This window comes from Oryctolagus cuniculus, chromosome 1 (assembly GCF_964237555.1).
Source record: "Oryctolagus cuniculus chromosome 1, mOryCun1.1, whole genome shotgun sequence".
Taxonomy (NCBI): domain Eukaryota; kingdom Metazoa; phylum Chordata; class Mammalia; order Lagomorpha; family Leporidae; genus Oryctolagus; species Oryctolagus cuniculus.
The window spans coordinates 143400536-143544714 of NC_091432.1; the positions used below are offsets into that span (position 1 = coordinate 143400536).

At 47.7% G+C, this 144179-nt stretch overlaps 1 long non-coding RNA gene across 1 annotated transcript; it reads left to right on the forward strand.

Moving 5' to 3' along the window:
* The first annotated feature begins 6450 nt into the window (after positions 1-6450).
* Positions 6451-115654, forward strand: LOC127482824 (uncharacterized). The gene is made up of 4 exons (XR_007908665.2): positions 6451-7400; positions 16813-16948; positions 18936-19114; positions 115386-115654. It is a non-coding gene; the product is annotated as an uncharacterized lncRNA (long non-coding RNA).
* The last annotated feature ends 28525 nt before the right edge of the window (positions 115655-144179 follow it).

The following is a 144179-nucleotide window of genomic DNA, read 5'->3' on the forward strand; positions in this document are numbered from 1 at the left end:
TGATGTGGGTTGCCTTGTCTTCTGGTCTCCAGTAAGTTGGCTAACTCTCAGACTTCCAGGTTCCACCAGGGCTCTCTCTGAGGTCCTGCTGGCTCCTGCCTGCCAGCCAGCTTCAGAACCGATGCTGTGTACCTTGAGTTTCAGTTCTAATTCTTCACTTCAAGCTCTGTTTGGACCATCTCCTCACAGTGCTGCCCAATCAATAAACCACAGGGGCTTCCTGTAGCAATCGTTTTCCTGTGAATAATGCTGTAGTTGGATCGACTCAGTCACGTGGTTCTTCTGTCCCTGTGTTGGCAGTGGAGTCTGCAACCATTCGTGACGTCTTTGATGTCTGAGTTCCCAGAAAAGAACATTCTAGAAGGTGGTAGAAATGCCAAGTTAAAGCCTAAGTTGGAAATTCGTTCTGGTGTATTTTAGCAGTGAAAGCAAGGCCCAGATTGGATTCCAAGGACGGGAAGTAGACTGACTTACCCTGGGGAGGGCACTTTTCTCTTAACACAGGATCTCTGAAATTTGTTGAAATTTCTCTGCCTGATCATATTTGGATAACAGACCATCCACGGTGGTTAGGGGCTTCCCTAAAATAGAAGAGTTTTTCTTTACTCATTTAAAAAAGTATGGACCTGTTAAAAAATGCAGGCTAGCATGCTCTAGGAATTCAGGGGCAGTGTTTGGTGTGTGAGCTGGGACACCAGGAGGAATGCCCATGTTGAAGTGCCGGGGTTTGGGTCCTGGCTCCGTTCCCTATTCCAGCTTCCTGCTGATGCACACCCTGGGAGGCAGCCGTGATGGCTTAAGTAGCTGGGTCCCTGCCACTCCCATGGGAGACCTGGATTGAGTTCCCAGCTCCAAGCTTTGACACGGCCCCAGCCCTGGCTGTTGATGAGTGCACCAGTGGAAAGAAGCGCTCTGTATGTCTCTCCCTCTCTGTTTCTCCAATAAAATAAATCAAAAAATAACTTAAAAACATTCAGACAGCTCAGAATGACATCTGATTTCACAAACTCTTTCCTCACTCCGTATCTGCTTTAAACTCAGCATCGTCCGCCTCGAGCCATCGCCATCAGCAGTTTCTGGCGTCAGAGCTCCGGACAGTTGCCACTGGAGACGAAACAGTGTATTCGTTCCTCTGTGTTATGACTGGTGCATTTCAACAGCACGAGCTTTTATGGCGTCCTCATTTGCAAGCAGTTGTTTCACGTTTTGGTAAGCCCCAGAAACACGGGGAGAGTGTCTTAAATCACCAACTACTGGACAAGGCCCCCACACTTTTTGGGCTCTGAGTTTGTTAGTGAGATCTTAGGTCTCGCTCATGCTTTTGTTGGGAGTGTATATATACATATATTACTTATACTACTTCCTTTTCTCTGCTATCATTTATCATTTTTTTCTTAATTATAAATATTTTAACTTTGGAGTTTATCTTCGTGTCATGTGAAAATATACTTATTGTTTATTTCTTGACTGGTAATCTTTAGGCGGTTTCCAGACAGCCGTAGCCATAAAAGAGGAAGAAATATGCAAATTATTTTTGCATTGCAGTCTCATTACTGTTATAATCTTTTTGGAAAATTGCATTTTAAACCACTTTGATGGTATTAGAGAGAATATAATTTATTTTTGCTTTCTGATTTCGCATCCAGTCATTTTGTTAATCCTTTATCTTGTTCAAAAATTTTCTCATGTATTTGAAAGGCAGAGCTACAGAGAGCGAGAGGGAGAGACAGAGAGACCTTCCATCCTCATCTGCTGGTTCACTCTCCAAATGGCCACTAATAGCTGCGGCTGGACCAGGCTGAAGCCAGGAACCAAGAATCTCACCAGGGTCTCCCACAGGGGTAGCAGGGACCCCAGCACGTGGGCCATCTTCCACTGCTTTCCCAGGAGCATTAACAGGGAGCTGGATCAGAAACGGAGCAGCTGGGACTTGAACCAGAGCACCCATGGTATTCCAACCTTGCAGGTGGTGGCCTAACCTACCGTGTCACAACACTGGTCCTAATTCTTTAGTAGTTAGACCTCTTTATTTGTCTTTAAGATTTCACAGGTTGATACTTGCAACTCCAGTTCATGCATTTTTATTATTATATGAGAATACTTCAAAAAATTCATGGAAAATGGAATTATAAGATGTTTTTTGGTGCAAAATTTTTGAAATCCGTGGGTAGCTTTTCATAATATGTGTTTTCCAGTAACTTTATGAAAGGCCCTTGCATAACATTTCATTTGCTGATTATATCACAGCCCTCCACTGAAGAGCATTTAGCTTGTTTAGGCGTCTCCTCCTCCTCCTCCTCTTCCCTCTGTTCGTTGCTGTTACATAATGCTGCAAGCATACATTCTAGGCCATGTCTTCCTGCGGACATGGTGTGAGTATTTTCTTTTGCAAGGTATGTCAGGGAGTGGGACCGCTGGGTCGCAGTACTCAAATGCCTCTTGTACATCATCCATTCTTGGCCTGACCTGCTCTCCCAGTTATTGGAGAGGCAGCCAGCTCTTGTCCAAACTCCCAGTGCCTTTCCCCACCTTGCGTCTGTGTTGCTTGCCTCTTGCCTTGGTCCAGGATGAGGGATGGGACACCTCGGGCCAGGCTGAGTGTCCATGCAGGCACCACCATGAAGGGTGGGGAATTCATGCTCCAAGGGGCAAGCACTTGAACTCTGGGACTTAAATCCACGGACGAATCCACCCTCTGTGCAGCCTGTGCCCTGCAGTGTAGCCTCTGTGGCTTCTTGAAGGTAAAATCTCATCAGACACAGCAGCGAGTAGCACCCTGGCCCTTGTTCAGCCCTTGCTTTCCTGGTTTCGAAGAACCCATCGTCTCTCAGGGGACATCGCCTGGGTCTGGAGGGACTTGTGCTGCCCTGGTGAAGCGGCTCTGATTGTCTCTAAGTGAGGCGGAGGAGAGCTGAGTCGGGAAACCACTGTGCAAGGGAATTTACAGCCAAGGTGGACGCAAGTTTAGTTTTCGGCCCTGGGCCAGGTTGGCGCTAGTGGAGATCCCAGCTTAGAGATGGGCTTGGAGCAAGGAAACCAATCAGAGGTTTAGTTGCATATTTGGAGTCAGCAGGCTGATGTGTACAGTTATGCAACTGTCCCCATAATCAAGTCCTAAACATTCTACGGCTGCAGGATACCCAGAAACCCTCTCCTCCACCCGCTGCGTCTGGTCAGCACTGCCCTGGTCTGCCTCCCTGGAGTTTTGCTGTCTGGGGGCTGTCCCATGAAAGGAACCCTCCAGGATGGAGTCTGTTGAGTGACCTCCTCTTGTTCGCACAATGCACATGAGATTTGCTACTCTCTGTTGTGGGCTGTAGCAGTGTGTTTCTGTTTGTCACGGGGAAGCATCCTGGCGTATGATTGTGGACCGCTTTGTTGATCTCTGGATCAGTCACAGGCGTTGCATGGTTGCCAGCTTTTGGTGGTGATGAGTAAAGTGCTTATAGATCCTTGCCTGTAGGAATCTGTGCCGATCTAGGTTTTTATCATCTTGGGTAACTCTCTAGGGGCGAGGTCACCATGTCTTATGCTAACTGATTATTTCACTTTATAAGAAACATCCAAACTGCTTTCCCTGTACGCTGTGCCATTTTGCATTTCCTACATTTTTCATGTAGGATTTTTCCAGTTGCTCTACAAGCCTTTTCGGCACTTGCTATAGTTTGCTTTCAAAAACCTTTGTAGGCCATTCTGATAGATGTGTACAGGTTGTGGTATGCATTTCCCTAATGACTAAGGAGGTTCAGCATGTTTTCAGACTTATTTAACTTATTTACTAACTGTATCTATTACTTTGGGGGTTCTTTCTTGTCTTTCTTATTCATTAATCATATGCTTATTCATGAATATAGTTAATTGCAATGTTATAAATGGATGTTCACCCACCTAATATTTCACATTAAAAATTTTCTTTTTCTTTAAAGATTTATTTATTAATTTGAAAGCCAGAGTTACGCAGAGAGAGGAGAGGCAGAGAGAGAGAAAGAGAGAGGTCTTCCATCCGATGGTTCACTCCCCAAATGGCCGCAACAGCAGGAGTTGCCCCGATCCAAAGCCAGGAGCCAGGAGCTTCTTCCAGGTGTCCCACGCGTGTGCAGGGGCCCAAGGACTTGGGCCATCTTCCACTGCTTTCCCAGGCCATAGCAGAGAGCTGGATTGGAAGTGGAGCAGCCGGGTCTCGAACCGGCACCCATATGGGATGCTGGCGCTTCAGGCCAGGGCGTTAACCCACTGCGCCACAGCGCCGGCCCTAAAAAAATCTAATCATCATGGAAAAGGCAGAGGAGTGTAGTAATGAAAGCCAGGAGGAGGGCTCCAGTGGGGGCGCAGGACCTGGTGTGCGCCTGGGCAGGTCACTTGGAAACTCTGTGACTTTCGTCATTTGTAAACTGAAGATTCTAAGAGCATCTTCTGTAAAGAGTTACTGTGAAGACGACAGGAGCCGATTCGTATGGTGTGCTCAGATGTTCCTGTCACCCAGCGCATGCCCTGCAGGTGCTAGCTGTCATCATGATCTTCATCATCACCGTCATTGTCATTGTCATCTCCCGGCCCATGACGGAATTCCATCCAAGGATACGCTGACTGTTGTACCTTCTACGATACACACATCACTCATATATGCTCAGAAGAGGCACTCCTTTTAATGTAGTTCTAGAACTGTCAGGGCCTATAGTCTGATCCATAAATACGACAAAGGAAGAGAAGATTTGACAGGTGTACATGGCTCACGTGACAAGCAACCGGAAGACCCTGAGAGTACATCATGAATGGGTCAGCTCTTGAGTTTGCAGACCCGTGGAGGTGGAGAAATATAGCAGTCGGTTCTTTCATGGCCAGTCTACATTCTCTAAAGACTGACTCATAGGCCCGTCCTATCAGAACCTGGATAATTCTTAAGGGACCTTGGAATTAGACAAATGTGTGAACCATTTCACTCCTCACAAACACGTTGGATGACTGCACCTCATTTAAGACAGTGGAAATATTTCTTTGACTTTTGTTGGGTACAACTCAGTATTGATTTTCTTTTCTGATAGGACATTTTGTCTTTGTCATACTGTAATGGGGCTGGAGTTGACAGAACGAATCTTTGGGATAATAAATTTATGTACAAGTGATTAAGCTGAATGCAGTGAAGTCACTATTGCAGATCAATGAACACACCAAGCAGAACACCTAAAACATGAGGACATGCAATTCTCCATCAGTCCACTGAGGGGAGCCATTTCCACAGCAAAGATACGGCAAAGGCAACGCGGAGCCCTTGTTCAGAACTCAACACCAACTCCACTGTGTGGAGATAAATTACTTTGGGAAAAGGATCTTCAGAATCCTGAAAACACCAGTCTTAGAATAGCGAACATAAGCACGTTTAAAAAGTCAGTACAATTAGCTGTACTGATTTAAAACAATCTGTTGTATTTAGGTGAGAAGGTAAAGACACTTTTTTTTTTTTCTCTCTTTGTGCCCCCTTCAGAAATATCTAACACCAAATGAAGATTAGTTGTGGGTTACAGTGCAGTAGAAGTGTTCGGTGAGGGCTTGCTGTGTGCTAAGTGTGTTGTAGGCATTCATGTATTTAATCCTATATCCTATGATGTTGGGGATAGATCTCATCATCCCCATTTCACAGATGGGAATGGAGGCACAGAGAGGCTGATCATCAGTCAAGGTCACATCGCTAGTAACAAGCACGCAGTCTGGTCTAGAGCAGCCAGCCTTCCGCTTCACGGTGCTGTCTTGTGATCGTGGAGCCCACAACCTTAGCTGAAGGGATGGCTGAGTGAAGGAAGTGAGACAGCAGACTCAGGTAGTTAGGCAATGGATGCAGCCATCTAGAATCACATATTTTCACTTGAGCCTTCGAAGGGAAAGTCAGCAGAAAAATTGGCCCTCCGAACAATTGTGGGAACATAGCACACGCGCCAAAGGAAAACAGATGGGTGTGGGTGTTTGGAGCTACATTTAAGAGACTGCATGGGCCACCCATATCCTCTATGAGAGTGTTTGAGTTTGAGCGCTGGCTCTACTTCCAACTCACGCTCCCTGCTAAAACACACCTCGAAAGGCAGCAGGGGATGGCTCAAGGACTTGGCTCCCTGCCATTCATGTGGGAGACCCGGGTTGAGTTCTGAGCTCTTAGCTGTTTGTGGGCATTTGGGAAATGATCCATGAAGTGGAAATTCTCTCTCTCTCTCTCTGCCTTTCAAATAAAATGAAAATAAATAGGCAAATAAGAAACTAGTTGAAGATGAACTTGTTTGGAACATACTTTCACGTTGGAATCTATGTCAAAAGTTCTTAGGGCTGACGATGGAGACAGCAGAAGGTTTTGGCCACGGCGGGAGGGTGGGGGTGGGGAGTGGTTACGGGGATTAGAAGAGCAACTTCAGTGAAAAACTTTCCATTTGGGCTCCAGGAGACCTGTGTTATGGTTTCTCTCCCCATATTTTAGGAATATTTCAAAACTTGCCTCATCTTCCTGGACTGTCTCTATAAGTGTCTTTTTCCCCTCCTCTCATTTTTTTCAAACATTCTGTCTTTGCCGTATTTGCCTGGTTTCGATGACATGCAAACCTCAATTCGCCTGGTGATAAAAAAAAAAAGTTCTCATGAACACAACTAAAAATTCGAACATCTCAGGCAACTTTCCCCTCCCTGACGTGGTTTTGGCCACGTTATATTCAACACGCAAAATACCAAGGATGCGAAAAAGTGAAGCGAATCATTTATCATCTGAAAAAGAGGGGGAAAAATTCTCTTCTTCGAGACTCTTCTGTTATGAGAAAGTTCTAACACAGACGCTCAGAGAGAAGCCTGGAGACGCTCGCGAGCCCTGCTGTTTCAGACGATTTTCTTGGCTAAAAAAAGAAGATCATTTAGACAAGCTAAGTTATGGAGACGCTTGGCTTTGCCAAGGGAAGTGAGAGAACCCTGTTTCATTACGCCCATGAGTCATCTCTTTTCCTTGGTTCTGTGAAAAGATTGTTATGAAACTCATCAAATATGACTTAGGAATAAAACCCGTGTCTGTGATTCATTACAAAACAGAAATTAATTAACTCACATCCTTAAATACGATACTAGCTTTGTGGTGCTGGGGGGGCGGGTTAGTGCTTAGCTTAGCTGTTTTGATGCTCAAGGAGCGCTCTCTCTGTCTCTTTTTGTCTCTTTGCCTCTCGAATAAATAAATAATGACTTAAGAAGAAGTCTATCGTTTAGAAAAATAATTTGCCTGTTTTCCCAGAAGCTTTTCTGGACACGTTCAGTGCAGAGTGAGAAAGTCGGTCAGTCTCTGAGCTGGTGCTCAGCCATCAGGGGTCAAGCAATGCTCGGAACGCGACCCGGCCTGAATCCCAGCTGGATTTGACTTCCTGGAGGGCTGGAGTAGCCAGGTAGGGGGAGAGGCCCAGAGCCCAGGGGAGCTGGGAGTGCGGGGCTGGAGCTCGGTCAGGTCCCGCAGGAAAGCAGGCGTCAGCAGCAACAGAGCCAAGATTCGTAACTGGAGAAGCACGTTTGCCAGTAACTTCCCGAGGCGCTGGGGTCCGGGAGGGGGGCGAGGAGCCGCTCGGAGCAGGGGCCGTGCAGCCACAAGCACAGACCAGGCCACTGCCTGGAGGCTGTGCACTGGTCACGTGTTTCAAGGCGAGGTCGGGCTGGTCGGGGGCCGGGTTGGCTGGGAACCACGAAGGCAAGAAGCAAAAAATCAAAGACCATATGTGTGTTAAATAAAAAAGATCTGATTATTGTTAAGGAGAGCGAGAGAGCGAGAGAGCGAGAGAGCAAGAGAGCGAGAGAGAGAGAGGACGTCTGCTCGGTATGTGGCTTTTTAAGAAACAGTCCAGCCGAGCCACTCTCTGAATTTTCAGAACTCCCATTCTACAGGCGAGAAGGAAGGGGCTGGGCAGAGCCGTGGTTTGCCTTCTCACCAAGAATCCTCTCAACCCTGCTGCTCTTCTCTTCATCTCCCCACCTCCCCTCCTACCCCTACCGCTCTGCTGTGGGGTGGCAGTGACTCAGAGCCAGGGTAGCCCAAAGCCCAGGACTGGTGGGCTGCTGGGAGGAGGAGGGGTTAGCAGAGCCCGTGGATGAGGGTAGGAGGTAGGGACGATGCTCCTTCCATGCTGTTACACACCTTGGGTGGATGAGAGCTTTTTTTTTTTTTTTTTTTTTTTTTTTTTTTTTTTTTTAACAGGCAGAGTGGACAGTGAGAGAGAAAGGTCTTCCTTTATTGTTGGTTCACCCTCCAATGGCCGCCGCGGCCGGTGCGCTGATCCGAAGCCAGGAGCCAGGTTCTTCCTTCTGGTCTCTCATGGGGTGCAGGGCCCAAGCACTTGGGCCATCCTCCACTGCACTCCCTGGCCACAGCAGAGAGCTGGCCTAGAAGAGGGGCAACCGGGACAGAATCCGGCGCCCCGACTGGGACTAGAACCCAGTGTGCCGGTGCCGAAAGGCGGAGGATTAGCCTAGTGAGCTGCGGCAACAGCAGCAGGAAAATGGAATTTTAAAATACAGGACAGAACCTGGTGCCCCGACTGGGACTAGAACCCGGTGTGCCGGCGCCGCAAGGCGGAGGATTAGCCTAGTGAGCCGCAGCACCAGCCTGGATGAGAGCTTTGACAGGTTTCTGTGGGCAAGCCTGAGAATCTACCATATAATTTTTCTAAACCTATTCGTTTACTTGAGAGGCAGAGCAAGCGTGAGAATGAGAGTGAGAGAGTGCCCGCCAACGGCAGGCAGAAGCCGGGAGCTTAGGATTCCAAGCTTGGTTTCCCAAGTGGGTTCACAGGGACCCAGCATCGCCTGTGGCTTCCAGGGGGGCACATTAGCAGGAAGCTGGATAAGAAGTGGAGGCGAGGCTGGAAGCCAGTCACTCCGGTATGAAATGTGGAGGTCCCAAGCAGTGACTTAACTAATGCACCACAACACCTGCCTACTGTTACCTATGTGTTATACTTAGAGACTAACCATGTGTTTAAATACGTCATGTATAATTCATACTTGGTCATATGTCATATATGTAGATCAATGTGCGTATGCATCATATACTATATCTCTCTATATAACTTTTTGGTAGACATTACAGCAAAATGTTCCCTTTGGGGGCACCTGGTACCTGGATGTATTGGGGCAGCTTCATTCGGATCCACTTGATTTTTTTTCCCCTAGGAGAAATGATCCCAGCATTTTTGCATCTTGATGCCCCATCCATTGAGATAACATTCCTGTGCTCTCCCCACAACGGTGAGAACTGTGAGACAGTGCAGTTGCTAATCAGCTAGATTTCACCATCCTGCCATGCATCAATATTCAGAACACCATGTTGTACATGATACACTCATATGTTATCTGTCAAATTAAGAAACAATTAAATATTCAAAAAATGTGAACTGGAGCTTCCTTTTCCAAGACAAATGAGGAATATGAATATCTTCTTTTTTTCTTAAAGATTTATTTATTTATTTGAAAGTCAGAGTTACACAGAGAGAGTAGGAGAAGCAGAGATAGAGAGATAGAGAGACAGACAGACAGAGACAGAGACAGAAAACAGAGAGGGAGATCTTCCATCCACTGGTTCACTCCTCCCCAGATGGTTGCAATGGCTGGTGCTGTGCTGATCCGGAGCCAGGAGCCAGGAGCTTCTTGCAGGTCTCCCACGTGGGTGCAGGGGCCCAAGGACTTGGGCCATCTTCCACTGCCTTCCCGGGCCACAGCAGAGAGCTGGATTGGAAGTGGAGCAGCCACTAGAACTGGCGCCCATATGGGACGCAGGCACTGCAGGCAGTGGCTTTATCTGCTACACCATAGCGCTGGCCCCTTGGATATCTTGGGAGTGACACAAACTGAGACTGCCTGCTCCTCACACTGGGAGCTTGAGGAAGATGCCAGCCATGTATAATAGGAGACCACAACGTACACAGCCAGCACAGTGAACACTTGCTGTGATTTGCCCTCAGTACTTATGTTCCTTTTTTTTTTTTTTTTTTTTTTTTTTTTGACAGGCAGAATGGACAGTGAGAAAGAGACAGAGAGAAAGGTCTTCCTTTTCCTTTTTGCCGTTGGTTCACCCTCCAATGGCCGCCGCGGCCGGCGCACAGCACTGATCTGGTGGCAGGAGCCAGGTGCTTCTCCTGGTCTCCCATGAGGGTGCAGGGCCCAAGGATTTGGGCCATCCTCCACTGCACTCCCGGGCCATAGCAGAGAGCTGGCCTGGAAGAGGGGCAACTGGGACAGAATCCGGCGCCCCGACCGGGACTAGAACCCGGTATGCCGGCGCCGCAGGCGGAGGATTAGCCTTTTGAGCCGCAGCGCCCGCCTGTTCCTTTTTAAAAATAAATTATTTATTTACTTATTTGAAAGGCACAGTGATAGAGAGATAGGGCGCACACGTGTGCATGAGCGAGATATCACTCTTCCATCCATTGTTCCCTCCCTAAATGACAGCAACAGCTAGGCTGGGCCAGGCTGAAGCCAGGAGCCAGGAACTCCATCTGGGTCTCACCTGTAGGGAGCAGGGGCCATGTTCCACTGCCTTCCCAGGTGCATTAGCAGGGAGCTGGGTTGGAAGCCGAGCAGCTGGGACTCAAACCAGCTCTCCAACATGGGATGCTGGTATCACAAGCGGTGGCCTAACCTGCCGTGCCGTAGTGCCAGCCCTACTTTCTGTTCGTTTACTGGTTCCATCTCTGTACCAGCCCCCTAAGGGTGGTTACCACCTGTATTACAGATGAGGATGCTGAGACACCTGGCAAGTGCAGGCTGGCTCTGGGGCCAATCGTCTTAAAACCCCCAGTAGCCTGGGTCTCGAAATGGAAACACAATTCATTTTTTCCTCTTTGTTTTGGCACAAGAAGCAGGAAATGCAATGACTCCCCTAGCCCAGATCTTCTGGAAATTTTCGATATTTACTATTTACATGCAAGGAGAGGAAAAACCAGTTTGGCTTTGGGGGAGGCTGCTGATCTAATGGGCCTCCAAGTCTGGTGTGAAAGAGGGAGGTGAAAATGCCTTTGGAAGAAGGAAGGGTTCTAGAATGAAATAAAGCCATAGGTTGATGGGAGATGAAGGAAGAGAGTTACGAGTGGGTCTAGGAGCCTGGGGCTGAACCAAGAGAAGTTTCCTGGGAAGGAGAGGTTCCCTTCCCAGATTCTCATCTAGGGAAGACGTGGCCGATTGTGTGAACTCAGCAACAGACCAACAAGAGGGATGGAGGAGGCGGGCATTTTCATGACTCAACGACCCACACCTCTTTGTATTTACGCACTTGCACATCTCCTCCTCCTGAATGGGACCCGGGCCTGCGAGTTGCTTTAATTCACAGAATTCTGCAGAGGTGGCACCGAGCCTGCTGTGGACTTTAGCCTTAAGAAGGTTTGGTCACTTCTGATTGTGTGTTCTTGGAAGCCTTGAGCTGCCGTGGGTGCCCTACTGGGAGGACCACATGGACAGGCTGAAGCCCCGAGAGTAAAGGGAGGAGGCCAAAGCCAACACTGAGAAATCGGGCTAGGGGACCTGTGGTCTCCAACTTCAGCTGTTCAAGGCGGTCTGGTTGAGACTGGATGGAGGAGGGGCAAAGCCATTGTGAACATTCTAACCTTTACAGGCCTCACGCAGGAAAGAGACAAGCCCTCCCCTGGTGCACTGTCTGAATTTCTTGAGCTCAGATTCATGAAGAGTGGTGAAATGGCTGTTGGCACAGACCAGCCAGCTTTGTAGCAATTGATGATGAAAACAGGCTGCCTTCTTTACATGGCTGGGAGCTGCCGAGACACGGGGGCTTCACCTGCTACAGGTCCATTTCTCTAACACTTGACACCATTGCCACTGACAGCTCCTGGTGAGCACCTTCTGTCATCCGCATCCCACACTTCAGCTGTCAGTCACCCAGCTTTTGTGATGTTGTCGATTTTGTGTGAATTCCTTTTGGGCACTCCACATGGACAATCCTGCCGGGTTCTTCTTGGGACACTCATAAACCAAAGGAAAGGGGAACGGAGACCTGGATGGCCAGCGGAATGGGGTATTGGTTAACCGCATGTGTTAACTTGGCTGGGCCATGGTGCTCAGATACTTGGTCAATAGGATTCTAGATGTTTCTGTGAAGGTGTGCTTTTTCTGTGTGTGTGTGTGTGTGTGTGTTTGGATGAACTTAACATTTAAATTAGTGGACTCAGGGCATGGCAGATTCTTCTCCAACTGATTGGTGGTCCCATCTAATCAGTTGAAGATCTTAACAACAGGGCAAAGACGGACCCCTCTCCCCAGCATCAAACAAGATAGGATTTTCCCAGTAGAATGTTCTAGGGCTCAAACTTCAACCCTTCTTTTGAGTCTCCAGCCTAGTGGCTTCCTCCATCAGATTTTGGACGTTGCAAGCCTCTACAATAATATGAGCTAATTCCTTTCTTTCTTTGCACATACACGCACATGTGCCCACACAGTATGTGCACATGCACACATGTATGTCTTCTGTCAGTTGTTTCTCTGGGGAACCCTGCTTAATGCAGACGGTACAGCTCTTTGCGTACGTTCTTTGTGTTGCCGAAAAGCGAGCACCAGACTCTCTGAGCTGGGTTGGTGGTGAATGACTCTCTGTTACATGTATTACCAGAATTATTGGGCTGGAATTTTGGAGCTCTCTGGCTCTGTCCCTCTGTGACTTTGGGAAAACCAGTCAGCGTCCCTGGGCCTCAGTTTCATTATGGTGCTAGCTCTCAGCATGCCTGTAATTTAAATATGGTTATTAGGATAAAAAAAAACCACAATGGTCCCATTGTTCCGGCAATAATGAGTGCTTAATCATGGTCCAGGTGGGGACCATATAATACGCTTTTTTATTTTTAATAAAGAGCTTAAAAAGCAGGCATGTTTGCTCTTCTTACTTTCTGCTGTTTCCGTCGCAAGAGCTAAATAGAGGTGGATTCTTGGAGGCTACCATACTTAATCAATTATCGGAGGACATTAACTGGCACACCTGTTCACGTTTGCCTTTTTATTACTCGGCCCTAGAGCCAGTAAAATTACAGTTTGCCCAACTCACTTTCATAACGTACTGATTGCTTTTAATAAGACATTTTTCTCCTAAGTGGATAGGGAGAGCGGTCACCTGGGTGTTGGGGCCTAGGACTTATGGAATCACACAGGTTCTCTTTTGCTTAGGAGGCCTGGTCGCTTACACGGGGCTGCTCTGTACACCCGGGACCCGTTTGCTGTCTGGTTTCAACGTGTTCGCCACAGCATGGCTGGGCCTGTGTGAATGCAGTGACCTCCTAGCCACTGGCCATGTCGAGGAAGAATCTGGTGCTTCAGGGCTCACGCAGACCAGAACGTTGAGTGCTCACGGGAGAGGGATGGCATTTACGATGGCGGAGCTCCCAGCCAGGGCCTGGAACCCAGTTGTTCTCCCCAGGGAGGTGATCCAGAGCTTGTAGTTGATACTTGAGAAATGTTTTTCCTCCTGGGAGACACAGAGCCAGTCTCTGCTCAGACACTGGCGGGGGACGGGGTGCTGCTGCACCACGTGGTGTTCTGGGGACCACAGAGATTTAAGACTACAAGGATGTGGGCTGGTGCGGTGGCTCACTTGGCTAATCCTCCGCCTGCAGTGCCGGCACCCCGGGTTCTAGTCCTGGTTGCTCCTCTTCCAGTCCAGCTCTCTGCTGTGGCCGGGGAGGGCGGTGGAGGATGGCCCAAGTGCTTGGGCCCCTGCACCCGCATGGGAGACCAGGAGGAGGCACCTGGCTCCTGGCTTCAGATCAGTGCAGCACCGGCTGTGGTGGCCATTAGGGGGTGAACCAACGGAAGGAAGACCTTTCTCTCTCTCTCACTAACTCTGCCTGTAAAAAAAAAAAAAAGACTACAAGAATGTGACCTTAGGGATCGTGGGTAATAACTTTCAAATGTACCAACACCCCCAGGGAGGAGTCTCTGGGAACTAATGGTGTCTTTCCACTCCTTCCTTTTTAGATTTAGTTTTAGAAAGATGAATGAAATTAAATGAATGCATCGGAGAGGCAGAGAGACAGACACACGGAGAGGAAAGGGCTCTCGGTCCCTGGTTCACTTTCCCAAATGCTCGACAAAGCTTGGGAGGATCCAAGCCAGGACCCTGGAACACAGTCCTCATGGGAGTCAGGGGCTCAATCACTCGAACCATCCCTGCTGCCTTAGCAGGGAGCTGGAGTCAGGAGCCAGGCACGGATCTTGTGGGAGGTGGGCATGCTACCGGGTGCCTTCATGCCCACGCCAATGTCTTCCTCTTACACAGAGGAAGGTGAGGGCCAGAACAGTAAGGGCTTTCCCCTTGAACACTCGGTGAGGGAGAAGGGCAGCCTGGGAGGGACTTCCTCCAGGGGCTTCTGCCCAAGGTCATCCCCCACACCGCCACTCTGCCTCTCCCCATGCCTTGCAACAGTGAGGCATCTTGGTTTGTCTTTCCCGCTGCAAGGCGTGGTGGCTTGCTGCTCAGAGAGCGCCCTGGACGAAGCTTTTGCTGTCACCCTTACTTCTTCTTGCAAAGGGTTGGGCGGAGGGACAAGGCCCCAGCCAGCGAGCTTGCTGCTCCAGTTGCTGGCCCCAGCTCCTTTACCTTGCAGCTTTGTGGTGTGGGGAAGTTGGCTCCTCATCTGGAAGCCGGTGATACTCACGCCTGGGATACTCACGTCGTATTACCTTCCCACGGCTGCTGCGACAAGCGATCAGAGACGCGGTGGCTTCGAACGACAGAAACATAACATCTCACAGTTCCGGAGGGCAGCTGTCCATCACTAGGGCAACGAGGTGTCTGCAGGGTCACATTCCTTCCCGACCTTATCTGTAGTGGACTCTCTGGAAGCTTCCGGAAGCTTCTGGAAGCCGCTGGCCTTCCTGGGCTTGGGGCTGCCTCCCTCCCCACTCTGCCTCCAGATCACAGCGTCTTCTCTTCGCTCTGTGTGTCTGGGATCCACCCCGGCTCCCTTTTATAAGGACACTTGTAAAGCCTCTGGGGCCTACATGATAAATCCAGAATAATCTCCCCCATCAAGATCCTTAACTTAGTCACATTTGCAAAGTTTGCCACAGGATAAGCAATTCAAAAATTTTGAAATCCATGCATAGATTTTTTTCATGATATGCATTTTCTATGGACTTTTTGAAGACTTCTACTATATAGAATTTTGAACAATTTTGAACCAAAACAAACTTACTTTGTAATCTTATTTTCCACATGCTTGTACAAATGTATTTGTTTGAAAGGGGTGTGTATGTGTGTGTGAATGTGTATGACAGAGAGAGAGAGAGAGAGAGAGAGAGAGATGTCATCCATTGCTTTGCTCCCCAAATACTGGCAACAACCAGTACTGGGCCAGGCTGAAGAGAGGCCTGGGACCCGGAGCTCAGTGCAGGTCTCCCTTGTGCATGGCAGGGGCCCAAGCCCTTGGGCTTTATCCTCTGTGCCTTCCAGGGTATACCGTGGCAGGAAGCTAGAAGTGGAAGTGGAGCTGGGGCTGGAACCTAGACACTCAGCTGCAGAATATAAGGATTCCAAACGCTGTCTTAACCATAGTGCCAAATGCTCTCCCCACCAAGAACTTCTTCGAAGTATCCTCCCAAGTACCCTAACCTGAGGTTAGGACCTGGTTGGTTTGGAGGATGTTATTCAGCCAATCAAATGACTCGGCCACAGGCATTCACTGTGACGCTTATGGGCCATGATGCACCAGAAGTTCTATATGCAATAATGCTCTCCTTATGGCAAGGTGCTAGCAAACACATTTAGGTGTTTTTGTTTGTAACAGCGATAATATCTATCTCAATAGAAGACTGTACATTAAAATATATAGCAGAGAAATACCTTAACAAGAGTAAAACTAGCTGCAATTTTATTTATGTAAAGTAAATCAAAGACACTCATTCTTTCTCCAAGATTGAGCATCTACTGTATACCAGGATTATTTTAAGCTCTAATAGTAAATAAAGCAGATACAGATTTCTGGACTCATGGCAAGTATATTCCCACAATGGGACAGAGAATGCACAATAAATATAATAATAGTATTAATAATAATAAACTTATAGATTCAAGGTAGGTGGTTGGAGACAGCAGGCAGGAGGCCTCTCTGATTGGAGATAATCAGAGCTTGGGGCAGTAACACACAGGTCCTGCAGGTGTCTGGAGGAGTGGCCCCGGGTGACTGTGGCTGGGCGGGGCTTGGGGGACCCTGGGCTAAAGTCTTAATGGAAAGGAGACAGTCAAGGCTCAAGTAAAAATCTTTTTGCCACACAGTCCCATTGTTTGCTTGCTTCAGGGACTGGGAACTCACAACCCTGGAGGCGAGGCGTTGGGGGTGCTCAGGCACAGGACCAAGGCTGGTGGGAAGGGAGGTGCCTGGAGGACCCCCTGCAGGGTGGCCCCCCCACAGAGCTCCAGCTGTCAGTGTTCTACAGGATAGGACCCCAGCGTGGTGGTGTCTGCCGGCTTTGTAAAGGAGAAGCAGAAAATCCAGTATTCTCACATGGATTTTCCTAGTTTTAAGATGCTGGCGGTGGATGATTTGTTGATTAAACGTGTGGGCCAACTTCAGTGTGCACATGAGTCAGGTTCCCTTCCCACTCCCACTTATGAACTGGGGGTCCCACACTTCAGGGGTCTGCCCTGCTGCTGTGGTTCAGAGGTGTCCCCCAATATTCCTATGTTGGAATGTGGTCCCCAGTGCAGCCGGGATGGGAGATGGGGGGTCACTGGGAGGTGACTGGGTGAGCCATGGATGTGCCCATGGCTGGATTTTGCATGGATTACTATGCTCTAGAGGGAGTTCTTTGTTACAGAAGTCAGCTCCCCTGGCACACCGGCCCTGCCTCACGTGGAATGCCCTCACCCACCCCTTACACTGCGGCGTGAGAAATCTTCAGATGCAGAGCAGGTGTCGGCTCCACGCTCTTGGACTTCCCAGCTCCCACAATGGTAAGAAATAAACTTCTTTTCCCAATAAACTACTTGCTCTCAGGAAAATGGGCTCAGGCACTGGCCAATGGCGGGCCAGCGTTTCGCTCAGGGTCAGCGTGCAGAGGACAGAGGGGAGGCGACTGATGATCCTAGGGGTGACACGGGGCTCACTCTGCAGCGTGGGTCCGTGCTGCCCCCGCCCCAGGCCCCCTGGGACGTCAGGCCCTGCCGGCCCCCTTCCCCCACCCAAATCCTTTTGCTCTGGGCCCAGCACTCAGTCCACCGCGATGGACAGGTCTCACCGTCCTGTGAGCCTGACTTTATCTCACGGCGTGCTGTGAGAGGAACATTCTGGAGGCCCGACAGAGCAAACCTGCATGCAGCGTGGCGTACACTGGAGAGTGCGCCGTCAATATTCGCTGAGCTTGTGGTTGCCAGGAGCTGTGTTGCTATTATTGGCAGTGTTAGTGGTTAAGCCCACTGACCAGCGGTCACCTTTCTGGGTGCTGTCTTAGGTTAGAGGACAGCTGTCCAGGGGAGTGGCCCTGGCCCCTCAGAGGTACTTCCTGACCCAAACTTCAAGGAGTTAACTTGTTTCGATGCTGAAGCTCGTTCTGGCTGATACAACTCTCTATAGGCAACACATGTGTGTGCTCCTGTTAGGCTGTTCCGAGCTGCAAATCACTCCGTGGGGAAGAAGGAGCTGATGCTTTGGAGGGAGACTGGGGGTTCTGTCTGGCCCTCTTGCCGAAAGAACTCCAAGTCTCCTTCCATGTTTGCAAGGCGGAGGAACAGCTTTTTTCGATTGAAATTGGGTTTTCCAGTGGGTGCATGTAACGAGGCAAGCAGGAGGCCGGAGTAGCACCAGCAGCTTGTCCTGGGACTCACGGGGGAAGTGCTGCGCTCTCCCAGGTGGTGGTGCTCAGGCTGGGCCCTGGGGGGGTGGGGGTGGGAAGGGGACTGTTGGGGAGGGGCTGGCTGATGTTTCCAGGGGCAGGTCCAATAGGGAGGAGCAGAGGCTTTGAATGACGTGAGGGAAGGCGGGAGGTCGGGGCAGCTGAGTGTCTGAGATGGAGGCCGAGTGTCAGGTGCAGCGCGGGAAGGCGAGGCCTCTCCAACAGAAACAAGCAAGGTTTCCAGGGGGCAAAGCGGCCAGGGTTATTGAAGGAGAGGCGGCAAGCCCGGACAGCTGAGAGCAAGACTGAAGGTGGGCAGGGCTGGAGAGGGGCCATGGTTGGGGGGCAGGCGTGGATGGTGGAGAGTAGCAGAGCATGATGGGAGCTGCTGAGTTAGGAGTAAGTAAGATTGGCATGACAATAGCATTTTTTTAATATTTAAAATTTTAAAATCATTTAGCATTTTTTTAATATTTAAAATTTTAAAATCATTTTTCTGAAAGTCATATCTCTATCCCTATCTATCAGCTATCTATCAGCTATCTATCTATCTATCTATCTATCTAATCTATCGAGGGAGCTTGCGCCTACTGGTTCTCTCCTGCAAGAGAAAACAGCTGAGGCTGGGCTGGAGCCAAAGCCGGGAGCTGAGAACTCCATCCGGGTTACCCATGTAGAGGGCAGGGGTCTGATGACTCAAGTCATGTCTGCTGTCTCCCTGGGTCTGCATTGGCAGGAAGCTGGAGTCGGGAGTTAGAGTTGGAAATTGAACCCAGGCTCTCCAGTGTGGATGTTGGCAATCTTTATCACTAGGCTAAATGCCTATGTGTTATTTTTTAGTAGTTTTCTTATTTTTTTGGTAAAGTTTTATTGGCCAGGAAGAGTCACAGAAGGAGAAGATGGAGGAGACAGAGAGAGACACACACACACACAGAAAGAGAGAGAGGGAAAGGGAGAGGGAGAGATCTTCTATCCTCTGGCTTACTCCCCAAATGACTACAACGACTGGGTCTGGGCCAGCCGAGGCCAGGAGCCTGGAGCTCCATCTGGGTCCCCCTCATAGGCTGCAGGGGCCCAAGCAATTGAGCCATCTTTCTCTGCTTTCCCAGGTGCATTAGCAGGGAGCTGGCTTGGAAGTGGAGCAGTCAGGACTTGAACCCAGCACTCTACTATGGGACGGCAGCGTAGCAAGTGGCAGCTTCGCCCACTGCGTCACAACACTGGCCCCTATATGAAGTGAATTTGCACGGTGCTCAGCTCTCGAAGACTGATATCAGCATATTTTCAGGTATCTCAATGTTGCCTTGCAGCACTGACATTCTGGAGTGTGAGCAGGCTGTCGCCAGTGACTTCCACTCCTAGGGGCTCGAGGAGGAAGACAGCAGAGAAGTAAGTCTGTAGGCAGAGCCTGGCCGGGGGAAGCGTGTGCCCGTGAGACACTGCTCCTAGCAGCAAACGTTACCTCCTTGAGCCTGAGGGATGCACCTGCCCGCACGGAGAGAGGTGAACCGGCCGATAGCTCAGCAATTCTTCGGGCCCGGTGATTTTGCTTTATAGAAAGGCAGATCAGCCCTCCTCTCCCAGAGTCAGAGCGAGCGCTGAGACCTGCAGGAAACTTCCACCATCAGCCCTGGACGGCCAACTGCACAGACACCGCCCTGGCTGCTCCCTTTCAGTTTATGTTCCTGTAACACTTTGTCAAATGCAAGGGAAAAGGGGGCTTGGGGACCAGGGGTGAGCGGAGGCTCTCGGGGGAGGGGGGTGCCTGGTGCTGCCCTTTCAGTTCAGGTTCACGGTTATTGGCAAATGCCCTGTCCACTCTGGACTACTGGTAATGAAGGAACCACAGGCCCTGTTTACCCCACTGGGCAGAATTCCAGATCACTGGCTAACCTCGACCAGACCAGGATGTACGGGAAAAACAGTGTCTCAGTAGCTGGGTCGGTTTCGAGGTTTGGAGGCAAAGTTGTCCGTGTTGTGGATGTTGTCCTTAGGAAAATTCCGGAATCTTCAGGATGACTTGCGATGTGGTTGGTTTTGCTCGGTCTCTGTCCTTTCTTCCCCAGCACCTTCCTAATTCTGTTGGTAGAAAAAAAAGGGAGCATTATGTTTATTTTTGTTTTTCCTCTTTCACTTGTCTTAAATGCACTCCAGGAAGCAAACTGGGGAAATGACAATTAATTGGCTTGTTTTATCAATGTAGAGGCTTAAAGTGTTGGGAGAGATAATTCAACCTGTGCCGTTGATCTCTGTATCAAGAAGAGTTGGCAGGGCCAGTGCTTTGGCATAGTTGGCTAAGCCTCCGCCTGTGGTGCATCTCATATGGGCACCAGTTCGAGTCCTGGCTGCTCCGCTTCTGATCCAGCTCTCTGCCATGACCTGGGAAAGCAGTGGAAGATGACCCAAGTCCTTGGGTGCCTGCACCCACGTGGGAGACCTGGAAGAAGCTCCTGGCTCCTGGTTTCAGATCAGTGCAGCCCTGGCCATTGGCCATTTGGAGGAGTGATCCAGCGAATAGAAGACCTTTCTCTCTGTCTCTCCCTCTCTCTGTCTGTAACTCTACCTCTCAAATAAATAAATAAAATCTTAAAAAAAAAGAACAGTTGGCAACCTAGGTAAACAAGCCATTGATCATGTCCCCCCACAGTCACGGACGGGCCTTCTAAAACAGTCTTGAGTCCTGCCTAATTGAGTAATGAAGATAACAGGGCTGATATTTTAGTTTGACACCCTTGCAGCTAGATCAAACAAACATTTATTTATTTATTTTTAAAGGTTTATTTTCATTTAGTTGAAAGAGCAACAGATGTGGCCGTGACAGAGAGAGAAAGCGAGTTTCCATCTATTGGTTTATTCCCCAAATGGCTACAATAATCAGGGCTAGGCCAGACCTAAGCCAGGAGCCCGGAACTCCATCCAGGTCTCCCACATGAATGTCGGGAGCCCAAGCACTTGGGCCATCTTCCACTGCCTTCCCAGGCACGTAAGCAGGGAGTTGGATTGGAAGTGGAGCAGCCGGGACTTGAACAAGCACTCAGATATGGGATGCTGGTGTCACAAGCTGTGACTTACCCCCACTGTGCCATCATGTTGACCCCAAAACATTTTAAAAGAGAGAGTAAATTTCTTAAATAAAGAAGTACTGCTAAAGTATAAGACTTGCCCTTTAAAATGATGATAATAGCTTGGTTAAAGGGAATGTAAAGGGTTTGATGAGTCTTGGGGGCAGGGGAGGTTGGGGAGAACTGGGCCAGGTGCTCTAGTCTTGCTGTTTCATCCTGCTAGCCTACTTGGTGTTCAGTTGTGTTCAACTTGAAGACACAGGGACAAATCTCAAATGGATCCCTCTAACTCCTGGGTTGTTCTTCAATGGTTCTGTGATGCGTTCATTGCCTCCCAAACAGTCTGTGCTGTATAGACATTTGCCTTGGGGCAGAACGGAGTGGACTGTGTTTCTGTGCAGGCATAGGTTGTCTAGAATTGAGGCGGAGAGAATTTGCAGACTGAGGATCGACAAAGGGTGTTCGTATGGGCTTTAATTTTCTTCACTTGATTTTTTTCTTCTCTACCCCAGAGGAGGAGCTGGAGCCATTTTTTGTTTGGCCCCATACTTAGGATTATTTCACAAGAGAAGTGTCTCTTTTCTTAAAGCATTGCATGGAGAAGCCCACATTTAGAGTAAGTGAAAAGTTAAGTAGTAAATGGATCCAGACTTGGAGGAGGGCAGGATGTTTGGCTTCCCAGTTTCTCTTATGTTAGTCCCCATTGGCAGGGGAAATTGCGATTCTGAAGGCGTCTAGAATATTTTAGGGAAAACACAGCCTTATGCCATTTTTTTTATTTGTTGTTGTTATTGAAAACTATTTTGAGGCCTGGCAACACCCCAAACATGTTTGCTGTTTTGGGTTTAGTTTTTGCTGAGTACTTTGTCTACTAACTTGAAAATGTAGGCGGACACCAGGAGACGCTTAATTTGCACAATATGTTTCTGATTATTTGTACATAACTCAGCGAAATGGTGTTTGGTAAGAATTATTTGTTTTTTTTTTTTTTTCATCTCTCTTTAATTTTCATGGAACCTCATGAATTTTTCTCCCATTTCCTTTCTTGGGCTTGCATTTAATGAATGTCCTGTTCATGGCCAATAAAATATTTGCATTCTGCGAGAGTCTAATGGTGCAGGAACATTGATATTCCCACAGAGGGACTCTGTGAATGTCCCCCGAGGAATGCCGGGGTTGTTTGCATGGAAGCTGGAGTTGGCCTTGGAAATCGTCTATGAATCCTCATAGCTCTTGACTTGCCTTTTTCTTGGTAGTTCTTAGTGATAACAGAGTCTCGTTGGCATTGTGACTAAGGGGAAGATCCAAGAACAAGGGCAGACAACAACCTTCCTGTTCTGATCAGCCCCAGCCCCCTTCACAATCACAGAACCTCCATCCGGACTTTTCAAAAGAGTAGATCCAAAACAACAAGCAGAAAGAACCTGAAATCGGTGTCAGGGGCTAAGAACGTAACAGGCGTATTTATTTACGAGCTGTCGGCTCTGAGGCAGCATTGAAGAAGTCTCCCGGGCTGCTGAGTTTTTTTCCCCCTCCCTCATCCTTCCAAATGTCTTCTTTTATCTGTCTCCCTCCACTCTGCCTTCCTAAGGGATCTTGCTCAGTTCCTCCAGGGAGAGCTCGGGGCCCCCAGACTGCCAGGCGGGAGTGGGGTCCGCAGCAGGAGCCCGTGGCGGGGACAGATGGTTGCCGAGGACTTGCAGCTGGGCTGGGCTGGGCTGGGCCAGGTTCCCTGCGGTGGGGCCCGGCTGACCGCCACCCTCTGCAAACGGCAGGATTCTGGGGCTCACATCAGCCGTCCACAGCATCCTCTCCGTAGATGGAGGGTTCAGGTGGGAACTGAGGGCGGGGGCGGGGCAAGAAAACAGATCAGATAGCAAAACGTGGGGACACGGCCTTGGTCCTTGACTTAAAAGGGTCCAAACCTTACTATGAAAGACAGGCTGAATGCATTTCCTCTGGGTGATGGCCACACACACAGGCTGAAATCTTGAATCCTGGTGGATTGGACTTAACACACACTTTCCAGCCTTCGTTTGTGATATGGGTTTGCCTGGGTTCAAACCGTATTTTCTTCAGCCCTCAACAATGCACATTGCTTCAGCTACATAAAATTAAGAACTTGTTTGCCTTCTGGCTTCACCAGCTGGGGTGGGTTGGAAGGGAGGGGCGGAAGAAACGGGAGGAACGCACTTATGGACAACCCGATTCGAGAATGGAATCAGATTCGCTAAAAACACCAGCTTTATTTCGTGTGTTTCACAGACGGTGAGCTTTCTCAGTATTTACACAAAGTTGGGCAACTGTCTCTGCTCTCAAATCCCAGGGCATCTCATCACGCCAGAAGACACCCAGTCCTCTTCAGCATCAGCCTCCACCCTCTTCTCCCCCAGACCTGTCAATCTCTGGTCTATTTTTGTCTCTACGGATTTGTCTATTATACCCAGTTCATGTAAATAGAATCATAGAATATGTGGCCTTTAGTGTCTGGATTTTCCCCTTACCATGGTTTCCAAGGTTCATCTATGTTGAAGCATAGATGAAAAAAAAAATCAGCATTTTATTATGTTTTTATTGTCAAGCCATATTCCCTTACACTGATGTACCCTCTATTATTTATTTATCAGTCAATAGACAGGCAAAATGAATGATATTACTCTGAATGTTTGTGTGTAAGCTATTTCTTTTTAAATATTTATTTTATTTATTTGAAAGGCAGAGTTACAGAGAGAGGTAGAGACAGAGACAGAGACAGAGAGAGAGAGAGAGAGAGAGAGAGAGAAAAGAGAGGTCTTCCATCACTGGTTCACTCCCCAAATGGCCACACTGGCTGGAGCTGAGAAGGAGAGGCAGAAAGACAAGAGACATCTGTTGGTTCATTCCCCATTTCACCACAATGACCAGAGCTGGGCCAGGCCAAAGCTGGAAGCCAGGAGCTTCTTCCGGGTCTTCCATATGGGTGACAGGAGTCCAGGGACACGGGCCATATTCCACTGCTTTCCTAGGTGCATTAGCAGGGAGCTGGATTGGAAGTGGAGCAGCCAGGACTTGAACTGTGGCCCACATGGGATGCTAGTGCCGCACGCAGAAGCTTAACCCACTGTGCTGCAGTATTGGCCATACATGCCTATTCTTGTGCCAGTTCTAGGCTGTTTTTTTTTTTTTTTTTTTTTTTTTTGACAGGCAGAGTGGACAGTGAGAGAGAGAGACGTCTTCCTTTGCCGTTGGTTCACCCTCCAACGGCCGCCGCGGCCGGCGCACTGATCTGATGGCAGGAGCCAGGTACTTATCCTGGTCTCCCATGGGGTGCAGGGCCCAAGCACTTGGGCCATCCTCCATTGTACTCCCTGGCCACAGCAGAGAGCTGGCCTGGAAGAGGGGCAACCGGGACAGAATCCAGCGTCTAGGCTGTTTTTTATTATAACTGCCCTATAATGTGTCTTGAAATCTGGTATTGTGATGCCTCTGGCTTTGTTTTTATTGTTTAAGATTGCTCTAGCTATTGAGGGTCTCTTTGTTTCCATATTAATTTTAGGGTCCTTTTTTCTGTATTTGAAAAGAATGTCATTGATATTTTGATTAGAATCACGTAGAATCTGCTTTGAGTAGTACGGATATTTGGATGATTTTAATTATTCCAGTTCACCAACACATATGCTTTTCCCTTTCTTTTTCTATCTTCTTCTCTTTCTTTCCTTAATGTCTTACAACTTTCATTATAGAGATCGTCTATATTCTTGGTTAAATTTACCCCAAGGATGGGGGCTGGGACTGTGGTGTAGAGTGTAAAGCCACTGCCTGCAGTGCCGGCATCCCACAGGGGGATCAGTTCGAGTCCCGGCTGCTCCACTTCCAATCCAGCTCTCTGCTATGGCCTGGAAAAACAGCAGAAGATGGCCCAAGTCCCTGCACCCGCGTGGGACACCCGGAAGAAGCTCCTGGCTCCTGGGCTTCGGATTGGCCCAGCTCCTGACATTGCAGCCTTCTGGGGAGTGAACCAGTGGATGGAAGATCTCTCTCTTTCTCTCTCTCTCTCTCTCTCTCTCTCTCTCTCTCTCTCTCTGCCTCTCCTTTTCTCTCTGTGTAACTCTGACTTTCAAATAAAGAAATGAATCTTAAAAGAAAATTTACCCCAAGGTATTCAATTTTTTATAGCTATGGTGAATGGTACTGATCTTACAAGTTCTTTCTCAGCCATGACATTGCTTGTGTATACAAATGCTGTTGATTTTTATATGTTGATTTTAGGATATTCCAAACTTCCGTAAGAATGAGAAGAAATAAGATGACACAGATCATAACAGCAAGGAGCATTCTTGACACCGAAGCATGGGGTGGATTCTAAATGTACAGAATAGGGTGCAGGGCAGAGTATTCCAAAGTCCACCTCCGTTCACAAGGAGAGTGCCTTAAGTCCGTGGCTTCCAGCGTGTGATCTGAGGTCTTTGAGGTCAAAGTTACCATACTAAGCCGTTGTTGGCTTTTTCTACTTATGTGCTGCTGGAACATACGTGGTAGTTTTACAGTGGCTGAATGACAGGGGATACGTCAGCGTCATTGAGGTGGGGTTCCTGGCTTTGGCCTTGTCCATCCCTGGCTATTGCTGGCATTTGGAGAGTGAACCAGTGGATAGATCTCTCTCTCTGTTGCTATGCTTTTCAAGGAAATAAGACATCTTTAAAAATATCGAGGGGCGCTGGCGTTATGGTGCAGTAGGTTAAGTTGCCACTTGCATTGCCTGCATCCAATATGAGCACTGGTTTGAGTCCTGGCTGCTCCACTTCCAATCCAGCACCCTGCTAATGTGCCCGAGAAAGCATCAGAAGATGGCCCAAGTGCTTGGGCTCCTACTCTCACACGGGAGACCCAGGTGAAGTTCTAGGCCTCTGGCTTCAGTCTGGCCCAGCCATTTGGGGAGTGAACCAGTGGATGGAAGTTCTCTCTCTGTCTCTGTCTCTTCCTCTCTCTCTCTCTCTCTGTAACTTTGCCTTTCAAATCAATCTTTAAAAAAAAAATCAATAGACAGAATCCTTATGAGTCAGTTTTTGGGATTCTCAAGGCTTCTGAGACCAAAAAGTTTGAGAAAGGCTTTGACAGACAAACCCTTGGGTAGCAACAAGGACAGTGTGTTTCGTGAGTGGTGTTTGTGACACTGCTGTACACCGTGCCAGGTCCTGTCCTTGCAGGCTCTCCCGGGAGCCTGGTGGGGAATAGTGCTCCATCTCACCGTGGTGTAAGAGTCGTATCCTGTCAAGGTGACAAGGCTGAGAGGCCCCCGATAGTCCACTCAGGGCTGGGATGGGAGCCCACCACACCTCGTTTCCTGGGCTGTGTCATAGGATTCTGCAGCCCTGGAGCCCAAACTGGTGTGAACCTTCACAGCGAGCCCCCCTCGTGTCCGTGTCCGAAGTGCAGAGAATGTGAGGACTGCAGCGAAACACACTTTTAGAAGCCAAGTTTGGATTACGAACCTCTCACCGGCTGATTGAAACCAAAGCCGAGGCCCAGAGGGAGAGTGCACGATATTCCCAGAGATCTTGCCCCCACACTCCTGGCTTGTTCATGGAAGGGGCTGTGGGCTGCCCTCTGTCTTTCACCCTGTTAGATTTATGACTGCAGTGGAGGGAACTGGCCGGCACGTGGCTGGGCTGCATTAATCACCCCCTCCAGAGTGAGAGGCGCGGAGGGTGAGTCGGCCGGGGGCCGCTCGGGTTAGCGCAGGGCTGCGCCTGCGACCCAGGCTCCTTTCCACTTGGAAGAAACAAAAGAGGGTGAGGCAGAGCCAAATGGGGTGGAGGCGGAGGGCGGACAGAGTCACTGTTTCAAAGAAAGAAAACCAATCCCAGAGTTCCTATAATATGAAAATTCCTGATCTAGACTTGTAGAATATTGCACACATCTGAAATCCACCTAAGGTGTCTTCCCCAGTTAAATCGCCTTTCTTCTGTTACCATTTGTCAAGTGTGCAGCACAGGAGACTCCTGGTTGGACTTGACCCCTGCCAGCAAGCCAGAGCATCTTCCATCTGCCCCCCACCCCAGTTTCCCGATGCAGAAACTAAAAGCGAAGACTCTGAGTGAGACCCCACAGCTGCTCCCTCCCATGGATGTCCTGCTGTTTTCCTTTCTCTAGGTGTTCTAGATCTCTCGATTTTAAGGACTTGCAGAAGGGGGCGAGAGGAGGAGGAACATAAGCTAATATGGATAACTTTGTTTCAGTAGAAGTCAAGATATTGTGAAGGCACAACCACTGGTTGATGGCAGCCTGTCACACAAAAGAAGAAAGGCAGAGTTATAGAGAGTAGAGGTAGAGAGAGAGAGAGAGAGAGAGGGAGAGAGATGGCTCTAGCTGCTGGAGCTGTGCCTATTGGAATCCAGGAGCTTCTTCCAGGTGCAGGTGCAGGGGCCCAAGGACTTGGGCCATCTTCTAGTGCTTTCCCAGACCGTAGCAGAGAGCTGGACAGGAAGTGGAACAGCTGGGACTCGAACTGGCATCCCTATGGGATGCTGGCTCTGCAGGCTGCGGCTTTACCCATTACGTCACAGCGCCGGAACTCTTCTTCCAATATTTCTGCTCTGCAGATGTTTGCATCTGTGGATGTGGCACTCGCAGACACGGAGGGCCGGCTGCATTTCTAATTCAAGGAGAAGGAGGAGCATGCTCCTCTGTGGTCTCTACTTTGAGGGCTAAGCTGAGCCTCGCTCTGTGGCCATTTGAACAAAAAGTGTGAATTTTAATGTTGCAAGTGGACTGAACCATGAGAACCTCGTGAAACTGTGCCCACCAGGGCAGCATTCACATTGCCAGTGTTTGTCATGGTCACCCAGTGGAACCACTTAGAACTTGGGTAGCTTTCTATTTCTATTTTGTTGTTGTTTTTTAAAAGACTTACTTACTTTATGTATTTGAAAGGCAGACTGATGGGAGAGACATCTTCCATGGACTGGTTCACTCCCCAAATGGCTACAATGGCTTGGAATGGACCAGGTTGGGTCTCCCAGGTGGATGGCAGGGGCCCAAGTACTTGGACCATCTTCACCTACCTTCCCAGGCACATTAGCAGGGAGTTAGATTGGAAGTGGAGAGCTGGATTGGAAACGGAGCAGCTGGGACTTGAACCTGCACTCCGATAGGGGACGCTGGCATTGCAAGCACTAGCCTAACCTGCTGCTTCTGCGTTTGGTTTTCACAAACCTACACCTTTCATGTCCAAACCTACTCTGTGATCTCATCGGGCAGCCTGCAAGGTGGGTGCTGCTTTTTCTCTTGCCCCGAAGCCCAGGGAGGTGAGGGGTCTGCCCCAGGTCACACGGCTGGAAGGTGGCACAACAGGAGAGTAGGAGAGTCTGACTTCAAAGCCGGTTATAGCAGGGCAAGTGTCCTTTTTCTGAAATGCTTGGGATTGGGATGTACTTCAGACTTCTGAGTTTTTTGGATTTGGGGATATTTGCATAGTTTTTTTTTTTTTTAAATCAGTTAAGCATCCCTAAGTGGACAGAGCATCTGAAATGTGAACATTTTTTGAGTGGCATGTCGGTCCTGGAAAAGTTGCAGAGTGTGGAGCGCTTGGGACTTCAGGTCTGCGGGTTAGGAAAGCCCAGCCTGTTCAGTGGTTCACAGCCTCTCTTCAGACTCTGGGAAATCGACTATGAAGCTACACCTGGAATCTGCAGCTCATCCCAAACTCAGCGGCGCTGGATGTTTTCCTGCTGTTTTGGAGCCTGTCTGCGCCCAGGCAGAGTGCGCCAGCCTCGCCTCTGCTATGTGACGGATTGCAATGCTTTGTGAAGAATGTCTCGCCTTGCATCCCTGCGTGCAGGCTCACCCGACCCAAGCACAGCTCCGGGACAGGAGGGCTGGGGCAACCGCCTTGCAGTCCCTGGTCCAGCCCTCCCGGAAGCCAGCTGGGAGCTGGCTAATCTTCCCTTCTTGCAGCTTAAAAAAGGGCCCATTGGATTTGGGGCCTGCCTTTCTGAACCAGGAACCACAGAGGCACTTTGGAAAAGTCCTCTGCCTCTTGGGAGTGCCTTGGTCCACCGCGGTCCGACTGAAAGTCAGCCTGGGCAATGCTGGCCATCTCCGACTTCTCGGAAATGAGCTTTGCTGCATTCCAGGCCTTGGCTGTCCAAACGCCTGGAGTTTTAACAACTTCTGTGTATCCATGAAGCAATCTGATCGACATGCAGTTTTATAAGGCAAGGACCAAAAGACGGATCAGGTTTGCAGTGCCAAAATTCCATTAGGCCTGCAATAACAGATGCAGGCAATCTATTTAGCAGATCTATTTGGAGGTGAAACCAAGTGAAATAATAAGACCTTTTAAATTTAATGCTTATTCCAGGGACTGAGCGTGCGAGAGGGAAATTGCCTGACTGTGATGGGGGAATATGTCTGCTCTGCTTTTCTTTAGAGGCCTGATGCTTTTCTCCTCTCCCTGGGGGCGATGGTGCACTTTTTGCTATTATTTCACGCTGGCTCCTAGGGGAAACAGAGATGGGGCCCCGGCAGGTTCTTTTTCTGGACTGACTTCTGTTTGGTTCTGTGACCCCAAGCCTTCAAGGGGTGAAAGAAGCCCCTCAGTCAGCCCTCACTAGTTGGTCATGGGGCTCAGCCTTGTCAAGCACGTTTGGTTTGTGCTGGGTGTGCTATTAGCACTCACAGGAGTTGGCTAGAGAATCGGACTGAGGGAATGAGCTGAATATACAGATCTATCAACTTCCTTTTTTTAATTTTTTAATTTTTGACAGTCAGAGTGGACAGCGAGAGAGAGAGACAGAGAGAAAGGTCTTCCTTTGCCGTTGGTTCACCCTCCAATGGCTGCAGCCGGTGCACCACGCTGATCCAATGGCAGGAGCCAGGTGCTTCTCCTGGTCTCCCATGGGGTGCAGGGCCCAAGCCCTTGGGCCATCCTCCACTGCACTCCCTGGCCACAGCAGAGAGCTGGCCTGGAAGAGGGGCAACCGGGACAGAATCCGGCGCCCTGACCGGGACTAGAACCCGGTGTGCCGGCGCCACAGGTGAAGGATTAGCCTAGTGAGCCGCGGCGTCGGCCGATCTATCAACTTGCTAGTCCTTGAGCTGACAGGTTGCTACAAAGACTCAACATCAGTGGTACAGGGAAAGACCCTAGCGGGGAGTGGGGGTCCAGGTGGGTGGCGACTGAGCTGGCGGGGAAGATGCTGGTTGAGATGCTTGGGTTCCACATTGGAGTGCCGAGTTCAAGTGCTGCTCGGCTTCTGAGTCCACTTTCCTGCCACTGTGCACCCTGAGAGGCAGCAGCGATGGCTCAAGTAGTTGGGTCTCTACCACCCACGCAGGAGACCTGGATGGAGTTCCTGGTTCCTAGCATTGGCCTGACCCAGTCCTGGCTACTGAGGGCACTGGGGGAGTGAACCAACAGACGGAAGATCTTTCTCTCTTTGCCTGTCTGCCTGTCTCTCTAGTAAAACCAACAAACATGTTCTTTCCAAAAGGAAACCGAGGCCAACAATATGCATTGCTGCTAAAAATAATGCTTAAGAAAACATGTTGGGCCGGCGCCGTGGCTCAACAGGCTAATCCTCCACCTTGCGGCGCCGGCACACCAGGTTCTAGTCCCGGTCAGGGCGCCGGATTCTGTCCCGGTTGCCCCTCTTCCAGGCCAGCTCTCTGCTGTGGCCCGGGAGTGCAGTGGAGGATGGCCCAAGTGCTTGGGCCCTGCACCCCATGGGAGACCAGGAGAAGCACCTGGATCCTGCCATCGGATCAGCGCGGTGCGCCGGCAGCAGCGCACCAGCCGTGGTGGCCATTGGAGGGTGAACCAACGGCAAAGGAAGACCTTTCTCTCTGTCTCTCTCTCTCGCTGTCCACTCTGCCTGTCAAAAAAAAGTAAGAAAACATGTTGGGTGAGAGTGATTGGTGTCATGATGTATCTTTATGTTTCCAAACATCACAGGCTTGACATATGCAGACAGTCAAAACATTAAGAGAAACCCATAAATTCAGGATAACAGTGGCAAACATTAGCAAGGCAGATACCAGAATGACCGGAACTTAGGAAGTATCCTAAGGCACTTCTCATGCATATTTAATTTGCCCTTGTTTTAGAGCCTGCAGCCATTTCTAACATGTGCTATGCAACATGTCAGTTGTGGAAATGGCTGACAAAAGCCCCGTCTACTATGGGAGGACAGTGCCTGGTAACAGCTTGCCGACTGCTTTTCTTACACCAAGCTTAAGTCTTGCAATCTAAGGGTCAAGGAATAAAAATCTGCTCCAGTAATTTAATAGGATTCTGCATCCCACGTTGTTCCAGCTGCTGCTCATGTTGGAGACAAAAGCCTTTAAGAGTCATTCAATTCCCATTTCGCTGGCTGTAAGTTAATACGCAGACCGACTTGGCTTTGCCCCTCCATGCGCATGCACAATAGTTTGAATGTTCTGAGGCTCCCTGGGCTTTGATTGCCATTCCATCTCAGAAATCTCATTTCCTCCTCTCCCGGCATGATTTTGGACCTTAAAAAAATATGCATCTTCTGTCTTTTTCTCAGAGCCTTCGTTTACAGGCGGGTCTATTTTAGATGTTTTCTACAATGCTTTCAATGTGATTTATTTCCTGTTTTCATAAGCTTTATATAACTTAAGAGAAATGGGATCCAAGACATATCTGGGTTAGAGGTTAATTTTTTTAACTGTAATATGGAATATACTGACCTATGAGTGCACGCTGGGGATGGCTGTTTGCAGAGATGTTTTAGAGAGCAGTGACTGTGAGTGATTTTCTGCCTTTTGGTGACTTGAGGAGGCGGCTGGAGGCAGAGGCAGACATTAGCATACATGCACTCCTTGCCCTCTCACTTCCAAGGCAAAAGGGACAAAACAGCCATGTTCTTCTTCCACTAGCCCCATCGCCTTATTTTTCATGCCAATGGTATTATATTCAGTAAAATACATACATCTTATGTGTTCACTACAGTGAATTGTAGCAGTCTTTACCCAGACTAAAACATAAAACAATTCTGTTATCCTGGGACGTTAACTCCCAGTCTTCCCATCAATTGATACCCCACAACGTGCAACTTCAGATAATCATGGAACTGCTTTTGAGTCTATAGACTAGTTTTCCAAGTTCAAGAACTTAACATAAATGCAATCATACATATGTGTTCCTTAGTTTATGCTTTATTTCATTCAACTTTTTTTTTTTTTTTGAGATTCAGATGTTTTGTTAGGCAGGCCAATATTTTGTTGACTTTTTATTTTTCAATGTTATTATGCTGTATAGACAGACCACACTTTGCTTATCCACTTCCCTGTTGATGGATACCTGAGCTGTTTCCAATTTTTACTTATTATGAATAAAGCTGCTGTTACCAAACAGCTGTTTTCATGAACATACACAATTATCCTTTGATATCCATGGGTGATGGGTTCCAGGACCCCCATGGGTACCAAAATCCACAGATGTTCAAGTCCCTTACATAAAATGGCATAATATTTGCATACAAGTTGTATAAGTGTACAGAGTACTTAAATCATCTCTAGATTACTTCTAATGCCCACTGCAATGGAAATACTATGGAGAGAGTCATAATACTGTATTCATATCATTCAGGAGTTAGTGATGAGACGCAAAGCCTGCACACACTCAGTACAGACACAGCCATCGCAGGTCCAAACACCTGATTTGTGGCCGATGGTTTGGTAAATCCTCAGGTGCCAAACTTGCAAATATTAACACACATTCACTTCTCTTGGTTTGTCTGAAAATGTTATTGTTGTGCTCGCTTCGGCAGCACATATGCTAAAATGGCAAATGTTATTGTCAGGCTAGGTGGTAGGTGAACATTGACATTCACCAGGGTTTTCTTTTCAAAGTGATTGGAGTCTTATTTATTTTTATTTTATTTATTTAAAATATTTATTCGAGAGAGAAAGGGGTGGAGGGAGAGAGTTTTCATCTGTTGGTTTCCTCCCTAATGTCAACAACAGGTGGTGTTGGGTCAGGAGCCAGGAACCCAGTCCAGATCTCCCAGATGGGTAGCAGAGACCCAAATACGTGTGTCAATACCTGCTGTCTCCCAGGGTCTGCTTTAGCAGGGAGCTGAGCTGGGACTGGAGTATGGGCACAGTGTCTTAACAGCTGCCAACAAACACCTGCCCCAGTTTTAACAATGTAAACACTCACCAGTGACACATGAGAGTTCCAGTTGCTCCATCTCCTTGCCAACACTTGGCAGAGGCAGTTTTGATTTTTAGCTATTTTGGTAAGCATGTAGCACCATCTCATCATGGTTTATTTGCACTTCCCTGAGGACTAATGCCCTTGAACACTTTTTCATATGCCAATTGGCCATTTCAATCTCTTCTTTTGTGATGTGTCTATCCATACCTATAACCAATATTTTATTGGGTTATTTGTGTTTTTAAGTGTAAATGATTAAAATGCTATTATCAGGAGCTAGCTAGATGCCTGGGTTCCACAGCTTTCAAATTTCATCTTACTTAATCAATACAGCCAGCTGTGGAGGTCGATGCATTATTTCCATTTTACAGAATAGGAAACCGAGCTTCTCCTGTTGAAATTGAAAATCCCCTTCCAAGCTGAAGCTTTCTGACTTGAAACCCAGGGCCATTTGCATTCATTTTCTCCAGTTTTTATTTGAAGAAACAGTGGAGAGAAGGAAATTGCAGGAGAAAATTCACAATCCTTTTAAATTGGCCCGGGACCTTTTAAAAAGTTATTTTTAAATTCGAACTTTCAATTTTTAAATAGTTAAAGATTTATAGAAAAGTTGTTACGAGAGTAAGGACAGTGCTCATAGACCAGCTGGTCCTGTTTGTGGCTGTATCTATTTATGGAGATATAATTCACCTGCTATATAATTTCTCCAGTTATGGCTTTTCCACTCACTGTCTCTGAGGCCTTGGGCAAGTCCCATGCCTTCTCTGTACCTCATTCTTTCATCCGTGGACTATAGCAATAGTGCCTTCCTGTACTGGGCACAGAGTACGTACTCCATGTTTGTCTGTAGCTGATGTAGCCTGAAATTGAAGAGTTGTCCACTATGGCAACTCGTTCTACCTTCCTATCCTATTAAGTCACTCACTGAAAGTCCATCATTAGGAATATTTCTCAGATAGCAAGAACTCCCATCATGCACTGTCTTTTTCAGTAGGATGTCTTAGATTGGCCACTCACCCAACACTAAGAATTCAGAAGCCCACTGTCTTTAAGGGAGTACCCCTGCCTGTATTACCAGCATGGTGTTAGTTATTGCCATACAACCTTTCCTAAGCTTATATATCTTGGCTTGAGGACTTAGGGACTAAGTCACGCACATCCCCGAACACGTGTCCACCTGCTCATAGCCGATTCTTCAAGTCTCGTTTTTATTTCATTGTCTTTGCTCCATTAGCTCCCAGTGCATAGACAGCTCCATGGACATCAGAGACACAGAGCTCAGGGCATCCTCGGGCATTCTGTGATTTATAAAATCTGCTTGGTCCTGAAGATCGAAACTGCTCCCCATCTGGGGTAGATAAATCCCGATATGTAGAATTTATGAGGCGGGTTATCTGGAATTATGTGTTGGGTGTTGGCTTTGGCACATAATAAATATAAATGATCCTCACAGGACAGAGATTAACATCCAGGGGCAAAAGCAACAGGCATCTGTGGAATTTAGATGGGAAGATGCCCTTTTTCTCCGGGAGGGGAGAGATTCTAGTCTGCAGGAGGCAGGGCTGGAATTCTTCTCAAAGCCCCCACTCAGCTCCACCCCAGCAGGGAGCAGGAGTGATTTATCTGCTCCGGGAGTCAGAAAGAGCCCTGTGGAAATTCCATTTACTCCTCGGGATCTTCTCACGGGCAGATGTCTCTGCCCACAGACGGGTGCATTTGCTGGGGGCTCTGCTGTTAGCTGGCGGCACAGTGGTGCACAGGGACCCATGGATAAGTCTGTCCACTTTCCAGTGGGAGGTGATGGGAGGCCAACTGAAGCTGACCATTGGAGGCATGCCTGGTGAAACTGCTTTGATGAGCAAGAAAGCTCACATTTTCTTCTTTTTTTTAAAAAAGATTTATTTTATTTATTTCAAAGACAGAAGTACAGAGAGGTAAAGACACAGAGAGAGGTCTTCCAGCTGTTGGTTCACTCCCCAGATGGCCACAACGGCAGAGCTGCACCGATCCGAAGCCAGGAGCCAGGAGCTTCTTCCGGGTTTCACATGTGGGTGCAGGGGCCCAAGGGCTTGGACCATCTTCTACTGCTTTCCCAGGCCAAAGCAGAGAGCTGGACAGGAAGAGGAGCAGCCGGGACTAGAACTGGTACCCATATGGGATGCTGGCGCTTCAGGTCAGGGCATTAACCCGCTGAGCCACAGCACCGGCCCCAGCATTTTCCTCTTCATCTATATGACCCTGTGTCTGACTACTGGTTTTGAACTTGGGCACTGTGTGTGTGTGTGTGTGTGTGTGTGTGTTTAGGATAGGGGAGTAGCTGAACAATAGAAATAGGTATTTTTAAAAATCTTTTTAAAGACTTATTTATTTATTGGAAGTTACACAGAGAGAGAAGATGCAGGGAGAGTCTTCCATCTGATGGTTCACTCCCCAAGTGGCCACAATGGTCGAGCTGCGCCGATCTGAAACCAAGAGCCAGGAGCTTCTTCCGGGTAGGTTCAGGGGCCCAAGGACTTGGGCCATCTTCCACTGCTTTCCCAGGCCATAGCAGAGAGCTGGATCAGAAGTGGAGCAGCCGGGACTAGAACCTGTTTCCATATGGGATGCCAGCACGTCAGGCCAGGGCGTTAACCCACTGCACCACGGTGCTGGCCCCTGGAATTAGGTCTTGATCGCTGGGACTCCACAGGTGCACAGCTGATTGCTGCAGGTGATCATGCTGTACCTATAACCACTGCCGTGTGCCAGACTGTGTGGGAGGCTGCACGCTGGGGTCTTCTCAAGTAGACTGAAATCCTCAAGGAAAGGATAAACCGGCAGGAGAGTTAACAATCAGCCGACGAAGGCACGAGAGTATGGGTGATGTGCTGCGGGAAAGCCTTCAAGTTTACCAGTTGTTCCGAGATAGGCACTGCTGTGCTGTAGACTAAATATTCCTGATGATCAAGAGTGACTCTGCAGCCTTCGAAAATACTGGTGTAGGAGTGTGTGTAGGTATTTGTGTGTGTAGGTATTTGTGTGTGTAGGTATTTGTGTGTGTGTGTAGGTGTGTGTGTAGGTATTTGTGTGTGTAGGTGTGTGTGTGTAGGTATTTGTGTGTATGTGTAGGTGTGTGTAGGTATTTGTGTGTGTAGGTGTGTGTGTAGGTATTTGTGTGTGTAGGTGTATGTGTGTAGGTGTGTGTAGGTATTTGTGTGTGTAGGTGTGTGTGTAGCTATTTGTGTGTGTGTCTGTGTAGGTATTTGTGTGTAGATTGTGTGTGTAGGTGTGTGTAGGTATTTGTATGTGTGTCTGTGTGTGTAGGTATGTGTGTGTGTGTAGGTATGTGTGTGTATTTGTGTGTAGGTATAGGTGTGTGTGTAGGTGTGTGTGTAGGTGTGTGTGTGTTTTTGTGTGTGTAGGGGTGTGTGTAGGTATTTGTGTGTGTCTGTGTGTGTGTAGGGGTGTGTGTGTGTGTAGGGGTGTGTGTGTGTGTGTGGTGTAGGTGTGTGTGTGTGTGTGTAGGTGTGTGTGTGTGTGTGTGTGTAGGTGTGTGTGTGTGTGTGTGGGTATGTTAGTGTGTGTGTGTGTACACAGGAGACAAAAAGCATTATCAGGATACCTCACTCTATGTGGCTTTGCTTTCCAGAAGCTATTTCCAATCCCTTTCACCCTTTTCTCTTCTCACTGTGACTGTGTCTACATGGCATATGAGAAATGCTGGCTAGCCAGATGCACAAAGAAAATCCAAGGATTTCATATTGATGCATCATGTACACAAATAAGGTTCTGTATTGAAAACAAATTTCATAGCACAGTAAGGTCCAGGAAGTGTTAACAGAACAACAGAAGAGTTACATGAAGGGCTGATGTGTGGCAGAGTCGTAAGACACCACCTGGAGGAGCCGGTGCTGTGGTGCAGTGGGTTTATGCCCTGGCCTGCAGTGCTGGCATCCCATATGGGCACCAGTTCGAGTCCTGGCTGCTCCACTTCCCGAATCCAGCTCTCTGCTGTGGCCTGGGAAACAGCAGAAGATGACCCAAGTCCTTGGGCCCCTGTACCTGCATGGGAGACACAGAAGAAGCTCCTGGCTCCTGGCTTTGGATCAGCGCAGCTCCGGCCATTGTGGCCAATTGGGGAGTGAAGCAGCGGATGGAAGACCTCTACCCCTCTCTCTTTGTAACTCTGACTTTCAAATAAATTAAAAAAATAAAAAAAGGAGACCACCTGGAACACTCCCAGCCCATAACAGAGTGGCTGGGTTCACGTCCCACTCCACTCCACTCCTAGCTCCCTGCTATAGACCCTTGCAAGCAGCAAGTGGTGGCTCAAGTAGTTGGGGCCCTGCTACCCATGTAGGAGAGCTGAAATGAATTCTTGCTCCTAGCCTTGGCCCAGTATTTGCTGTGGGCATTTGGGGAGGGAACTGGTGAATGGGAGATCTCTGTCCGAGTGTCTCTTTCTCAAATATATAAAATAAATAAGTACAATTTAAAGGTAAGAGTTGACATAATCTTTATTTTTGGCTCCGTGCGCCTCATTCTGTGGTTTCTCTGTATACTTCTCCACCTTTTCCTGCTCCGGAATGCATCATTTTTTAAAAGAATAGGTCCGTCAACACATCTCACGACATTCTTGTGAATCAAAAAGAAAAGGAACACAGCCTAGAATAAAGCCAGTATTATGAGTGGACATGGTTGTGAACAGTGGGCACGGGGCTGTGTGGGAGGGACAGTGAAATGCTTGCTTTTCAGATGGAGGGCACCCTTTGCTTGGCCAAGTGTGGAGTGGTTTCATGGATGTGTCCCAACACTCCCTGTTGGAATTAACAAGGATTCTCCAAGAGTTCACTGCTCATCCCACAGGCCATAATATGCTGCAAAGAATCACACTTCAGCAACCTGCAGCTAGCGTTGTTGCAGTACCTCCCTGAAACAGGAGGAGGCGCACCTGCCCTCTGGCCAGTGCTGGAAGTGATCCTGCCGCCAGACCGGAAGGGAGCCTTCTGACGAAAATGGCGCTTGGTGTCAGGCTGTGTCTGCTCACCGGCCTGCGTTTGCTTTCTGTCCAGTCCCTCATTACCTCTTTATCCTGCTCCTTGTGTGTGACCTTGAGTATCTTCAAGACTAATGCCTATGTGGAGAGGCCGGGATTCTTGTCAATCACATAGAGGCTCAGTTCTCTCAGACCTTCTTACCTGGTGGACAGAAATTCCTAGCGGCTTCCTTAAGATGGGGCCTGGAGGAGGCAAAGAGGAAATCTTTGATTTTTCTGGGTGTGGGAGTGTCTTCCTCTAGTTAGAGTGCCTTTCTTTTAGATCCAAAGATCCATTTACAGGTAAATACAGAATGAAATCTGAAACCTCAGGCATCAATGATTCAGGGACTGGCAGCCAAGACTGCCAACGCATGAACAATGGTTCATGCATGTGCTGGGTAGAATCATCTTTTTTCTTTACCTAGACTTGTTTAAAAGGAATGGATCGCTTTTCTCCATTGTACCATTGGCCTGCACCCTAGCCTGGATAAACCTTAAGCTTCTAAGTATTATCCAGTGTTTGAAGCCAAGGGCTATGATATAACTTTGTTATATACGACAGAAGCAAGGATTCTGTTTTCTGCTCATCATGCAATGTGTTATGGAATCTAAAAGACACTAAATAATACTTATGCATCTGTGTCAGCTAGGTAGTTGCTTATCATTTTTTTTTTTTTGACAGACAGAGTGGACAGTGAGAGAGAGAGACGGAGAGAAAGGTCTTCCTTTTTTCCATTGGTTCACCCCCCCAATGGCCACTGCAGCCAGCGTGCTGTGGCCAGTGCATGCCGATCCAAGGCCAGGAGCCAGGTGCTTCTCCTGGTCTCCTATGTGGGTGCAGGGCCCAAGGACTTGGGCCATCCTCCACTGCACTCTCGGGCCACAGCGGAGAGCTGGACTGGAAGAGGAGCAACTGGGACAGAATCCAACACCCCGACCGGGACTAGAACCTGGTGTGCCGGCGCCTCAGGTGGATGATTAGCCTACTGAGCCGCGGCGCCGGCCTGTTGTTTGTATTTTGCTTGCTTTTTCTTTTGTTATTTTAAATGTTCAGGCATCCTAAATATATCCAACATATCCTCTGTAAAATCTGTCCTTGCCTTTATGACTTTTTTTTTTTGACAGGCAGAGTTAGACAGTGAGGGAGAGAGACACAGAGAAAGGTCTTCTGTCCGCTGGTTCACTCCCCAGATGGCCGCTACGGCTGGTGTGTTGCACTGATCCGAAGCCAGGAGCCAGGTGCTTCCTCCAGGTTTCCCATGTGGGTGCAGGGTCCAAGCACTTGGGCCATCCTCCACTGCCTTCCCGGGCCACAGCAGAGAGCTGGCCTGGACGAGGAGCAACTGGGACAGGACCGGCGCCCCAACCAGGACTAGAACCCGGAGTACTGGCGCCGAAGGCGGAGGATTAGCCTAGTGAGTCACAGCGCCAGCCTGCTTATCATTTTTAAAATTAAAACTAGTGGTCACATTTTGTTGGGTTGCCAGTGTGCTTCCCTCGTGTGTCTGCATTTCCTGGCTCCTCTGTGGGCAGCGGTGGTCATGCGATATAGTTACAGCCAAGAAGATGGTCACGGAAGTAGCGCCATGGGGCTCCTGGGAAAGGAATTTTACAGGGTGATTTTCCTCTTGGCTCTTCTATCTTCCTATTGCTTGCCCATGGCTCACCTATCTTTCTGTTGTTTGGAATTTAATGGCCATTGTAATTGTTGGTGTTCTAGCAGCCATCTTGGCACCATGAAAACGTGAAAGTTGGAACAATTATGCACCAAGGATGGAAGGAGCTACATCCTGATGACTCACAGAAATTACACGCTGGACATTAATGTCTCATCTCTACTTTTTTTTCCCCCCAAGGCGTTGCTATTTGTATTTTCTGTTAACACTGCAACAAAACTGAATCCTTCACTGACAAAATACTCAGTTTCCAGATTGCTTTTCTTAGAGGCAAAACAGAAAAATTCAATGTCCACCATGTGAATTTTCTTTATTTTGCACAGAGGATGAGGTTTGTCCTGTATTGCTGTAAATCCTGTGTAGCATCAGGAGACTAAGCTTACACAAAGTAGCATCATTGCAAACTTAATTGAGTCCCAGAAAAAGTTCCTTTGCTTTGGCTTGCTTTTCCTTATATACAAGTGATCACTGATGTTAAAGTTTGCTGGTGGGGGTGTGTACTTTAACGCAGAGAGTCATTCTGGTAGGTTCAGACTTGAATGTAATTCTACATCCATGATTCCATGTTCCTTAGCTTCAGTTCTCTGATCCACAAAATGAGGAAGGTCTTGGGTTATAAAGGAAAGAACTACAAAATAGCATTGCAGGGGCCCAGAGAAGAAACCAATACTATATATGATTTCTGTGCCTTTGTGTCTTGTTTCTCAATTCTTTCATCCAACAGATGCTTACTGAGTGCCTATAGGGGTGCTCCAAAAAGTTGCCAGAAAGTGAAATGAAAAGAATATGTTTATTTTGGTGCAGAAATATGAAATTCCTGCATTGGAGCTGTCTTCAAAAAGTTCATGAAAAAATGCATGTTTTGAAACAACCATGCATGGATTGGCCATGGTAGGGTTGGCCTTTGGTTCTTCGACTCTGAATTATGGCTTCTGGGTAGAGTGTCAGAAGACAAATGCTTGACCATAGTTCATTGGCACTGAAGAGGAAGACGTGGGTTTCAAAGCTTCATCACAAGGTTTTGGTGAAGAAATCAAATTGAAATAGTAGTGGCAGGGTGAGGTTTGGTGGGTTCCATCCAAAACCAAATGTAAGTGTTGAGGTGGGTCTGGCTGACACAGTTAGGGTTAGCAAGCTACAGCCAACCTCCAAATTCCATCTGGAAAAAGTTGTGCTTCTCTAGGAAACAGAATGGGCTTGGTATGCAGAGGCCCCAAAACTGGAATGAAATGGGGGGCTCATTTCCCAATGCCTCTGCTTCCCACCACCGGCTCCATATGTCATACAGATGTTACATTCAACGGTTGTTTGCAATGGGAATTCACATATTTTACCCAAGCCAGACCCTGAGCCTGTTAGGTACATCTTTTCTCAGTTACTTCTCAATGAACTTGGCCAACCATATGGGCCCTCCAATGGGCAGAAAATCTGGAATTTTTTAGTTTATATTATTTGTGCCTCCACAGATGAAACAATTATTTGGAAGGAAGGCTTTGGGTAGAGAGAAGTGGAAAAGTCCAGAGTCTTTTCATCATATTATTCGTTCTTTCTGTAGTCATCATGACCTCAGGTTTGTTGCTGTTGTAAAGAGTGATAGTGGTTTTACTGGTCAGCTTTCCCTCACTGTAACGAAATGCCCGAGGTAGCCTGGCTTTAGAAAGGAAACGGGTTTACTTGGGCTTAAGGTTCTGGAGGTTCACAGTCCAAGGTCAGGTGGCTCCGTTGGTGTGGTGATGGTGTTCATGCTGGCAGAGTCCAGGCTGGTACAGGGCATCCCAGGGAAGGAGACAGGAAGTATGTGTGTCTCTATGTGGTCTCCTATGGAGCCATCAGGATTTCACTATAGGGGCTGTATCCCAGGGATCCAACCCAATCCAACTACTTCCCGAAGGCTGCAAGTGTCATAATTGGATCAAGCTCCCACCCTCTGAGTACCATTACTATGAGACTTTGGGAACTGTCAAACTTGGGCCTTTGGGATACACTCAAACTCTCAACTAATATCCAACTAATATCCAAGTCACAGTGGTGACAGTGGCTAATATTTTCTCAACATTTAAAAAGGTACTTGAGAGGCAGAGACACAAGGAGAGAGGGGGGGAGGGAAAGAGAGATGAGAGTGAGTACTCTCATCTCTCAGCTGAAGCTGGGCTGGGACCAGAGCCAAGGGGGCAGGAATGAAATTTAGGTTTCCCACGTGGATGACAGGGATGCAATTACTTGAACCATCACCTGCTGCCTCTGGGTGTGCATTAGTAGGGAAGTGAGTTCAGGAGTTGGAGCCAGGAACTGAACCCAGGCTCTCTGGTGTGCAAGGTGAGCATGCTGGTCGCATCTGTCTCTGCACTGCTTCTCTCTGTTTTCAGTTTGGTTTCCTCTTCCTGCTCCCAGTCCATCTCAGTTGTACAAGATTCATGGGCGTTTTCTTCCAGTGGGACCCAACGCTGTGGCTCATCTTGAGCTATCATTGTTCTCCTATTTTGGACAGCATCACTCTTGAGGTCCTGGGTCTGCCCAGCCCGGATCAGCTCTGGCATTCTGGCCCTTCCATCGTCTACTCAGGTGTCACCTTCTCTGTACGCAGCAGTTTCCAGACTGACTCTTGGTGGCACAAGTCCTCCTCCCTCTGTTTCCTGGTCAGTATGGAGATGATGTCCTCAGGGGTGTGGACCCTTGACGTTTGGGATGCCATCCCTCCTCGGCTGAAGACCATTCTTCCTGTCTCTCAATCGGGACTGCATGTCTTTGGAAATGCTTTGAGGAGTTGGACAAGCACTTCCTCCCATGAGCGTCCGTAATATAGAAGACAGCTTGGCTCCCAGCCCTGGAACCGTATTTTGTGGAATTCGCATTTCAAAGACAGAACCAAGAGCGGTTCCTCCACCAGTTCCTGGGAACTTGTTGCTTCCTTCCAGCCCCTAAATGGAAACCAGACACAGCCTGAAATTTCATGCCCCCCCCCCCCACCTGCCCTCCCCTCTTTCCTTTTCCTCTTGAACTTCATTATTTTCTCCAAATTAAAACGTTCTGGGTGGAACGAGTGAGTCTAAGGAGATGGAGCAGCAGGGAGCTCCGGTCGTGGAGAGGGATTAGGTCTTGGGCGGCGGGGGTAGGGGAGGAGCCTGATCCGATGCATTAAGCTAGGGGATCATGGCTTTGCAGCTGAGGTGCCTGGCTTTGGAAGGAAGGGTGCCCTCGCTTACCCACAACAGTGGCATTGCCAGTGAATGTCTCAGAATATCTTAGAGACCTTGAGGAGGTTTTTGGCTTCATCAGCTACTGGCAGTTGGTGCGTTCATTTGTTCCTTCTGCAAATACTGAAGGCAGGATAACTGTGCATCGGCACTGTGCTAGGTGCGGAGAGCTCTGGGGCTGAAAAAAGGCAGACTGGCTCGGGCTTGCTCAGCTGCTCTTGGGGTGATTCTATGGAGCACATGTTTGCAGGGGGAAGTGGATGTCACCAGCACCCGGGGGCGGGGGTGTTGGGTGTGCATCAGGGAAGGGTTTCTTCCGATGAGGGGACTCATGAGCCAAGGCAAGAAAGGGTAAAACGAGAGCTCACTGGGCAGCGGCTGGGAGAGGGATTGGGCACTGCTGCCAGTGGATCGTGTTCCTGTTCCTGTTAGAGGGCACGCTGTGTGCAGAGTCCCCATGGAAAGGCAGGCACGGCGCCTGGGAGGACGTGAACTTGGCCACAGCGCCTGGGCTTCTCAGTGTGGGAAGGAGAGGGAGCAACAGGGACCCAAGAGGTGGCTGAGCCCAGTGGTGAGAGAGCTTTTAGTGTGGACAGTCGTGACAGTCACGGGGGACGTGTGCACTGGGAGACGTCGTGTTCTGGAAAGATCCCACACGTTTCAGTGCAACCAGAAAGCCAACCAAGAGCCTTTGACAGACGGCAGAGAGGTGCTGCCTGCTCCAGTGCTGCTGAGTTTCCAGGGAAGGCCTCCTGGAGGAGGTGACTTTTTCCTTCTTAGAAGCAGTGTTCACTCCCCGCCCCTGCCATGCTCTCTAATTTAAATAATTTATTTGAGGGAGGGAGGGAGAGACAGAGAGAGGTATCACATTCCCTGGCTCACTCCTCAAATCCTCAAATGTCTACAATAGCTAGGTCTGGGCCAGACTGGAGCCAGAAGTGGGAACTCAATTCAGGCCTCCCACATGGGTGTCAGGGACCCAATTATTCGGGCCATCCCTGCTGCCTCTGCAGGTGTCCATTAGCAGGAAACTGGAGTCCGAAGCAGAGCTAGGGATGGGACCCAGGCACTCGGATGTAGAATGCAGACATCTTAAGGGCTAAACACCTACTCCTCCCCCTGATTTGAATCTTGCTCACAAGAGAGCCGGTCAGCTTATTAATTCCCTGTGCAAAGTCCTCAGACATGTGGACCATGTACATGGAGAATTTATCCACTCCCCCGCCCCCCACTGCTGCCTCGGCCCCAGTTGCTCTAGGTCTGTGCAGGCAGAGTGTTTGAACTTGGAGGAGCTGTAAGATCTGCTGATGCGACTCCCTCATTTAATAGGCAACAGAGCAGAGAGTGTGAGCAGTCAGGCTGTCCAAGCATCCAGGGGCCCAAACGTCCCAGCGTTTGGCTCATCAGGTGAGGACGAGGGCACAGCTGTGCTGAGACCATGGGACGCCGTCGTGGAAGACTCCAAATATCTGCAGAAAAGATTAATGGCCGTTTCCCCCTCCTGGCTTCTCTTACTGCAAAAAAAAAAAAAAAAAAAAAAAAAAAAAAAATCTTGGATAGCAACCAATTTAATTTAGACTCCAGAAGTATCACTCCCCACCCCCGCCCCCAGCTCCTATTAATGATATTTTTAAACTACCTCGAAGCTCTGAGCCATGTTTCAGACCATGGAGTTGCATTAAAGACCTTCTGCTGTCTACAGATGTGCACGGAGCGCTAGGGTCAAGAGGGAAAAAAAAAGACACGAATTGTCTCTTTGCCCTTGGGTTCCTTAAGGTTTTAAATTAAATTCAGCATTTCTTAGTTAAGATTTACAAAAGCAAATATATATGTATTTCTGTTTTTTGGCCTTGTTGTCTAAAGTTTAATCTAGAACACAGTTTTCGTGGCTGAGTTAGGAATCCCTTTGGAAGCCAAACTGAAACAACACTTCCTGAGCTGGATGTAATTAAATTTCTGTTGTATTAGATCTCTTAGGGGATTCTTCCATTCTCTCCTATTTTTGGAGATCTTGTTCTGGGACAAAAATTCCTGTGTATTAGAAGCCATCAAGTCCAGGCCACAAGGAACTGAAGAAAGAATAAGGTGGTAATTTGGATTCCCGGTGGAAAATAGTTGTATTGATGAATTTCATACACAGCCTTTTGCTAAAGAAGCCATCTTTTCTCTCTTGAACGAGAAAGGCATTTCAGGATCTGTGTTTCCAGATGCAGAAATTGAAGCCCCAGGCCCTGCAACATTAAACAACATGCCCGAATCCCAACAGATAAGCTGACACTGTTGCAACTGCTGGGTGGCTTAGAAGGCATTTGGGGTGACATTTCAGCTCAGAGGACAAGGGGGCACTCCCCGGGAGGCAGGTTCATAGGAGCCTACAGCTGAGCTTGGAAATTCTTGTTTGAGTATCTCCATGGGGTGTTTGTTTCTTCACATTTGCTCTGAAGAATTGAGAGAGACTGGGAGATGCCACATCCCCTGGGTCAGTTGAGGAAAGACAATGTCATCTTTTCCCCCAGAAATGTCCTAGAAGTTCAAGTGCTGAGATGTGTGGCTTCACACTGTGACTGCAGGAAGCTGAGTTGTTAAAGATCAGATCCAGGTAACCAAGTTTGTGAGTGTCCTGTGGCTGCTATGACATCAGGAATGGCCTAAGACGACAGAAATGGATTCTCTCATGGACCAGACCGGAAGTCCAAAATCAGTTTCTCTGTACTGAACTCAAAGTGTTGGGCAGAACCTTGGTCCCTTCAAGACTCCGGATCCCTCCTTGCCCCTTTGAGCTTCTGGTGGCCGCCAGCAGTTGTTGGCTTGTGGCCACATCATTCTGCATTCTCCTTTTCTGTGTCAAATTTCCCTTTGTAAGGGCCCCTGTGGTCGCACTGAGAGGCTACCATGGTACTCCAGGTGGATCTCTGTATATAGAATCTTTACCTTAATGGCATCTAAAACATTTTTTAAGGTGACATTTACAGGTTCCAGGAATTAGGAACAGATACCTCTGGGGGGCATTACTGGACCTACCACTTACCAAACCTGGTCTGGAAAAACAGAAAGATGCAGGGAGGAAGCTTAAGCCGCAGAAGCTCCAGTGTGGCCACAGAGGCATGGTTCCCACTGCACTTGTTGATGAGAAAGGCAAGCTGCCCTGTTGGCAAACCTCGCCTGGATTTCACATCCTGCAGGTTAGATAGAAGTAGTTGGAGAGGAATGTGCTGCCCAGGCGTGCGAAGTGAGTTCTCGTTCAAACAGACCTCGTGGATGATTGGGTGGTGGAAAAAAAATTCTCCCAGTGTGTGGAAAGCAAGATGCCCTTCAGAAAGTGTTTAACGTGGCCACTGGGGACAGCAGAACATATTGCTCTGAGTGTCTTGGTGAGTCCACTCCGGGGAGACTGCTTGTGGAGGACGCTCAGTGGAGTCGAAGCATTGGCAGTGGTAACCCAATGTTGGGGAAGGGAAGGGTCTTCCTTCCTGGCCTTGTTTGTGTATCAAGAAGGGAGGTGCTGAAGACGCCTCATTGGTGGCCATGATCCACTCCAGACTTCAGATTCAAGATTGGGCTTGGGGAGGAGCATCAGCCAAAGGTGATCTTGTCCCGTAGACTGCGGGGGGGGGGGGGGGAGGCAGCAGGGATGCTCCCAGGGGACCGGCCTCGTGCTTCCTCATGCCTCAAAGGTAGTGCTCAAATGCTTTATTAAGGTTATGCCAATGCAGGTGCCAGCATTCCTGAGCTTCCCAATGGTTGCTTTTAGTGTAGTAACAGGGTCACCTGTTTTCTCTCTGTGTCCTGTGACATCCTGAAGACCCAGAGGACTCAGTTTTGTTCTTCTTGTCTCCTCTTCCTCCCGTAGCCATCACAAATAATTCCTACTATCAAGTAAGTGCCAGAAGTAGTGTTCAGGGAAAACTTTGGACCGAGCCCTCATTACCCAGCACAGCTCCCACAGTCGTTGATTCTAGAATCGGGGTGTTCACACGTAGGCTGATCATCTATTTAGGAATAATGATATTCACGATGAATGGGTGGACTGGAAGCTGTGTAAATGGCCTCTTCCAGTACTCCCGTCTTAGTCCCTTTTCCATTGCTTACAGCCAAATATCTGAGACTGGGTATTTTATCAAGAAAATAAATTTGTTTAATGTTTTAATAGTAGGCATATAGGGTTACATTTATCTCTTACCATTTTGGAGGCTGGAAAGCCCAAGAGCATAGTTCTAACATCTGAGGAGGGTTTTCCTGCTCCATGACAATGACAGAGGATGTCACATGGCAAGACAGAGCAAGTGTCCCTGCCTCATGGCTTCACCCACTCATCATTGTCTCCCAGCGACTCCACCTCCAAATTCCATTGCATGTGCACTGGGGGGTTCCGTCTCCGATGGGTGAACTTTGTGGGGGGGGGGGACACACATTTGCATCATAGCAAATCATAGCATGGCCACATCAGTGACTTAGTGCTTCCTGTGTCCCATGGCTCACCAAAACCTGTGGTCTCCTGACTCCTTCCTGTTATGTGAGAAACAATGACTTGGTATTCCTGGTTGGAGAGCTGTGCAGGAAAGCCTGTCTTACTAAACTGAGCAGATTCACATGTAAAGACATGGCTTGCCCTTTGCCAACGGCAACTCCATCCAGGACAGCTACCTTCCAGGCCACAAAACTTGGCAAAACCAAGCAGTCACGTGGCACCTGTTTTTTTAATATATAAATGTTTTTTTTTTTTTTTAATTTTGCTCCTTCAAAGCCCAGTTCCCCCAGATAACCAAAGAATTAAAGCATGCTATATAGGACATGGTTGCCAACTATCATCATATCTCCATGAGATGAGGTGGTCGCTGAGTTAGTAGCAAGTCCAGAGCAATGTTGACTGTATTTGTCTCACAGTCAGCCACTAGCGGCAAATTCCTTGGCACCTTCCAAATATTTTCCATTTTTCCAGACCCAGCTCAGACCCTACCTTGAGTGTGAAGCCATTCCTTCAACTCCTTGCCCTAAAGAGACCTTCAACTCTCTGCATGACTCTTGCTCATGGGGACAGAGATCCTGCACCCGCTCCTCCATCATCTACTGAAACTCCCTACCTGCCAAGCCCCAAAGCACTGGCAGATGGTGCCTACTGCTGGGATTTCCACGAGCACTGTCGGGGGCACGCCTTCCCGTGGGAGAAGTGCTGGTGCATTTGGAGGAGTCCATATCGGAGAGGAAAAGTATATTCAATCTTACTATCTTTTTCACAAAATAAACTGCAAGAGTGAGAAGCCCTTCAAGTCCCCTGGTTGGTGAGGAATCAGGGATACAGAGAAAATAGAATAGGAAGATGCCGTAGGAGCAAATGTCCCATCTTAGACCTACGGTTCAAGAAGAGTTAGAAATAGCAGCTCCTTTTGTTATCCAAGCACCAACCTGGTTAAACAGCCCTGGGGAAGCACTCATCTGATGGGGCCTCCAAAGGACAGCCTGAGGTTGTCTTTGCTCTCGGGGTGCAGTGTCAGAGAGGAGACTTTGGGTTAGTAGAATGGCCACCCAGGAACCTGAATCCACGTTTTGGTTACATTTTTCATGAAACGTTCAAGTGCTGGGCTGTTTGCTACTTCCCAACACATTTTCTCCCATCATCTGAAGAGGATCCAGAATTAAGAAGCCTTGACAAGAAGCCAATATGGTTCTTGTAACCAAAACGCTTCTCCATCTTTACGAAGAGGGGTGCTGCGTATTTGCAGTGAAGACGAGGCAGGTTCAGGGAAGCTTAAACCATCTACCAACTGCCCTGGAAACCTACAAATCAACAACCCTAGAAATCTACTCTTTGGTAACAGGTTCTTAACTGTACTTTGTTTTTATGCCTTTTATACTGCACAAGGGAGACCAGTTGGTTCTGATTGGATCTGCCTTTCTTCTGCAGGGGGGAGGGAGGTACCAGCCAGGGCAGAGCCTGATAAGCCTTTGGCGCTTGCCTTCACTTGAATCCTGGGATTGTTCCTATCCCTGTCATTCGGAGCACTTGGCTTTGTCCGGGCGGGAGGAAGGTGGGCCAAGTCACTTAGCTCTGTCCATTGACGTGGGTAACACTGTGTTGTAACACGAGTCACAGTTAGTTCTTAGTTTTATTTTATTTTTTCAACTCATGTGTGAGAAGTGACAGTTTAAATAACCAAAACAACATAGATGTTTTCTGCAAGTTGGTGAAATGCCTAGTGTGTGTGCATTTGTCTCTTGCTAAGATCTCAGTCTGGATTTTGACCCATGAATTCCCTCTCTCCCCCTGCTGAGCTCATAAGCAAAGAAACAAGGTGACATCTTATCCCCAGCAGCTGTCCGGAAACCGCCATGGCCCGTGAGAGTCCCTGACGGACGAGAGTTGTCTGGTCATGTGTCTTGCTGGTATGCTCAAAAAACCCTGTACTTTTTTTTGTTTCAATTAGTTTTATTGATGTTTCAGGCCGGGGCCTGCATTTTTTTGTGGTAAGCTCACCCCTCCGTATTTCCCTGGAGGCTTACTAACCTTGGCCACGTTCATATTTTATGAGAGTCGAGCTGTGCAAGTGTGATGCTGCCATTTGTTTTTCCTTGCATAGGAATATTTGCTTTACCTCTTCAACAATCCTGGGGTGCAACCCCTTGAAACCTGCTCTGCCAATGGCGAAAAGTGAACATCGCTGACAGTAGACGGATTCGGTATCTGCAAACAGCAGAGATGAGCGTTTTGTTCGAATCAATGTATCTGTCAAGTGGTCTTCCTCCCATCCACATGGCCCCCAGACCTTGACGGTGAATGGCTTCCAGGAAAGCCAGGGCTCGCTGACCTCATTCTGAGTTAAACATTACTTGTGTTAAAGCCGATGGCCACCTCTGCATATATTTCTCAGATACTGCATCTGCGTTTCTTCCTTCATTTCTCCTCTGGAGCTCTGCACACAGGCTCTCGCTTTCTGGGGTCTGCCTCCGAACACAGGAAGCATGGGCAACTATTCGAGGAAAAAACTCTTGAAACACTTCTCTCTTGCTTGCTCTCTGCTTGTGTGGTATATGAGCATGTATGGTGGGGTTCAAGGTGACAGACGGAAAAGCTGCCCCAAGGGAACCATCACTGTATTCCTGGCCTTGATGGGACACACACTACGAGTCCCAGTCTCTGGACCACTGCTGTCTTTGCCACACCTTGTGGGATTCTCGGAGTTGAGTTTTAGCAGTCCCCAGAAGGTGGCTTAACAGTTCCAACTTGTTAAGTGTGTCTTCTCCCTCCTGCAGGCTGAGGACCTTTGGCTAAGAAAATGGTGACAGCTGGGTTAAGCATCAAGGCTGCTGTGAGAATGGCAATTGTGTTATGAGGTGGGGCAGGGGTGGAGGGGGCGGGGCCAACAGGCAGTCACAGAAGCCCTCCTGGGAACACACTCACAGCTAAGCCTCAGCCCCAGGGAGCAGGGTAGCACCAGGGAGGGGAAAGGGGGTCGTGAGAAGGACCCAGCCCACTTCATCATGTGGTTTACCCTTGTGTTGTCATAGTTTATGAAAACACAGACCTGAAACAATGTAAGTGATCTTGTCTCTGGTGTAACAGTTACTCTAGGGGTGCTTGGAGCAGGGATGAACATGCTGATTGGCATGGCCACATCCCATATCAGAGGTCCTGGGTTCGAGTCCCAGTTCTGCTCCCAGTGCTGGCTTCCAGCTAAGCAGATCCTGGGAGGCAGCAGGGACGGTTCAAGCACTTGGGTCCCTGGCACACCCACACAGCAGACCTGGATGCAACTCCTGGCTCCTGCCTTTGGCTCCAGCTGGGGGTTGTGGCAGGCACCCAGCTGTTGGAGGAGGGGAGGTGACTAGAAGCCTAAACAGGCAGGGCTGGCTCCCTCCACGTGGCTACCGGGGACATGGCTGCAGCCACAGTCACCACGCCCAGGCAGGGATGGAGGAGCCCAAGAACGTTCAGCCTGGGACTCAGGACACCTGAGCTCTGACTTCCGGTGTGACCTGGTGCCCTCTCTGAAACGCTGGGGAATGTGGCCAAGGGCCCGAGGCTGCTGGCAGCTTGGACACCCAGAATTCTCTGATCAGAAGTCTGGGAGCGGGAGCGTTCAGTGTGCTGGCTGACTCTGCCTTTGGAAGCTGTGTTTTCTGACCCCCCCCCCCCCCCCCCGCTCTCCTCGCCCAGCGCGAGCTCTGGTGTAAGGGTGGGCTTTTCCACTGCCCGGGGGTCTTAGGTTCCCGCCACAGAAAGTGCCTTGGGTGTGCTATTTGAGTTGGAGCTAACCGTGAGCCAAAGCTTTGTCTCAGAGTTTACAAACATACAATTAAGGCTCTTACAGTTATCTAAATCCACTTTCTTGCCTTATAATTTTATGGTTAGAAGCATTACGGTTGTTTTTAGATTTTCGTTATAACTGCAGTAGCCACAGACGGAACCAAATAGTGCTGGTTTATTTGTGTAGCAAATTACGCCTCTCAGCACACTTCACTGTGTAATTTGCATTGGGTGTGCATTTTTGCAGAACAAGTCGGCGCTGCTGTGAGGGGCTTCTTTCCCTTGGCGTCTGTCTTCTTCCCCAAGCAGCCCCGGAGAAGGGAAATTGGGAAATAAATGCACAGGAGAGGGCCCTCTTGATGTGCACACAACACACACGGCTACGGACAGCAATTGAGACTTGAAGTCAGATTACGTCATTGATTTTTTTTTTTAACGTATAAATTCTTACATTTTATTCTCTTTAAGAAATATTTATTTATACACTCGAGAGGCAGAGTTACAGACAGAGGGAGAGAGAGAAACGTGGAGAGAGAGAGAGAGACAGTGAGAGAGAGAGAGAGAGGGAGAGAGAAAGTCTTCCATTCGCTGGTTCATTCTCCAAATGGCAGAAGTGGTCAGAACTGAGCTGATCAGGAGCCAGGAGCCTCCTCCAGGTCTCTCACATGGGTGCAGGGGCCCAAGGACTTGGGCCATCTTCTACTGCTTTCCCAGGCCACAGCAGAGAGCTGGATGGGAAGTGGAGCAGCCGGTGCTAGAGTTGGTGCCCATGTGGGATGCTGGCGCCACAGGTGGAGGCTTTACCCAGTTTGCCCCCGTGCCAGCCCTTCTTTTAAAGATTAGTGTCCCAGCTTTCACAGATCCTTAGTAGAAGGGAGTAATTTGAAGTATTGGAGACATCAAAGCCACTTGAAAATAGGAAGGAAAATCATTTTTAGAGACTGGTGCTTCTTAGCAACGAACATTCTATTATTCAACCTCGTATCTCTGTTTTAGAAAGTGACTTTTTAAAAATTGTATTAAAATACATGTAACTTAAAGTTTACCCCTTTAAGTATTTTTTAAGATTTTTTATTTATTTATTTGAGAGGTAGAGTTACAGACAGTGAAAAGGAGAGACAGAGAAAGAGGTCTTCCAAATGCTGGTTCACTCCCGAAATGGCCGCAATGGCTGGAGCTGGGCCGATCCGCAGCCAGGAGCCAGGAGCTTCTTTCTGGTCTCCCACGTGGGTGCAGGGGCCCAACCTCTTGGGCCATCTTCTCCTGCCCTCCCAGGCTACAGCAGAGAGCTGGATCGGAAGAGGAGCAGCCGGGACTAGAACCGGCGCCCATATGAGATGCTGGTGCCACAGGTGGAGGATTAACCTGTGCCACAGAGCCGGCACCATATCCTTCCAAGTATTTTTAAAAAATTTTAGTTGTTCATTTTTGTGGGATATGGTGTGATATTTGAATATAATGGGTAATGATCAAATCAAGACAGTTAAGATTTTCATCTCCTTGAATCTGTAATACATTTTTTTATTAACATAACACATGTTAACTCTAGCTATCCCTAGGGTACAATGTGCTATTTCAAAATTGCCCATAACATGTGCTGGTGGAATCAGGGTGATTAACTTCCATCTCTTCCATTTCCAAGTGTAGAGTTCAGTGGTTTTAACTACATGCATAACGAGCAACCTCCGTCTCCAAAACCCTTTAAATCTATACCAGGGAAGCTGTAACGCCTCGTTCCTCCCTCCCTCAAGCCTCTGGCAGCATCTACCTTCGCCTTTGTGACCATAGCTGTTCCAGGTGTCTCCTCTAAGTGCAATTCCATCCAGCTCTCCCACGAAGGTGCAGGGACCCAAATATAGCTACCCCTCCAGGTCCACATTTGTAGGAACAGAGGACTGAGGGCAGAGCTGGTTTCGAACCCAGGCTCTCTGATGTGGGTTGTAGGTATCCCAGGTGGCCTCACGGAGCCAAATGCCTGCCCCTCTTTCGTTTTTCAGGCTGAATTATTCCTGGGCATGAGCGTGCCACGTCTTGCTTATCCATTCACCGATAGACGGATACTTGGGTTGCTTCCCTCTTTTCGTTTCTGGGAATAACTTGTTGTGGACAGGAGTGCACGGGTACCTTTTTGAGGTCCTGCTTTCAATCCCTTTGGGCATGGACCTGGAAGGAGATGGCTGTCTTATACAGTAATTGGATTTTTAATCATTTGAGGCCATACTGGGTTTAACAGCAGCTGTGCCGTGTTATTCACAAGTATCCACCCACAGTGCACAAGGCTTCCAATTTCTCCATATTTTCACCAGCACTTTTTTCTGTGTTATTTTCCCCCATAACCATCTGAATGGTTTTGAGATGGTCCTGTTAGTGTTGAGCTTCAGTTCTCTATTAATTTGTGATGTTGAACATCTTTTCATTTGCTCACTGCTTATTTTATTCGTATACCTTCTTTGGAAAAATATCTAATCAGTTTTTTTTTTTTTTTAACAGGCAGAGTAGACAGTGAGAGAGAGAGACAGAGAGAAAGGTCTTCCTTTTGCCATTGGTTCACCCTCCAATGGCTGCTGTGGCTGGCACACTGCAGCTGGTGCACCGGGCAGATCTGATGGCAGGAGCCAGGTGCTTCTCCTGGTCTCCCGTGAGGTGCAGGGCCCAAGCACTTGGGCCATCCTCCACTGCACTCCCTGGCCACAGCAGAGAGCTGGCCTGGAAGAGGGGCAACCGGGACAGAATCCGGCGCCCTGACCGGGACTAGAACCCGGTGTGCTGGCGCCGCAGGTGGAGGATTAGCCTATTGAGCTGCAGCGCTGGCCTAATCAAGTTCTTTGCCCATTTTGAATTGGATTGTTTGTCTTTTGTTGTTGAGTCTCAGGAACTCAATCCCTTATCAGCTTCCAGGGGTCTTTACAATGTTCATGGAAAATGTGTACTGTGAAAAAGTAATCCATGCACAGATTTTAAGTTTCTGTGCTGGGGCAGGCATCGTGGCGCAGTAGGTTAATCCTCCGCCTGTGGCAGCAGCATCTCTTATGGGCGCCGGTTCTAGTCCCAGCTGCTCCTCTTCCAGTCCAGCTCTCTTCTGTGGCCTGGGAAAGCAGTAGAAGATGGCCCAAGTGGTTGGACCCCTGCACCCGCGTGGGAGACCCTGAAGAAGCTCCTGGCTCCTGGCTTCCGACAGCGCAGCTCCGACCGTTGTGGCCATTCGGGGAGTGAACCAATGGAAGGAAGACCTTTCTCTCAGTCTTTCCCTCTCACTGTCTGTAACTCTACCTCTCAAATAAATAAATCTTAAAAAAAAAAAAAAATTTCTGTGCCAAAATAAACTTATCTTTTGATCGTTTCTCCCATGAGAAAATTCTCATGTATGATTTGCAAATATCTTTCCCATTCTTTCACTGAGATTTTATTTTTGTAAAGATTTATTTATTTATTTGAACGGAAGAGTGATAATGAGAAAGAGAGGGAGAAAGAGAGGATGTGAGAGAGAGAGAGAGAGAGGAAGTGTGTGTGTATGTGTGCGTATGTGAGAGACAGAGAGAGGTCTTCCACTTGGTGGTTCACTCCTCAAATGGCTGCAACAGTCAGGGCTGGGCCAGGCCAAAGCCAGGAGCCAGAAACTCCATCTGGGTCTCCCATGTGGTTGGCAGGGTCCCACATACTTCTTGTACATCTTCTCCTGCCTTCCCAGGTGAATTAGCAGGGAGCAGAACAGCTGGGACATGACCAGTGTTCCCGTGTGGGATGCTGATGTTGCAGGCTGTGGCTTAACCTGCCTCGTACAGCACAGTTCTGGCCCCGGAGATTTCGTTCACATTTAGCTCTGGCCTCAAAGCACACTTTTTTTTTTTTTTTTTTGACAGGCAGAATGGACAGTGAGAGAGAGAGACAGAGAGAAAGGTCTTCCTTTTGCCATTGGTTCACCCTCCAATGGCCGCCGCGGCCGGCGCGCTGCAGCCAGCGTACCACGCTGATCTGATGGCAGGAGCCAGGTGCTTCTCCTGGTCTCCCATGGGGTGCAGGGCCCAAGTACTTGGGCCATCCTCCACTGCACTCCCGGGCCATAGCAGAGGGCTGGCCTGGAAGAGGGGCAACCGGGACAGAATCCGGCGCCCCGACCGGGACTAGAACTTGGTGTGCCGGTGCCGAAAGGCGGAGGATTATTAGCCTAGTGAGCCGTGGAGCCGGCCTCAAAGCACACTTTTTATAAATTATAAATGTTTTGTGTACAACCCAAATAATAGTCCTCTGAGTTGCTACTCAGTTAAAACAAGATAATGTCTGAACTCCCACTGAAATTGCAAAACATTACCTAAATGCATACTAGCATAGCGTAGAATGCTAAGTTAATAAGTGCTATCCTTCACATCAGCTTAAAATTTCTTCCAAGCTTTTTCTTGTATTTTATCTGCACATATAGATTTGGATCTCAGGACCAATAGTGGTGAATTTCTGTCTGTGTATTCTGAGACCCTCCCCACGAACAAGTACAGTGGTCAGTCTGGCTGTCCATCCAGGAGACCGGGCAAGGACACTTTTGAGACCTCACCGTGGCATCTCAACCTCTGGTGTAGTCTTTTCTGGTTCTTCTCAGCAATCAACAAATGTTTGCTGAGACCCTGAAACCTGTGCCAGCCAGTGACTTGTGCCCAGTGATTTCTGATTTCCAAAAACCATCGTGGACAGACACGTTTTAGAAAACAGGAAAGCTGTATTTCTTTCTTTCTTTCTCTCTCTCTCTCTCTCTTTCTTTCTTTCGTTTTATTTATTTATTTTAAAATATTTATTTATTTTGTTTGAAAATCAGAATTACACAGAGAGAGAAGGAGAGGCAGAAAGAGAGAGAGAGGTCTTTCATCTGCTGTTTGACTCCCTAATTGGCTACAATGGTTGGAGTTATGCCAATCTGAAGCCAGGAGCCAGGAGCTTCTTCCAGGTCTCCCACACGGGTGCAGGGGCCTAAGCACTTGGGCCATCCTCCACTGCTTTCTCAGGCCACAGCAGAGAGCTGGACAGGAAGTGGAACAGCTGGGAATTGATCGGCACCCATATGGGATGCCGGCACTGCAGGTGACAGCTTCACCCGCTACACCATAGCACTGGTCCCTCTTTCTTCATTTTAAAAAGGAATTGAGTGGCTGGCGCCATGGCTCATTTGGTTAATCCTCTGCCTGCAGTGCTGGCATTCCATATGGGTGCCAGGTTCTAGTCCTGGTTGCTCCTCTTCCAGTCCAGCTCTCTGCTTTGGCCTGGGAGGGCAGTGGAGGATGGCCCAAGTGCTTGGGCCCATGCACCTGCATGGGAGACCAGGAAGAAGCACCTGGCTCCTGGCTTTGTATCATCGTAGCTCCAGCCGTAGTGGCCATTTGAGGGGTGAACCAATAGAAGGAAGATCTTTCTCCTTTCTCTCTCTCTCTCTCATTGTCTAACTCTGTCAAATAAAAAAAAATGGAATTGAAACATCTGTAATATAAGCAATTTGAATTGAGTAGGAACTTGGGTGGAGGTAATTTTTTTCTTTTTTTTTTTTTTTTAACAGATAGAGTTAGACAGTGAGAGAGAGAGAGACAGAGAGAAAGGTCTTCCTTCTGTTGGTTCACCCCCAAAATGGCCTCTACGGCCGGAGCTACGATGATCTGAAGCCAGGAGCCAGGTGCTTCTCCTGGTCTTCCATGCGGGTGCAGGGCCCAAGCACTTGGGCCATCCTCCACTGCCCTCCCAGGCCACAGCAGAGAGCTGGCCTGGAAGAGGGGCAACCGGGACAGAACCGGTGCCCTGACCGGGACTAGAACCCGGGGTGCCGGTGCTGCATGTGGAGGATTAGCCTAGTGAGCCACGGCACCGGCGGAGGTGATGTTTTAGTTTGAAACAGAATGGAGATTCTAAATAAAGCATCTGTTACCTACAATATGGCCCCTCCATGCCGGATTCCTGCTGAGATAACAACACCTCCCATCAAAATATTATTTTATGCCTTATACACATTTTTGAGCAAATCACACAGCCTGCGAGATCTTGCCTCTCTTTCAGTCCAGCTGATGACCTTGGTCATGACCTTTGAACTTGTGGCCCTTCCTTCCCCCACACTGGGGCGTGAGTGGCCTCTTGGTCATCCTTTTCAGCAAAGTTCCTATTAGCTCCAAAAAAACTCTATGATGAGTACCTTCTGTTTTTCTTCTCTTTGCTTGAAGATTGAAAATGAGAGGAATTGTACATTTCTTGTGATTGGATAGACTGTGTTTTTTTCCCCCCCATGCATTTGAAAGGCAGGCAGACAGATTTCCCATCTGCTGGTTCACTCCCCAAATGCCTGCAACAGTCAGGTTGGTCCGGGAGACAGCAGGAGCTGAGGCCTTGGTCCAGGTCTCCCACGTGGCGGGCAGGAACCCAAGTAGTTGAGCCGCCATTTGCTCTCAGGATGCACTATTAACAGGAAGCTGGGGTCATGAACAAGCTGACGGTTGTACTCAGGCTCCCCCATATGGGAGGTAGCTGTCCCATGCAGGGTCTTAACAGAAATTTCCACTCTGATGGGGATTTTTTTTCCCCATAAAATATGGATTCCTCCCTGCCATCATTCTGCGTGCTGTAGGGACTCAGGCTGTGGTGAGGGCCTTCCCAGGGTTGAAGATACGGGAGTATCTGCTCTGGCCTTCCAGTGGGCTGTGGGTGACCACTCCCTGGAATGCCCTGAACTGCAGGGCTTCCTAATAGAACTGGGGAAGTTTAAATGGGAGATATGGAGCTAAAAAAAGCAAACAAGGTAGTTTGGGAGGGTGACAGTGCTCTCTGGGGATCCTCGGGACAATGCGACAGAGAATGTTTTGGTGTACGGGTGGCTCTAGGATCCAAGGAGGCCCCTGAGGAGGTCAGGTGTATGGGACAGGGGAGGACAGTGAAGACCGGGCAGGTTAGGGAACAGCAACACTGGGCTCCCGAGAAGCAACAGGTCTTGGCCTGTGTGAGAAACAGAGATGGAAGGTTCTGGAAGGAGGGAGGGGGAGTTGGCACCCCGTGGGCCTCAGTAAGGAACATGGACAACAAGAACAGCGACTGTGTTACTTCCCAGCATTGACTTCCAGCCACCTTCACATCGCCCAGATGACGACACTGGGACGTAGACACTTGAGTAAGTCAATTGCCTAAGGCCACGCAGCTTGCGGCTCCAGCCCTGACGGGTGGTGCAGAGTGCACACTTGTCATCAAGGGCGCCCCAGGCCCACGTGAGCTGTTTTCCGTGGTCACTCGGGAATGAGCAGAGTCCTTGTCATTTAAACGGCCCCTTCCCCAAGCAGCCGCAGTTTCTGCTGAGCCAAGAAAGGACACTGCGGGGCTACTGTGGCTTCCGTGGACTTGCTCCAGGCCTGAGTAGGGACAGTTATGGGATAGCTTAGAAACAGCCAGTCTGGGTGTAATCAGGTCACTTCACTGCGAAAACATTTTTGTTTCTGCTTCCTTCCTTCCCTGGGTCTTATCCAGGGAACAGAGTCTCTGCCCCTCCAAGCCACAAAGGCCAGAGATAATGGGGCACAGCAGGTGGACGCTGTCAAAAGTAGAGAATGCCTGCAATTAGGACACAGAGACATGCACACACAAAGACTGTTAGGATGCACACAGACACGTATAGAGACAGGATGCATGGACACACACAGAGACTGTTAGTATGCACACAAAGACTGTTAGGATGCACACACACATGTACAGAGACAGGATGCATGGACACACACACAGACTGTTAGGATGCACACACACATGCACAGATTTTTAGTTTCAATTTTAATTTTTAATTTATTTATTTTTAAAGATTTATTTTTATTTATTTGAAAGACAGAGTCACAGAGAGAGGGAGAGCCAGAGAGAGATGGAGCCAGGAGCTTCTTCCAGGCCTCCCACACAGGTGCAGGGGTGTCAAAGACTTGGGCCATCTTCTACTGCTCTCCCAGGCCATAGCAGAGAGCTGGACAGGAAGTGGAGCAGCTGGTACATGAACTAGCACCCATATGGGATGCTGGCGCTTCAGGCTGGGGCTTTAACCCACCGCGCCACAAACTTTTAGATGCATACAGACACATGCACAAAGACTGTTAGGGCACATGCACACACACGTGCACAAGGAGCAGCTTGGAGCCGCTAGCCAGAGGGCCCAGCGTAAAATGCGTAAGGCAAATGCAGCTGAGAAACAGATGCACTCTGTTCCAGTTGATGATTTTTTTTAAATGTTATTTTTAATTTTTTTTTGACAGGCAGAGTGGACAGTGAGGGAGAGAGACAGAGAGAAAGGTCTTCCTTTACCGTTGGTTCACCCTCCAATGGCTGCCGCAGCCGGCGCACCGCGCTGATCCGATGGCAGGAGCCAGGTGCTTCTCCTGGTCTCCCATGGGGTGCAGGGCCCAAGCACTTGGGCCATCCTCCACTGCACTCCCGGGCCACAGCAGAGAGCTGGCCTGGAGGAGGGGCAACCGGGACAGAATCCGGCGCCCCGACCGGGACTAGAACCTGGTGTGCCGGCGCTGCAAGGCGGAGGATTAGCCTAGTGAGCCGTGGCGCCGGCAGTTGATGATTCTTTTTTTCTGGTCTCGGGTCTCCCTGCTGTGAAGTAGGGGGTGCACAGGTTCTGAGCAGCTCCACAGAGCAGCATGCGGTTTCCTGCCCACTTTGTTTTGTTTTCCTCCTGGCTGTTATGGCTGGTGTCCAGGGCCAGCATGGGCCTCTATGGCTTGGATCAACTTGCACTGCCTTGCCAGGTGAAGAGACAGCCTTAAGAAAATGAGTTACTGTGCAATATTTCTGCAAGCCTGCTTAGGAAGGGGACCTGAGACAGGCACTGTGGCAAGGCAGGTAAAGCTACTGCTTGCATCGCTGGCATCCCATATGGGCACCAGTTGAAGGCCTGGCTGCTCCACTTCCGATCCAGCTCTCTGCTAATGCACCTGGGAAAGCAGTAGAAGATGGCCCAAGTACTTGTGTCCCTGCCACGCATATGGGAAACCTGGAAGAAGCTCCTGGCACCTGGCTTCAGTCTGGCTTAGCATTGGCCATTGCAATCATCTGGGGGAATGAATCAGCAGATGGGAGATTCTCTCTCTCTCTGTAACTCTTTCAAATAAAGAAATAAATCTTTAAAAACACAGAAGGGGACCTTTTTCTATAGGGGAAGCATAATGCTGTCTAATTACTTAGAGCCAGAGGTGAAAAATAAAAGACATAGGAAGGGGCTGGCGCTGTGGCACAGCAGGTAAAGCTGCCTCCTGCAGTGCTGGCATCCCATATGGGCGCCGGTTTCAGTCCCAGCTACTCCACTTCCAATCCAGCTCTCTGCTATGGCCTGGGAAAGCAGTGGAGGATGACCCAAGTCCTTGGGCCCCTGCCCCTACGTGGGAGACCCGGAGGAAGCTCCTGGCTCCTGGCTTCGGATTGGCAGAGGTCTGGCCATTGTAGCCAATTAGGGAGTGAACCAGTGGATAAAAGACCTCTCTCTCTGCCTCTCCTTCTCTCTGTAACTCTGACTTTCAAATAAATAAATAAATCTTTTTTTAAAAAAAGGCCTAGCATATGCTGGTGGTCTTGCCAATGGCAGGTGCTCGGTGTTTGCAGTCATCGTCGTAAGTTTAAATCTTGGGTGTTGGCCCACAGGCAGCAATGAAGGAGACGGAGGCAGCAGGGTGCTGAGTTCGGAGCCTGCGAGGCTGGGCATGATGCTGAGAGGCAGGAAAGTGGGGATGAGCTGGAGGTTGTGCCCCCTGCAGGGCCCCTGGCACTATTATCCAGGTACCCCGTCATGCACACATAGAGTTTGTGTTGCTTTAGCAAAAGGCACATCCATTTCTGGGGTGAGGCTCTCCCGAGGCCAGTCCTGAAGTTTGCCTAAACGTCCCTGGTCCCCGGGCTCAGGGGGAAAAGCCACGGATTCTGGTCCCATTCACAGGGTCACCTGGGAGGTGACCACGGGCCCCTCCAGTACGGAACACACACCCTTGCACACCTCCTGAGGCTTCGGGAATAAAGTCAGATGCTGTGCTGTAGAAGCACAGGATTATCAACTTAGAGATGAGCCTGCTCTAGGTTTATTGGATTCCGGGCCCCACCTGCAATTGCCTTGGCAGGGCCAGACCAGGTGGTTTTACTTGATGTTTCCCGCCCCTGTCCTAAAGAGCAGCCTGCTCTGATAATAAAGTCAGTAATAAGCATAATAGCAAGTGCACTTCTTTCTTCTGCCCAAGGCCCGCCCTTCTGTTCTCTGCTTGCTGCTTACTCAGAGGTCTCCCCTGGAATTGCTTTGCTTAAGTCTGTTAAATAGTCAAGGGCTTGGAGCTTCCTCCACCCCAGGCTCCATCCCTAATTCATGCACACACACACACACACACATACACACACATACTTGTCATAGAGTCTTTGTTTAAAGATTTATTTGTTTATTTGAAAGTCAGATTTACACAAAGAGAGGTAGAGAGAGAGAGAGAGGTCTTCCCTCCGCTGGTTCACTCCCCCAGTGGCCACAACGGTTGGAGCTGCGCCGATCTGAAGCCAGGAGCCAGGAGCTTCTTCCTGGTCTCCCACATGGGGGCAGGGACCCAAGGACTTGGGCCACCTTCTACTGCTTTCCCAGGCCACAGCAGAGAGCTGGATCGGAAGTGGAGCAGCCAAGACTTGAACCGGCACCCACATGGGATGCCAATGCTGCAGGCTATTCCACAGTGCTGACCTATAGTCTTTTAAAAATGTTTATTTGACATATTTATTTTTTATTTGAGAGAGGAGGGAAGCAAAGAGAGAAAGACATCTACCTATCATCTATCTATCAAGCCCTATCATCTATCCTATCATCTGTCTGTCTATCTATCTATCTATCTATCATCAGAAGAGGAATCTACCACCCGCTGGTTCACTTCCCAGTTGCCCACAGCAGCTGAGGACTGAAGCTTGGAGCAGGGAACTCTATCCAGATCTTCCAGGTCTCCCTTTGGGTGGCAGGAACCCAACGACTTGAGCCGCCCCTTCCTGCTTCCCAGGGTCCACACTCGTAGGAAGCTGTCCTCAGGCCTCAGAGCCAGTGTGGGATGCCCACTCCAGGTGTCCAGAATCTTCAGTGTCTTTCTCCTTATTAGTATCCTCAAGCAGGGGTGGGGAACTTTTTTTTTTTTTTGCAGACAAGGGCCATATAGATATTTATGACATCATTCACGGGCCATCCAAAATGATCAACTTAAAAATTTGATCTGCTGTAGATTTATCAGATTTTTGGGTCCTACCACCAACTGCCTTGGCAGGACCAGGCCACGTGGTTTTAGTGGCCTTCTATGGCCGCCAGGCTAGATGTTCCTCACCCCTTGTCCTAAAGAATACCCTGACAGTCTTCCAGGAGCTGCTGGTAGGTTGACATCACATGGGAACTGCCTTTAGTAGAAAAAATTGTAGCTCAATGGTGGGCCAACTTTCTTGGCTAAAGTCCTGTACTCCAATCCCTATAGGCCCCCGGGGCTCTGTCGCAACTGCTCAGCTTTGCCATTGTACCCCAAGAACAACCAGAGACAATGTGTAAGTGAAGGGGCATGGCGGTGTTCCAATAAAACTTTATTGACAAACAGAGAAGATGGGCTTGATTTAGTGTGTGGGCCCCTAGCTTGCTGAGCTGTGCCACAGACCAAAGAATGACAGAAGAGGTGGCAGGTGACGATCTCTGGGCCAGTGATGGGGGAGAGGACTTTGGAGCAGGCGGATGAGCGTTTTGATGCCTTTTCTATGTGTGAACGCCCCAAGCCGGGGCCGCGGGCCAGGCTGGGCTGGGCTGGGCAGGGGCATTCGCTTTGGCACTGCAGAGTGCTGAGCTGTGTTTGGAGGATGGAAATGTACAAGTCGGCCCAGAGCCTTGCTTTTGCCAAGGGCTGATTCAGAGTTCAGGGATTAAGCCTCTGACGTGGGGATTAAACAGGAATTTCGCATGCACTGGTCCCCCCCCCCCGCCTCCGCCCTGTCCCCTCCTCCCCCGGCACCAGGCTTGGGGCTGGGTCTGGCTCACGTGCTGTTGATTTCCAGCGGGGCCTCAGCCATGTGGTGGGCATAAAACTAAAGCGAGCGTCCAGCGTTTTCTGCCTTGAGCCTTGGTTTTGTGTATTCTTCCTGCGCCTCAGATGAGAACATGCTTTGGCAACAAGGAACATGAAGGAATGTATTCCAGAGGCCAAGAGGGACTGAAGTGCTGAGTGTTCAGTTCTCGGCGGGGCGCAGGAAAGCGTGGGCACCAGCCTCACATTACACCCCGCGGCTCCATGGCGCCGTTTCCTGTGTGCCTGCAAAATGACCCCCACGCTCCGTGGAGCTCAACGGGCCTGTGCCTGCAGACCGGATCTGTTTCAAAGGGAGCTTCTGCTTATCCTGGTCCTTTCGCAACCTCCTGCTGCTGTTGCTTATCTCCTTCATGGGCTCTCCGCCGGGGACCTGGGGACTGGGGACCCGGGAGGCTTTGAAGGGAGCTGGAGAGAGAGGCGAGGGGTTCCCAATCCAACAGCTTATTTGAAGTGAGTGGAGGTCCCAATGCCACGGCTGCTCTGTGATGGCAGGGATGGGGCCCCAGGGTGAGTTGCGCTGTGGCATAGTGGGTTAAAGCAGCCCCCTGCAGTGCCTACTTCCCATATGGGCACCAGTTTGAGTCCTGGCTGCTCCACTTCTGCTCCAGCTCTCTGCTGTGGCCTGGGAAAGCAGGAGAAGATGGCCCAGGTCCTTGGGCCCCTGCACCCACGTGGGAGACCTGGAAGAAGCTTCTGGCTCCTGGCTTCCAATTAGCTCAGCTATGGCTATTGCAGTCATTTGGGAAGTGAACCAGCGGAGGGAAGACCTCTCTCTCTCTGTCTCTACCTCTCTCTATATATCTGTCTTTCAAATAAAAGAAAATAATTCTGAAAAAAAAAAAAACTGTGTTGCAGATGCAAAAGGGATTTGCTTCTGCTCTTTAAAAACATTTATTTCTTTTTATTTAGTTTGAAAGGGAGAGAGATAAGTAGAGAGATACAGATAAAGGGAGAGAGAGAGAGAGAGAGAGAGCGAGAGAGCGAGAGAGAGAGAGCGCACTTCCATCTTCTGGTTCACTCCCCAAATACTGCAACAGCCAGGCCTGGGACAGGCTGAAACCAGGAGCCTGGCACTCTATCTGGGTCTTCCACATGAGTGACAGGGACCCAGGACCTTGAGTTATCACCTGCTGCCTCCCAGAGTGTGAGTGAGGAGGAAGCTGAATTGGAGGCAGAGTGGGGATTCAAACCCAGGCTCTCCAATATGGGGTATGGGTATCCTAAGCAGCACCTTTTTTTTTTTTAAGATTTATTTATTTATTTGAAAGGCAGAGTTACAGAGAGGCAGAGGGAGAGGGAGAGGGAGAGGGAGAGAGAGAGAGAGAGAGAGAGATCTTCCATCTGCTGGTTCACTCCCTAAATGACTACATTGGCTGGAGCTGTGCCTATCCGAAGCCAGGTGCTACGAGCTTATTCGGGGTCTCCCACGTGGGTGCAGGGCCCAAGGACTTGGGCCATCTTCTACTGCTATCCCAGGCCATAGCAGAGAGCTGGATCGGAAGTGGAGCAGCCGGGATTCGAACTGGCACCCATATGGAATGCCACCACTGCAGACAGCGGCTTTACTAAGCAGCATCTTAACGTCTGAACCAATGCCAGCCCCTGCTTTTGCTTTTGGATCTTTACACATAAAGAAGTGTTTGCCTCTGTCTGCAGATCCCATCTCATCAAATCACTTAAAGTCCACTTTGTTTGCATGGACTACACTGTTGTGTCCTTGGGTGTTAGTCGGCATAGGGTGAGCTACATGGCACAACAAATACCCGAGAGCTGAGAGACCTACAGAAACACAGCTTTGCTTCTCATTCGTGCGTCGTTTGTTTCTGCTTCTTGCGTCCTTATCCCATAATGGAGGTGGACAGAGCTGCCTGTTCCTCAGGGTTGGGGAACTGTGGGTTGTGGGCCACATGTCACACATAAAGATTTCTTTGAACATGGTTGTGGCCGTTCACTTACATTCTGTTTATGATGGCTTTTATGCTACAACAGCAGAACCACAATGGAGGGTGGCAACAGGCTGAAAGTGTTTACTTTTCCATTTTGTATAGAATGAGTTGTCTGATCCCTACTCCATGGGAAACCTAGAGGGTTCGTGGCAGAAGGAAAAGAGACGGAGGGAACTACAGGCTGGGCTTCCAATCTTCTGCTGGGCTTGAGCCTTTGGCCTAATGGCTGGCTAAGATCAGCACATGTCTGGTTGGAGTCCTAACTCTGCCACTGGCTCACTGAGGACCTTGAAAGGCCACTGTGATGGCACAAGGGACTGGGTTCCTGCCACTCACACGTGACCTCTAGATGGAATCAGCAGCTCCTAGCCTCAGCCTGATCCAGCCCTGGCCGTTGCAGATATTTGGGGAGTGAATCAGCAAATGAGAGCTCCATCTGTGTCTGTCTGTCTCTCTTCCTCACAAATAAAAAAAAATTAAAAAACAAAACAAAACAAAACAGAAAACCCTACTGCCCAGAAGTGACACAGGACCATTTCTGCTCTCAGATTTTCAACACTGAAGCCGGACACGTGGCTACTCTCGATGCCAACGAAGGAGGCAGGAAGCCGGTCCAGTCCAACATGATCTGTCCTTTCTTGGTATTTGGGTGTGCATTCTTTGGTTTGCAACAACAGAAGCAAACTGTACGTACCTTACACAGAGGGAAGATGTACGTGCAACTTGTCAGGGAACTGCACACGTAACAGGAAGGCTGAGTAACGGGGCTCTGGAGGCCAGAGAAGCCGAGCAGCCACGTTCCCCCTGAAGGAATGGCCGAGCCAGCTCCCGAGCTTGCTGCCTGCGCCCCCCCCCCCCAACCGTGTGCCTACATCTCTGAAGCCTGCGTGTCACTGTCAGGAGCCAATGGGCCACATGGGTACTGCTTGCTGACCACCTTTAAGTGCTGTGGAAGGTTCTGGAAGGACTGGGCCGATGAACAGTGAGACCGTCTCAGTATTGGTGGGAGGAGGACTTACAAAGCGAGGAGCTGCATCCACGCAGGATCGGGGGAAGCCCGCCCGTGTCCACTCCTGTACTCGCTTGTGGTAGGAGGCTGGGTGGAGTCCGGCCCCACCTACTGTTACTTTGGGTTCACCTTCTTGAAGCATTATCAGGGAAGGGTGGGTGAGCCTCCTTGTCCCGGCCATTCGGAAGCCAGAATGACCTTTGTTGCTTGGTTTCTTCTTGCTCCTCCTCCTCACTGTTCCAGGCTCACACAAGGTCTCTGGTACTCTGCAAGAGCTGAGTCTGACACCTGAGTGGGGCCCGTGGGAGAGGGCCGGGGAATGGGTGTGGGCACAGCTTTGGTGACATCTTGGGTTCTTCCACTGCTGTGGCTCTGGGCACTGCGTTGTGTCTGAGCATCTTCAACCCCACAGTGGCGCATGGCAGGGGTGATTAGACCAGGTGAGGGGGGCTTTGGTTTGGAAGGGCTGAGGTTAAAGATAGAGCAGCAGGCTTCAGGCGGGACCAGGAGTCACTCCAATCCCAGCTGACCATCACGAGTGGCCTCCTCCAATGTGCACCATGTGTATCCATCTAAATGAAGAAAGATAATAATATCTAATGTATAATTTAAGACTTTTGCATCCTTTTTTCAGGTAAGACCCTTACAATCAGTGTTGTGGGGACCAGTGCTGTGGTGTAGCAGATAAAGCCACCACTTGCAGTGCCAGCATCCCATATGGGCACCAGTTCAAGTCCTGACTGCTCCATTTCTGATCCAGCACATCGCTAATGCACCTGGGAAGGATACAGAAGATGGCTCAAGTGCTTAGGCCCCTGCAATCCACGTGGGAGACCTAGAGGAAGCTCCTGGCTCCCGGCTTCAGATTGTCCCAGTTCTGGCCATTGCAGCCATTTGGGGAGTGAAGCAGCAGATGAAAGATCTCTCTCTCTCTCTCTCTCTCTCTCTCTCTCTCTCTCTCTAACTCTGCCATTCAGATAAATAAATAAATCTTAAAAATTTTTAAAAAATCTGTGTTGTGAGTAACACAGTTGTATTCCATCAAGTTTTTACATTAAAAAATTAACTTGCACAATGCAAATACTTTTATCTCCATGAAACTCTTAATTTTTTAAAGATTTATTTTATTTATTTGAAAGACAGTGTTACAGAGAGAGGTAGAGCCAGAGCCAGAGCCAGAGCCAGAGAGAGAGAGAGAGAGAGAGAAAGAAAGAAAGCCTTCCATTCCACTGGTTCACTCCCCCAAATAACCGCAACAACCAGAGCTGTGCTGATCCAAAGCCAGGAGCCAGGAGCTTCTTCCAGGTCTCCCACGTGGGTGCAGGGGCCCAAGGACCTGGGCCATCTCCTACTGCTTTCCCAGGCCATAGCAGAGAGCTGGATTGGAAGTGGAGCAGCTGGGACTTGAACCTGTGCCCATATGGGATGCTGGCGCTGCAGGCTGGGGCTTTAACCTGCTGTACCATAGTGCCAGTCCCAAAACTCTTATTTTTGTATATCTTTTTTTGTAGTGAGTGTGGAGTCTGAGAATATGGGTGTGACTTGAAAAATTTACTATTTGAGCAGGGAAAGGGAGAGAGAAAGAAGGGTGGAGGGAGAGAGAGAGAGAGGAGGAGAGGGAGAGAGAGAGGGAGAGTGAGAGGAAGAGGGAGAGCGAGAGGAAGAGGGAGAGAACAGAAGATGGAGAGGACGCTCCCATTTGCTGGTTCACTCTCCAGATGCCCACCATAACACAACAACCTGGGGCAGGGCTGCAGCCACAGACAGGATCCAGGAACTCAACCCAGGTCTCCTGCATGGGGGACAGGGACCCAGGTCCTTGGCCACCACTGTTCTCTCCCAGGGGCTGTATTAAATGGTATCTGGAGTCAGGAACGGAACACAGGCTCTCGGATGTAGGACACAGGATTCAGAACTGCTAGGCTAAGCGCCCAGACCCCTGAGGAATTCTTGGCCTTTCGTGCTGTCCTGTCTGAGTTGAGCAATGCGGAGCGACCTAGCATCCCTGAAGGATGCAGAGCCCCTAGCAGGCAGAGCTGCGGGGATGCCTGAGCTCAGAGTCACTGGTCAAAGGACTTGGAAGTCTATTTTTCAGGACTGAGTGTGTGTGCGCATGTGTGTGTGTGCGTGTGTGTCCTGAACGGCTGCTTTAGAACTGTTGCATGGCCAGAAGCTTCCTAGAAGGGCGAGGTGTGCCCTGGGGCAGGAGAGGGGAGAGAGGAGATTCTTTGTGACACTCAGTTTGCAGTATCTGGCAGACAACATCTACAAAACAGCTGTCAGTCTGCATTGGTGATGTTAAATGTGTGCATCAAATGACCGAAAGGAAATAGTGTGTGTGGCGTTGGGATGTCGCCAGCAAGTGCCCACCTTGTCTGGACCATGTAGGTGTTGGCTGGGGGCTGCCAGCTGGTCTCTCTACATTCCCAGGGTGGACAGGGACATGCCAGCCTTCCTGGGGCTCTAGAAGGCATGATGAGCCCGAGTGAGGGCAAGGCTAAGCCCAGGCAGACGGAACAAGAGCCCAGACAGCAAGCAAGTGTGACGGCCATGTCCTACATGGCATATACTCAAGGGACTAACAGCTGTAGCCAAGAAGGAAATCCTGTCATTTTTAAAACCATAGATGAACCCGAAAACCCTTACGCTCAGTGAGATAAGTCAGGTACAAGAAGACAAATCCCACATAATCTCCCTTACGTGGAATCTTCAAAAGCCAAACCCACAGGAGCCGAGAGTAGAAGGGTGGTGTGTGGGGAAGAGGGAGATGATGGCTAAAGGGCACCATGTTTCCATCAGGAGGAATGAGTTCTGGAAATTTCGGGCAGAGCACGGGGACTACACTTCGCCATATTGCATCCTATTTATCCTTGGATGTTGTAAGACAGTTGATTTTAAATGTTCTCATCCCCCAAACAAGCTAAGGAGTCTGATTGCATTATCCCACAATGTATACATGTGAAATGCCCACATCCCAGAAATCTGTCTTTCTGTCTATCTGGCAGTAAATAATTTGAGAATAATAGAAAGAGTCTAAGAATAAGCTTAAGGAGTTAAGTGTTGTGACATCCAAGATTTGGATATACCAACTTCCATATTGTACACCCTACATATATGCAGTTTCTCATTGGTCAGATAAGAGTAAATGAGACATCAATAAAATGAGAAAAGTCCATGTCACCGGGCCCAGGTGGGGCCTCGCTTTCCCTCTGCCCTTATGTCTGTGCAGAAGGAGCTTGGCCTGGGTGGGGGTGGACTCCCTGAGCACCGACAGGCTCTTTCGAAGTTCCAGGGCCAGGGTGTGGGGCTTGGGGCAGCTGGGCCAGGCCCTTGATGGTTGACAGGGAAGTCTCTCTTCCCCAGTTGGCAAGTCTGCAGCCCGATGGGGCTGGCTTCCAGCACCCGGAGGCAGAGAAAGAGGGGACTAGCAGAGAGCGCACTGGCCTTCTGCAGAAATGCTCTCCTCGCCCTGTTTGAAAGCACAAAGAAGAAACACTGCACGGATGGCCCCCAGCCCACGTCCTGCGGAAAGTTCCTCTCGGGCTCTCTCTGAAGCAGGTTTATTTTCATTGTCGACAGGATGGAGGATTTGGATTTTCACTATCCGCTTCGTAGACAAGACAATGTCATTAGCCAATGGAATGCACAAGCTAATTTCCTCTTTATCAATTTTAATGATATTTATCTGAAAGGCAGAATGAGAGAGGGGAGAGGGGAGAGGGGAGAGGGGAGAGGGGAGAGGATCTTCCATTGGCTGGTTCATTCCCCAAATGGCTACAAGTGCTGGAGTTAGGCCAGGTGAAGCCAGAAGCCAGGAGCATTTTCCAGGTCTTCCATCCAGGTGCAGTGCCCCAAGCACTTGGGCTGCCTTCCACTGCTTTCCCAGGTGCATTAGCAGGGAGCTAGATCGGAAGTAGAGCAGCTGGGACGCCAGTGTTACAGGCTGCAGCTTTAACAGTGCCGGCCCCACAGTCATAGTATTCTAACTATGTGTATCTAACTCCTAATGTTACAAATGGGAAAGCCAAGGCAGATGGAGCCCAGACAACTCTCCCACAGTGTCCCGGGAAGCATTCCTTCACAGCTGCTCTTCCTTTGTCTTGGCCCAGCGCTCTTCCCACAAACCACTTCTCCCTCCTTTAGGATCCTCTCTCCTTTAGGATCAACTGCCTTGACGGAGCCACTCTTAGCTAAAGGCTAATCAAATCAAAGAGTTCTCTAAGAGGCTACGTGAGCATGTTGCAATTGGGCAAGGTGATGCATGAGCTAGCCAGTGGGGTGACAACGTGGACAGCGGGAGAGCTCCGGGCACTGCCCAGGTCTCGCAGGCATCCCGTCATTTTTTGTGCTCGGGAACCACAAAATCCAGGGCAGGGCGGGTGTGTGTAGCAGGGGTTAAGCCACTGCATGGGAGGCCTGACCCCATGCTGGAGTAGTGCCCGGGGTTCGAGTTCCAGCTCTGTTCTCCATTCAGGCTTCTTGCTAATGCCCACCCTGGGAGTCAGCAGGCAAAAGCTCATGTCTTTCTTTGGTCCTCTGCCACTCACCTGAGAGATCTGAATTGAGTTGCTGGTGTCTGGCTTCAGCCTGGCCCAGCCCCAGTGGTTGCCAGCATTTGGGGAGTGTAGCAGTAGATGGAAGATCTCTGTCTGCCTGTCTCTGTCTCTCTGCCTTTCAAATACATAAGGAAAAAAAAAAAAAAGGACACAAGGAGAGAGAAGAAAAAGAAAAAAAAAGGCAGAAAGGAAAGCAGACAGACATGAAAGGCAAGGCTGCAGGGACATGCAGGGTCCCAAGGACCACGATGGGGCCACAGGCGACCTGTTTGAGCATCCCAGAGGCATGGGCTGGAAAACAGCAGGGAGCCTGCATAGGCATCGGGATAGGGGACAGCCCTTGATGCCTTTTAAATCAACAGCGCTTTTCCAACTGGTCGCCGCCACTTCACAGCTGCGGATGTTTCGGGAGGGGGCTCAAGACAATGTTTTCACAGCCCTTGGGGGTGGGGTAATGAGAAGCAGGTGTAAGCTGCGCGCAGAAGGAGCCACGCCTGGCACGCCTTGCGCCCTCCGGAGGCCCCCGCGCGGGGAAGGAACCCGCGCCTTTGAACCTGGAACGCTGGATGCAGAGCTGTGTGTCCACGCGAGCAACGCCCGCGACCACCGAAGCCCCGCGGATTCCAAGATGGAGGTGCAGCTTTTGGAACAAAAGACTCAGCCACACTTTCAGCCAAGGAGGAGGGCGGCAGGGACCCAAGAGAAGAAAATGCCCAGCGCCCACTGGCCCGGCTGGCCCCGGTGCGCGCCCCGCGGGGAGGATCGTGTTACACTGCTAATGAGAAGCAGGCCCGCCCGAATGAAAAACGACTCTGGGTTGAGCTCGGCTGGGCTGTGGCGTGGAGCGTGGGAGCCAGCCGGTGGGCAGAGGGCTGTGGATCCGCCCCTCTGCGGGATGGGGGTCCCAGCAGGGTGGAGATAAGGATCGGGTGCAGCTGATTTGAACTCAGGCTCGGGAGTTGTCATTCCCGGCTTGCTTGCAGACAAAGCTTGTGTTGGTACAAAAACCGTTTTTGAAAGCTAGGCAGAGTTTTTAATGACACTCATTTTCCACGAACTTTTTGAAGACCCCCCCCCCCCAAGCATGGTTTTCATGTATATATATGAAAAAAACCATATATAATATATGAAAATATATATATGAAAAAAATATATGACACCAAATTCAGTTTATTTTAAAATTCCATTTGTCCATAGATTTTTCCCCCTTTCTTTTAAACAAAGATTTATTTTGTTTATTTGAAAAGCAGAATGACAGAGAGAGGGACAGACAAAGATCTTCCACCTGCTGGTTCACTCCAATGGTCTGTTTCCAGGAGCCTGGAACTCCATGCTTGGTCTCCCATGGGTGTGTGGCAGGGGTCCGAGGACTTGGGCCATCTCCTGCTGCTTTCCCAGGGTGCACTAGTGGGGGTCAGAAGTGGAGTAGCTGGCACTGGAGCTGCTATTTTCTCGGGCATCCTGTATCCCATTTAACCCCTTACAACAGCTCTGGGATTTGTTTCTGTTTGTCATGCCCACCTTACAGAAGAGGAACACCTGCCCACAATCACCCAGATGTTGACTGATGGAGCCCCGGTCTTCCCAGAGGCCAGTCTGCTTCCGGAGCTGAGGCCAGTTTTCTCCTGGCCTTCACTGGTGCGGACGAAGAGGATGAATGGTTACGCTGAGGCTTTGCGGGGAGCATGGCTATCAGAATGCATTGCCATCTGCCAGCTGACAAAGAGAAAGTCTTGCAGCGACAAATTCTGCTGCCTGCTACTTCTGTACGGTTATACAAGAGGAGAAGAGCGATGGTGACATCTGCCAGAACGTTGGTCAGAGAAAGTTGTCACTGAAAGCAATGGCCGGGGCTGGGCCAGGTTGAAGCCAGGAACCAGGAGCTTCTTTTGGGCCTCCCATGTGGGTGCAGGGCCCAGGTACTTGGGTCATCTGCTGCTGCTTTCCCAGGTGCATTAGCAGGGAGCCAGATTGGAAGTAGAGCAGCAGGAACTTGAACTGATGTTCCAATGGGATTCTCTCTCTCTCTCTCTCTCTCTCTCTCTCTCTCTCTCTCTCCTGGTTTTTATTTACTTGAAAAGGCAGAGTGACAGAGCGAGAGATAGAGAGAGGAAAAGATCTTCCATCTGCTGGTTTACTGTCCCAAAGGGCCACAAGGGCTGGGGCTGGGCCAAGCAGCGGCTTAACCTGCTGTGCCACAGCCGCGGTGCCTGGAAGGTCCTTCTTGCAGAGCACGAATGTTCGCCAACTCCCCGCCTGGCCATGCCTCATCAAGCAGCTGTGATGGGACCTTGTCACCTCCCCAGGCTGTGCTCTCTGTGCCAACAGCAGCTTGCGCTGACCCTGCACCTCTATCATAGCATTTTCTACACGATCCATGAATAGCCTCTGAGTCTCTGTTGGAATCCTCTGTGGCCGCAGCTGTGCCTTAGGCTTCAGTTGCTTTGAAACCACTGGGGAATGTAGTGGCTTAAAAACCACAACCACGGGATTGCTCACCATTCTGGGGGACAAGAATTTTTGGGCAGCTGGGTGGTATAGCTCTCCCCTGCTCCACCTGATGGTGCCTGGCGTGACTTAACTGGTGCTGTAGTTCTCACATGGGCCATCTCAGTTGGCTGGACCATCTCAGTTCTTCTTCATGTAGCTTCTCTCTCCAGTGCTGTCATCATTCAAAAGTCTACTGGGAGTCTTGTTCCATGCAAGCCGGCTTCCCAGGGGGTGAAAATGGGAGGCACAAAGTCTGTTAAGGTCCAGCCCAGAAGTCACACAAAAACAACAAAACAGGAGACAGGGTCACCAAGTGTCAAGGGAGAGGAGAGACAGCTCCCACTTCTCAGTGGCAGGAAAGATAAAAGTCTCCCTGCAGAAGAGCACGGGGGAGGAGGGTGGCTTTCTGTAGCCACCCTGGTGACTTCCACTCAATCCCAGAACTTCACAGAGCCCTGGGACACCCTGGTAGCTCAGCAGGAAGAAGATCCAGCATTTGCAAAATGCTTCCTTCAGCTAAGCATTTTTCCTTGGGTGTCTTACTCCTCATGATTCTTTGAGGTAGTGCTATCCCCATGTCATGGAACTCAGAGGCTTGGAGGTGTCACATAAACTGCCCCAAGATCATTTAACTAGCAAAACGCGGAGCTGGAGTTCAGACTTGGATAGCATAGCTGACTCCGGAGGTTAAGTGTGCCTCGACTGAGACCCTTTAGGGCCAGGTGTCTTGTTTAGGGCTCCGTGGGGTCACTCACTCACCATTATAACTCTTGTGGCTGCATCTCTTGTCTTGTTCAGAGCGAGGGAGCCAGTGCCCAATAGGCGGAAGGACTCCCGAAAAGATGTGAGCATGCGCAGAAGACTGGGCTCGGGCTGCAAAGCGGGTCTCCACCCCTCTCGCTTCTGGCCGGGGGAAGCTCCCTGGGTGGCGATGCCGCCCCAGCCCCACCCACCCCCTACTGGTTTTCAGATGCCTCTCTGTGATGTGGTGCCAGCTGCTGGTGGAATGGTCCCATTTTGGTGCGAGTTTCCTAGAATTAAATTTTGCTCACTTTTAAAGCTATGAGATTATGTCTACCCTACTCTTTTTGCGAATTAATATTTCATTTTGTGAAATGGTACTATGAATAGATTGCAGATGTTTCTGAGTGCAGATTCTTGGGAGCACAAATGTTACAGCTCTACGTTCGTTAACTAAACAGGCCCGTTTTACATTCTGCTGGTTCTTTGAGACCTCAGCGTCTGGGGATCCGTGTCTCAGCTGGAGAAGGAGGCAGACTGCTGGGCCCCTGAAGAGCGGAGGGTAACAGGGTGATTCTGACATGTTGCGAGGATCCCATTGTGTGTCCTTTTTTACTTTTCTTTGGGCTGCCCACAGCATCTGAAAGTTGAGATTGGTCATTTGATGTCATTTACAGAAAGCACTTTATTAGGTCTTACAAATAGTAATGTGATACTTACTCACAACGCCTCTGAGACTTCTGCACAGTATGAACTTGGGCAATTGTAACCATTTTCCACTCACTGGCCCTAACCAAGCCACGAATGTCCTCAAACCAGTTCCACAAGGACAGCGAGGTGGAGGTGCAGAGAAACAGTGCCTCGCTGAAAGCCCTGGAGATGCCTGAAGCAAAACCAAGTTAGGTAGAGCAAAACTCTCTCATCATCCACTTCTCAAGCCAGCCAAGGAATTATCTCCTGCTTCTCCAGAGTCCTGGGTGCAAGCTTTGAATTGCAGCCAATTGCACTCCTTAAAAGAGAGGCATTAATAATGAAATTTTATCAGGGCAAATGTTGATTCTTTTTATTTAAAGATTTAATTATTTGATAAAGTGACAGAGAATCTTCCAACCACTGGTTCACTCTCCAAACAGCTGCAAGGGCTGGGGCTGAGCCAGGCCAAAGCCAGGAGACAGAAACTGTATCTGGGTTTCCCACACAGGTGGCAGGGGCCATCTTCTTCTGCTTTCCAAGGTGCATTAGCAGGGAGCTGGATTGGAAGTGGAGCAGCCAGGACTCCAACCAGTGCCCATATGGAATGCTGGTGTCGCAGGCCACAAAGCTGGCCCCATACACTTGCAATTCTGGCAGCTTGCAATCAGGAACCTGCTCCTCCAGTGACTCCTGAGGTTGCTGCTGCTCCAGGTTCCCTGTCAGTCTGATTGAAGTCCCAAGGGTGGAGAGACACAGGAGCAGACAAGGAAAATTTACCAGGTCACCCTAGAGAGGAGGTGACTGAAGGAGACAAATCACAGCTTGATCAATAAAAATAATCCAGAGATCTCCCATCCTCTGGTTCACTCCTTAGCTGCCCACAATGAAGCCAGGAGACAGGAGCTTCATCTGAGTCTCCCATGTGGGTGGCAGGGCTCAAGCACTATGGTCATCTTCCACTGCTTCTCCCAGTTGCACCATCAGGGAGCTGGACTGAAAGTGGGGCATCCAGAAACCTAGCTGGCAGCCCTATGGAATCTTACAGGCAGTAGCTTTACTCACTGTGACAAAATGCCAGCCCTACAAAGGACACATTTTTACAAGTGATATTCATTTATGAGAGAGAGCGAGAGAGAGAGAGAGAAGCTCAGATCTGTTGGTTTACTCTCAAATGACCACACTGACTAGGACTGGATCTGGCTGAAGCTGGGAGCCGGGAATTCGGTCCAGGTCTCCCACATGAGTGGCAGGAACCCAGGTACTTGAGTCCTCTCTGCTGTCTCCCAGGGCGTGCATTTGTAGGAAGCCGGAGTCAGGAGCTGGAGCTGGGAATTGAATCCAGGTATAAATGAGACATTGTAGGAGAAGAAAATGAACTTTTTAAGTGAAGAGATCAGTGGAGGAAGGGCAGTGCCATAGATAAAAATAAGTATTGACTTTCAAGAAACGAAGAAAGACTTCGCTACCAAGTCCAAAGGGGACATACAGAAGCTTTAAGACAAAGGAGGTGGTGGATAACTTGGTGCTAAGTATGTCATTGACCATGAAGGTCGACCAGATATTGCCTTATTCAATGTGTGTTGCTTCTGCTCTGATAGGCAGGTGGGAGGATGTAATGTACATCTCTGGAGTGCACCGAAGGGCACGGCGGTGCCGGGTGCAACTCAGCTGTCACTGTGGTTGTCTCAGGGCAAGAATGTGTCAATCACTGCGCACTGGGAGAGGCTGGAGACTGGTATGCTGAGACACTGCTCCTTTAGCGTGTTGGATCTTGCTGTTCTTTTCATCAGCGTGGCAGGCTGTGCCCACAGATGGATGGGAACAAAATGCTTTGGCTTGATGCCAATAAGAGGGAAATGTTGGCTAGGTATTGAAGAACCTTTTAGACAATAAGAGTTGTTGAAACACTAGAATGCATCCTCTCGCTGGCTGGTTGAGATAGCATCCCTTTCGGTGTTCAAAGGAAGAATGGAAAATATTATGAAGTGCAGTCTTGGGCTTCAGATTGTCAGCTGCCAAGGTCATAAGCTCCCTTGCTTGGGAAATAATACACTCCTGGAATGTGACTTTGGCAGTTTTCTCCAGGTTATACTGGGCTCATTGTGAAGCTGATTACTATATCATCTGCCACTCGATCTAGCTGGAAGTTCCCTGAATCTTTGCAACGGTTGCTTTAACACATGAAGCTTGGGGTGGGGGGGGGTGCGGGAGGAGAGTCTTTCTCCAGAAGGGATGGAGTGTGTGATGTGTGTGTGGAAGAAGGGTACATGTGGATATAGAGGTGAGGTTATTCCGTGTCTTCCAAACTGGCTGTGCCCACCTGTGTGCCCAGGTGCTTGGGCTACTGCTACCCACATGGGAGAACCAGATGGAACCTCAGGCTCCTGGGTTTTAGCTGGCCCAGCCCTGGCTGTTGTGACCATTTTGGGAACCAGCAGATGGAAGATCTCTTTCTCTGTCTGTCTGTCTCTCCCTCTCTCTGGGTAACTTTGCTTTTTCAGATAAACAAATAACCTTAGAAATAAAAGGAGTAGAATGGAATGGGATGGAACAAAACAGAATTATTCAGAACGCCATTCTGTAGGTCTGTGTGGTTCACAGTCCATTCAACAATGTTGTCAGGAACTCAGCTACCCTCTGCCCATCTATAGTTTTGACACCTTCCCTCCAGTGTTCCATCGTGCTACAAACCTACGTATTTTATCCCACAGGATAGAAACTTTGCCTCTTGGTTTTCTCTTTAAGACTAAAGCGAGTCTTCTTGGGGGTTATTTTCAAGAACCATGTCAGTCAATGCTAGCCTTGAACTGAGATGAATTCCCTCAACAGAGGGACACAAGAGACCCACACTCCATGTCTTTAACCGTCAGGGTGACTGTGATATGCAGTGTGGATGAGAAAGCCAGAGAGGGGCAAACCTCCTAAGAGACCCCAGGTGTCTCCCTACAAGGCACACTCTCTCCCCTCCACTCCATCTGTCTCTTTCCGTTCTTCAAAGTCTGGGCTATGACCCATGTTCCCAGTAAAATTTTTGCCAGTCTACAGCTTGATGGCGTTTACCTTCTCCGACTTCTTGCTGGTTATTATCTGAGCCTTGACATTTGAGCATGCCTGTGTCCTAGCCCTCTAAGGGTCATGTGCAAATTTTATTATAAAATGGGTAATGGCAGAAATCATTCTGTATGCTTCCCAAGGCCTCATCCCAGACCCAGGCTTCATCGATTGGGCTGATTGATTCTGGAGAATCGTCTTTTCTTTCTTTCTTTTAAATATTTATTTATTCATTTGGAAGGCAGAGTTAGAGAGAGAAGGACAAAGAGAGAGAAAGTAAGAGGACTTCCATCTGCTGGTACATTCTGGAAATGGCTTCAGTGGCTAGTGTTGGACCAGGTGAAAGCCAGAAGCCTGGACCTCCATCCAGGTTTCCCGCATGGGTTCGGGGGCCCAGGCACTTGGGCTGTATTCTGCTGCTTCCCAGATGCACTAGCAGGGGGCAGGATGGGAAGTGGAGCAGCTGGAAACAGCACTCCTAGGAGAAGCTGGCGTTGGAAGTGGTGGCTTAACCCACTGCCCTGTGGTGCTGGTGCTTTGAGGATTATCTTTTCCAAGACTGCAAGAGCTCCAGAGACTTGGCACACTTCAGATGCTCTGACTGAGGACTGGGGGCTGTCGGGGAGGAGATGACAAGCTTCCCTTTTTCAGGCGACTCACTCCAAGGGCGCACATCTTTGTGAACAAGTGGCCTCTGAGTTTACACAACAGAAAATACACCTTCACTTTTTTTTTTTTTTGTCCACAGTTGCTATTGTGTAAAATCTGTTCTTCTCAAAGATGAGGAGTCCATCAGATTCAAACTATTAGTTTGGAATTCACAACTAGGGATACTACCAACTAAGTGTTCATAAGCAATTACAGGAAAAATACAATTTCCCAAGGAAACTTGGGATTCAGGGAATTAATGGCTGTTCCCTGCAAGGAGTTATAGTCGGGAGATCCTGCTGTTGCAGTCGAATGTCAACTCAAGTTCAATGTTTTCTTCTCTCCTAATCCTTTAAGACCTTTGCTTTGATCACGGTAAGCTTGTTGGAGCCCCAAAGATGGGTTCTGCAGAAAGTGAGGAAAAATCTGATCACAAATTATTTACCAGGGACTGTCAATGTATTCAACCAATTTTGAGGAGATTTTATTGCTTGGTTAAATACTGAAGGGGAGATACTTTTTTGTTGTTAAAAGGAAAGTAGTAGACATAGCCCAGACTCTGACTCAATTGCTATATACTTTTTGCCATATGCTGTCATCTGCATTCAATTTCCTTACAAAGTGGAAGATCAAGGAGCTTCACTAACTGGTTAGGGATTGAAGATAACAATTAAAATAGAGCAGAAAATAGATATTGCTGCATCTTGTGTTCCTCATTTCCCTGAGAGCCTTTTTGAGAAAGGGAGAGAGATTGATTGAATCAGTGCTATTTAACCTAAAACCAATCCTACTTCTGTACATCAAAAGATGGGGAAGACACAGAATATCTATTAAAAAAAATCCCAATGGCTGACGTGTACAAACTCAGTCTGGGCTGGGGATTTACATGCACCGTATTCGTTCACACTCGTATGAACTCTTAAGCACTATCTACATCTATGCATTTGGAATATTCCATGATAAATGTGTTCCTTAACTTACTTAGTCTCTCTCACTGTTGATAAACATGTCGGTCTTTCCCATATTTCGTTATTATGAACTCCGCTGTCATGAGTGTCCCGTCACCTGTGTGGGAGTTATTCTGGGAAAGCGCCTGAGAAATGGGGCTGCTGCCTCATAGAACGTGTGGCTTTGGACATTTGCACGATGTCCTGACACACTGCGGCCCTTGCCACATCACTGTCCAGATTTGAGTCCATCACATTTAATGTTTTCATACTTAAATTCCACCCCTCCCCCAAACCGGCACATAAACTGCTGTCTCATCATGGCCATTTGAGAAAGGGTTGATTGGAATTTTTTGGGAAATTCTAGAAAAGCATACTTCAGAATGTTGGTTTGAATATGATAACAAATAAAACCAAAAGCCTCTTTTAATACCATGGCCGAACTGCCAAGAATATCAGGGAATTCCTTGGATAATAGAAACAAAAAGAAAATGTGAACCCACAGAGCAAGTGTACAGAGTGTTTTTTTCTCTGGGTATATTTAGTGATCATTGGTGGTCTCTGAGTTTTTTTTTTTTTTTTTTTTGACAGGCAGAGTGGACAGTGAGAGAGAGAGACAGAGAAAGGTCTTCCTTTTTGCCATTGGTTCACCCTCCAATGACTGCCACCGCCGGCGCACCGCGCTGATCCGAAGGCAGGAGCCAGGTACTTATCCTGGTCTCCCATGTGGTGCAGGGCCCAAGCACTTGGGCCATCCTCCACTGCACTCCCAGGCCACAGCAGAGAGCTGGCCTGGAAGAGGGCCAACCGGGACAGAATCCGGCGCTCCGACCGGGACTAGAACCTGGTGTGCCGGCTCTGCAAGGCGGAGGATTAGCCTAGTGAGCCACGGTGCTGGCCTCTGGGTTGGGTTTTAAAGGGTCAGGAATCAGGCAGAAAAGAACAGGGAGAGATCCTATATGGATCAGAAACCCAAGGGTCATCTTTATATGATAACTAGAGAAAAAATTCCTGGCCCAACCAAGTGAGATGTGAGGGTAAACTCTTATTTTGGTCTTAAACCATGGTAGAGAGAGTGAAAAGGGAAATATCCATATATATTTTTAAAGATTTATTTATTTGTTCAAAAGGCAGAGTTATAGAGAGGTGGAGGCAGAGAGAGAGAGGTCTTCCATCCACTGGTTCACTCCCCAATTGGCAACAACGGCCACAGCTGAGCTGACCTGAAGCCAGGAGCCAGGAACTTGTTCCGGGTCTCTCACGCAGGTGCTGGGCCCCAAGGATCTGGGCCATCTTCTACTGCTTTCCCAGGCCATAGCAGAGAGCTGGATCAGAAGTGGAGCAGCTGGGACTCGAACTGGTGCCCAAATAGGATGCTGGCACTGCAGGCGGTGGCTTTACCCGCTACGCCATAGCACTGGCCCCACTACATTTTCATGGAAGCTGAAAGGGTAGTAAGGGCACAAAACAAATCAGACTACAAGTATCACGAATGGATGAATGGACCATGTCTTCAAAGACAAAAATTACCAACAATCACTTGAGATAAAATACAAAATCTGAGTAAAAAGCTCCAGAACTCTAAATGCAAGTGAATTAATAGTTAAAATCTTCCCTTCAAAAATTGCAGGACCAGATGGCTTCACTGACAGTTTCTTCCAAACATAAAAGAAGTGACACATATGGCCTAATTTCTTCCAGAAAATAGAAGAGGAAATATATTCCAACCTGTTTTATGATTCCACTTACTTTAATATCAAAAGTAGACAAAGACAGTACAGAAAAAGAAAGCCACAAATATCCTTATGGAGCACATATGTAGAAATCCTTAAAAAGTGATTAACAAATCAAATCCAGCAGTCGATGAAAAGAATAAACCATGAGAACCAAGTGGAGTACATTCCAGCCAGGCAAGGCTGGTTCAATACTTGACACAATCCATCGGGTTAACAATTAACCATCGGGTCATATCAATTAATGTAGCAAAGTATTCAACAAATCTCAAGGCCATCTATGATTAAAATCCATCGGTATATTAGGGATGGAAAAGAGGCAGGAGATATAAGAAGGAACGCTGCTGAGCAAAGGAAAATCAATAGCTATGACAAAGACTGTAATGTCTAATTTGCAGTTTAGCATTTGCGGTTGGCACTAAAATGTCTAACAATGACCCTATATAAACTGGGAGAAGGGCACTTGTGAAAAAAGCACACAGTGAGCCCCTTTGTGCACAGAGGATACTTTTCAAGGTCCTCAGTGAATTACCAAGACTGCAGATTATGTTGATTTTCAAGTATTGAACTACATATTTGAAGTATTGAAATATATACTTTTATATATATTGAAGTATATATTTCTTTCTTTCCTTTTTTTTTTTTTTTGACAGGCAGAGTGGACAGTGAGAGAGAGAGACAGAGAGAAAGGTCTTCCTTTGCCGTTGGTTCACCCTCCAATGGCCGCTGCGGCCAGTGCACTGCACTGATCCGATGGCAGGAGCCAGGAGCCAGGTGCTTTTCCTGGTCTCCCATGGGGTGCAGGGCCCAAGCACCTGGGCCATCCTCCACTGCACTCCCTGGCCACAGCAGAGAGCTGGCCTGGAAGAGGGGCAACCGGGACAGAATCCGGCGCCCCGACCGGGACTAGAACCCGGTGTGCCGGCGCCGCAAGGCGGAGGATTAGCCTAGTGAGCCGCGGCGCCAGACTGAAGTATATATTTCAAGTATTGAACCATGGGTGCAGGTGGCCAAGCACTTGGGCCATCTTCTACTGCTTTCCCAGGCCACAGCAGAGAGCTGGATTGGAAGTGAGCAGCCGGGATTTGAACTGGCACCCATATGGGATGCCGGCACTGCAGGCAGAGGCTTAGCTCACTACACCACAGTGCCAACCCCCATAGACACCCTCTTAAAACAACTGAAAAGCTATGAGAATTAATAGGATAACTAAGTATATTTTCTCAATAGATAAGACATGCAGAACTCCATTACTTTTCTTTTTTAAAGATTTATTTATTTATTTATTTTTACTTGAAAGTCAGAGTTACACAGAGAGAGGAGAGGCAGAGAGAGAGAGAGAGAGTCTTCCATCTGCTGGTTCACTCCCCAGTTGGCTGCAATGGCCGGAGCTGTGCCGATCTGAAGCCAGGAGCCAGGAGCTTCCTCCGGGTCAGTCTCCCACGTGGGTGCAGGGGCCCAAGGACTTGGGCCATCTTCTTTTTTTATTTTTTATCATTATTTTTATTTAGTAAATATAAATTTCCAAAGTACAGTTTATGGATTACAATGCCCCCCCCCCAATAATTTCCCTCCCACTCGCACCCCTCCCATCTCCCACTCCCTCTCCCATTCCATTCACATCAAGATTCATTTTCAATTATCTTTATATACAGAAGATCGATTTAGCATATATTAAGTAAAGATTTCATCATTTTGCACCCACACAGAAACACAAAGTGTAAAATACTATTTCAGTACTAGTTATAGCGTTACTTCACATTGGACAACACATTAAGGACAGATCCCACATGAGAAGTAAGTACACAGTGACTCCTGTTGTTGACTTAACAATTTGACACTCTTGTTTATGGTGTCAGTAATCTCCCTAGGCTCTAGTCATGAGTTGGGCCATCTTCTACTGCTTTCTCAGGCCACAGCAGAGAGCTGGATAGGAAGTGGAGCAGCCGGGTCTCGAACTGGCACCCATATGGGATGCTGGCACTTCACGCCAGGGCATTAACCCACTGCGCCACAGCGTTGGCCCCTCCATTACTTTTCTGTTTCTGTTTCTGTTTCTTTTCTTTTCTTTTCTTTTCTTTTCTTTTCTTTTCTTTTCTTTTCTTTTCTTTTCTTAACAGGCAGAGTGGACAGTGAGAGAGATAGAGAGAAAAGTCTTCCTTTTTCTGTTGGTTTACTCCCCAATGGCCACTGCGGCTGGTGTGCTGCAGCTGGTGAACTGCGCTGATCCGAAGCTAAGAGCCAGGTGCTTCTCCTGGCCTCCCATGCAGGTGCAGGGCCCAAGCACCTGGGCCATCCTCCACTTGCACTCCTGGGCCACAGCAGAGAGCTGGACTGGAAGAGGAGCAACTGGGACAGAATCCGGCGCCCCGACCGGGACTAGAACCCGGGGTGCTGGCGCCACAGTTGGAGGATTAGCCTAGTGAGCCTTGGCACCGGCCCATTACTTTTCAATATAGTAGCAATAACTCAAAGTCATGTAGAAGTAAATAACAGAACATGTAAAATCTTACGGCGAAAACTATATGATTCTACTAAAATTGATTAGAGAATGCCTTGTTCAATGGAGAATTGTTTTCATTTTCTGCGCCTTCCTACCCTAACCAAGTGTCACAAGCAGTTGACTCAAGACAGTAGAAATGTATTCTCTTACAGTTCTGGCAGCTACAAATCCTAGAATATAGGGTGCCTGGTGGGGGTGGGGTGGTGGTTTGTATTCCCTTGGAGAATCTGTGCAGAATCTTTCTGTGTCTTATTTCTAGTGGTCATCATCAATCCGTGGAGTCGCCTGCCTAGTACCACATAGCCCCATTCTCTGGCTCCATGTTCACACGTGCTTGTTTTCTCATGTCTTCCTAGCCTCTTCTTCTGCAATGGCCGGGGCTGCACCGATCTGAAGTCAGGAGCCAGGAGCTTCTTCCTGGTCTCCCACGTGGGTGCAGGGCCCAAGCACTTGGGCCATCATCTACTGCTTTCCCAGGCCACAGCAGAGAGCTGGATCAGAAGTGGAGCAGCCAGGACTAGAACCGGTGCCCATATGGGAGGCTGGCACTGCAGGCGGCGGCTTTACCTGGTACACCACAGTGCCGGTCCCTTTATAGACTCTTATATGGACACACATCACACTGCTTTGAGGTCCCACCTGGCTCCAGAATAACCTCATCCTAGCAGTCTAGCCCAGTATGACCTCATCTTAATGAATTCTACCTGAAATGACCCCATTTCCCAATAAGGTCATAGTAGATGTTAATGTTTCAACCTACCTTTTTGTTGAGTACACAACTCAACCCATAGCACAAGTTGTACTATGTTGATATTTGTGGGCATCTATCCTCAATCCATGAATGCAATAATATACTATATATATATATATATATATATATATATATATATATATATAATGCAATTCCAATAAAAACGCAAACCTGAGTTTAGAAATTATATGAAAGAGAAAATAGCCAAAATTAGCCAAGATATGAAGATAAACATGGCAGAACCTGCTTTACAAGAACGTTAACCTTACTCAAGGGTGATGAGGAGCCATTAATAAACCAGTGGAATGGTGTGATCAGGTGGGCAATTTCCATGCAGCATTCCACGTGACAGTTTGGAGAGTAAGGAAGGCATATGTGGGTGTTGAAAGAGCATGGATCGCTTTTGTATTTCTTTTCTATTCTATTCTATTCTATTCCATTCCGTTCCACTCCATTCCTTACCTCTGTGCCCCCGTTTTCATTCCTTTAGATATCTTTTCCAACTGTGTTTCCTGGACTAAGGAAGAAAGAAAGCATTAATAAGAATGATAATATATAATGCTAACACAAAATAATGATGCTAACAATAATACTAATAACAAATATAGTATTTACCAAACACAGCACATGCCAGGAATCATTCCAATCCTTTTAACCCTCTGTCTTGGTGGTGGACAGTGTCGAGATCTGCAGCTTACATAAGGAATTCACTGACTTGCCCAAAGCAGCCTGCAGCTGGGCCTCCTGGGCACTTGGGCTCTAGAACTTTCGCTCTGAATCACTACACTAGGTTAGTCAGGATTAGAAGACATCAGGGAGCAACAGGTTGAACTAGGCTCTATTGAAAACCATTCTCAGACTCAACTAAGCCCCTCGGGTCTACAGTGCTGCTCTGGTTAACCACAGAAGTGAGGTGAGGGGTGACACAGGCCAGGGCTAGCACCACCTGCAGAAATGCCTTAGCGCTGAGAGCCTGACTCGGGCGGAGGGCAATGTTGAGATTGTGTATATAACGTCCACCATGGCTGAGGTCCAGGCATGAACAAGATCACCCAGTGTGAAGGCACTAGCTCGTAGTGTACCCGCGTTTGCTCACGGGAAGGGTGAACAAGTCTCCCTAAGGCTTGGGAAGACTTTGCCCTTTGGGAAGCGTTATCTCAAGTGGGGCCCAGGAAGTTAGGGATCGATTTGTCTTTGCAGCCACTGCCTCGCAGTCTGTGTACCTGCTCACATCTGCATGGGATCTGCCAAGTTTCCTGGAGCTAGGAGCAGTCCCTGTGAGAAAGCTTAGGCTGGCGTGCATGGCTGCAGGAAAGAGAGCGAACTGTCAACATGGAAGTGGGGACGCCCCTTGCCCTGGCTGTTGTTTTAACATGGTCTTTGTTAGTGCAGCTCCTTTTCATTGTCTGTTATTCTTTACTCCTCTCTATCTCTTGTCAGCAGGGTTGCAGTCAGGGGTCCTCTCTATGAACTGCCTCTTATTAGCATTGGCGTCAGTCGTGTTGCCTGCTGCGATTCCAAGCATGCTTGATCGTGGATGGGCTGTGCCTGGCTTAGAAGCGGATGGCCAGGCACAACAATTGCAAAAAACCCCTCAGGTCAGTCTGTTGTCTCGGTGTGGGTCTGTGACAGTACAAGGAGTTTTACCTTTCTCTGAATGTCATGATAACTAGAACTGGGTTTTTAAAAATTTATTTGTTTTTGAGAGAAACACAATTGTACATGAACTTCACCATTCACAAAGCATGTTAATATAGATGATTTCATTTGCTTCTCTCAAAAACTAGAAGAATATTCAAGGAATTGTTAGTGATGATTTTTCACAGGGCTGGCATTGAGGCACCATGAGTTAAGCCACTGCTTGTGATGCTGTGTTGCAGGACTAGTTTGAGTTGATGGTCCAAGGACCACCTATGTGGGAGACCCAGAAGGAGTTCCAGGATCCTGGTGTTTTCTTGGCCTGGCTCTGGCCTTTGTGGTCATTTGGAGAGTGAACCAGCAGATGGAAGATCTCTCTCTCTCTCTCTCTCTGTCTCTCTGTATGTCTTCACCCCTAGTTTGCCATTCTGCCTTACAAATAAATAAATAAATATTAAAAAATAATGATTTTTCACTAGGGAATAAAGGGATGGAAAGTCAATTACTTATCAAAATAACTTTATTTTTCTTGAGCATGCATAGTAATGCTTGTCCTTGAAAAAGAAACAAGGGTCTATAACACATAGGAAGGATGATGACGTAAGCAGTTGTTGAAGCCAGCTGAGGCATAGGGGATGTTTTATACTGCTCTGTAAGCTTGACATTGCACCAGAATAAAAAATTATGATAATGACATGCAAAGACTAAAGGTGTGCAATTCTTGGGTAATGTTTAAAATGGATTATTCCAATAATTCGGGTGGAATTTCCCAAGGAATCTCAAGTGCAGGCTTTGCTTGTATTCCTAGATTTAAAATAGAAGGCAGCCAGCTGTGGGCTGAGGGAGAAGTTGCTGCACGGCGAGAGCATGACACGGTCTTGTGTTCAGACCACAGCTCTTCGCAACATAGGAAACTAAGCAAAAGCTTTGAGTCTTCTTTGCGCGTAGGTCATGCAGCTGTGTGATCCCAGGGTGACCCTCAGCTTTCTTTCTGAACCTTGCATATTTCATATGCTAGAAAGTGATAATTATATTGTTAGATACCCATCCTATTTTTTTTTTTGCATACTGTAACATTCATCTGTTTTAAGGGTATGGTTCAACTACTTTTTACTATATTTTTAGTTGTTCATCCAGCACCACAATCCAGTTGTAAAATATTTCCATGACCCCAGAGGGATCCCTTGGGCCCTTTTGCAGTAAATCCCTGTTTTCTCGCAGATCTGGGCAAACACTCTCTCTGTCTTCATTGGTTTGCCTGTTCTGGACACTTTATATATACATGGAGGCTTATAACACGTGACCTTTTCCGTCTGGCTTCTTTCACTTAGCAGAATGCTTTTGAGGCCCATCATTCCTGATTTTACCTGGGACTTTCTCCTTGGCATATGAAGTTATTCGGAGAGTAAGTGAATGCCCTACGCTTCCTCCTGGACCTGAAGGAAGCAGGCCACCGGTGTGTAGAGACACATCTCACAGCTGACTCTACAGCCGTCAGAGCTCAGCCTGAGGACTGTCTTTGCCCACAAAGTGTGCTCTTCTGAAAACGCAAAACCAAGCCGAAAATTGGCCGCCTGTCTCTAAGACCTGCCAGCATCTGAGAGGTTGCCACCACTCTGATTTCTTAGGGACACAGAAAGATATTAAAAGATGCAATGATGTGGAAACTCATGACTGGAGCATAGGGAGACTACTGATGCCATAGACAGGAGTGTCAATTGGTAAAGTCAACAACAGGAGTCACTGTGCACTTACTCCTCATGTAGGATCTCTGTCCTTAATGTGCTGTGCATTGAGATTTAATGCTATAACGAGTACTCAAACAATATATTTCACTTTGTGTTTCTATGGGGGTGCAAACTGTTGAAATCTTTACTTAATGTATACTAAACTGATCCTCTGTAAAAAAAAAAAAAAAAAAAAAAGAAATGATCAACTCCCAACTTGACTCTCACTGGGATTAAACATGACAATAGGTCTGATCTGATTTCATCATCATTAAAAAAAATCATCTATTATTTTTCACTTTATGTTTCTGTGTGGGAGCAAACTGTTGAAATCCTTACTTAATGTATACTAAGCTGATCTTCTGTATATTAAGATAATCGAAAATGAATCTTGATGTGAATGGAAGGGGAGAGGGAGTGGGAAAGGGGAGGGTAGTGGGTGGGAGGGACGGTATGTGGGGGAAGCCATTGTAATCCATAAATCGTACTTTGGAAATTTATATTCATTAAATAAAAGTTAAAAAAAAAAGATGCAATGATGGAGAATCAAGGGATACCAGAGGATCTCTTGGTCTCTGGGAGTTACATTTCTTAGCATAGCAAGCTGTCTTTCAAATGTGGGGCTTTGTGGGCACACTCACATTTGCAATTTCATTCTCATAAGCAAAATAGTGGAACTGATGTCTGTGCAATTAAAAAATGTGATATCCAGGACCTGATCCACACATCTAACAGTCTCTAAAAACTTTCATTCCAAGAAAAGTAGACTGACCCCAAAGTGACATATATTGTGTGATAATGCCATCCAATACCAAATATGAGATACAAGTAGGATGCAAGTCGATTTTTAAAGAATATCAGCTCAAGAAAATATTATATTTAATATAAAAATATTATGCAAATATATCAAATGTTTGTTAGCATTCTAAAATCATTTATGTATTTGAAAGGCAAAGAGGGGAGGGGAGGGGAGGGGAGGGGAAGGGAGAGAGAGAGAGAGAGAGAGAGAGAGAGAGAGAGAAAGAGATTTTCGATCTGGTTGTTCACTTTTCAAATGCCCACCACAGCTGAGCCTGGGCTGGGAGCCTGGAATTCAATCTGGGTTTCTCCCGTGGGACGCAGGAACCCAGACTTTGAGCTCTCTCTTGCTGCCTCTCCAGGTGTGTGTTATCAGGGAGCCGGATCAGAAGTGAGGCCAGGACTCAAATCTAAGGACTCTGATGTGGAATGTGGGTACCCCACGTGGTGATGTCGTCACTGTGCTTAACACTTGTCCTGTTTGTTAGCATTTGACAGCCAGTTACCAAAAATTGGAAAAAAAATGGTTAGATCAGAAGTCTAATGGGTAAAATTTTCTCATCAATTTAAGTAGGTTGGAAATGAAATCTGTAATCCACATTCTTTTCCTTGAAAATGTCAAAAGGAAACATCTGTACAGATCTTTATACGAACATACTTCAGAAAGTGTGTGGAAGATGAAATCAAAGTGTAAGTTTATTGTGGTAGAAAAAAAATGTGCTGTATTTGCTTTCCTGGGACACTCTAATTGAAGGCAGAGAAAGATTCAGTAATACATTCTCCAGCGGTTTCCTCATTGTTCAGGAACTGTGTGACTTCTGGGATGGGAATATATTAGCTGCATCTCTTGTAGGCTCCTGGGCTGAAGATGAGAAGCTGTCTGGGTAGATACTGCAAGTCAAGGAGAATGGTAAATGGTCAAGTTCAACTCAGCTCTGGCCCTGGCCACTGGGGCATGACCATCGTCCTCAGCTCCCCCCGGTGATAAAATCCCTGCAGATGCGGTGGCTCCCATGGTGCTCCTCGGCTCCACCCTGTGATGATGCCGCAAGAGGGTCATCACCACACAAACTTGCCTCCATTCTTCAAAGAAGTTGTACAGCCAAGGAGCCCAGACATGTGTGAAGTTGGAGTTGATTGCTACAGAAGAGAGAGTGAGACAAGGGATTTTGGAGGTGGGCAAACTACCCTACTTGCTGAAGGCATCACAGGGTGGGAGAAGCAATATTATAAAAGGTTTAGACCCCAGACAGGAATTGGATACCTCACAGAGTCCAGTCTTGAATCTAGACTCTCCGTGTCTAACCAAGTGTCTGGACATCCTTGGTGTCTCCACTCACATCTGATCTTCACCAATGACTTGGAATGAGGCACACAGAACAATCAGGCGTGGCTCCTGGCTCCCATCTTGCAAAGGGGCTTGGCATCTTCTTCCCATCAGAAATCTTGTCGTTTTCAATTTGAGAGCATCCCTGCCTTACTCTGCTTCCCACTTCCTGTGTATAATTTTTCTCTGTCTGCCAGCCATTCTTTTGACTTGTAAATTGTGGCGGACTCTGCAGATGTGATGCGTCTGCTTAGTTAGAGTCCACAGCAGCAGCAGCAACAGCATCAGTGTGGCAGAAGTACCGAAGGCTGCGGAAGAGTAACCTTGCAAGCGCCCTGGATGAACAGATGGCTTCTGGGAGCAGCTGTTTCTACAGGCGCTTCCATGTGCCCTGTACCCTCCCACCTGTTATCCTGGGGAAACACACCTCAGTCAAGTGCTCAGTGTAAATGCAGCACTTCTATCTCTTGTCCACTCCCAGCAGGACCCGGCTTTGCCTTCGGCATGTACCTGTTAGCGTTAGCACAGAAAAGAAGTTAGACACCATGGTGGGTCAGTAGTGAAATGCTTTCTCCAGTTTTTCGGAGGTTGATAAAATCGAATCCCATCCTGAATTGGAGGATTTCTCACATTTATTTATTTATATTTCTTTAAAAAAACCCTGAAAATAATTTTTAACAGACACACAAAATCTGTACATCTTTTTGGGGTACCATATGGTGTTAGAATATGTGTCTGCGTTGTATAAAATCCTCTCAGAGTGAATGTCTGTCTCTCTTCATACACTTAACATTTCTTTATGGTGCATTCAAAAATCCTACCTTCTTGTTTTTGAAAATAAACACACAGTATGCCAACAGTTTTTATAGTCCCTCAACTGTGCAATAGTATCCCCAAACTTCTTCCTATTATCTAACTGTAACTCAGTATCTGTTATTCAACCTTTCCCTATTTCTCCCTCCTCTACACTCTCCCCTGTTTGGCAACCACTATTATACTAATATATCATATAAGTAATATCAAAACAATATGTATATATATGATATAGCTAATATGAAAGCAAGTTTTTTCAGACTATGTGTGAGTGAGATTGTGCAGTACCTGTCTTGCTGTGCTTGGCTTATTTCCCCTAGCATAATGACCCATCCATGTTATTGCAAATGAAAAGAGTTCATCAGTTTTTATTACTAATAAGTATGGCATTGAGTATACGAACCACATTTATTTATCCATTCGTGGGCTGCTGGTCACTTGGGTTGCATCCATCTCTTGGCTACTGTGAGTAGTGCTACAGTAAACAGGGCAGCACAGTTGTTTCTTCGGCAGACTGATTTCATTTCCCTTGGCTGTATGCTCAATAGAGAATTGTTAGATCCCTACTATCCCTATTGCTAGATAGACTTGAGTGTAGTTTCTTGTGGAACCTCCATTCTGTTTTCCACAATGGCTGTATGGTTACACATTCCCAGCCAGAGTGTGCTCATCCTCACCAGCGTGTGTTACCTTCCGTCTCTCTGGTAATAGCCAACCTATCTGCAGTGAGGAGATATCTCACTGTGGTTCTGGTTTGCATTTCCCTGATGGTCATTGGCGGGGAGCCCTTTTCTCACGCATTCGTTGGCTGTTTGTGTGTCTTCCTTTGAGCAATGTCTGTTGAAAACTACCACCCATTTTCAAATTGGATGATTTGTCATTTTGCTCTTGAGTTGAGTTCCTTCTATACGCTGGATATTAACTCTTTATGGGATGTACAACTCACAGGTACTTTCTGCCCTTCTGCAGGTTATTTCTTCACTTGGTTGACTCTCTTCTTTGCTGTACAGAAGCTCTTTAGTTTGATGAAATCTCATTAGTCTATTTTTGCTTTTGCTCCCTGGCCCAAAAAGTCTTTACCCATTCCAATGACTGCAAGGATCTCCTCTCTGCTTTTCTCTAGGCTCAAAGTTTCAGGTCTTACGTTTCAGTCTTTAATCCATTTTGAGTTGGGTTCTGTACATGGGTAAGGCATAAGGGTCTACCTTTGATAGCATTTATTAAGAAACAATGTGTGGGCCGGCGCCGCGGCTCACTAGGCTAATCCTCCGCCTAGCGGCGCCAGCACACCGGGTTCTAGTCCCAGTTGGGGCGCCGGATTCTGTCCCGGTTGCCCCTCTTCCAGGCCAGCTCTCTGCTGTGGCCAGGGAGTGCAGTGGAGGATGGCCCAAGTCCTTGGGCCCTGCACCCCATGGGAGACCAGGATAAGCTCCTGGCTCCTGCCATCGGATCAGCGCGGTGCGCCGGCCATTGGAGGGTGAACCAATGGCAAAGGAAGACCTTTCTCTCTGTCTCTCTCTCTCACCGTCCACTCTGCCTGTCAAAAAAAAAAAAAAAAAAAAAAAAAAAAAAAGAAACAATGTGTGGATCACAGAGAAAGAGCTTATGACAGTTCACTCTGGAATCAGCATGGCTATCTTCAGCATGACAGAAAAAACTCTGGCTTGAAAGAATTATGTAAAAAATGAAGAAATGTGGGCAAGTCCACATTTTCCCAGGAAATGGCAACGTGAAGCATGGTACTGAGAAGGATTCTGAGGTCATGTCTGGTGAGGAAGAGTATGGCGATTGATGCATGATGTCTGCTCTGGACACAGGAAGGAAGGAGAATGGTTCACACAAGCATATTCACTGCTCATGGCTCTGTATTATCATCAGTAAAGATAGAATGCGACACAATGCATTGAGAGAGGCATAGGGTCGTGAAGTTTAGAGCAGGGATTCAGGGAAAGCATTATTATGGAGACAGCATTTGAGCTTAGCTCTGATGGAAGGTCAGACTTTGACAGATGAGAGATAACATTTTAAGCAAGGGGTATGATTTCAGCAAGACATTGTGGCAAGAAAAGTAGGGTGTGTTAATGGAATGGATGAGACCTATCTGGTAATTATAAGAAAAGGTGAGAACTTAGCTGGGCAATGGTTTATATACAGAAGATAGTTAGAAATTGAGAGATATTAAGATCGAGAGATATTGATTGGGTTAGAAGATATAATACATGTCTTCGGAGGATTAATTTGAAAAGAGCACATAGAGAGAGAGAGAGATGTGGAGAGAAAGACACACACACACACACAGAGAAAGACAGAGAGAGAGATACAGAGAGAGAGAGATACAGAGGGAGAGCGGGAGAGAGAGAGAGAGAGGGAGTGCATTGAATGAAAACTAATGATAATGCAGTTGCCATGGTTTCAGCCAGATGTTGAGACTGACGGGGGTACAGGAAACAGTCATGGGTGACACGGGGTGACAATGAAGCTGCCTTTATAGTTCACTGGGCCTGTGGGTGAGTAAAGAGAGACATTGTGTCGTAATCTCTGTGAAGTTTATTCAAGAGCAAGAAGGAAGTCAGAAGGTTTTATGATGATGAGCTTTGTTCAGTTCATCCAGATTTTAAGTCGTTGCAAGGAAATCCATGTTTAAATATTCATCAGACTGTTAGAAAGTGTGTTTGGAGATCAGGAGACCAGAAAGATGGCTTTGGGAAAAGTGCTAAAAGATGATGGTTGAGGAGCTGGGGATTCAGAGTCTTGACAGGGGAGAAAGCAAAGACAAAAGAGGGTAAAAACTGACCTTGGCAAATCACCTTGGCACCTGCTGTATTTTGGGGACAGGATGGAGACAAGCTAGCAAAAGTGATAGAAGAGGAAAGACCATTGAGAAGAAAGGATATGAGAGAAGAGGGTGTCCAGGCCAGCATCACTGTAAATTTCCTAAATTTCTCTTGGAGTTCAGATTGTCAACTCATGTCCCCATCGTATTAACTAATTCTCAGATGGTTATTCTTATGCAATGTTTACACATATTTTTAAAGTCCCTGGAAATTTCCTTCATTTAATATTTCATATTTACAATCCAGGTCTTGTTCTTCCACAACAACCATCTCATGAAAGTACAATAGGGTCCCCCAAGAACTACACCAGATCCTTCTAAGGGGGAACACCCCAAGTTCCAACTCTATAGGCAGCACTCTGCCCCCCATTTCTGCCCATTCTTCTTTATACTAAATAATGATTTTACAGCACACATCATGTCCATTGAAAAGTCCATTTATTGGTTCTTCACGACAATATGTGCTGAAATTCTCACATGCCAAGATCCCCAGACATCTTAATGAGAATCAACAAGGCAACTCAACACATTAAGATGAAAAACTCTCTAGAATGCTCTAGAAAGATGATCTTTAGTAACAATATGTATTACCATGTCTAAATATTTGTGTGACTGTGATTTTCTAAGGCTGCTACCTAAAAGCTCTTGGAGATGAAAATTTTCAACCTGTGGTCTAGTGGTGATCTACCCATTCTTCTCCTTTGTCCAGTTTTCACAAATTGAAACAAATACTTTGAAGACATATAACTTTTTATTTTAAAGGCAGGGTAACAGAGAAGAGAGAGAGAGAGAGAGAGAAAGAGATCTTCCAACCACTGGTTCATTCCCCATATGGCCATAACAGCCCAGGGCTGAACCAAACTGAAGGCAGGAGCCAAGAACTCCATCCAGATCTCCTACATGGGTGATGGGGCTCCGACACTTGGGCCATTTTCCACTGCCTTCCCAGACACATTAGCAGGGAGCTGGGTCAGAAGTGCAGTAGAGAGGACTTGAATTGGGATGCCGGTATCCTAAGCTGTGGCTTAACCTGCTGTACTAACATTGGCCTCACTGTCTTTTATTTTAATTCTCATGTATTTCTGGGGAATGCATCTTTAATCGTTGATAATGGAAGAGTATGAAACAACATCGTTAGGAATTATTAGCACTCTCATTTTGTGGGATGCTAGTTGTTAACAGTAAGTCTATTTAAGTTTGAAAGCTATGGTTTTGTACGTGACTAATGTTTGTTGGTAAAAGCATTTGTCAATGAACTCCTGGTCCTTTTCATCTGAAATGCATGCATCCCTTTCTCCCCTGGAGGAGTCTTTGTGCAGAGTCGTCTCCAGAGGATACGCACACCTTCTCTACCACATTCTGGAAGAGGGAAATGTACCAGAGCCACTAGTTGAATGTTCAGCAGTGATTTCTGGGCTTGTGATGTGGGAAGGAAAGAAATAGCAATTGAGCCTTTTTCCACAAGCCACATGAAGATTGGCTCCAAGGGTTCTCACACAGGCCAGCTTCTGTGCATTGCCTCCCCCACTTCCCAGCCAGCCCTGAGACGTAGTTCCACCATCCCATCTGTAGCTGTGGCCATCCCCAAGCACAAGTGTGCCCCTGTGCCAACGGTGGGGCTGCCTTATTTGATGAGAACCACAGCTCTCTGGCAGATGGGCCCTGCTTGGATTTGCCAAACCTCCTGGAGGTGAGCAGAGCTTTGCCGACTGTGGTCGGCGAGGTCCCAATTACAAACGATGCCCAAACCAAGTGTTGAAACCGTGTGCTTTGTAATTAAAATGCAAAATACACATCACCTGCCAAGCCCAGGGAAGAAGGCTTCAGGAATTTTCCTTGAAAGTTTGGTTCCTTACTTTCCTCAAGTTTCTTTTTTTCTGAAAAGACCTTGATTTCCTTTCCTGTAGAACAGATGATCTCTGCTGGTCCTCTTGAGGGGTCTTTCAAGAAAAATGAATGTAATTTATCCCATTGTAAAAACTATTTTTAATCACCTCCTTTTTTTCTCACGTATCTCAAGCCCCATGTTCACACTGCTCCTGCTATGATAATCAACTCTATGGGTCCAAAGATGGGGAAAAAAGTAACTCAGGAGAAAGCTCTTTTTCCATTAAAAATCACAACGTCTCGCTCTATGTATTATAAAGGCTGTGTTATTGGGTGCATACAGGTTTAGAGCATTTATGTGGCGAGTTGCCTCTCTTACAATTATCTGGTAGCCCTTATGCATTTTGTATAAAGACTCTGTTGTCTGACAGTTGCATATTTGTAACAACTTTAATTGATGCTACTTTCCTGGTAGCTTATTCCCATTTAAAATTTTTCAGTCTTTCCATATTCTTTCTTTTACTTGCCATATGGCTGGATCAGAGGGGACAGGGTGGTGAATTAATGTGAATCAGGATCAAGGGAGTGGGGGGTTGGGAGCCTGAGAAAAATCAAAGGTAAGATGAAAATGATTGCATTTAAAAGAATCTCTATTGGACAGTATTGATGTAAATGTGCATCTGGAAATGCATGTAGGGAAAACTTAATGAAGAAGTAAAAACCTCTTTAGCTAAAGACGCCATAGGCAACATCAAATGACCATCGTCAAACTGGGATGCAGTAGTTTTAACATACATAGCATAAAAAGAGTAATATCAGAACATGTGAATGCCTATAATTTGAAAAGAAAATAAAACATCAGGGGCAGGCATTGTGACACTGTGGATTAAGCCACCCCTGCAACGCTGTCATCCCATGTAGGAACATTAATTCAAATCCTGCTGCTCCACTTCTGATCCAGTTTCCTGCTAATGCACCTAGGAAGACAGCAGATGATGCCCAAGACTTGGGCTCCTGCCACTCATGTGGAAGGACCTGATGAAGTTCCTGACTACTGGCTTTGGCCTGGCATAGTCCTGGCCATTGTGGCCATTTGTGGAGTGAACTAGTTGATGGATGCTCGCTCGCTCTCTCTCTCTCTCTCTCTTTCTCTCTCTCTCTCCTCTCCCTCTTCCTCTCTCTTCCACTCTGCCTTTCAAATAAATAAAAATAAATCTTGGAAAAAAGAGAAAATAACACATCAGAAAAGAAAGGGAAAGAATATGAATAGAGAACTCACAGAAGATGAAATGAAATGATCACTAAGTGTATTGTTCGATGTACAGCTTCATTAGTAATTAAGGAAACACAATTAAAATGACTTTTTATTTTTTTATCCATGAGATTGGGAAACACTGCAAAGTTAAGTAACATTACCTATTGGTGAGGGCATGGAAAAAGGGAACTCCTGTCTCTAAATTAAATCTCTGGTCAGGATTTAACTTTATATTGCTTTGTATAAGGGCACTTTGCCAAAACTTTTAAATTAAGCATATCTTGTGAGCCAACAAGCCCGCTTCTTGGTAGTTACCCAAGAGAAACACGGCCACATGTAGACAAGAAGGCATGTCCAAAGCTGGTCTCTGGGGTCTGTTATGGAATAGTGGTTTTTTAAATCTTTCCTTTCATCTCTAAATTTTTACTACAGGGGTAATAGCTTAAACTTTCATAATCTATCCTATGGAATATTATGCAGCATTGTTTTAAATCCAAGTAAATTTGTCTTTACACTGGAGGAAATACCTGAAAACTTCTTGCAATTAAAAACATTCACAAAAGTAAAAGAATTATTTAATTTATGTGAAAAATGCAGATGAAACAGGAGTATTTATTTGTGTGATTTCCGATGGAAATAGAGGAAAGTTTGCATGGATATATCCTAGATTCATGGAGATAGTGCACGTCGTCCAAGAACTGGTCCTTGCGTTGTTTTCAGGGTAATTTACTTGCTATGTTATTTCAATTTTAATTTTAATTTCACACAATCAGAAATGAATTCATATTTGGCTACATAATTAAAATAATTATTAAAAACAGAGATGTTCATACATTTGGGGACTGATTAGTGGTCACTGCTTAATTGAATCACAGTGTTTAATGCAGTGATGAAATCCTTCTCTACAGTTAAAGCCTGGGCTAGCACACAGCAAATCTATGTTTGAGGGGCCACTTGAAGCTGCTGATGTAGGCATCCCACATCGGAGTGCCAGCTCCAGTCCTGGCTGCTCTTCCGTCAATCCGTCTCCTCGCTGAAGCACTGGGGGGAGCAGCAGAAGGCAGCCCAGGCTCAGGTCGGGGACTTGGGTGCAGTTCCAGGCTCTTGGCATCTGCGTAGACTAGCCTTGGCCTTTGAGTGCATGTGGGTAGTGAACCTGCGCATGGAAGATCTCCATCTTTCTCTTTGCCTTTCTCTCATTCTGCCTTTTACATAAAAAAGAAAATAAATCTCTCTCTTGTTTTCTTTTTTTTTTTTTTATTTTTGACAGGCAGAGTGGACAGTGAGAGAGAGACAGAGAGAAAGGTCTTCCTTTTGCTGTTGGTTCACCCTCCAATGGCCGCTGCGGCAGGCGCATCGCGCTGATCCGATGGCAGGAGCCAGGTGCTTCTCCTGGTCTCCCATGGGGTGCAGGGCCCAAGCACTTGAGCCATCCTCCACTGCACTCCCTGGCCACAGCAGAGAGCTGGCCTGGAAGAGGGGCAACCGGGACAGAATCCGGCGCCCCAACCGGGACTAGAATCCGGGGTGCCAGCGCCGCAGGTGGAGGATTAGCCTATTGAGCCGCGGCACCGGCCTCTCTCGCTTTTTTTTTTTTTTTTTTAAACAAACAATCTCTCCAGGGATGACAGTATCAAGCAACACTAAAATCAACTTCTGACTTTCAGGAGAAATCTTACATCAGGAATGAAATGAACAGCTGAGCACTGGGAGACAAATCTCTCTTCTTCAAGGGACGGTCACCTTGGTTCCTGTTCAGTTGAGTCCATCGCGAGGGATTCTTCATAGACAGGTGCGGTAGGCAGAAGCAGCCAGAAACCTCCCGAGCAGGTCTTGGCTCCCTGGTTCCTTGACTTTCCGCCTTTCTGAGCACCGTGACACTAAGGTCCCTTGCTGACAGTCTGAGCCGCTCACTTGCTGGGGGGCGGTGGGCGCAGCGTGGCAGTGAGCCTGCGGCTGGGTCTTTCCCCTGTCTGCCTGGAGCTACCTGCCACGGTTGGTGGCAGTGAAGGTGTTTACTGACCACAGGCTCGTGCCCTCCGTGACGGCCCCATGTGCTCCGGCAGGCAGGAGGATGTGTGGGTCCCGAGGTGGTACCTGCACACCAGAACAAAAGCTTAGGGACAGTGAGTGTGGTGTAGCTTCTGCATTGGTTGATAGCCACCCTGCCACACAGACATGATGCTGGTGCCTCTCTGTCAGTGTACACTGACTGCAAAGCCCTGTGGGCTTGGCAAAGCCAGACCTCAAGAGGAACCTTCTCCCATCTTTCTGAATGTTCTGAGATGGAGCAGGGCTGTGGCGTGGGAGTTGACTGGTGCTGCTAGGGGTTTACAAGGTTCCCAACACCGCACTGGGCAGTGTGGAGAATACCACATGGGCTTGTGTTTTGTCATTGGTTTTCTGCTTCCTTTTTTCTCTTTAAAGATTTATTTAAATGGCAGAGTCACAGAGAGCCAGAGGCAGAAAGAAAGAGGTCTTCCATCCACTGGTTTACTCCCTAAATGGCCACAATGGCCAGAGCTGGGCTGATCCGGATCCAGGAGCCAGGAGCTTCTTCCGGGTCTCCCACATGGGTGGAGGGCCCCAAGCACTTGGGCCATCTGCTACTGCTTTCCCAGGTGCATTGGCAGGGAGCTAGATCAGAAGTGGAGCAGCCAGGACTGAACCGTCGCCCATAAGGGATGCAGATGGCAGCTTTACTTGCTATGCCACCTATCTTGCTATCTTAGCTTGATAAGCTTCCAGCAGTCTCCTCCATACCCTGCCGTATGGTGTGCGCCCTCAGGGATGTGTCCTTAGCTTTCACTCTGGGCTTTCTCCCAGTCTTGTTCTCTGCTTTTTCTGATGCCTCTGCCATCACTGGTTGGGCGGTCACTTCCAACTGGGGCACTAACAGCCGTAAATGAGAGTCTTTATCCAGGGCCGGCACCATGGCTCACTTGGTTAATCCTCTGCCTGCGGCACCGCCATCCCATATGGGGGCCGGGTTCTGGTCCCGGTTGCTCCTCTTTCAGTCCAGCTCTCTGCTGTGGCCCGGGAGTGTAGTGGAAGATGGCCCAGGTCCTTGGGCCCTGCACCCCATGGGAGACCAGGAGAAGCACCTGGCTTCGTATTGGCATAGCTCCGGCCGTAGCAGCCATTTGGGGGGTGAACCAATGGAAGGAAGACCTTTCTTTCTGTCTCTCTCTCTCACTGTCTAACTCTGCCTGTCAAAAAAAAAAAAAAAAAAAAGAGAGAAAGTCTTTATCCAAAGTTCATGGAAGATGCATATTACAAAAAAAGATGCATGGGTTTCAAAGATTTTGCACCAAGTAAACTTATCTTTGATTCCATTCTCTACAAACTTTTAAAAAATTATTTATTTTATTTACTTGAAAGGCAGAGTTACAGAGATAGAGGGAGAGACATAGAGAGGGAGGGAGAGAGGGAGACATACACACACACACACAGAAAGAGAGAGAGAGAGAGATCTTCCATTTGTTGGTTCACTCCCCTAGATAACCACAGTGGGTGGGGCTGGGCCAGGCTGAAGCCAGGACCCAGGGACTCCATCCAGGTCCCCCACGTGGATGGCAAGGATCTAAGTAGTTGAGCCATCATCTGCTGCCTTCCAGGGAGCACATTAGCAGGAAGCTGGGTGAGGAGGGGAGGCAGGACTTGAACCAGCCACTCCTGTACAGATTACAGGTGTGGGTGCTCCAACAGGCAGCTGAACTCATTGCACCCAGCACCTGCACCCGACAGTTCCTCCGTAGTCACACCCTTTCGATCTTTACTTCTGATGTATCGCGTCTCTTAAATACATTTCCATTTGTCTGTTTCCAAAGCTTAACTTTCTTCCTTGGACCATCAGAGAAGCCTTAGAAGGCTCAGTGCTATGAAAACTCCCTTTACTGCCTTGAAACAAAAATTCATAAGTAATGTCATTTACCTATACATAGATTTTTGCTTTAAAGTTCATGTAGAGCTCTAACTTCAGGCAAACACAAGGGAAGAAATCGGTAATAGAATCATACATGTTTGAGTGCATGAAGGCTTGGCATGGCAGAATAAAGCGGTGGGTTCTGGGAACCACCGTGAAGTGAGGTCTGAGTGCCCCCACTGTGGTTCTGGCCCGTGGATGGTTCAGATGCCGAGGGACATCCTGGTGGTGCCTGCTCTCCTGATGAGGGGGAAACTCATGCTAAGGCTCTGGCTGACATCACTTCTTCCTTTATCCACGCAAAGCTTGCAAGCCTGCAAAATCCACTGTAGCTTAACCTCATGCTTAAAAAAGTCTTTTTGTTTTATATGCAAATGCTTAGCAGAATATTTGAAAGCGGAGCAGAACCAGGGACAGTGGTTGTTTGTGAGAGAGAGAGGCCCAGGCATGGCAGGACACCCGACATCCCAGTACTTGCCCATTCCCTGCCAGCCCTGCACCCCCAGGGGTTTCCACAGTGTGCCATTGCTGCTGCGAATCACCACCCAACCTTAATTAACTTGTAGTGGTGCAACCAATACATGATCGCCTTCTCCTGGTTTAAAAAAAAATAATGAAGTATTTACAGATGCTGTTAAATCCTCTGTGACTTCCACCTTCCCTCTGGTCTCCTACATCCTTACCCCTAGAGTAACCAAGGTCATCTGTAGAGGACAGATCATTCCAGAACTCTCACTATACATCAGCCAGCAGTTTATGTCCCCATAGAGAATGTAGCGTGTGTGATGCTCTTCATTGTGTCTCATGGCTTCTAATTTGTATGGTGAATCTTAGCTGTAAGGCTTCAGAGTGTGTCCTTGTTTGGTAGCAAGGTCATTGCCAATGGAATTAACTAGGCCAAGACAACGTCAGACTTGCCTCCTGAGAGCCTGCCATCTATTATGAGTTACGTCTTCACATACAGGAGAAATTTGGACAGAGAGCCACATGGGGAGAAGGCCGCGTGAAGATGAAGGCAGAGACTGGTTCTTTATGAGGAACCCCAAGGAACCCCAAGGATGACCAGTGAACTGGCAGAAGCTGGGGGAGAGACATGTGATGGGATGCCACCTGCCCACACTCAGGAGGCATGGACTCGGCCAGTGTCTTAACCTTGGATGCCCGGCCTCTGGGACTGTGAGGCAATGAACTTATGCTGCCTGGTTTTTCCATCTGTGGCAGTCACAGCAAACCTGTACGGTGCCCTTCCAGGTATCACAGTGTTTTAGGGAAGAAGCAGACAAGAAACCGTGGGAATTCAGACAGGAGCGCTGAACATCTGGAGGCTCCCGCAGGCGGGGTGGCCCCGAGGCAGGCCCTTCCTGGAGCTGTCTCTCAAGGCAGATCACTGCACAGGGAGACTCCTGCATTCTGACTGTGCCTCTCCCGTGAGCCTCCCCCCACTGCAGAGCTCTTGCCACCAGGTTGCGCCATCAGGGTGTTTGTCTCCAAACAGGAAAGCAAGGAGCCCTGACACTTTTTTTCAAGCACTAGGTTTGCTTTAGGAAAGAAAAAGATTGACTATGCCCAGAGCAAGAGTAAGGTGCTGTGCTCTAGGCATATGATTTGTATTTCAGGGAGCCAAGTATTTGAACCATCTGCTGCCTTCCCAGGACCGTTAGCAGGGAGCTGGATCAGAATCGGAGTAGCCGAGACTCAACCTTTGGCATCACAGGTAGCGGCTTAACCTACTGTGCCACAATAGCAGCTCAAATGGCCGCGTGTCCAGGGGCTGCATTTGCAGCCAGTGTGACTGGGAGAAATGAGAACTTCATCCCAGCTGATGTCCAGCTTCAAATGCATCTCACAACACAAGTGAAATGAATAGCTCCAAATCACGGGCACTAAAAGCAAAAGCAGCCCTTTTCATAGCCAGTGTCCTAAAGCAATGCATTTAAAAATAATTTGCAAACTGGAACGGCAATTACAAGAGTGCTTTTGCTCCCCTATGCCACATACCATAAGCTTCAACTGTTAATGAAGAGTTGCTCATTGGGTCTAGGATTTTGAACAATCCTAGGACAAGTGCTTGTCAAATGACTCTGTGTGATTTACTGTTTTTTTTTTTTTTTAAGATTTATTCATTTATTTGAAAGTCAGAGTTATACACAGAGAGAAGGAGAGGCAGAGAGAGAGAGAGAGAGGTCTTCCATCTGCTGGTTCACACCCCAGTTGGCCACAATGGGCAGAGCTGCGCTGATCCCAAGCCAGGAGCCAGGAGCCTCCTCCAGGTCTGCCATGTGGGTGCAGGGACCCAAGCACTTGGACGATTTTCTGTTGCTTTCCAGACCACAGCAGAGAGCTGGATCAGAAGTGGAGCAGCCGGGACTCAAACCAGCGCCCATATGGGATGCCGGCATTGCAAGCAGCAGCTTTACCTGCTATGCAACAGCATTGGCCCCTCTGATTTACTTCTTTTAATACTTTCAGTGATGGTGGGTTAATCTGAAAGTAGTGTTTGGAGAAACTGAGTATTTTGGAATATTTCATCAAATGTATGTTCTAAGGGGAAATTTGTGAAGATAGAAAATACTGCCAACTTCCTAGATTTTAAAATAGCTTCACTCATAGCACATTCTACTTGTGTATACACAATACAAAGTATACATTTTATCATATAATTGCACAATTATCCTGTATATGCAGTATAATAGAGGCATAATGTTGTCATTCTTTGAACATATCACTGTGAAATCAACAATTTGTATGTAAGTTTTGACTGATTTAGAAATTATTAAAACCAGAAGCACTCTTTTTTCTTTTTCTGGGAATTTGTTTAATACTCCTTTTGCATGTTTTCATGGAACAGTCAGAACATGAAGAAAGCGAAGGCAGGCATTGTGGCGCAACAGGCTAAGCTGACACTTGGGACACGCGCTTCCCCTATTGGAGAGAAGCGGGGAGTCCCAGCTACTCTGTTTCCAATCCAACTCCTTGCTAATGCACTTGGGAAGGGAGCAGATGATGGCCCAACTAGTTGTGTACCTGCTACCCACGTGGGAGAACCAGATGGAGTTCCTGGCTTCTGGCTTTGGTTTGGCCCAGCTCTGACTGTCATAGGCACTTGGGGAGTGAACCAGCAGATGGAAAACCTCTCTCTCTCTCTCTCTCTCTCTCTCTCTCTCTGTGTGTGTGTGTGTGTCTTTCTCTCCCTGTCACTCTGCTATTCATATATATAGGACAACAGCAACAACAACAATGGTTATGGAGAATGTACACGGTGCTTTCCTTATGCCACATCTGTTTGTCGTCTATGAAATTGTTGGGGAGAAGTAAAGCTGTTTTGCCAACTGGGCAAGATGAGCACACAGTGCCGTATGGGAGCGTTTACTGTTCAGTCCAGCTTAGCTGTCAGAACAGAGCGCTCACTGCTGTCCTTGGGGGACACCCTTGGAGCGCTTAGGGAGGCTGATGGGACAAATCCAACACACTCCACCCGGACCACTGTCTGTGTGCCCTGTCTTTTGCAGAAAGCTGTGTGTGTTGCCTTCTTAAAAGCGATCAGTTCTCATCACAGCTCCCCAGTGTCCTGGGAGGAGCATGTTCAGCCATCCGGGATGAGCTCCCCACTGAAACCCTACACGCTGACACTGAACTTGGCTTGGCTTCTGCTGGCTTGTGAGTCTGGATAACCCTTCTACCTTTTCCATCTTTCTTTCTTTCTCTTCCTCTCTCTCTCTCTCCCTCCATCCCCCCTTCCTTCCTTTTAAAGAGTCAACTCCCTTTTTATTAATTTCATGTATTTAAAAATAATTGGCTGTGGCACATTATAGATTATTCAGGTTTCTATATAAAATAAATGGTAACATCCTGTCCATACATACTGGGATGCTGTGGCCAACGCGCACCTCATTCTGTGGCCTGTAAGCTCCAGGAACATGGGAGCTTTTCTTCCCTCCCTCCCTCCCTTCTTTCTCTCTTTCTTCCTCTCTCTCTCTCTCTCTCCCCCTCCATCCCCCCACTTCTTGACCATTTCACTCCTTTTAGGGAATAGGACTCAGTGACAGCAAACATACTCACAGGCACCACATGCAGCTCCAGAGCCTTTGCATCACCCCAAACTGAAACCCCGCACCCGTCATCCTTAGCCCGCCCATTCTCTCTGCCACCAGTCCCTGGAAACCACCACTGTTTGCTTTCTCAGTGAATTTGACTTCTACAACAGCCCCCACCTCCCTAAAAGTTGAATCACACGAGCTGTGGCCAGGCCTTGCTTTGATTTTTGTCCCCTTCCTATGTACTGGAGTTTGTGGCCCACACTACACAACTAACTACTAAACATGCTTAATAAGTACTGTGCAGAAATAAGTGGGGGACGACTTAGGAAGTGTTTGGGTTGGAAAAGCATCGTGTTAAGGGATTTGCTAATTGGAGAAAGAAGAAGGATGCTTGTGCCACTCACTGTGGGCCCTGTTTTCACTGGATGGACTCGTGGAGCAGACCGCCATGCCTCAGGGGGGCCATGGTGTGTGGAATGCTTAGAAGAATCACAAGTGCTTCCATGGCAAAGTTGCGTATTATTTTGGTACTTATGATCAGGGTTCCATCCAGATGTTGATTGGCATTCATATCTTCTTTATTCTTCTAAATGTGGAGAGTGAGCATTCGAAATAGCAGTTAAGTTCCCACTTGGGATGCCCACTTCCCACAGCAGAGCGTCTGGGTACAAGTTTTGGCCATGCTCCGGATTCTAGTTTCTTACTAATGCATACCCCCATGAGGCAGTGGGTGGCGGCTCAAGTACTTGGACCCCTGCCATTCACGTGGGAGACCTTGACTGAGTCCCTGGTTCCTGGCTGAGGTCTGGACTAGCCATCCCCCTGATGCTGTATGCATTTAGGGGGTGAACCACTCTGTCTTTTTAAAATAAATAAATAAACACATTTATTTCAAATCAAATAAGTCAATGAACAAACATTGACCAGCATACGCACTGGGCAAAGGGCAGGATGGTGACAGAGACAAATGTTTTCTATGTCTTTCTGGAGCTGTCAGTTTGGGGCACTGGTTCTCAGTGTGTGGTTCTCGACCGTCTGACTCAGCATCACCAGGGTGGGTCTGGGCCAGGGTCAACGCTGGTCTTCTGGAGCCAGACTGGAGACATCTTACTCTGTCCTCACTGATGTTGGAGTTAAAATCAGCCCGGGGAGGGGGGGGGGGCTGCTTTCTGAATGCAGTGCTCCTCACTTCTGCTTCTCCTGGGTCAGCTGCAGCCAAATTTGCCTGACCGTGTAGTGGGGCTTCCCCTGCTTCTGAGATTCCTACTGTTCACGAGGGTTCCACGGTGACTCACAAGAGGCATCCAAAGTGCTTGGTGTGTCTTCTGGTCTCTCTCAACAATTGCTAGAATGAGAGCTCTCTTGAGGTGCCAGATTAAGCCAGAGCTGATCCAAGAAGATCATAATGGCCAGAGGACAGCCTAGACACGGGTCAGCCTCTGGCCGGAAATGTGTGACCTTGAGATTCTCACTTCACTGCTCTTGGCTCTGCTGTAGACTGAGAAGGTCACATGAATTGCTGGAAAGTTCTTAAGCTGTGCTGATGGTTTAATAAGAACTGAAACAATGTTGATCCTTAAGAGTGTGGAGGAGACAAAGGGAAACAGAGAACAACACATTCCCTTTGCACGGATGGTATTCCTTTTCTGAGAGACCTGTCTTAGGACACACATCAAAACACAGAGGGAGATCACAGCAGAGTCACCATCCTTGAATCATTTCTCAAGAAAGACTCGAAAACAGTTCAGAATTGGGAAATCTCAGCAAGTCAAAACTTGCATCAAGCTCACTGAGAATGTGTTTAGTTTTCACTTTATTTAAAAAAAACCTGTCTTTTTTTGGAAAATGCTTAAAGTAGCTTTATGTTATTGTCATTGCTATTCAACTTTCAATTGAGAAGCTTTATCTATTTCCCCACTTTTAATTCCAACTGCCCTTACTGACTCAAAAGTGTTTTTTGGCCGGCACTGCGACTCACTTGGCTAATCCTCCGCCTGCGGCACCGGCACTCCAGGTTCTAGTCCCGGTCGGGGCACTGGTTCTGTCCCGGTTGCTCCTCTTCCAGTCCAGCTCTCTGCTGTGGGCTGGGAGGGCAGTGGAGGATGGCCCAGGTACTTGGGCCCTGCACCCGTATGGGAGACCAGGAGGAAGCACCTGGCTCCTGGCTTTGGATCAATGCAGTGCACCGGCCATAGCAGCCATTTGGAGGGTGAACCAACGGCAAAGGAAGACCTCTCTCTCTCTCTCTCTCTCTGTCTAACTCTGCCTGTAAAAAAAGCATTTTTTGTATAGTTTAGGCAGGAAATGGAAGAAAATGAAAACAGAAACAACACAATGTTTTTAAGGTGGCTCTGATAATCTGGGGTGATTACCTCAAATGCTGATTGGAGGACATCATGAATTGTAAGGTGGAAATGTTTTTAGTATTTTAAAAATAACTCTAAAGGGTGAAAGACACTAGTCTCCTATCCATATAGTCTAGGAAGGCTTTGGCCATTTTTCCAAAGCTGTCTTTATATATCTACTTGATACAGTTGATCTTTAGTTTGCCAACCTCTAGCTAATCCTGAGTTTCTCAGAATGAGATGCGAATTTGATGGCAAATGACTCAGGGGTGGAGAGGCTTCCGTTTTGGGGTTTTGCTCATGTGCAGGGTAAGTTGAGAAGCACGGAGGCCTTCTGGGTCTGGGAGGGAGAAGTGAATGTGGTCAGCAGGTTCTTTTGATGGGAGACTGTCAGGGTTCTCTCTGGGTCAGAGGTGAGGCAATTCGGGGAATCGCAAAACCTGGTTCTGTATGGAAGGGCTTTGAAGGCTCCCCTCCCCAGTAGTCTGCCTTTGGCTGTGTATCCTGTGCAGAGCTGTGTTTTGGGGATGACTATGCTGGGCACTTATTTTTAGGCCATCTGAGCACCAGCTGACTACCTGCATCTGACAATTGTCAAGGTTCCTGTGTTGGGCTGTCGGTGTTGCTGCAGGTTTCCAGCACCTGTCCAGGCTTCCCCGAAAGGGGAGAGAGTGTTTATTTATTTATTTTTTTGACAGGCAGAGTGGACAGTGAGAGAGAGAGACAGAGAGAAAGGTCTTCCTTTGCCGTTGGTTCACTCTCCAATGGCCGCCGCGGCTGGCGCGCTGCGGCCGGCGCACCGTGCTGATCTGATGGCAGGAGCCAGGTGCTTCTCCTGGTCTCCCATGGGGTGCAGGGCCCAAGGACTTGGGCCATCCTCCACTGCACTCCCGGGCCACAGCAGAGAGCTGGCCTGGAAGAGGGGCAACCGGGACAGAATCTGGCGCCCCGACCGGGACTAGAACCCGGTGTGCTGGCACCTCAAGGCGGAGGATTAGCCTAGTGAGCCGCGGCACCAGCCGATGGGGGAGAGAGTTTTTGCTAAACATGCTGCTCTCACACCAGCACAAATGTGCTCCTATTCTATTGAAGCTCCTGACATCTTCTCCCTTTGGAGATACGTTAGCTACCTGCAGGAATTCTGTCCCTTCACACTCATAGTTCAGGAGAGGTGATGATGCAGGCTGAGTGTTTGTCCCAAGTTTCTTCCTTCTTTCCCATTTGATTAGAAGTTTCTTCACATCATGGAGAAGTGGTAGCGGAAAGCACAAGAAAGTGGAGACTCCAGTAACTTGACCAAGCTCACCTGCTGTTAAGTGACCAGAGTCAGATTCAGATTCAGGTCTGTGCAGTGCTCGCTGGTTGCCTCCGTTGCCCAGGCCATGTGGCTTTTCTGGGCAGCTTGCAGCTGTTCTCTGAGGACCATGACAAATCAACAGGAGTTTGTTCACAGATGCACATTGGTAGGCATTCAAACCCCTTCCAACAACTAATCAGAGGCCATTAGTCTCTCTGTAAATGTTGACATCACTACTAGGGTACCTGGATGTAATGTTTGAGAAGGTTTCCTTTTTTTTTTTTTTTTTTTTTTTTTTTTTTAATGAGGTAAAGGAACTGGGATTGCTTTTGCAAAAATTATATAATGGAGAAATGGTTCATTCTGCTCATTTTTAAAGCCACTAATGAGTGGTCGGGGTTTGCTTCAAATGATCCAGGAGTCAGCATTCAGAGAAGCAAATTCCACATTATTTTACGACCAATGCAGTTTTCCTGGAATTTACCTGGCTGTGCGTGATTTCTAAAATGTGACTGTATGGGGGCCTCCTTGGCACCAGCGGCTAGCCCCTCCTTCACCAAGAACTGGAGCGGCTGCGTGAGGCCAGGTGGGCTGCAGCTGCATCTCAGCCAAGCTCTGGGAGGTGGCAGACCCACTCTGCCTGGCAGCCTACTGGAAGCGAGGTATTTCAGGCCCCATCTGGAGGAACAAAACCTGCATTAGGTGGCCCCCAAGCCAGACACGAAGGTCCCAGGTCTCGGGGCTCGGAGATCTCAGCAACCATAGGGGTTAAGGTGTTTGTTCTTTCCAAGCCAACCCAGGTGCTGATGACTCATGGTAGGGTTAATGCATTTCACCTTTCTCCAAAGCTGCAGCCAAAATATTTTTCCACCTTAATGACTCACCCTTTTCCCAGGCCTGTTAAATTAATAGGGGTCTTACAAAAATACACAGGGAGGGCTGGGGCAGTCTCCATAGTCTACCTGGTTGAACAAGAATAAATCCCAACAGTTACCTGGAGCTCCCTCTTTTGTTCTAGATCTAGATTCAGCTTTAAGATCAGAAAATAGGATGGAAAATACACTGTAACTTTCAGAAATTGTTTCAGTTTCATAGTCACAGGTTTTCTCTAGTTACTGTAGAATTGGCATCTACTGGATTTCAAAAGAGATCCATTAGGGACTAACCAGGGAATGCTTTTCAGTCTAAGTCTTTAGAACGCCTTTCAATATCCATTATAATCTAGTGTGACTTTGCCACCCTAAACTTGTCTCCTACAAATTTCCCGCATATACTCTTTGCTTCAACCAGGACATCAGGTACCTGCAGCCTTGACATTATTCATTTTGACTTTTTGAGGTTTGCGTAAGTTTTACTTCCACACTTATGATTATAAAGCCCTTCTCCACAAATCCATCTCTCTAAGCCTTAATTTTTAAAAATATTTTTTTTTTTTTATTTTTGATAGGCAGAGTGGACAGAGAGAGAGACAGAGAGAGAAAGGTCTTCCTTTGCCGTTGGTTCACCCTCCAATGGCCGCCGCTGCAGCCGGCGCACCGCGCTGATCCAATGGCAGGAGCCAGGATCCAGGTGCTTTTTCCTGGTCTCCCATGGGGTGCAGGGCCCAAGCACCTGGGCCATCCTCCACTGCACTCCCTGGCCATAGCAGAGGGCTGGCCTGGGAGAGGGGCAACCGGGACAGAATCCGGCGCCCCGACCGGGACTAGAACCCAGTGTGCCGGCGCCGCAAGGTGGAGGATTAGCCTATTGAGCCATGGCGCCGGCTAAATATTTTTTATTTTATTTATTTGAGAGGTAGAGTTACAGACAGTGAGAGGGAGAGACAGAAAGAGAGGTCTTCCCTCTGCTGGTTCACTCCCCAAATGGTGGCAATGGCCGGAGATGGGCTGATCCGAAGTTAGGAGCCAAGAGCTTCCTCCAGGTCTCCCATGTGGGTGCAGGGGCCCAAGGACTTGAGCCATCTTCTACTGTCTTCCCAGGCCATAGCAGGGAGCTGGATTGGAAGAGGAGCAGCCGGGACTAGAACCAGCGCCCATATAGGATGTTGGCACCGCTGGTGGAGGATTAACCTCCTGCACCACAGCACAGGACCCCTTAATTTTGTTTTAAGCTCCAGTTTAGTCTACTGTCATTCGTGACAAAACTTGTTTGCTCCTTAGCTTCTATATGGTAAGCACTTTCTCCTGGGCTTTTAAACAATTCTCTTTGCCGTTGATTCTGTAGTTTCACCATGACATATCTATGTGTGGATTTCTATTTAGTTAACCTATGACATTCTTTCATCATTCTAGAAAATTCTCAGCCTTCATTTCTTTGAAGAAAATTTCCACCCCATATCTCTTCTCTCTCTCTCTCTGGGACTCCTGTGAGATGTATATTGGACCTTCTCATACTTCCTCCCAACTCTCCTTAATTTGCATACTTCCCATCTCAGTTTACTCTGCATCATGTAATTTCTTTGGATTTATATTCCATTTCGACAGTGTCTAATCTAATTTACCCATTGAGTTTTTTTTTAAACCCTGTGAGAGATCATTTATACATTCAGCCATTTTCAATATATAGTTTCATGATTTTTAGTAAATTTATCCAATTTCATAACCATTCTCATAATCTAATTTTGAAACATTCTTATCTCCCTCTTGAATGGCTTGTGTTCACTTATAGTTAAATCTCATTTTCTTTTCCTTTTTTTTTTTTTAAGGCAGAGTTAGACAGTGAGAGAGAGAGAGACAGAGAGAAAGGTCTTCCTTCCGTTGGTTCACCCCCCAAATGGCCGCTACAGCTGGCGCGTTGCGCTGATCTGAAGCCAGGAGCCAGGCACTTTCTCCTGGTTTCCCATGTGGGAACAGGGCCCAAGCACCTGGGCCATCCTCCACTGCCTTCCCGGGCCACAGCAGAGAGCTGGACTGGAAGAGGAGCAACCGGGACAGAACCGGCACCCCAACCGGGACTAGAACCCAGGGTGCCGGTGCCACAGGTGGAGGATTAGCCTAGTGAGCTGTGGCACCAGCCTTCATTTTCACCTCTAGCTGTAGGCAAACACAAATCTATTTCTGTCTCTATAGATGTATCTCTTATGGATATTTTACACAATTGGGATCTGAATGGAATCTTTGTCTCTGCTTTCTTTCACTTAGTATAATGTTTTTGAGGTTTATTCACATTGTTGCCTGCATGGGGGTGCTGCAAAACTTCATGGAAAAGTGAAAGGAAAAGATAATTTAGGAATTCCTTTGGATCTAAATTTTAGGATAAAAAGTGAAAGCAAAAGACAATTTAAGAAAGAGAGAGAGAGCGACAGAGAGAGAGAGAGAGAGAGAGAGAGAGAGAGAGAGAGAAAGATAACTCCCATATGCAGGTTCTCTCCCCAGATGCCTGCTACAGCCTGGCTGGGACAAATGCTGGAAGGCAGGATCTCAATTCTGGTGTCTCAGTGGATGACAAGAATCCAATTACTTGAGCCATCCCCATTACCCTCTAGGATCTGCATTAGCAAGAAGCTGGAGTCAAGAGTGGGAAGTGATATTGGAATCTAGGCACTTTGAAGTGACGTCACGGTGTCTTAACCAGAGTCTAAACTGCTAGACCAAATGCTTGCTCCTGCTTTATTTTATTATTGTTAATTGTTGAGTAGTATTCCATTATATGGATTTGCCACAATTTGGTCATTGATCCACCAGCTGTCCACTGAGTTATTACTTTTCTTTCAGTAAGTTCTAACTGATTCTATTTCAAGCTGACTTGGGCAACACTATTTGATGTAGTTGTTTTATATTTATCCCATCATTTTGTTTTAATTACTTTAATCATATATTAGTTCATTTTTAACAATTCTATTGCCTGAAATTTTAAAGGACTGAATCAATGTTTTTCGATTATGTGGTTCTTTTTTTTTGTTCTGCCTGTGTTTCTTGTTTATTTAGTCCCTCTTGTGTGCCTGTGTTGAGGGTTTTCTGGTTGGCAACTGGGGCCCATGTTTGATTTGGAATTTCTGATGCAATGCTGGTAGTGTAAGAATGAATATAAAACTTGCCTAAGTGTGGATTTGTGGCTAAACATTTCACAAAATACTTTCTTTCTCTCAAATCAGAATCCAGGAAGGGACAGAAATGTTCCTTGATTCCTTTTTTGTTGGTTTGTTCATGTGTGTTTTTTTTCTCCCTGGTCCACAGTTTCCCTAAGGGTCTGGTTCTTTGAGGGTCCCAGCTGTTTGTCTATTAGATCCAATTCTGACTCGCGTAGGTTCAAGTGCTGGATACCTGGTCTTGGGAGGCATTAACATTAAGACCTTGCTATGGCCTCAGGATAACCAAAGTGACCAACCTCTATTCTCATTTTTATCTAACTCTTCAATTTTGGTCCCTTATTGTGGTTAGGTTTAACATCAACACATATTTAAGGTATATTTCTTCTCAGTGAGCTGGCATTGCTGGGTGTTTGATAGCATGAGGTTTTTCAAGATATTCAGTGTATTTTGGAACACAGGTGAGCCTAAGTAACCCGCGGTTATTTTGCAATGCAGACGTCACTGTTCCCATTTGTGAGTTTGGATGAACAGAGGTGCAGTCATGGGTGCACTGTCTGTCGCTTTGCTAAAGAAATGAACAAGTGTATTCCTAGATCTTGCCTGAGCACCTGAATAGAAGTAATCGGAGTTTTTAGGGCAATAAGCTCTGTTTTAATTGTAAGAAACAGATTGTGAAGCTTACTTGGAAGATATCCATGTGGCCCATGGTTTATTTTGAACTTCTTAACTTGTGGTGTTCTCCAGCAGGGGACTTTAAAAGGTTTACAGAAAAATGACATTGAACGATAAGTTTATCTTCTTGAAATGTTTTTTTGAAATGTTTGCATTTTTTTTCCAGATTATACATTGTCCATGAACTTTTTGAAGGACCATTGTGTCACAGAGTAAATTTATAGGAAATAGTCATAGCAATGTGGGGATTTTGTGAAACGTTTGCCTTTGTTTGAGAGGCAGGGGGGTGGAGGAGGGAGAGGACAGCAGTCTATTGGTTCGCTCTCCAAATGCCCCAAAGAGCATGAGGCTGAAGCCATGAACTGGGAACTCAGTCCAGGTCTCCCATGTTGGTGCCAGGAGACCAACTACTGGAGCCATCAGCGCTGCTTCCCAGAGCCTGCATTGGCAGGAAGCTGGAGTCAGGAGCTTTGGCCCTGGCACTGCCCCGTGGGAAGTGGGTGTCTTAAGGACTAGGACAAATGCTCCCCCACATTTTCCTTTCAAAGGACTTTGTAATAAGATAGCATGCACTGGGACTCATAGGCACTTCGGCATCTGAAGTGTTGTGTGGCATACATAAATGTCTTTTGCAAAGATCTTGATGCTACAGCATGCTGTGACAACAGTCTTGTCTACACCAGGAGACTGAATAGTTATAACCCTCACAATTGCTTCCATCTCAAAGTTTCCACTTTCTTATGAACATAAAATTATCTGATCTTGGCAGGGACCACGGACCTAGTTTTCCTCCCCAGATTGCCACTTCCAAGTGCAAACAATTGGATGTTGAGTGGGGGCTTGAAGACATCTTCTTAAGGGCCTGACTAGAGCCTCAGGAATCTATCTTTGAAGAACCACAAACTCCATAAATTTATTTTTTTAAACAATATGCTGTTCTGCACCAATCTTTTTTTTTTAAAGATTTTTTAAAAAATTTGAGAAACAGAGTTACAGAGAGAGAGAGAGAGAGAGAGATCGTCCATCTGCTGGTTCACTCTCCAAATGGGCCAGAACTGCACTGATCCGAAGCCAGGAGCCAGGCACTTCCTCCTGGTCTCCCATGTGGGTGCAGGGCCCAAGTACCTGGGCCATCCTCCACTGCCCTCCCGGGCCACAGCAGGGAGCTGGACTGGAAGAGGAGCAACCGGGACTAGAACCCAGCACCCATATGGGAAGCTGGCGCCACAGGTGGAGGATTAACCAAGTGAGCCAAGGCGCCAGCCCCACCTTCCTTGAGAATCCTGCTGGGCAATTAGCATTGCAAATGGAGCAAAACTAACTGTGGTCATGAGTCTCCACCTCTTTCTCATTTTCCCCAGATCCCGAAGCTTATAGCCCTGAGGGTATCTACAGATATTTAGTTTCCTTTAAAACACACACTGTACCAGAACTGAAGAACAAGGGCAGGCCTTTCACCTTGCAGCTCAGACTCTGCTCAGGGTGCTCACGTGCCATACCAGAGCACCTGGCGTGGCGACCCAGCTCAGGTCCCTGCCTTCAGCTTTCTGCCAGTGCAGATCCAGGGAGGCAGCATTCATAGCTCCAGGAGCTGGGTGCTTGCCACCCCTGGGGGAGACCTGGATGGAGCCCCTAACCCGAGACTAGAGTGTGGCCCATTCCAGCTGTTCCAGGTATTTGGGAACGATCCAGCAGATGGGAGATGTCTGTTTCTGTCCATCTGCCATTCAAATAAATAGTTAAGCAGCATTGCTAAAAAAGGGTGGAAATACGTGGACGCCTTTAAAAAAGCCTGTGATTACGCACACAGTGCTAATTTCTGAGCTGGACTGATGGGAGGGGTGATGTCTTTTTCACGAAGAAACACGAAATTCCAGATCTCCATTGTCCTTGATCCTATTGTGTCCAGACGACAGCAACAACAAAAAGCATTTTTTTCAAATTATTATTTATAGCCATTGTCTCTATTCCCACTAAACTAGGAACTTCTTGCTTCTTACTTGGTAAACTTCTTATTTGGCAAAATATAAAGCCCTTTTGCTGTAATATAAATTTAAAATACGTTATCTTAAAAACTAAAAAAGTGAAGAAAGGAAGAAGAGAGGAGGGTGGAGGGGGAAGGGGGGAGGGAGAGAGGGGACATTGTTATGTTCTGAGAATTGTATTTACAAATTACATTGCATATGTTAAAAACTCATTAAAAATTGCAATAAGAAAATTGAAAAAAGGTCCTTTTAGCTTCCACTCTATAAATCAACATTAGCTTTTGTCATGCACGTGTGGTTTCCAGTGAGCTGTCAGTGCATGGTGGGGGCGGCTAACATAGCCTGCGCAATGATTCAAATAGGTTTGCCCCCCACCCCCAACTCCAAGTTCATGGGTTGGAGGTTTGTCACCAGTGTGGCAATATTGAGAGGTGCCAGAACCTTTCAGCGGTCTCGTCTGGTGGGAGGGAGGTGGTTACCAGCCCTTTCTGTGTGCCGGCTTCCTCCCTGACCCTGGGCTGGCTTCCTGTCTGACCCTGAGATGTTTGCTGCTTGTTCTCCTACAGTGCCCTCATCCACTGTGCAGTGACACAGCCAGGAGGACTCTCGCCACAGCCACCACCATGTTGGTTAGACCTTCAGCCTCCAGAGCTGTGAGCTGAATACTCTTCTTTTCTCTGTGGTACCCTGTGAGTAGCAGCCCGAAACAGAGTGATACGCTCAGGTACAAAGGGAAAATGCATATGGGCAAGACTGCCTCTTAGGATTCCCAACACTCCTCTCCCTTGCTGACTCTGTTTTGAAAGTAAAGCCTGAATGCCCAAGGGGGATTTTAGAGGACTCATTGATTACTTACAGAAACAAACAAACAAACAAAAAAGTGAATTAAGTCCCTCAAAGATCCCTGTGGTTGCTGTCTATCATAAAGGAAGAATTAGAAGAAGGGAAATATTTCATTTTATTAAGCAAACATCTACTATTCTGCCATTAAGTCTTTGTTTGCCTAGTGTGTTACGGGTAATAGGGTTGTCAAATTGGTTCTTCCTATTAGAAGTTCTGATTTAGAACTGACTTAAGCCAGCTTTAACTTCAGTTGGCTCCATAGCCCCACCCACATGGATTTTAATCTTGCAGAAATAATTGGTCTTGCATTCACAATTTACCTTTTTCTGTGGCTTTAAAAAGTGTTGCTGGTGATGGCATTGGACACAGTCACTTGCGACGCTCACGTCTTATCTGGGAGTCGGGGCTCTGCTTCTGAGTCCAGCTTCCAACCCTAGGAGCCAGGAGATGATGGCTCTAGTAGGTTGGGTCCTTGCCACCTAGATGGGAGAATATGGGTGGAGGTCTAGGCTCCTGGCTCTGGCCTGGCCCAATCTGGCTGTTGCCAGCATCTGGGAGATGAACCAGTGGATCGAAGGTCTCAGTATTTTTCTCTCTGCCTTTCAAATAAATTTTTTTACAGTGTTGTCAGAATCAGTGAGTACAGATAAGGTATCAGCCAGGGAAGAGGGGCTGCAGTAAAAAGGGCGTCTGTCATTTGGATGGTTCCTATTTAAGATTCAGGAATTTTTATATCGATGACTTGAGGCTCTCTTTTTGTGCCTTTGGGTTGGTTGATTGTTTCTTCCTTAAGTCCTGCAAGTTCTCGAAGTCAGAGGTGGGGGTAAGAGGTAGGGATGTGAACACATTACCTGAACTCGTAACGGGAAAAATAGCTATCAGTCACTTCTTATTCCTACAACTGAAGGCCATGCGTGTTTTGGTGTACAATAGGATTTACTGTTTTCTCAAAATGCCAAGTTTCATTTTGTTTGTGGCTGTTAAAATCATATTTTCAGATGGTTGAGGATTCCAACAATGACAGTAAAATATAAAGTTAAATGCACACTAAAGTGAGTGAACTAGAGGTAATCAGGATTAACCCTTTACAACCCATCCTTTTTTTTTTCTATGCAAGACATACATTAGAACACTAACAATATTCTATACTATATATTCTATATACTGAATATAGTCTTCTTTTTTTAAAAAAAGATTTAATTTATTTATTTGAAAGACAGAGTTACAGAGAGAGGTAGAGCCAGAGAGAGAGGTCTTCCATCCGCTGGTTCACTCCCCAGAAGGCCTCAACGGCCGGAGCTGCGCCAATCCGAAGCCAGGAGCCAGGAGCTTCTTCTGGGTCTCTCACGTGGTGCAGGGGCCCAAGCACTTGGGTCATCTTCTACTGCTTTCTCAGGCTACAGCAGAGAGCTGGATTGGAAGAGGAGCAGTCAGGATTAGAACTGGCGCCCATATGGGATGCCGGCGCTTTAGGCCAGGGCTTTAACCTGCTGTGCCACAGTGCCGGCCCCCTGAATATAGTCTTCTTTATTCACTTAGTAATAGCTCCTGCAATCCTCCAATATCTGAACGCAGGCATTCGTCACAGTTGGCAAAGATGCTATAGATTTCTCTTTTTTTTTGGAACAGGAAACTTGAACCACTTTCCTTATGATAAGCTTGCTATTTTGCCCTGTTGCAAACATGGATTTTGGTTAGTTGGAACCAATTATTTGTTGCCATGTCAGTGTGTGTGTGTGTGTGTGTGTGTGGTTTCCTTATAAATAGATGTCAGCATCCTTATCCATAAGTCGTGATCTACCACTTCTACAAAACTCTGGCCTTGTCCTTAAGGATCAGCAGGAGAGGCTGTGACTCTGAGATCCACTCCTGCTACACTTCTCAGGGCTTCTTGAATTATTCTGCCATCTCCTTGCTGTAATTCACATGTGTTCCTGCAAGCACACATGGTACGTGCCTACCTACACACCATACACACACAGACGTGCACATCCATGACAATAAGCAATTCAGGAAGATGACCCTGACCAAATGCATCCAAAGCTATGCGGATTTTTAACATTTTGTGAATAAGTCTTCCTTTGGCTATTACCGTTGCAAAGTATATTTCAAATACCAATTGCAAAATAGTTTGCGTGTCCTTAAAAAATTGGAAGTGTCAGTATTATATGCATAAAATATTTTAGCCATCTTTCCAGAAAATAATCTCATCTGGAAAAAAAATCATCTTTCAATAAAGCTAAATGAGTAGGGCTATTGGTAGGAGAGAGTAGGCACGGTGAAACCCTACAGCCCGTAGATTCTGACTCCTGGCACGTCTTCCGTGAACACAGAAATGCAGCAATGCCCATGCATTTTGTTTTCTGTGATTTGCAACAATCTCGTGGGGTGGAGCTGGGCAGCTTTTCCTAAATGAGGACCCTGCCTCCAGCAAGGAAAGTAACTTGTCCTTGGACGCCCTTGAACCCAGGGCCGAGCTGCTGCGGCTCAGACTTCGGCAGCTTTCCGGGCCTGGGTGTCACTGGTTAAGGTAGCATTCACTAAAGTCTCTCCCTGTGCACAGTTTCCCCATTACTTCAGCATCCAGGTCTCTGAGCACCGCTGGGAATGAGATCATTTTCCTGTAAACCTTCTCGCCATAAAACTGTTCCACGAGTGATTGGCTACGTCTCCATCCAGGGGGAATTTTCCTAGCAGATCCCTGGGGTTTGCCAGGGGTGTTCCAGGGGGCCTGTGGAGTGGGGGAGAAAGTGCTGCTTCCGGCCTGCTGTCATTTCCAGTGACGTCATCACTGTGCGACGCCACGCGCATGGGCTGGGCGTCCATTGCTCTTGGTGGTGGCACATGTTCCTTTGCTCACAGCACGATGCCACAGACCCGGCACAGGATCGAAAAATGGGAGAGATTGCTTGTGGCTCGTGGTTCTGTGGGCCTGCAAGCGAGGCCCTGCTCTTTGGCTCCCATTTCTGTCTTCTCTGTGTATCTCCACATCCTATCGCCCCACAGTTTTTATTAGTTTCTGGATTGTATAAACATACAACTTCTGCCCCATAGATAACCCTAAAGCTGATACGTTTCAGTCATAACCACTGCCAATATCGAAACGGGCTTTTCCGTATTGTGTTTCCAATGACAATGTCATATTGCATTAAAATAAGGCTTGTGTCTTGATTTTTTGATGCAAAATTGTATCGTAAGCATTCTTATTAACTAAGTTAGAATACATCTTTACAATGGCTGTTAAGCAAAGATGTGTATAAGAAAAATTAAGTCGTCTTCTATATTAGGTCATACTGTTGTTTAAATAAGACGGCAGTGTTGAAGGCAGGCAAACCTGATTCTTTCCTGGAAGTTTCTGGCAACTCACATCTCCATTGACAGAGTATGGGAATGTCTGTTTCATTCATTGCCTTTTCTTCTTCTTCTTTTTTTAATATTTATTTTGAAAGTCAGTTACACAGAGAGAAGGAGACAGGAAGAGAGGGAGAGAGTTTTCATCCATTGGTTCACTCCCCAGATGGCTACAATGTCCAGTAATGGCCCAGATCAAAGGCAGGAGCCAGGAGCTTCATCTGGGTCTCCCATGTGGGTGGCAGGGGCCCAAACACCTGGGCCATCTTTCAGCTGCTTTTCCCAAGCTGTAAGTAGGAAGCTGGACTGGCCGTGGAGCATCCAGGGTATGAACAGGTGCCCATACCGGATGCTGGTGTTGCAGGCTGTGGCTTTACCCACTACACCCCAATTTGAAGACCCCATTCATGGCCTCTTCTTAAAGCCTCATGACCTGTACGATTTCATTAAACTTTTTGCCTACTTGGTAAGTAAACAGTAGTAGCTGATTCTCTTCTGATCATTTCTGTATCTATGTACTGTCTTCCAACTTACTTTCGAAGGAATTTCCAGTTCTTTCCCTTGGAGGTGTTTTGTGTCTCTGTTGGGCCCATATCCTCAGCTTCCAATGAGGCTAGGGACCGTTCTTGGGGGCTGTGACCTGCCTTTGCCTCTGCTCCCTGTCCCCTCACAGCATGGAAGACTCTGTTCTCATCTATAAATCCTACTCCAGCCCGGGTTCCCAGGGTGCACTCTCTAGGGCCACCTTCTGTGGGTTAACACATGGGTGGGAGTTGCCTTTCACCTATAAGAAAGAAAGATACCCACAGACACGGGAGGGAGAAGTCATCTAAAACAAGTCAGCCCTGTGGCAGGGCCAGAATCCTCAAATTGGTGATTGGGGACAGCTAGTCCTGGGTACTGCATAGGGTAGTCTGTTTCAGGTGGGAAAATGCCTGTCACACATGGGTCCGCAGTTCTTTATTTTTTTTCCATTTCTATTTTGCATACACTGGGAACAGATTTCCATCTTCCAGTTGTATGAAGGATGGTTCTTTTTCGTCTTTGCAGTCACACTGGGAAGAGTTCTACCTTAAGTTGCTGAGGGTCTCCTCACTGCACAAATGTTCTCTCTCAGCCTCCCTCTGGGCCAACTTCATGATTTTTTCTAATTACCTGTAACTCTGCAGTGCTGCCCATGGGCTCTTCTTGATCCAGTCCACTTTAACAACTCCCAGTCTGACTTCTGCTCCTATTACTCTTCTATTATCACTGCCTTGATTCCTCAGTCAGTGGGGTAGTCCTGTCTCTAGTCCTATTGGGCTCTTGGGTGGAACCTGGTACTCATGACCAACTTAACTCCTATGGAAGCCATAACCTCCTCTTTTTTTAAAAAGGTTTATTTATTTATTTGAAAGTCAGAGTTATACAGAGAGGAGAGGCAGACACACACACACACACACACACACACACACAGAGAGAGAGAGAGCGCACCAGAGAGATGGAGAGAGAGAGGTCTTCCATCCGATGGTTCATTCCCCAATTGGCTGCAATGGCGGGAGCTGTGCCAATCCAAAGCCAGGAGCCAGGAGCTTCTTCCAGGTTTCCCACATGGGTGCAGGGGCCCAAGCACTTGGGCCATCTTCTACTGCTTTCCCTGGCCACAGCAGAGAGCTGGATCAGAAGTGGAGCAGTCAGGACTAGAACCAGTGCCCATATGGGATGCCGGTAATGCAGGTGGCGGCTTTACCCACTATGCCACAGTGCCAGCCCCCATAACCTCCTTTTGTGTCTGTGACCTGGATTCTGCTCCCATCGGGACATGTGGGCATCTGTGATACAGTAGACATACGACACAGCCAACAACTTTCTACATGGTGCCACGAGAGGTGCGTGGCAATGTAATGCCTCTCCCTTTGTAAAACTGAGTTTATAGTATCCACCTGACAGATATGTCTTGAAGATCAAATGAGATTATGCAGCTGAGAGTATATTTTATATTATTCTTTATCAAGCATTCACTCAACAACTGTGCATTGAGAGCCTGCTACATGCCAGGAGCTGTACTGGGATTAAAAGGTACAGACACCAGTATAACTCAAATAATTCTACCAAACCTGTGTTAAATCACTTTGAGGGCGAGAGCATGAACTAGGAGGATTTAATCCACCCAACACTGAAGGACAAAGGGCTTCCCTAAAGAGAGGCTACTGGATTGACAATGATACACTGAGGACAAGTAGACAAAGGGGAGTTCAGAGAATGGTGGTGTTGGGAGTAAGTGGGGACCAGAGCTTGCAGGGTTCCCAGGTCGTGTCAAAGCCTGATGGATGCCCAAGAGCACAGGAAGCCATTGGAATGCCTTCGATGCATGCCTATTTGGTAGCTGCCCTGATCAGCTCTGCATTTCTCAAATCTCTCTCTGGCTTCATGTGGAATTGGAAAAGGGTGGACGCAATGAGACTGCTTCTCATTGTCTGTTTGTACCAGCTGCTTGCCTTCTGCTTTCCCCCTAATGTACCCTATAGTACATTGTACCCTTGCCCTTGTACTCTTTAGTCACCTTCTAGGCATAGGTACCTTGTGGCCCACATTTTCAAGCATCTTTGTTTCTGCCCAAGAAAATCTCTTCTACTCCTCCCCCTCTCTTAGCCCTCATGTCCATCAGAAATCATATTACGTAAAGGCCTGGTAGAAAGTGGTCCTCATGTAGCACCTCTTTAGGTACTTCCTGAACTGTTTCATGAGTCTCTCTCTGAATTCCATCTTCGTCCTGAGACTGTTGGTCCTACTTTGTCACACTCAGTACTCTTTGCTGCCAGTTCAATATTCCATTGGACATCTGCAATGATGGCTTTTCCCTGAAGAACATTCCATGTCTGTTCTACATTTGGGCCAAATAGGTTTCCTCCCTGTCCTTGCTTTTCTGCCTCTCACTCTCTTTGTAGCAGGCTCTCAATGCACAGTCGTTGGGCTGATGTGTTCCATTCCAATGCCTCTCTGCATTTATGTCCATCTATTGGAACCCTTGTTGTCTTTCATGCTTCTACTGAAATACCATTGTTAATAAGGGATCCTCATGGGCTTCTCCAAGTTTACGGGAAGTTTGCTTCGTCTGAACCTCTCAAAGTGCTTTCTTTCTCTCTTTGCTGACTCATATCACACTGGGATTTGTACTCCATACACATTATGTATTTGTGTTAATCTCTCTCCTGTGCTATTTTCTCCTGGGGATCTGGGACTACAGATAACTCATGTTTATTGGTTCTAACTGTCATATGTGTACCTTTGCACAGAGAATTCTTAATAACTATGTATTGAATCAGTGTGATTTATGATAACAAATAATTATGCACAGATGATTCATACTCACATGTCTACTCCTCACTGCCATGAATTCTTTTGGAAGTGTGGAATAGATAATGATTTTGCTGTTATCACCTGTCTATTCCCGGAACTCCTTCCCATCTCCAAGAGTCCACGTGTGCGCAAGCCTTCTCTGAACCCAACAGCACAACAAGAGGAAAGACAGAGGCAAATGAAACAATTTCTTGTATGTTTCATCCTGGTTAGGAGCCAACACAAATGCTTGTGCTGCGAGAACAAGCATATTTCCTTCTGTGAAAGCTTGGCTGTTTATCCTGGGACCCCCTTCTCCACCACTGGCTGCCCTCAAAAGACTGTTAACCCCTGCCTTGAGCCAGCAAACCAGATGTGGGTTTCTTAAGCAAATTATTGGTTATTTCACCACATGTAGTTTTTGCAGTTAAATGTTTCCAGCTTTTCAGAGCATTCCACAGGAATCACATCATAGTTTTCCTCCAACCTGTTAATTAACATAATTGTTTATCAGCCCTAAACCACAGCTTGAGTTTGTTAAGTGGCGAGCTGAACATATATTCCCTGGACGTAGCCCAATGGCCCTGGAGAGAACAATTTAGCAATAAAAAATGGAGGCCTTGTGGGGACTGGGGAAACACATTTTATTCCCTTTCCTGCTTCTTGGAACGCATCTTTTTGTGCTGGGCTGTCCGTCCCCTGCTCCCAGAGGCTGGCTGGACTTCCCGCCACCTTGTCATCGCATTACTATATTTTTTAGACATAAGGGTTAATCATGTGACCTGAGTTTCCCCAAAGCTCAAATATTTGAGATATCTTTTGATAGACCCAAAGGGTAAAACTGTGTCCTTGCAACCCCCTACCTGCTTTCTCCTACTCCCCAAATCTCATGGTGCTATTTGGGGATTCGCAGAGAACTCTTCTCTAAATTTCCCCTCCTACCACAATCAAGTTGCTGCTTTCCTATCGACTGAGAAAGAATCAAATGGAAGGAATAGCATCTGAGCTGACTGAATATAGAAACAGAAATCTGAGTCCAGCAGTCCTGTACTATGCCCATCATTATGTTAAGGAGATTTGTAAAACTATAAATAAGTGATATTCTCAATCAATCGCTCTAGTTTGGGGAAATATCCTTATTATTCATAAAAGTATGAATTTTATGTTAACATGTAGTGGGTTTATTATTATCCTAAGTAAACTTAGAAACAAATTCTATCTTCCTTTCGAACACAGCAAATGCAGATAGACTCTGCACACATAAACAAAAGCTCCTTAGGAGACTTCATAATTGTATCAAAAAATCTGAGAGCCACCGCCATCTACATGAAGAGGCCTTAAGCTGCTAATCTTTATTCGTTATATCAGAAGTACTCCAAAAAGTTTGTGGAAAATGAATTAAAAGATCAGTCTGGGAGTAGGCATTTAGTCTGGGGGTTAATATGCTTGCGTCCCAGATCAGAGTACCTGGGTTCGATTCCCAGCTCTGGCTCCTAACTCCAGCGTCTCGCAAATGCAGATCCTGAGAGACGGCAGTTACAGCTCAAGCACTCGGGCTCCTGCTGCCATGTGTGAGACCTGGATGGTGATCCTGGCTCCTGGCTCCTGATCTGGTGCAGCTCTGATCTTTGTGAGCATTTGGGTCATGACCCAGCTGAGGGAAGTCTGTCTGTCTCTCTGTCTGTCTGTCTTTCTGTCCTCTGCCTCTCAAATAAATAAGCAACGATTTAAAGAAAGGTGAGTTGATTTTGGTGTGAACAGTTTTTGAAATCCATGCATAGAGGAGTATTAGGAAAAAAGTTATGCATGAGTTTCAAGCATTTTTTTGCATCCAAGTAAACTTGAAGTAGGTCTGTGTATGACAAGTGGCATGTTCCTTAGCGAGGAAGGCTGGGCTTGTATAACAATATTTCAGTGCTCCAACAAGAGCCATGATGAATGCTTGGATCCATAAACTACCAACACCAGCTGAGTTAACCTCTGAGCATCCTACGCTGGCTTTCTCTAGAAACTCAACTCCTGCAGTTACAGCCAGCGTGCTGGTAGAAGAAGAAGCCAAGGAGCTGGGGACGAGTGAAGCTGGTGGCTGTGGGGCTGAGGGAGGGGAAGACAGCCTTCGAACTGAATTAATGGGGTTTAGGGAACACTCATGAGTAGAAATCTTAGGTATGTCTAAAGTTTTCTCTTTCGATATTGTATTATTCCTTGAGAGCAGAAAATCCATTTTTGGAATGTAGCTACCGCTTGTACTGTGGGTTTGGTGAAGATGGTAATTAGTAGCTTGCAATGGATTTCATGTGAAAGTCCCTGTGGCTCCGGGCTGCACCCGAGATGGGTACAAGTCCACATGTGAAAGTAGAAGTTTAAAAGGCTCAACCACAAAATGCTGGGATTTGGTTCCAGTTCCTGTAAAGCGGACCCCTTCTTGGAACTTCCTGTGACTGGGCTCTGCTTCTCCTGGAGTTTGTTAACAAGAAGTCTTTGCAGCAAACGCTGGGTTATTAGCACGCTGGTGCTCACTCTCACATTCCACTCCAAGAAACTCCTCACACACTCATGGCAGTTTGTGGAACCCAAATGATGGCACTAGGGTTAGAGTCTCCTGAGACTGTTCCATTAATCTGTTCTTGAACTACTAGAGCTATCACGCAACGAGGGGTTTTGGTTAGCCTTTGGGTATTAATAAGTCTCCTTTAAATTAGTATCCAGATTTGAATACTTACTCATAGTTTCCTTTATGCTCATGCCTTGGCTACAGCATCCCTTAAAATTCTCACCAAGGATTTCAGGCATCCTCACGATGGGTGTATTTCAGGTATGTTAAGAAATGTATCCAGTCAACTAAGATCATCACTCTGAAGGAGCTACATCAGCCATCTGATGCAACATAGTACTCTCCAATCTGTGGCACTTTAAAAATGCTACTTCTCATCATCTGAAACTGACTTCTTACATTTCTGTGTGTGTGTGTGTGTGTGTATGCACATGTGCGTGTTAGTTCTCAAGGCCTCCTTCCATGAGACTCTAACTCCCTGGGGCAGGAATTCTGGGCTGCTCCTGGTATGTTCCTGCACCAGCACTGGGACTGGCACATAGTCGGCTCTTGTAGTTGTTCAGTAAGAGAAGAAATGCCTTCTTGGCAATGCTTTATCTCCAGCAACAATCACTTTCCTCTATTGGGGTCCCCTCTCTGAACCTTGAAGTTTGAGGCTCTGCCAACATCTCTGGTTGTAGAAGCAGGCTCAGAGAGAGGCATAAGACAGGGGTTCTGCCACTGATTTGCCCACAGTTAGCTTGGGAACCAGGATCTTGCATGAAACGGAAGATCGATCCTGATCAGGTATTTTGAGGTGAGGCTAATAGAGGGACAGTCTCTAAAGGAGTGGGCAATGTTTTGAGAATCTGCACTAGTATGCCAAGGACCTGATACTGCCCCAGACCCCTGATAAGGTGATTGTAGGAAGAGGGCAGCTGAGAGCCCCTGGGAGGCTCAGTGGAGGAGGCACACCCAGCTTTGCACAGTGCTGCCAGCATTAGGAAAGGGACCCATACACAGAGAAGACTTAGAGGGTGGACACTGTGGGTCTGTGTGCTGGGGACACAAAGGCCAGGAGGTACAGCAGCTTCTTTTCTTTGTGTGGTTTTTTTTTTTTTTTTTTTTTTTTTTTTTTTTGACAGGCAGAGTAGACAGTGAGAGAGAGAGACAGAGAGAAAGGTCTTCCTTTGCCGTTGATTCACCCTCCAATGGCCGCCGCGGCCGGCGCACCGCGCTGATCCGATGGCAGGAGCCAGGAGCCAGGTGCTTTTCCTGGTCTCCCATGGGGTGCAGGGCCCAAGCACCTGGGCCATCCTCCACTGCACTCCCTGGCCACAGCAGAGAGCTGGCCTGGAAGAGGGGCAACCGGGACAGAATCCGGCGCCCCGACCGGGACTAGAACCCGGTGTGCCGGGGCCGCTAGGCAGAGGATTAGCCTAGTGAGCCGCGGCGCCGACCTCTTTTCTTTGTTTTTAAAGATTTATTTATTTATTTGAAAATCAGAGCTACAAAAAGAGAGAGAGAGAGAGAGGTCTTCCATCTGCTAATTCACTCCTCAGATGGCTGCAGTGGCCAGGGCTGGGCCAAGCCAAAGCCAGGAGCTGGGAGCTTCATCCGGTCTCCCACATGAGTGGCAGGTGTCCAGACACTTGAGCCATCCTCTGCTGCTTTTCCCAGGTCATTAGCAAGGAGATGGATGGGAAGTGGAGCACCCACGTAGGATGCTGGCTTTACCCACTATAAAACAATGCTGGTCCTAGTCCAGCCTCTTCTAGACTCAATACATCTGTGTGCTTGGCTGAGGGTCATGGTGGAACAGTCTGCAAACAGGACAACCAGAATTCCCCCAACTTTCTAAAAGATGTGATGTGTCTGTAGTAGCTCAGGTACCTGGAGTATTTGGAGCACAGCTGGGGAAGCTTTGTTCTGCCAAGGGCCATATGGATATTTCTAATGTCATTCATGGGATACACACAATGATCAACTTAAAACAGCCTGCTGTGGGTCAATTGTGTCTTGAGTCCTGGCTACCATACCTTGGCTGGGCCAGACCAAATGATTCCATGGGCCTTCTACAGCCCGAGGGCAGGACGTTCCCTAAACCCTGGCACCTTCATTTAGCACTAATCTTCATGGAGGAACTTCCGGGAGCGATGAGAACGTACCTGCACCTCTTTACGCTGAGAGGACAGAGGTCTGCCCCGCCCCCACACACCAAGGACAAGGAGCGGGAGGATTGTGTTCAGGGAGACTGGAAATTCAGCCCCGCCCCATGTAGAAAGCCCATTTTACAGCGCCTGGCACACAGCAAGTGGGCAAAGCATGGTTGGTCATAATGCTCTTAGATTCCCAACAGGGGAGCTAGCCTTTCTAGAGCTTAGTGAAATGCGTTGACATGGAATTGCACCCAAGGGTCTTCTGGTGGCACCGCCTGGAGTGGTTCTCAGAGGCAGCAGATCCAGCCCAATGCACACTCCTGCAGTCCGGCTCCACAGCCTTTGCTCTCAAAGCCCCGTGGGTACCCTACCCATCCCCGAGGGCCTGCCTGTCTTTCCTTACAACGTTCTGTGGTTGCAGGTGCAGGTAGACCAGAAGCACCGGAATTAAAGCCCAGGAACATCACTCAACTGAAAACCTGGGTTTGGTGCAATTCACTCTTCAGCAGAGGCAGCTCTGAGACCAGTTCTTGGTTCCTGGCAGGGTGGAGTCCTGGGGACCCTCAGGGTGACCGTGCCACTCTGATCGCCATACTCTCGATTTCCCCCCATGCTTTGGGGTTCCCTTCCTCCCAGCAAGCATCCAGTAGAAAACAACCTCATGTTGGTTATTTACGCTCAGGGTTGAGGTTAAGCCCAGGGATTCTGTGCATTCCCAGGGTTTCTTCCACTTAGTGGTGACGTCATCGGAACTCCTGGAGCTCCTGGGGCTGCTCAGCAGTTGGCTGTCTCCTCCTCCTGTGCCACTCTCTTGCTCTGCATTCCCAAGTGTCTCAAACCTTGTCCCTTGTGCCCTCCAAGCCCCAGCTACATCTAAACCCTTTGGGAAACAACCAGCTTCTAGAATAAGAGGGAGAAGGACACACACGGGACTGTAATCTGTCTACTCATTTCTTTTTAAAGATTTATTTTATTTATTTGAAAGGCAGAGTTACAGAGAGAAAGGGAGAGAGAGAGAGAGAGAGAGAGAGATCGATCTTCCGTCCACTGCTTCACTCCTCAGATGGCCACAACAGCCAGGGCTAAGCCAGACTGAAGCCAGGAGCCAGGAGCTTCTTCCAGGTCTCCCACGTGGGTGCAGGGGCCCAAGGACTTGGGCCATCTTCTACTGCCTTCCAAGGCCATAGCAGAGAGCTGGATCAGAAGTGGAGCAGCTGGGTCTTGAACCAGCGCCCATATGGGATGCCGGCACTGCAGGCGGCAGCTTTACCTGCTACGCCACAGCACCGGCCCTTTTCCCACTTTCTAACTTTCCCCTCTAACCACAGACTTTTCCCTGATCCAGGTGGCCCTTTTGAAAGTTGGGTTAATTTTTCCCAAAATTCTCCCTTCCCCTTGTCACTATGCAGCTCAGAAAAATCCTAGGAGCTCTCAACCAATTTTAGGATAAAATCCAAATTTATGAAGATATGTGCTTCTCTTTCTTCTTTTTAAAACTTCAATTTTAGAGCAACTCTAATCTGCCTAACAGCCCTTTATTCAATTATTGATCTATTTGTCAATTCTCCCCTCCAACCAGGCTGGCTTGTTAATCTTGTGCTGTCCAAACATCATGTCCACTCTTTTTAAAAAACGATCGAATTCTTATTGATTCATTTGAGAGCCATAGAGATCTTTCCATCCATGAGTTTATTCCCTACAATGACTTCAATGCTTAGGGCTATGGGCGTCTGAAGCCAGAAGCCAGGAATTCAATTTAGGTCTCCCGCATGGGTTTCAGGGACCTAACTACTTAAGCCATCCCAAGGTACTCTTCAGCACAAAGCTAGAATCAGGTGTTGGAGCCAGGATTTGAACCCAGGCACTCGGATACGGGACATAGCCCTGCTAACTGGCATGTTAACTCTCCTAGGCCAAATGTCCAGCTCACCACAATGTTTCGGAAGCTCATCTGCATTGTGTGTATCTTTAGCTTGTCTCTGATCGTTGAAAAGTATTCCCTTGTCTTGGAATCATTACACATCTCCGTGATATGGGTACCTGTTGGGGTCGAGCTTCCCTCTACTTTGTAGAGCTGAGAAACGAGAAGAAGAGTTGGAGCTTACAGAGCAAACTGGAGGTTACAAAACAGGCTGTAAGCTGGGCAGAGCAGGCTCTGGCAGCAGCCGCAATGGAGTAGTTTGTGGTCCACAGAGCGGTCTCTGGAGACCTTATACTGAGCTGGAAGGAGGGTGCCCCATGATTCATGCACGCAAAGCCCTCTGGTAGGCATCCTTGGGGGTCTGGGTGGTTTGCCCCGTTCTCTGGGAAAGGCTCATCCCAACCCACCCACGGGGAATTGTCACTGCTGAGCTTTTGCCCAATACGGGCTGCCTTTCCCTCCGTGAGTGGTGCCCTGTGGTTTGTGAACCCACCCTGCAGTGTTACTGCATGTGCGCTCTTCTCTGAGGCCGACTCTGTCTCTGAGGGCTGGGATTGTCAGCCAACGACGTCGTTCATGTCTTCCAGCTGCTTCTCAGGGAGCAGGACTCGGCTCCTCTGTGAGTGCTTCCTGCGTTTGCCTTTAGGAGAGCCCTGGGAGCCTGCCACCTTTCAGTCCAGATGTGTTCCTGAGTTCAGCTCCATAATGTCACACTTTTCTTTTCTATTTGAGATGGGGGGTGGGGGCGGGGAGAGAGAGAGAGAGAGAGACAGAGACAGAGAGAGACAGAGGTACAGGGAGAGAGAGAGAGCTCCCCCATTTTCTGTTCACTCCCCAAATGCCCCCAGTGACGAGGACTAGGTTGTGCTGAGATCTGCAAGTTGGGTACTCAGTCCAGGTCTTGCGCGAATACTCGCTGCCTCCCAGGGTGCGCCTTAGCAGGAGGCTGGAATCGGAAGTGGAGATCAGTCCCCAGCATGGGAAGCAAGCGCTGCCACTGTTGGCTTACCTTCCACACCAAGTGCCCGCCCCCATGGCCTCTCTTTATTGTGGCTCTTTGCTCCTGATCCTTCGCCATGTATTGGGAGAAATGTGTCTTGAACTCCTCCCACATGCTTGGCATTGTGCAAAAACATTTGCGGCTGCACATTTGATCTCCACCACAACTACCTGTGCTAAGAATTAGCCTACGTTTTATAAAGAAACCAAAGAACCAAGAAGTTAAGCCTCATTCCTCAGCTGCCAAGTGCTGGAACAAGTACTCACATATTCTATCCACCCCCACTCCACCCTCAGCATGCCTCCAATAGCTTGGAGCACATAGTATATGTTCGATAAATGCATCCTGAACAAAATTTAATTTAGTGTTGCAGGTGAGCCTTTGGTACAGCTTAGAACTCTTCTGCTGTATATTTAAGCATCTTAGACAAAACAGAGAGGACTTGTATCCAAGAACAGGTAGCTTGTAGGGGAGAATCACAGTATTTAGAAAATTCTGTTAATCTCACATGGAAAGAAAAAATGTCTCACTTAAGCCTGAGGACCTTAACAGTTAAGTTTAGGGTTTCTGCAGAGTTCAGCCTTGTTCTAACTGCTACCCTTCTGCAAAGCCAGCCTAGTGGCAACCTGTGCCCTCCTTCTTCAGTGACAACCCTATTTAATTTCAAAACACGGGCAGATAAAATATGCTAATACGCAGCGAATGTTCCCGCTGCTAGTCACTGGGCAGTTCTCCATCCAGTGTGACAGTTCAGTCTTCCTTGAATTCATCGGCAAATGATCACTCCTGTTCGTGGCGTTCCACACCGGCGAGAAAGCGTGCGTGAGCCGCCACCCAGCCTCCGCTCCATGCGGTTGTCCGCATTTCCTGTTGGAAGGTGCTGTGCTCTTTGTCTGTAGTGCAGAACAGAGCGCATCTCTGTGCACATGGAGGGCGTTGTGAAATAAGCGGGCTTCTATCTGCTTGGATACTGATAGGAAATCCTCTGAGACTTCCACTTGGGGGTGGGGGCGGGGGGTTTGTGCAAAGCCTTTGCACTTGAGCTGCCCGAGCCTGCTGTAAGTGGCGGGCTGCTTAGCCTACCATGTGGCCTGCAGCCCCCGACACATTGCACTAGGACAGCAAAGGGCTGGGAAAAGGAACACGACGGGGAACTGGCAACCACGAGAGAGCAGGCCTGGAATGCTGGCTCTGACCACAAATTGGTACATGGAACTTGTGTTTTTCATTAGGGTTGCTGCAGTAATGTTGGCTTCTAGCATTCCAAAGGATATTCAGACTTATATTAGATTAAATTCTCCTTTAAAAAAAATCACTCTAGGTTGGAACAACATGAAGGATCAGAGTGTAATCAAGAAAACTCAGGAAATACAAAACTAAGGCCAGCGCTGGCCTGTGCTTATGTTGTTGGTGTGAACGGACAGGGTGCATTGTCCAAGACCCAGCTGGGAATCTGGAAAGTATCTTAAAGATGCAAGATTGCCTTGAGCTTTGAAAGGATCACATAGCTCATGTTTCTAAAATATTATTTGTGGATTCTAGGGGACAACTAGGGAGTAACCATAATATATTTATATATCAGAACACAAACAAAAACATGCGAATGTGTTTTATATTGTGCATAGAACTTACATAAATCATATATGAGTATTTGTGTATATGTATTTATATGTTCATTTGTGCAATTTATAGCTAACCATCCCAAACTGGCTAAAATCAGTTAAGCAACTTGGATTTTATTCTGAAGTCAGATCCTTACCATAAATCCATCTCTCTATGTGCCTTTCTCTTTTTGTCTGTTACTCAAACCCACCACACACACACACACACACACACGCACACATACACGCACACGCACACATACACGCACACGCAGGAACATACTGATGTTCTTTCCATCTCTCCTCGGAACAGGCTGACCCAGATGGATCACAGAGGCCACCTGTCCTTTTTCCATCAGCCAGGCATTTCTTTAATGTGCTGTCCACCTTTCCACAGGTGTCTCTTGTCATGTAATACACAGTCTACCACGGGGAAGATTTTCGGGTCCTGTCTTGAACATAAGTCCTAAGAAAAGGAGAGGATTCTCTTCTGGGGTGAAAAGGGGGGAAGGAGGAAATGAAAGGCCAGCGTGGGAGTGGGAGCGTTGTCCAAGCCAAACGCAGGAACTCCGTAGTTTTGTGGCAGGCCCACACCAGTGGGGCCGACGGCCAAGTCCTCCAAGGAACAAAGTGTATTTTCAGCCCTGAAGGCTGAAGGGACCAGTGGGATGCATTTGGTTTTCCCAGGCTCTCACAAGGAGCAGGCAGTAATTCCATTTACAAAAGTGCTTCTGTCCCGTGAAGACTTAACAGAATGGTGGTGGTGGTGGGGAGAAGAGGGCCCTCTGGGTCCAGGAGAACTTGCTCAGGATGTCCAGATACATTGCAAGAAATGGCAAGTGCCTTTGTGTACCTGCAAAGACCTAGTTGATTCAGCCCCTGCCTTGCTTTCTCCGGTACTGTCTCAGGCCCCTCTCCACCTGCCACCATCTGCCTCCCACCATGCAGGACCTGCTTCTGCTCCTAGAGTGAGTAAGTCTCCCTCCTGCACAGGGCCTTTGCACAAGCAGATTCCATGGCTAAGAATGCTCTTCCTCATCTCCTCTCAGTCCTCCTCAGAGCTCAACTCAGATGCTGCCTCTTTGGGAGCGCGTCCAAGGACATGAGCCAAAGGCGGCATCGCCACCATTATAGACTGCCATGGAACCACAGGCCTTTCTGTCCCAGTCCGTGTTCTGTGGCTGTAACTGAATGCCACAGCCTGGATGATTTCTAAGGAAAAGACATTTATTTGGCTCATAGTTCTGAAGGCTGGGTAGTTCAAGGTTGAGCAGCCACACCTGGTGAGGTCCTTCCTGTTGACAGGAGTGAGCTGAGGTGGGATAAGATGTCACGTGGCAGGAGGGACTGAGTGTCCTGGCTCAGGTTTCTCCCCCTCTTCTCCTAAAGCCTCTGTCCCCTTGGGTCATGGCTCTGTCCTGATGGCCCATTTAACTTTAATTACCTCTGAAAGGCCCCACCTCCTAGTACTGTAGTTAAATTGAGTTTCCACCCTCTATGGGGGCCGGCGCCGTGGCTCATTTGGTTAATCCTCCGCCTGTGGTGCCAGCATCCCATATGGGCACCGGTTCTAGTCCCAGTTGCTCCTTTTCCAGTCCAGCTCTCTGCTGTGGCCCGGGAGGGCAGTGGAGGATGGCCCAAGTGCTTGGGACCTGCACCTGCATGGGAGACCAGGAGGAAGCACCTGGCTCCTGGCTTTGGATGGGCACAGTGCCGGCCGTGGCGGCCATTTGGGGAGTGAACCAACAGAAGGAAGACCTTTCTCTCTGTCTCTCTCTCTCACTATCTATAACTATATCTCTACCTGTTAAATCACTATCTATAACTCTACCTGTCGAATAAATTAAAAAAAGTGTTTAAAAAAATAGAAATAACAGAGTTTCCACCCTCTAAGCACCTCCCAATAGGGGTCAAGCTTCCACACAAGTCTTGGTGGGGACCATATTCAAATCATAGCACCTTCCTTCTACCAGTTTCTAGAATTCATGGCTACATGGGGATGGGTGCAGTGGTCTCAGTAATGGTCCTCTCTTCCTAGTCTGTAAGCGCCATGGGGATTATGTCTGTGTTTCCTATCACTTTACCTTAGTGGTACAAGGTACCTTAATGGCCTGAACATACTTGGGACTCAACAAATAGTTGATGAGTAAATGTGATATTATACAGGTAAATGATTGCAATCACTTTTATTTATGTGGCTTATTTAGGTAGCAGTAAGCTTACATCTGTTCCCTAATTTTATACTCTTAACATCTGAGGTAAGTAGTAACAGATATGTAGATGGTGGTTTAGGGCCCAAAAAAACTGGACTCCAAGGCTAAGACTCACAATCCAGTTCTCTGATCTTGTACAGGTTGCTTAACCCTCATTTGTCTCATTCCTGTACTTGTAATCTAAGTGGTAGATTCACTATTTATTAAAAGGCCCTATAAATAAAGAAGAGAAAGATGTACATCAATGGCTAAGTGTAGGAACAGGAAATTGGCAGAAGAAATAGAAGTAATTAAACATATTTTTTATAATCTTTTTTAAAAGAATATTTTATTTATTTATTTGAGAGGTAGAGGTACAGAGAGAGGGAGAGGCAGAGAGAGAGGTCTTCCATCCACTGGTTCACTCCCCAAATGGCTACATCGGTCAGAGCTGGGCCAATCCAAAGCCAGGAGCCTGGAGCTTCTTGGGTGCAGGGGCCCAAGGACTTGGGCCATCTTCTACTGCTTTCCCAGGCCACAGCAGAGAGCTGGATCTGAAGTGGAGCAGCCAGGATTTGAACCGGTGCCCGCATGAGATGCTGGCACCACAAGCGGAAGCTTAGTTTATTACACCACAGCGTCAGCCCCTCAACATCTATTAAAAGACAATGTGGAAGCCAATGGCACGGCTCACTAGGCTAATCCTCCGCCTGCGGCGCTGGCACCCCGGGTTCTAGTCCCGGTCGGGGTGCTGGATTCTGTCCTGGTTGCCCCTCTTCCAGTCCAGCTCTCTGCTGTGGCCCGGGAGTACAGTGGAGGATGGCCCAAGTGCTTGGGCCCTGCACCTGCATGGGAGACCAGGAGAAGCACCTGGCTCCTGGCTTCGGATCGGCGCAGCAAGCTGGCCGTAACGTGCTGGCCGTAGCGGCCACTTGCGGGTTAACCAACGGAAAAGGAAGACCTTTCTCTCTCTCTCTCTCTCTCCCTCACTTTCTAACTCTGCCTGTCAAAAAAAAAAAAAAAAAAAAAAAAAAAAGACAATGTGGATGAAGTGAGGTCACAATAGAACCCATTATAATTCAGATGTCCAAAAGGAAATGCTTCTTTATTCTAAAAAGTGACTTCCCCCAAGTCCCACTTAACCGTATAGCAGGGGAAAAAAAAATCACATTTTAAAATTCATGCCAATTATCTGACTATGCTCTTAGCTGCTATAATAAATCAAATTTGTCCACTGAAATTTTGCTTAATGGTTCTAGGTAAAATTTCTAGCATCCTGGAGTTCTACCCACTTTCCCTGTTTCTCTGCAAGATGGCTTCAGGTATATAAAGAAGTTTGTTGAGTTTTTCCTCCTGTAGGGTTAAGTGGAGGAAGCTCCAACTCTGTGAAGTCTTTGTTGTGTCTTTTGTTCCCAGTCTCCTAATGTGAGAGTCTCTACATCACGGACTTGTTGTCTGTGTTTGCTGATTTGGCCATAGCCAGGTGGACTGTGTGTATGTACCCCATCTAGTCTCTCACTGGTCCTCTGCCACACCCTCCACCTGGCCTCCTGGCCTGCTCCCAGCTTCTGTAGAGTGGTCCCTATGTCATGCCTTGGTCGATTCTCTGGGAAAAACTGCTAGCTCCCAGCTTAGCACTCATGCCTCATGGGAGCCAATGGAGGCTTGGTTCCCAAAGACACCACCCACTCCTAGCCTGGACCACATGTGGAGGATTATTCTGGAATGATCTAAAAGGGATGCGGGTGGGAGGCATTTCAAGTTTAAGAAGCAAAAATACTGAAACTTGAAGAAAGAAGTGTCATTTAGCCAGTTTAAAACAGTAGATGGGCTCCTTTGGAATGACGGGGAAGAGATGAGATCCGTATCCCACTTCCATGCAGCACCCAGGCAGGAGCTGAACCAGTGTACGTGGCGTGGGATGGGGCATGGGGCCTCAGAGTAGAGGCACTGAGAGCTGCTGGAATACATCCTTAGTCCCACATTTGCCCCAGGCACTTTAGAGAGTTGCCTGTCTTTAGGGGAGAGACAGACTTGGCTAATAAACTTGACAGGTGGATCAGCATGAAATAAAGATAGAGAGTACTTCTAGAAAGTTCTGGAAGACAGAAGCCTTCTAAAATCAATCTTGACAACGTGAAGGTATCCAAGGGAACCCCAGTATCCACCAGAATGGAATTTTCCACCAATCCAGGGAGATGAGGTTTGAAATGGGTTGTACCTGTTTAGGGATAGAAACTAAATGTGGTATTTCTCTCACTCTGATATGTGGACTGCTGTTTGTACCCGTACACGAGCAAGTCACTGGATGGTTTTCAATGATAACCTTTGGTAGGGGGATTGATGGGGACTTTTCAGGATCTTATTCTGGGTTTATCTTTCTTGTTTATGTCATTTACCCTCCAGACTCGATTGTCTAAAAGGGCATGGAGGCAGAAGACGGCAACGTTCGGTGATCTCCCGAGAGTCTCTGGCATCTGATGCCACGGGACCATCTTCTGAGAAGCAGAGGCAGTAGCCCAGCTAAACACAGCCAGTTCTTCAGCTCATCGACTGCAGTGTTCACAGCCAACCTGCTAACTGCTGAGCGTCCCTACTTGCCCATGGTTCTCAGCCCCAGTGGTCCACTAAAGCCACCACAGAGAACTGTAAGAGCCCAACAAACCCCTCAATCTCCTTCCCAGGGATTCTCGATTGCTAGATCTGGGTGGCTCTATGTCTCTGGATTTCCCAGAGCCCCCAAGTGATTCTAATGGCAGTCAGGAGTGAGATTCTCTGCTAGATACGTGCTGGTGTGTAACCTGAACACACTGGTTGTTCTTGCCTCTGCCTTCACCTGTGTGAAGAGATGCTCCACTCTTGGTGTGGTATGGCCTGTGGTCAAAATCCTACCCAACCTTGCAAGGCTCCTTGCAAACTGCACCTGTCCTGGGAAGATTTTTCCTTGCTAAGGATCCGTCTTGGACTTTATTCACCCTTCTCATAGGATCTCTACTTTGGCCCATTGTACACTCTACCTGGCTGAGTGTGACAGACAAGACTGTAAGCTCTTGAGCTAAAGGCTGGGGTGGTTTGCTTTCACCAGGTTGGTACTTGGAGACTTGGATATAAATGATGGTGGACGAATCACATTGAACCTGCATAATTATTTTTGCCGGACTATACTCATGTGAACTAAGTATATAAATGCTTGTGAGAAGTGGAGGAATAAATGGATCACGGGAACTTTAAAAAAATCCATCATAGCTCCATACATCTTTCTTCAAAATGTACTCTGAAGAGCCACAATCTTTGTGGACTTCTGCAGTCACTGGAAGTCAGATGGAGTGTGTTGTTGGGACAGTCCCTCCTCGAATGTGGGGCATGGGACTTAGGGACCCTGATTTCACTGACATAAGCTCCCAAGTTTAATCTGCCTAATGTCCTTTGGGATGAAAAAAATACCCCCCAATTGTAGACTAAAAAGCACAGGGAAAGAAAGTCCCCAAAAGTCTGTGAATGTAAGTTAAGTAGGAAAGAAGACAAAAACATACATGTCTTCCTAAGTATGTATATGTATGTGTTGTGCTCTGATTCCTGGACATGAAAGCCTCATGCAATGTTGCCCCAAAGAACATTGGTCCGTAGTCCATGTCAGGAAGCAAACCTACTTTGGACAAGCCTATGGATATGATCATTGATTTACTAGAAATGAAGGCACGGATAAATACGTTAAACAACAGAACGGGCGATAGGCAGCAAAACCTGGACTGGGAAACTCTACAGGATCAATGATCTAAAGAGGTTGAGGAGCCAACACAGGCTGAAAGAGAACTCAACAGCTGTTCTCGGTTCCCTGTGGTGGGCTGTCCTTGCTGCAACCCTGACTCAAACAGCGCAAGGTAAAATCAGAGGATGTGTGGCATGATTAGGGAAATTGGAACCCAGAAGGTACATCTGATGACAGTCAGAAATTAATAATTTTAACAGTGTGATAATAGTTTTTTAAAATTCATGCACAAGTCTTTGTCTTTTACACTGAGCAACGATTTAGAGTTAAAATTATATGATGGTTGGATTTTCTTCAAAATAACCCTAGAGTACAGGAGAGAATGTGGGTATACAAGAATGAAATTGGCCACGGATAGGTTGTTGAAAGAACACATGGAGTACAACAATCAGGGCTCCCCAGAGAAACAGAACTAACAGGATGTGCATATGTGTATGTGTGTGTGGGTATGTATGTACATATATACATATGTGTACATGTATGTGTGTGTATATATACACACGCAGGTACACAGGTCTTCCAACGGTTAATGAAAAGTGAATATTATGAAAAAAAGTCTATGCCTAGATTTCAAAATTTTTGCAGCAAAATAAGCTTTGTGAAAAGATTAAGTTACTTATCATTTCAATTTTTTTACAATTTTATTTGAGTAGCAGAGAGATGGAGAGAGAGAGAGAGAGGCCGCTCTTTTATCTCCTGGTTTACTCTACAAATGTCTAGGAGCTGGGAAGTCTCCCGTGTGAGGGCAGGAACCCAGCTACGTGGGAGCCATTGCTGCTGCATACAGGGCTGCACATTAGCAGGAAGCTGGGATTGGGAGCAGAGCAGGACTGAAACCCAGACACTATGATGTGGGATGCAGGCGTCTCAAGCAACATCTTACCCACGGCACCAAACACCTGCCCCTGAACTTATCTTTTCATGTCAGTTTCCATGCTCTTCTGTGAAGTTCCCTGGCACACAGGAGTTTGCTCAGGGCCTGAGAAGTCAAACGATTGATTGTCTGTCTGCAAACCAGAAGCCAGGCAAAGCTGGTGCTGTAATCCAGGCTCAGTCCGCAGAGCTGAGAACCTGGAACATGGGTGTCTGAAGGGCAGACAAATGTGTCCAGGGCTGTGGTTTGAAGGTGTACCCAGACATCATGTGCTGGAAATGAAATCTCCAGTCAAGTTGGCATGTAGAATTAGCCATCACATAGCATTTATTATATGCTTCTCTACTGCTGTCACAGTTTGCAAAATTTAATCCTGAGGACTAACAAAAGGGGCTGGCCTTGTTGGGTAGTGAGTAAGACCACCACCTGCAATGCCAGCATCCCATATGGGTACTGGTTTGAGTCCCGACTGCTCCACTTTCACATCCAGCTCCCTGCTCATGGCTGAGAAACACAGCAGAAGATGGCCCAAGTGTTTGGGTCCTTGACCCCCATGTAGGAGACCCAGATGAAGCCCCTGACTTCTGGCTCCTGACTTCAGCCTTGCCCAGCCCTGGCCATTGTGGCCATCTGGGGAGTGAACTAGTGTATGAAAGACCTCTCTCTCTCTCTCTCCCTCCCTCTCTCTGTAACTTCAGCTTTCAAAATAAATATTTTTTAAAAAAGACACAAAGTAAAATTAATTGATGGTTAAGTCACACATGTGTCACATTTATTTTATTATTATTATCTAAGGATTTATTTATTTGAAAGTCAGTTACAGGGAGAGAGAGAGAAAGAGAGAGAGAGGATATATATATATATATATATATATATAGAGAGAGAGAGAGAGAGAGAGAGAGAAAGATTCCATTCACTGGTTCACTCCCCAGATGTCCACAATGGCCAGGGCTAGCTAGGCCAGGCCAAAGCCAGGAGTCAGGAGCTTCTTTCTGATCTCCCATGTGGGTGCTAAGACCCAAGTTCTTGGGCCATCATCTGCTGCCTTCCCAGACACATTAGCAGGGAGCTGCATTGGAAGCAGAGCAGCTGGGACTTGAACTGGTGATCCATTGTGGGGATGCCAGCTTCGCAGGTGACAGCTTAGCCCACTGCACCACAACACCGGCCCCCATGTGTCACATCTTAAAGAATGTCTGAGATAGTTTTTCGTGGTGCAGGATGACCGATTTCTCCTTACAGGAGATCAGGAATAAAGCATTTCATTTTATTTTTTAAAGATTTGTTTATTTACTTGAATGTCAGAATTACACAGAGAGAGGAGAGGCAGAGAGAGCGAGAGCGAGAGCGAGAGCGAGCGAGAGAGAGAGAGAGGTCTTCCTTCCACTGGTTCACTCCCCAATTGGCCGCAATGGCTGGAGCTGTGCCAATCTGAAGCCAGGAGTCAGGAGCTTCTTCTGGGTCTCCCATATGGGTGCAGGGGCCCAAGGACTTGGGCCATCTTCTACTGCTTCCCCTGGCCATAGCAGAGAGCTAGACTGGAAATGGAGCAGCTGGGACTTGAACTGGCGCCCATATGGGATGCTGGCACTGCAGGCTCCCGGGTTACCCACTATGTCACAGCTCCGGCCCCAGAAATAAAGCATTTTCAAGGTGACAGCAGTAGGAAGAGAGAAATTTGACTCAAGAAACCACTAGATTGGATTTCTCATAGAATTTTGCCTTAAAAGCTGATTAAAGTAGCAACTAAAGTTTCAAAGCCTCAAGGCAATTTGTCTCATGCTACAAACACTGTCTAATAGAGATGCATAAGTGTCTGAACTTGAATGTATTTGCAGGCCTACTGGGGAATACCAAGGGTTCGGGGAGAAAAACATAAACTCCAACGAAAAGGCAGAATCCGCGGGTGAGAGAGCTGCAGGGTTGCTCCCGGCTGTCTTTGCGCTGTGCTGCTGTGAGATGCGGCTGTGCACAGTCCAGGGAGGTGTTCGATGCCAGGTTCTGACTGCTGAGTCCCAGGAGCTCTGTGATGTCACCTTACGCACACAGACGGTAAGAGAGGGCGTGCATATGTGATCTTGGAATGTGACTCTGTGGAGCACGGGAAATAGTGTTGAAGATGAACACTGGGGACCGGCATTTGGTGTAGTGGTTACAGCAACCACTCACCCGGCCGGCGCTGTGGTGCAGCGGGATAAGCCACTGCCTGTGTCTCATATTCTTGGAGAGCGGTTGAGTTCTGGCTGCTCTGCTTCTGAGCCAGCTCCCTGCTAATGTGCCTGAGAAAACAGCAGAGGTGATCCAAGTGCTTAGGTCTCTCTTGTGGGAGACACAGATGTCCTGGCTGTTGCGGCCAACTAGGGAGTGAACCAGTAGATGGAAGACCTCTCTCTCTGTCTCTGTCTCTATCTCTGTCTCTCTGTCTCTGTCTCTCTGTCTCTGTCTCTCTCTCTCTGTAACTCTGCCTTTCAAATAAATAAACTTAATCTTTAAACAATGATACTGTTTGGGACACGGGTACCCATATCAGAGTACCTGGGTTCGATCCCAGCTCCTTGCTAATGTTCACCCTTGGAGGCAGCAGGTGATGGCTCACTTGGAAGACTTTGAGTTCCAGACTCCCAGCTTCAGCCTGGCCCAGCCCTGGAACCCTGAAATCCATATACAGTTTTTTCAAAATATATAATTTCCATGAAGCATGAATTTCAGCATTTTTGTGCTGAAATAAACATCTTTCTATTCCATTTTCCATGAACTTTTTGAATTTTATGTATGTTTTATACTTAACTTTTCTAGCTGTTTTTAGAGGGACAATCTATCCAAATTAACTTAATCAATACTAGAAGTTATAATTGCAGGCCCTTTTTTTTAAAAAAATTACAAATCATCATAAATGCACGTGAGTTTGTCATCTGAACCATGTTTAGGTGTACAGTCCGGTGACATTGAGCATCTTCATACTGTACCATCTCGGCCATCCACCCACAGAACTCTTCATCTGTGGAATGCAAACTCTACACCCACTCTCAACATAACTGCCCATTTCTTCTTCCCCCAGCCCCTTGCAGCAACAATTCTTCTTTCTGTCTCTACAGCTTTTTTTTTTTTTTTAAGATTTATTTATTTATTTGAAAGTCAGAGTTACACAGAGAGAGAAGTAGAGACAGAGAGAGAGGTCTTCCATCTGCTGGTTCACTCCCCAAATGGCTGCAATGGCCGGAGCTACGCCGATCCGAAGCCAGGAGCCAGGAGCTTCTTCCGGGTCTCCCATGTGGGTGCAGAGGCCCAAGGACTTGGGCCATCTTCTACTGCTTTCCCAGGCCACAGCAGAGAGCTGGATTGGAAGTTTTGAGCAGCCAGGACTCAAACCAGAGCCCATATGGGATGGTGGTACTGCAGGTGGTGGCTTTACCTGCTACGCCACAGTGCTGGACCCCTATCTCTACAGTTTAGACTCTTCTAGGTGTCTCGTAGACACAGAACCACACAGTGTCGTCTTGGGTGACTAACACATTTCTGTTGGTGCCATGTCCAGGCTCATCCATATTGTAGCGTGTGTCACAATTTCCTTCCTTTTTCAGGCTGAATAATATTCCCTTGCTTATGTGAACGTCTATAGACATACATAGTGTCCCATTTGCTCATTCACTTACAGGCACTTGGCTGCATCTACCTCTGGCTGTTATAAATAATTCTTCTATGAATGTTGTATATAGTCATCTGCTCAGATTTCTGCTTTCTTTTCTTTCTTTTTTGACAGGCAGAGTTAGACAGTGAGAGAGAGACAGAGAGAAAGTCTTCCTTCCCTTGGTTCATCCACCAAATGGCTGCTATGGCCGGCGCATCGCGCTGATCTGAAGCGAGTTAGACAGTGAGAGAGAGACAGAGAGAAAGTCTTCCTTCCCTTGGTTCATCCACCAAATGATGTGGCTGCTATGGCCGGCGCATCGCGCTGATCTGAAGCCAGGAGCCAGGTACTTATCCTGGTCTCCCATGGGGTGCAGGGGCCAAGCACTTAGGCCATCCTCCTCTGCACTCCCTGGCCACAGCGGGGAGCTGGCCTGGAAGAGGGGCAACCGGGACAGAATCCGGCGCCCCGACCAGGACTAGAACCCGGGGTGCCGGCCCAGCAGGTGGAGGATTAGCCTAGTGAGCCGCGGTGCTGGCCAGATCTCTGCTTTCAATTCTTCTGGATACATATCATGATGTGAACTTGCTGGATCATACAGAAATTCTATTTTTAATTTTTTTTGGTGACCCACAGTATTGTTTTCCATGGTGGCTACAGCAGTTTGCATGTCCAGTGACAGTACACTGAAGTTTCCACTTCTCTATATCTTCAGTAACACTTGTTATTTTTCTGTTTAAAAAAAATTAGGTTCTGGGGCCGACACTGTGGTGTAGTGGGTTAAAGCCCCGGCCTGCAGAGCTGGCATCTCACATGGGTGTTGGTTCGAGTCCTGGCTCCCTGCTATGGCCTGGAAAAGCAGTAGAAGAAGGCCCAAGTGCTTGGCCCCTGAACCCACATGGAAGACCTGGAAGTAGCTCTTGGCTCCTGGCTTCAGATCGGCGCAGCTCTGGCCATTGCAGCCAATTGGGGAGTGGACCAGTGGATGAAAGACACCTCTCTCTCTCTTTCCCTCTAACTCTGTCTTTCAAATAAATAAAATAAATATTTTTAAAAAAAGGTTCTTTTTGATAGTGCCATTTTGATGGCTATGAATTATCTCATTGCACTTTTGATAAAGCCACCTTCTGGGCATTGTTGTCCATTGTCCAGTTTGGACTTAGTTGTTCCTGTGTAGCTGGCACTCCTGTGGCTCTATCAGTAGTGTATAGCAGTGGTTCTGTGTCGACCACACCTGGGAATTTCACTCAACAGGTTGGAAGTCTGTTCACTGGAATGGCAAAGCCTCTATTCAGGGTAATGGCTATGGTAGTATCATGCTGTCAATCATTCATCTCTGCCTCAGGCCCAATCCATTGGTAGAGTCTAAGAAACAGTTCACGTTATGCACAAAATTAAAAAAAAAAGTGCTTTGGATTAATAATTGTTTATGGCTCTGCCTTGTGTCTCCCTAAAGAGTAAATGCATTCCAAAAAGTGACACAAAGCTGCCTGGCTCCGAGCACACCTTCTCAAGTGGGACTTGCTCCAATCAGGAGACGCGGCAAAGCTCATCAAAGCTTGGGGGGTCGGGGGGGCTCTGCAGCTGCTTGCCGGCCCTGGAAGAGCTTGGCAGCATCGCGAGAGGCCACGGGTTTGGTGGGAATATTGCGCATCTTGTGCTCCAATTGTCATCACGGCCTGGAAGATGTCCAGAGCCGTGTGCATGGACGTGTTAGAAAGCCCAGAAGTCACCCTGGATTATCTCAGGAATATTTAGGTGAACTTTTAGTGGAAAGTAAATTCAGAGCTAACAGCAGATGGCTGGTGGGGGTGGAATACAAACTTTTCATGTGAGTGTGGCTCCATTTGTACCCAAAGCTGGTAAAATATAGGGAGACTTCAAATGCACGCAGGGGAAGCGGCTTTGGATCTATTTGATGAACGGCTGCTGGCTGGACCCAGCTGGGCTTAGCAGCCATTGGATGCAAACTAACGCCAAGCTCCAGTCTGCAACCTTCATACACATTCCTGAGCTATAAATCAACCATAACCCTGCAGCCCATTTCTTCCGTAGCTTGTCTTGCTCTGCTGTTCTGAAACAACAGCAAAGCCCCCCTTTTTGAGAAGGAGGATCACATGGACGTGATGGCAAAATTAGCTCCTGGATTTTACCCTAAGACAACACAACAA